The sequence below is a fragment of the Euprymna scolopes genome, chromosome 27, assembly GCF_053919585.1.
Source record: "Euprymna scolopes isolate OS-2025 chromosome 27, ASM5391958v1, whole genome shotgun sequence".
NCBI classification, from domain to species: Eukaryota; Metazoa; Mollusca; class Cephalopoda; order Sepiida; family Sepiolidae; genus Euprymna; species Euprymna scolopes.
In genome coordinates this window covers 68,401,412-68,545,590 of record NC_136508.1, presented here as the reverse complement: position 1 = coordinate 68,545,590, position 144,179 = coordinate 68,401,412, and the positions used below count along the sequence as shown (strand labels likewise).

General features: G+C 33.1%; 3 protein-coding genes and 1 pseudogene across 8 annotated transcripts in view; 3 read left to right on the top strand and 1 right to left on the bottom strand.

Moving 5' to 3' along the window:
• LOC145248896 (protein Aster-B-like) overlaps window positions 1-3,849 on the top strand; it is a 465,755-nt gene extending 461,906 nt beyond the window's left edge. For all 5 annotated transcript variants that reach the window (XM_080110668.1, XM_080110669.1, XM_080110667.1 and 2 more), the window contains 2 exons: window positions 78-198; window positions 3,753-3,849. In XM_080110668.1, the coding sequence (XP_079966794.1) occupies window positions 78-198; window positions 3,753-3,812 (181 nt within the window). In that variant the 3' untranslated portion in view covers window positions 3,813-3,849. The remainder of the gene's footprint in view (window positions 1-77; window positions 199-3,752) is intronic.
• Window positions 3,850-12,952: 9,103 nt separating this feature from the next.
• Window positions 12,953-13,099, top strand: LOC145249240 (U2 spliceosomal RNA; annotated as a pseudogene).
• Window positions 13,100-29,178: 16,079 nt separating this feature from the next.
• On the bottom strand, window positions 29,179-95,727 carry LOC145248895 (nonsense-mediated mRNA decay factor SMG9-like). The gene is made up of 13 exons (XM_080110666.1): window positions 95,568-95,727; window positions 88,052-88,159; window positions 78,143-78,443; window positions 73,977-74,071; window positions 70,352-70,464; window positions 65,884-65,995; window positions 62,027-62,122; window positions 58,058-58,143; window positions 53,915-54,015; window positions 53,691-53,798; window positions 46,050-46,163; window positions 45,768-45,900; window positions 29,179-30,008 (listed from the first exon to the last, which is right to left on the bottom strand). Exons 1-13 carry the CDS (start codon window positions 95,634-95,636, stop codon window positions 29,930-29,932), a joined length of 1,515 nt encoding a protein of 504 aa, XP_079966792.1. The 5' UTR covers window positions 95,637-95,727; the 3' UTR covers window positions 29,179-29,929.
• Window positions 95,728-111,486: 15,759 nt separating this feature from the next.
• LOC145248894 (transforming growth factor beta regulator 1-like) lies at window positions 111,487-143,376 on the top strand. Of its 2 annotated transcripts, XM_080110665.1 has the most exons (9): window positions 111,599-111,621; window positions 114,292-114,346; window positions 118,838-118,934; window positions 120,991-121,061; window positions 124,113-124,336; window positions 132,293-132,429; window positions 135,205-135,351; window positions 137,610-137,704; window positions 140,349-143,376. In XM_080110665.1, exons 3-9 carry the CDS (start codon window positions 118,854-118,856, stop codon window positions 140,632-140,634), a joined length of 1,041 nt encoding a protein of 346 aa, XP_079966791.1. In that variant the 5' UTR covers window positions 111,599-111,621; window positions 114,292-114,346; window positions 118,838-118,853; the 3' UTR covers window positions 140,635-143,376. The 2 variants fall into 2 exon arrangements, with proteins under 2 accessions (XP_079966790.1, XP_079966791.1); XM_080110664.1 differs by lacking the exon at window positions 114,292-114,346 and having other exon boundaries at window positions 111,487-111,621.
• Window positions 143,377-144,179: the final 803 nt, after the last annotated feature.

Genomic DNA, 144,179 nt, shown 5'->3' with positions numbered 1-144,179 from the left:
CTTGCTAGTATATATACATATGTATACATTTTTATTATCTAAGAAATGAAAAAATTGTCATTGTTTTTGTTTTGTAGTAAATATCCTCAAAATCAAGAGGAGTGGGCTGAGTTATTAAAACAACAACAAGTTTTACATGAAAGTGAATTAGATCGATGGCGAGAAATCCTTTCAGCAGCGGTGATTCTAGTCGATCAGGTATGTTTACTTTTTTTTTCTTTTTTTTTTTTCTGAAAATCCTCAATAGCAATCATCAATTTTGGACATATTTTTTTTGTGTGTGATCCAAATTGAATAGCAATTGTCTGATATAAGGAGAAACTCCACACTGATCAAAGCTGATTGCTTTCGGACGTTTGTTATGTGGGAGAGAGGCAAGAACCGAAATTATATATACATTTTTTTTTTTTTTTTTTTTTTTTTTTTAAATCGGAATTATTTATACATCTACTCAGTCAAATAGTTTTTGTACTTTTACAAATCTACTCTTTAAGTCTAGGCTTACAATTAACTTTTATTAAACAACCCATTTTGCAGAATGATTAGAATGCTCACTAATGGGACAGGAGATTGGGGTTGGTTTTCCCCACAACATCTTGGGGAAACAAAAAAAAAAATCCTGCCCCGCAGTAAATAAAATACTGCCCCGCAGTCAAAGTTGACCTCATTAAGTATGGGCACCTACCAAGTTTTAATACTTAAATAAATTTCCATTACTATTTCATGGTGGCTCAGTGGTTAACGTCACATTTTTTTTTTCACACTTTAATTTCCAACTTCAACTCAAGGGTTCTGGTTCGATCTTTCATACTTACCTACCAAAACTTTTTTTTTTATTTTAACCCCCCCCCCCCCGACACAAACACCCAGGTGTTTTGATTTACCTAAAACCACACACACCTCGAAACACCCGCCCCCCCCCCGCTAGTCTATCTTCTATATATATAAAAGCCAAACGTCTGTGTGTATGTATGTATGTTTGTTTGTAACGCTAAAACTTTTGAAAGACGGAACCAAACTTGACAAATTTGGTATCATATCGGAGCCCCATCACCCGGATGACAAATATCGAAATTTCATGTCAAACGGACCACTAGAAGTTGGTCAACTGATCAGTTATCTTCGAGGGGGGGGCCCCAAAAAAACCTGTCATTATCTATATATATAAAAGACAAATGTTTGTTTGTAACGCTAAAACTTGAGATGAAAGATTCCTCTCCCCTAAGAATAAAACATATGTTCAATATCTGCTTTTGTTTTTTCATTGTTTATACGGTCCCGAGCAACGCCGGGTAGCCCTGCTAGTATATATATAAAAGGCAAAATGTGTGTGACCATTTCGTGTATGTCTTCAAAAGGCTTTTCTCGCACACGCTCTCGGGGTCGTTACTATCGCTTAAAACTGTTTATATAGGTCCTATATCATAATATCTAGGATTTGGGAACGCGGGTCGTCTCTAGATTTATTTACGTCGACTTTTATGAGATTCGCGCTATTTCGCTCTGTCCCCTGTTTGTCCTGCATTTTAGTATAAATACAATGAAATTAAATTAAAACGTTGCGTTCTTGGCTTTCGCGCTGCTTTCCCCCCGTCCCACCATCATCTAGGGGGAAGTGAAAACTAAAAATAACGATCCTGCGATGACCTCATTTAGCGTCTTCCTGTCAATCAAACCTCTTTTACTAGCTTTATAAGCCTTAACTTAACACGCTAATCAATTACTTTCACTCGTGGTCGAGACCGTTAAGTAGTTGGCATTAGTTTCCACCTCTGCGTCAAGGTTTCCGGGTTCAATCCCTCTTCCCGACCAAAACTATTCTTTTTTTCTTTTACACCTTTAACACCCGGGCAACGTTTTTTTTTTTTTTTATTACTTCGCTTATTCCTTAGTTTACCCCTCCCCCATACACAGGTTTTTGTGTGCCATTTTTTTTCCGTTTTGGTTTTTTTTTTTTTACATCGTCTTTTTTATAATATTTAAGCAGGGTTATTAATTCCCCCCCCCCATACACACACCTATAAACACCCGGGCAACGCCAGGTACCCCCCCTAGTAATATATAAAGGAGAAACTTAGTTTGCTCAAAACGTTACTAGTAAACAAATATCTGGGTATTTATGAAGGATGATAGCAATGACAGAAAAAAAAAATGCTGAAAGAAAGTATGAACAAAAACAATCAATCGAAGACAGTTTTTAGGTTACAAATCTTCACAAAATCTATTCATTTTTCAAAAGATCTTTGACATATTAAATAAGTAAATATAAGACTTACTGCGAAATATTAATAAAAAATATCCAGAATATGGTATAAAATCTTTGTTAATTTTAAGAGTAAACCTCCCCTTTTCAAAGAGGATGTATATAAAATAAAAAAAAAAGAGGAAAGTTCCCCATGCAAAGTTTGCTGCAATTCAATCTTCTATGATACTTGTAAGCATTGTGTACACAGGGAGTGTAGTCGAATTGCTGGTAGGTTAAGGGAGAATTACCAGTTTGCGTGCAAAAAGTAATTGAAGTAAGTTGTATCTATTTGTACAATACCCATGCATATCTCTATGAAATGTTTGCCCTGGCAATTCATGCATTTCAGTTGCATTTGGTGAGTTTTGGTGTTGAGGAAGTCAACATTGATTTTTTTTTTTTAAATATGTTGTTTTAAGCAAAAACAATATTACGTATTTAATTGTCAAAAAATAGTAATATATCTGAAAATTCATTGAGTAGAAAGTTATTTATAAGTTAAAATTAATTTTTATGGAAAATTGGGTAAAAAATTGAGCTTTTCTTAAATTTTATAAAGTAGATATACAGGGGACATAACTCAGAACGTGTATTTTAGCAATATTTGTAGCCTAGAGCAATAGACTTTTTCTTTTACTAAAAACACAATAGCAATTGTTCTACTCGATGAATTTTTGTGATTTTTGGATATATTACTATTTTCGACATAACAATTAAGTAATATTGTTTTTAAACAACTCATCAAACCTGTGCCGCAAAGGCAGAAAAGAAAGTGAAAGAAAATCTGATGTCTTAGCCGATATCTCCATGATGCAACCAGAAGTCAAAAGCGTTGAAATTAACCAAAGTCAATCCAACGGTCACGATGATTTGCTATAATGTCAGTGAAAAAAATCGACCCCCTCCTTGTACAAAATGGCCGAATTTAGGGTGAAGGAATTAATGTTTTTGGCCAATTGTCGTCCGAGATGTCGAGCTTCAAAATGATACCGATCTTGTCAGGATCTGACATTTAACAAGAATCGATCTGTTGACTCTATCTAAATAAGCAGAGAGTTTTAACATGGACACTTTTGTTAGCAACTACTTCTCTTATTTTCATCTCTTTTTAATGTGTTCTGTTGTATTATGTTTCTGTTAGATTTGTCTTTGATAATTTCTTATCTAGCAGAAATCTGGTGTGAATTTGGAAATATAACTTTTTCATTGCTTTGAGAGACTTAACGTGGACTCGTTGTTAGTAATTACTTTTCTGTGAAAAACGAATATACAAATGTGATCATCATCTGTTTGAGAAAGGGTCTCTACCAAACTCAATGTTTGTTCTACAGATTTGAAACTTGATATATATGGGCTTTGGGCCTGTGGAACAAATTCAATTTGTGCGGGTGCGATCGAGATGTTAAATTCCACCATGAATGATACTAAGAAATGTTTTTATATTTTGGTATTCATTTAAATTGGATAGCTGTATGAATTGACGACTGATTTTCTCTTTGTTTTGCAGGTAAAATTATCATTATCCGAATTACAAGACACATTACAACGGAGACAGCAAACAAGTTGATAGATTCTCAGGATGCAGCAGAAAAAAAAAATAAAAACATTTACCTGCATGTCAGGGAAGAGGGGGGGGGGGAGTAAAAAGGCTCAACAAAGCAAACGAAGAAACAAACCCCAGACACTTAGATCAAAAAAATTGTGCGACTCTGCTGCCTTTTTTTTTTTTTTTTTTTCTTCATTTATATCCTCTTCAAATGGAACTGTCTACTCTCTTACTTACTAGGGGGAGGGGCGAGAGGTTGGCATAAGTTTCAACTTTTCTTGGAGAGAAAGGATGGAAGATCGGTTTGGGAGGGAGGGGGGGTTGTTTATTGTTACATGTAAGACACATTCTGAATAGCATCATAAGAGGAACAAAGACAGATTCTGTTTGTGAGAGGGTCTCAAAGCCTTCATCATTTCCATTGGTTCATGATCCCCTATTGGCCAATTATTGTTCACATTTAAAGACAAAGCCAGTATTGTTCTATCGATAATAATTTCTTTAATACTTCACCACAATTTTCTCTGTTTCTGAGGAAACTCTAGTTTTACGAATTTTATTCTATTTCAAGGTAGTGTTTTAGCACTAAAGAGTTTGTTTGTTTTTTTTTTTGTTTTTTTCAAACAAAGTAAATCATTTGTTGCATTCACTTAAAACTTTTAATTAATGATATTTTCAACGATATGATATCTTCAGCAATGATATATCTTCCACGATATAATACAATGTCCTTTTAAAAGTGTTTTGTTTTGATTAGAAAAACAAAAAAAGATTTTATTCCCATTTTTTAATAGAAATTATAACAAATACAATAATAATACATTATTATTATTATTATTATAGTCATTACTACACCAATTCTTAATTTTAACTAGTTGTGCCATATCTACTTCTGCTGCTGACTCCCTCCCCAGATATAATAAAAATAAAAACACTGAACATCTTTTCTGTTATAACTCCATGTCCAAGCCACCTTCATGAATAAAATAAAACTTTCTTTTTTAACTTATTTAAAGATTGGCCGGTTACTTTTTTTTTTTTTTTTACTTGTTAAAGTTAAGCAAACAATTCATATCAGAGACAACATTTAATCGATCCGTTTTCTATGGACTTCTTTCTTTCCTCTGAATAAACTCTTTATCATTTCTTGTATTTTTCTTCCACCTCCTCCTCAACAAAAACACACTTTGTTTAACCTGATATAAATATTGTATGGAAGACAATTTATATATATATGCATATATATAAATAAACGGATTTCTAATCATTTTCCACTCTAAGGGAGGAGGAGAGAAGAATATATAAATGGAAATTCTCACGTTAGCCAAGAAGGTAAAAAATATTTTTAAAAAATGTTGAGTTTCTCAGGAAGAATCTTGTCTTAGTTTGATTAAGATAATTAGAAGATAACATTGGAGAGAGAGAAAGAGGGACAAAGTAAGAGAACAAATCTCACATTATTACATCTGGAGGTCTTCCATTGCAAATGTGCGCATCTGGAGGTCTTCCATTGCAAATGTGTGCATCTGGAGGTCTTCCGTTGCAAATGTGCGCATCTGGAGGTCTTCCGTTGCAAATGTGCGCATCTGGAGGTCTTCCGTTGCAAATGTGCGCATCTGGAGGTCTTCCGTTGCAAATGTGCGCATCTGGAGGTCTTCCGTTGCAAATGTGCGCATCTGGAGGTCTTCCGTTGCAAATGTGCGCATCTGGAGGTCTTCTGTTGCACATGTGCACATCTGGAGATGCACTGCGCACTGTTGTACATGTGCGCATCTGACGATGCACTGTTGCACATGTGTGCATCTGGAGATCGATCGTTGCACATGTTCACATCTTGAGATCTGCTGTTGTACATGTGCACATTTGGAGATCTGCTATTGCACATGTGCACATCATGAGATCCATTGTTGCACGTGTGCGCATCTGGAGATCCATTGTTGCACATGTGCACATCTGGAGGTCTTCCATTTCAAATGTGCATATCTAGACTCCTAAAATATATAATAAGCAACTACTATGCAGTTGTTTTACTATATTAAAAACCAAAAAACATTTATAAAAGCAAAATTAAAAAAAAAAAATTAGAATGTTATAAATACTTGAACATGTTTTCCTCTTGGCCTGGTGTTAAAAAAAAAAAAAATTCTGACTTGAATCAGAAAGTCTGTAAAGAGTTAAATATTAAAAAAAATACTACAACTCATTATTTTTAAAATGCAGCAGACATTTTTTTTTCACCCAACAAACATGGGCTGTTAGGATTCATAAAAAAAAAAAATGAAACTTCCCCACCTGTTGTTGTTATATTTCGAGTCTCTGAAAAAAAAAAAAATAAAATTAGCAACAATGTACTTATGTGCAGATCGTTTTTATTTTCTTTTTAATCTCCTTCCCACTCAAAATTCGATCGTGACGAAAATGTCGTTTTATGTAAAATAATTTTAAAATGGAAAGGGCAAGTCTGTTAGCGAAATGAGAAGGATTGTACAAGAATGAAGTTCTAACCTTTTTTTTTTTTTTTCCAAGTTTGGGCTTTCAAATGAATCCTAGAGATTCAACGCAATGTGATTTTTTTCTAAGTGAATGAATTACGATCACTAAGTTGTTAGTTGGACTAACGTGAAAGATTTTTTTTTTTTTTTTAAAGAACTCTATCAGGAGAATCGGAAAGTGAGCAGAATAATGATTCTTCTCTGCCCCCATCACAAAAACTCTTTTTTTAAATTTACAATATTGAAATAAAAAATCTGTATTATTAGTATTTTATATTGTGTTTTTTTTTATTATTATTTTATGTAATGATTGAGTACATCCGGGTTCTTCCTCACAAGAATATGATTGGCTGGTTAAGCCATAAATACTGACTGGTAAAGCTGCTTGAGAGAGATATTGAAAGCCTCCTGCTTAAGGATATAACAGCTCCGTCCGCGAACACCCATTTCAGTAAGGTGACTTACGAGAAGCCTCTCCTACCACTGATATCCATGACAAATAACACTCTGCCTGTGAATTCTTCCTTCAAACTCCTCAGTTTAACATTCACAGGCAATATGAACTGGAACAAATACATTGACGACATAACTGCTAAAAAGGTGAGTTCCTTCTGTTGTGCTAGAAGACTACTCACACCTGAGAGTATCTTATACTTCTACAAAGCTACCATTCACTCATGCATGGAGTATTGCTGCCACATCTGGGCTGGTGCATCTACCACTTGTCTCTCTCTCTTGGATAGTGTCTAAAAAAGAGTCATCAATCTAATAATTCACTTTGCCAACTAAAGTCCAACCCCCGTCCTATCACTACAATTTTGCATCCCTGTGTCTGTTTTACAAGTATTTTAATGGAATGTGCTCTGATGTATCTCCTTAACACATTCTCACACACACATATATATATATATGTATGTAACCCTACAGGGCAGCTCGGATGCACAGGCTTGAGGTTGAGATGCAGTTGTAGCCGATACCTGTGGCGTCACCCATGTTTTCATCTAGTGGTCGAATTTGTCTCAGTCGCCGTCGTCCGCTCTCTGGTTCCACTTTTGAATCAGCTTCCAAACGGTCACCTGGGCTGTCTGAGAAATATATTGCATTCAACCACAGCGTTTTCAAATAAAGAAAAAAGTCAAAGCTTAATTGGCTTTTCTTAACATAGGATTGATTATTGCCTTCGACTTTACAAATGATAGTTACATGCTGGCCTAATCATGCAAGCACTGGGGGATGACAGTTTTCTTTCTTTTTGCCAAACACTTCGTTTTCTCTATCGTCAGTATGCGGGGGGAAAGATCAGCTGACAGAGACACGCGTATCAGGGAATGTGTCATCCAAGCGCATGGCAACAAAAGTCTATCACATCCTTTCCTCACCTCCTTTTATCAATATCAGCTAGCTGTAACCCCCCCCCCCACCTCTCTAAATATGCCCACAAGTGGCAGCCAACCAATCAGTGGTTGCGCCTTTGTTCGGAGGGAGGGCTTACCAAACCCTGACAACCTGGTCGCAGAAGAGAAAGAAAAGAAGATAATAAAAAGCGACCTTTACATTTATTGAAGCAAAAGAAAAAGGAAAGAAGTTTTCCTCTCTCATCTTCTCTCCACCCACCCCTCTCTCTCAACACATCAGTAAGGAAATAACGTCCCCTCGCCAGGAATACGAGCCGTGATGTCCAATTAATACAAAGGTTCTGCCATGCATGCCAGGCCAGGTGGTCTCCTCTTCAATCGCTCAGCAAACGACCTTCATCGGCAGTCTATCAACACACGAGCCCATCTATCAAATTTCAGAATTATTTTTATGACTTCACTCTGGCGTAGACACGTGTTTTAGTATCCATTCCAAGGGGGGGGGGTCATTTTGATTATCCATCAAGAAACAAACGTATTCTGTTTAAAACAACATCAAACCATCATCATTAGAGTCCAGCCGTGTGAATTCCCTTGAATTCATGTCAATGGAGCCACCCAGACTAAAAGCTGTTCTTTAATCAACTAGCAAGGTGTCCCAGCATCGCCCAGTCCCCATCGGGTCACACACACATATATATATATATATATTCTTCATAAATTTTGATTTTGGTTTCAATTTTAGCTGATGCACCCAAGTCATATAGATATATTTTTTTATTTTTGAAATCACAATTTTATAATATATAAGCATCAATAGAAAATTAACTCTATAATAATATATACAAAATCTGCATAAATGAAATATCACATTTAAGCATATTTTATGACCAGGCTATGTCGGGCGTCCCTGCTAGCTTAGATAAATACTTTGCAGTTTTAACAAAAGCTACAATATCAGCTTGTCTCCATTTATTTCATGAATGCCAACAATACATTACATATGAAGGAGTTCACTGTGGAATTTCCACAGGTCCTGCTAATTATCATTATTATCACTACTACTGTTATTGTTGTTGTTGTTTTTTTTTTCGTTTTTTTTCTTTGTTTTTTTTTTGTTTTTTGTTTTTTTTTCAATGGAAATCACTCCAGACAAGACCTGAATCCACTTGATGTAAAGATGATGATTGCAAAGACAGGAGATACCTATCTAACCTTAGTTTTGAAAAGACCAAAGATATAATTAGTAGGAAGAAATCAGTTTGCAGGGAGAGAGTTCCACAAGCCAGTAGTTCTTGGAAAGGACAATGAGATATCAAAACAGCAAATTAATGGAGACCACGAGACGAATGAATCAAACGAGCTGGAACAAAGAAAGCAGGCAATAGATCGGATAATTCTGGAGAACATCTATTCATAATAATATTTATAAGGATGTCTTAGACTAGCAACATCACTTGTGTGAGCGGTTGCAGTGAAGAAGAAAGGGTGGAGCCAATAAAATGGCAGATATATTTCTGCATTTTACCAAGAACCTTCAGATGAAAGAGATTCACCAGCCCAAATATGACAATATATTATCCTTGTTATTATAGGTTTATAGGTAAAGAATCATATATAGAGATGACAATATATGATCCTTGTTATTATAGGTTTGTGATAGTACTTTAACGGTGAATGCTCTGACGAACTGCAAGCACTTGTGCCCCCTCGACGTAAATACTCCTGACAAGCAGCAAAATCCCACCCCTTCACAGTAGAGATCCCTAGATGTAAGAGAGCCTTTTACTCCAGTAGTTTCTTCCCCAGAACCGCTAGACTTTGGAATTCCCTTCCGGGTTCCTGCTTCCTCAACTGTACTGACCTGCAGAAGTTCAAGTGTAACGTGAACCGACATCTTGCTGCCCAACTCCCTACACAGTAGTCCTGATGCTTATGTACCTGATAGTAGCCCCCTACAACAAAGTGGCAATGTGCCTTGTTTGGGGTGAAAATCCAATAAAAAAAAAAAAAATTTTTTTTTTAAAGTACAATGTAAGGATATTAGCACCAGGTGAATTGAAAAGCGAGATGCTAACACATAGACAATATGTGACATAAAAATTTTCGTTCACTCAACACTGAGAAGAAACTAGTAATGCATGTAGTAGTTATAAAATTTATAAAATATTTTGTTTAATTTCAATGGGTAGCTAATCTGTATAAGTCCTGGAGATGAAAAAAGTTTTTGGTGGGTAGCTGATCTGTATAAATCTAGAACTTAAAAATTTGAAGACAAAGAGCAAAGATCTTTCTTGTGTGGACACAAAAGAATTTATGTGCTGGAATTCTAAAGGATTCAATATTTTTATAAAGCAATTCTGGTTTCTGATTAGCTTCTAGCAGAATATGGCTCCATTTGATTGATCAGTTCCTATTGCTAGCGTCTATAAGTAGAACCTTCCAATTTTCTTTAACCATGCCCTCTCATTATTTATAATGTTGGAGGATAAGTTTCCTTGCTGCTTTGGTTGCTTGGAGACTTGGATAGAAAGTACCAGTCTAGAATCTGTTCTTGACGATCAACCCGACAGGTGGGGAGCCAGGAACTAGCCCAGTACCCATTGGACTGAGGTACACCACCTAGGTATTACCTAGGAGATACACCCTTCCAGACCTTGTCATCCAGCTTTCAGTTGGAGCAAGTTTATCGCTTGTTGCCTGAGGCGTCCCTACTGTGGAATGCCGATGGAGATGACCAGGTAATTTTTGCTAGGCCAGAGTACCTCTCCTTTAGGGGCGCTGGTTGGACATCCTCACTTTCTGACCTTGTGTCACATCGTGCTGAGCTGGGCAGCATGTAAATAACTACTCTCTCATAATATCAAAAATATTGCAACAAAATATATACCCAATAACTGGAAATAATTGTCTTTTTACCAAAGAATAATAAACTGAACTGTAAGAGGATTCTGTAGTTGGCTTAAAGCATTGTGTGTAGTGTATAAACAAGTTTAAAGTTTATAAGACTGTAACCATGCAATGTAAGGATATAGGCAGCAAGTGAATGGAAAGATTGTCTTAATGAGAAACGAGATTACGGAACAAAGAGACAATATGTAATGTAACGATTTTATTTTTACTTACTGTTTTATTTTCAATCAATAGTGTGCTATATGGTGTTTTTTTTCTGATATTTTGAGACTAAGCACCTCCTTTTCAAAGTAAATTTAAGTAAAGTTGTTATTGAACGTTATCATTTTAGCCAGCCACGTCTTTAGAATGCCTTGTTTGCAATTTATCACTGTGTGTTATATGGTGGCCAAGTTTTTCTATTTCGAGATAAAACCTCTTTTTCAAATTATTGCATAATAAATCCACATGTGCACTGTGCCGTTGGCTGGATATAACATATCGCTGCAGTGATGAAAGTGGTTATATATATTTTTATTTTCAATGCAATTTGAATTTTTTATTTATTTGGTGCTTGTTCAATTTTATTTCTATCTTATTTGTTCTTATTTTTTATATAATTGAAAAGTCTATACTTAAATGTTGCTATTTACTTGCTTCCCCACGAGAGCAGAGTTCGACATAAGGTCAGTTTTTAATGTGGCGAAAATCCGGCTCCCCAAAAAGGGGCACTCTGGATAGGAACAAAAATTTAAATTGCCTCAGTCTAGAAGGACTTCTCCTCCACTGATCAAGGTCAGAAAAGGTAAAGTGCAGTATCAGAACAGATACTGCACTTTGCTCCTTGTATATTCACACTATGCTATGAGCATGCATGTGTGCATTTCCTGCAACAGTCGTTGTGCTGGTCCAGAGTTTTCAATTCAAGCAGTGTTACAACAAAGGAATTCTCCTTTTGAAACAGACTTGTCCTGCCTTGATAGAGTTCAAAATAGACTTTGTAGCCTCGTAGGAGATGTCCTTTTCTCCTCCTTGCAACCTCTATCTCACAGAAGAGATGTTGCGAGTTTGTCTCTGATGTATCGTTATTTTCATGGAAAGTGTTCGACTGAGCTTCAATCTATGGTCCCCCCTCGCCAAACTTTCACAAGAAACACTCGTCTAGCTGTGAACACTATCAATAATTCCCCCCACTCTTTATCTGTGCCTAAACCTAAACGTAGATTCCATGAACAAAGCTTCTTTCTTAGAACTGCACGCCTGTGGAATCGTCTTCCGTTTTCCTGCTTTCCGGCTGACTACAATATGGTTGTCTTCAAGTCTAACGTAAATAAGTTCTTGATGAGCCGTTCCATATAAGTTATCAAATTTTCATTACTAATGATTACTATATTGTCCAATTTCTACTGTACACTCTTTAACCCTTATCCTTGAGTGGCCTCTTGGCCTTGATAATGTGGTGTTGCCTATGTAAAAAAAAAAAAAAAAAAAAAAAACATAACTCCAATTGAGAAACAATTAAGAGGTTTATTTTTCCTAGAAAATTAAAATGGTACTATTTTTTTTTTTTTTAGGTTGACTTGCAAAATGAGATTTTTGCCTGACCAAATCAGAATATAATTCCAATCATACAATCCTTTAGCTAAGAACCCCAAGGGCTAACATTACCCAGAAAGGACAACAACACAATTAACTGCCAGCCCCCAGAAGAAAAAAAACTGCCTGTACCCTACTTAGAGGGTCTGGCTCTCACTGCCTACCTTTTCCATCTAGAATTTTTTCACTCCTAACTAAAAATCTTAGATTCTAGTCTTGGTCACTATTCGACCACCCAGAAGGTGACTACTCGAAAAATCCTCTAGAGGTAATAGTTTGACAATTTTCATTTAAAGGGCTTACTTGCAGACAATCTTTTCTTAAGGGAGTTCTTCTCACTCTGTACTCTGTTTAATGAGATACTTAATTCTCTTTAAAAAAAAAAAAAAAGTTGTCGAAGTGTAGTATCATTTGCTCCTAGCTGAAACGCTAATGTTATTTTTGGAAGAACAAATTCCCTAAATTGATGCACCCTGGATTGATATATTTATTTAAAAACAAAACAAAAAAAGAAAAACTTCCATTCATTTAAATGTATTTTGCTTGAAAATGTTTTCATTGCTTACATTAAAAACTTACTTTGTATTTGGTTTAAATAGTTTTATTAAAATATATTAAAAAAAAATATGCACTCCTTAATTATAATCAGAGATATTTTCAATTCTCTTATGTACCTCATCTCTTTTATATCATGGCTGAACGTCTATCACCTGCAACATCTGTCATTCGAATATGCATCACAGGTGTCCAATTGAGCTTCAGTCTATGCCCCCCCCCCTGTAAAACATTCTCAAGGGACACTCGTCTAGCTACAACCACTGTCAGCAATGATACTTGGCCTTTTGGCTAAGTTCAAAGTGTAGTATCTGTTCCGGCAGATGCTGCACTTAAGATAATTTGTACCAGTCAATGGAGGGGAAACCCTCTATACTGGGACAATTATTATTTTTGGTAACCAGAGTGCCCCCTTTTTGCCTACTTTTAGGGGAGCTGGTTTTTACCTCACATTAAAAACGGCCTTGTGCCTAATTTGCTCAGTGGGGGAGCAAATAAATACCATCTGTTCCGGCAGATGCTGCACTTAAGATAATTTGTACCAGTCAATGGAGGGGAAACCCTCTATACTGGGACAATTATTATTTTTGGTAACCAGAGTGCCCCCTTTTTGCCTACTTTTAGGGGAGCTGGTTTTTACCTCACATTAAAAACGGCCTTGTGCCTAATTTGCTCAGTGGGGGAGCAAATAAATACCATCTGTTCCGGCAGATACTGCAAGCAAAGACCATATGTGGGAGCAATCCCACATATAAGACCTTGGTCAATGTAGGGGCAACCCTTCATACCAATTGTCACTATCCAGCTCCCCTCCTCCCCGGGGAGCTGGTCCCCATTTCCCCTTCACTCCTCACATTAAAAATCGGCCTTGTGCCTAATTTGCTCGGTGGGGGAGCAAATAAATACCTCAAAGTGTAGTATCTGTTCTTCAGATGCTGCACTTCCATTTCTTGTTCTCTTTCGATGGAGAAGCAGTCCTTCACGACTGAGACAATTTTTATTTTTTACCTTTTCTCCATGTTAAAAAACGACCCTGGGTCTAACTCTGTCCCGTGGGGAGGCATTGTAAATAGGTACAACCACTGTCAACAATTCTTTTTACTCTATTTGTGCCTACAACTAAACAAAAAATTCCACGAACAAAGCTTTTTTTTTTTCCAGGACTGTTTGTCTGTGGAACAATATCATGGAGCTACTTTCCAGTTGCCTATAACATGGTCGTTTTCAAGTCTAATGTAAACAAGTTCTTGTTGAACCGTCCCCTTAAATAATTAATTTCTTTCCAATTTCCGCCATCAACAATCATGATGGTGTTGTCTCACCTAACACTCATTGCCTTGATAAGCAGTAACTCCATAATTTAAAAAAAAAAAAAAATTCTTACACAATACTATTACAGGTATTTTTTTCTTTTTACAAAGGAATCACCACTTATCAAGGCTCAGAAGACATTCGAGGATAAGGGTTAAAGAGTGTACAGTGTTTAAAAGGACAATATCATAGTAATTGTTAGAAGTGAAAATTTGGTAAATTGGATTACTTAAGGAGAACAGCTCATCAAGAACTTGTTTACATTGGACTTGAAGACGGCCATATTGTAGTCAGCTAGAAAGCAGGTAAACTGAAGAGAGTTCGACAGGTGTTCAATTCTTAGAAAGAAGCTTTGTTCATGGAATCTACGTTTAGGTTTAGGCACAGATAAAGAGTAGGGGAAATTATTGATAGTGTTTACAGCCAAACGAGTGTTTCTCATAAATGTTTGGCGAGGAGGGACCATAGATTGGAGCTCAGACGAGCACTTTCCATGAAAATAACGATAAAACAGAGACAGGCTCACAACTTCTCTTCTGTGAGAAAGAGGTTGCAGGGAAGAGAAAAGGGCATCCCCCACTAGACTACTAAGCCTATTTTGAACTTTGTCAAGGCAGGATAAGTTCTTCCTAGCAGTTCCTGTTCAGATGTGACAGTAATACTCCATCCTTGGACGTACCTGGCTCTTATATAGGTAGAGAATTGCATTAGCAGGTAGATATCTACTGGATCGATAGAAGGATCCCATCATTTTTACAGCAACCTTGGCAACAGATTTGATGTACATGTTCCATTACAAATCAGGAGTAAAGGTCAAGCCCAGAAGTTTGTCAAAATATGAGGCTTCTCCAAGACAAGAGCCCTTCATTTCCATTGAGGCCAGATGGGGATCAGAACGTTGATGATGCAAAGATAGATACTTGGTTTTAGATGCATTAAAAGTAACCAGACACTTTTTCCTCCATTGTACCACATGTTCAAGTTCAGAGGAGAGAGAATCAGGGAGAACTTGGTCGTTTACGGCCTTTGATATGCTGCCATAGACAGTAGTGTATCTTTTCTTTTCTGTTTTTGGTTGTGACGTCGACAGCAGCACAAAATTTTTACGTTTTTGGTTGTTCTGTGAACCTTATTTTCAATACTTCTGTGATATACTGACATGTAATAGTTCCAAACATGAAATAGTGAACATTTTGTATTGCCATCTATATATATATAAAAGCAAAAATGTATGTATGTATGTACGCTTTTCCTCGATGTCCGCAAAAGGCTTCTTTCAGAGAAGCGCTTGCTCGGTTCACAACTTCTTAAAACTTTTTATATCATCTATAAATTGTAATATCTCAGAGTTACCAACGGAGCTCGCCTGTCTATTTAATTTTATTGACTTTCAAACGTTAATTATTCGACATTTCCCGCATCGGCATGCGTTACATTCGGTTTTCGGTATTAAAAAAAAGCGAAACTCGACTCTAATCACAGGCCGAAAGCCAGTTTGTTCAATGTCGACTTCGTCATATCAGACTGTAGCTTTCATTTCGCTCCTCCTAATAAACAGGGAGCGGGTTTTTAAAAACAAACAAACCGATTTATTCACCTCATTCAAAACTGTCCCGCACAAAATGCTTACTGCTGAATACCTATCGCCGTCACGTCAATCAAAAACGTGCACCTGTTTTTTTTAACACTTTACTATTTTCCAACTGCGCGTCATGAAGGCTTTGTTTTTTGTTTTTTTCACATTTTCGGGGTTTTTTCACATACCCCGAAAAACACCCGGGCAACGCTGGGTACCCCTCGCTAGTCTCATATAAAAGCACACAAATTGATTTTTTTTTTTTTTTTTTTTTTTTTTTTTTATTCAATTTTCACCCCAAACAAGGCACAGTGCCACTTTGAAGCAGGGGGCTACTATCAGGGACTTTATTAGCAGGGTCATTCTGAAGGGAGATGAGTAGAAAGATGTTTGTTAACATTACACTTGAACTTCTGCATATCAGTGCAGTTGGGAAAGCAGAATCCTGGAAGGGAGTTCCAAAGACCCGCAGTTCTGGGGAAGAAACTATTGGAGTAAAAGGCTTTCTTGCACTTAGGGATCTCTACCGTAAAGGGATGAGACTTAATAGCTTGTCGGGTTTGTCGGGGGTAGTTACGTCGGGGAGGTACAAGTGTTTGCAGTTCGTCAGAGCATTCACCATTGAAGTATTTGTAGAACAGGTAGAGGGATGCAACATCTCGTCGATGGGACGATGATTTGAAATTGAAATTGAAAAATTACTTCTATTATCAAAATGGGATCAAGATGGGAATAAGGACCCCAATCAACCGAGAAAAACAAAAGGACAGATTTCGATCAATACCTGTTTGACCTTGGTCTTCACACACACATATGACCTCCATTATAACAGACTTGCTTGGATTTTCACAACCAAGACTTATTTTTTTTATGTTGAGTGCATTTTTTTTATATATCTAATACATAAGCTGCTATATGTCTGTCTGTCTGTCTCCATATTTTCAAGCTCTACTTCCTCCAAAACTAAAATTTGCAGAGCAGCACTAGGAACCTCAAATGAAAGGGTTTTTTTTGTTTTTTTGTGGACCATTCTTTTATGGGTCTTTAACCAGTTAAAATTGTTTTTAAGAGTTCAAAATTGAAAAAAATCGTTAAACATTTTGCACATTCATCTTAGTTTATTTTTTAATTTTTAATCGGTTTATGCGCGTGTCGCATTGGTACAGTGGTAACATCACCAGCTTTGGATGCTACAGTTTTGATTTTAGTTTTGATTCTAGTTGATGCCACCCAAATACTTTTTTTTTTTACTTTTGAACTCACAACTCTATAATAATTTATACAAAGTCTGGATAAATTAAAATATGTTTAAGCATATTTTACACCCAAGCAAAGCTGCCCCGCCCCTGCTAGTTATGTATATATTTACAAAACTTTTTAAAACTATTTAAACAAACTACAAGGTAAGTTTTTAATGTAAGGAACAAAATATTTAAACAAAATACATTTAAATAAATGGAATTTTTTAAATTTATTTTGAACTAGCCTGGTTGCCCGGGTGTTTGGTGGTGTGTGTTGAGCACAAAAAAAAAAAAGTGGTAATAGGCAGGCAGGCAGGCTTGAACCCATACTGGGAAGGAGGAAAAGAATGTGAAAAAAAAAAATGTGACGTCTTTGCTGTTGCGCCCATCGCCAACTGGAAGTGATGAATGTTTAAATTAAGGCTAGTCAATCGAAAAGAGGGGATAACTTTCGAAAATATCGGCGAAAAAAGCGACCCCTCCCTGTAGAAAAGTGCCCAGTTGAGGATGCAGGAATTAATGTTTTAGCCAATTTTTTGATATTTGTCATCCGAAGGGTTGAGCTTCAAAACGATACCGATGTTGTGAAAATCTGTCGCCTCTATTGAAAGTTTTAGAAAAACATACATACATACATACATTTAAACAGACAGGTGAGATTTATATTATAGATGCTCAACACAGAACAGAGATTCACTAGTCCAAATATGACAATAGTGTTGAAATATCATTGTTAGTTGATTTTTGAATATTGAAGAGTTGTCTCTGATCCTTATTTTTAGTGGTGTAAACGGCTTGGAGTTGCCTCCCTTTGATTAACTGATGATGTGTATTTGAAATAAAGCACCCTGAGTTGTCTCCAAATGTTGAGTGTTAATTCATTTGTTTCTTTTGTCATAGTCAATACCTTTCATGATGAAGTTTTTTAAAGAACGAAGGTACGTTTTTCGTTTTTTTAGCCAATTGAGAAGAGGGGATGCCTTTCGAAAATATCGGCAAAAAAAAGCGACGCCTCACTGTAGAAAAGAGCCCAGTTGAGGATGAAGGAATTAATGTTTTAGCCAATTTTTAATATTTGTCGTCCGAAGGATTGAGCTAAAATCGATATTGATTTTGTGAAAAACCGTTGCCTCTGTCAAAAGTTTTAGGCAGACATACAAACATATATACATCCATTCAAACAGACAGGTGAAATTTACATTATATATATAAAAATATCAATCCAGCCATTGTGGCTAGATAATAAACTGGCAGATGTCCAAGCCAAAAAGGGGTCCGCTACAGACCATGCTAAGATCAACTACCGTTACGAGTTGGCCAAAGTGGTCATAAGATGAATGACGAGAGGTGATCCGAGATTCCACGATAGAATCAAATGCATCTACGGTGACCGAGAAGAAAAGCTTAATCATCTGACCTACACAGAGTTAAACAGAAAAGAGCAGGTGATACTGAGTCGTCTACAAAGTGATCACTACCCAGAATTGAAGTACTTGCTTGCTAAAAATCAACCGGGCGGTCGGCACCATCCGTAGAAAGTGAGGCATAGGGGAGGAGACAGTGAAGTATGCGATCTGCTCTCCTGCTGAACTCTCCTCTTGGCAGACGCTGTCCTTGCCCGGGCCACATGAGAAAAGTGGATCTTCATATATCCAGATCAACTATAAACAGCTAATCCTAACCGTCTCGTTGCTCCTCAACTACAACCTGGGTGTGACCAGTTCGTTCCACAGAAACACTTTCGCTAATGAATGTTGGTAACCTTCAGGTGATCCTTCCTGTTAGGACACAATATCCTTCTAAAAAGAATTCTTAACGGAATAATATCAGTGAAACCAATGCCAAAAAATCCTCCTCATGAATGACGCTCAACAACAGCTAGTCAACTAAAAGCTGGTAAACGAAGGAAGATCATAGGAAGTTGGTAGAAAATAAAAGAAGTCTTTGAGTTGAACCATTATGCCCAACCCCACCATCCAAATAATGAAGGGGGCACACAATAAAATAGAGACGATTTTGCAGGTAAAATAGATTTTTATTTTTGTACATAGAATTCTGGGTAACGGCCTTTTCACATTTTGGAGTCTATTTGTGCCGGGTTGTTCAAGGTCGGCTATGGAATTTCTTGAGTTAATCTCCTTTTCCAGCCAACAGGTTAGCTATTTAACAATATTTGGTAATGTTTAAAGGTTAAAGGTTGGAAAAGAATGTGAACAAAAAAATTCAGTTTCAGCATTAAAAGTGGCTTAATGTTGTTTTTGTTAAACATTAATTTCTATTATTAATAGTTACTAACAGAACCCATGGAAATTCCATTGTAGTTGAAAATTTTTAAAACATAAATAAAATGAATAAAAAATAAAATAAAAAACAAATGACGAATTTAAATTTTTTAGCAAATTCTTTTTTACACCCTTTCAAGTTAAAAAGAATTGATTTAAAAAGTTTGATTTTTTTTTCAATGAAAATTCAGCACTATACACATTTTTTTCTGAATAATTTTTATATAAATTATAAAGGAACGGATGTCAATTCACTTGCACATTTTTTTTTAAAGAAACTATAATAAAAAAACTAAACCTTCTCTCAACATGACTTTTTTTTTTTAATTATAAATTAAATAGCCAATTTGAAATCGTAAACAGACAACCATGTTTTTATTTTGTTTGTTTTTTGAGGGGAAATGATTTTAATGATTTTTAATTGATAAAGAGCGACTATAAAGGGAGATAATTTGTTTCATTGATTAATGTTTGCGATGATGTTTTTTTTTTGTGACACTTGATGCACAAACAAGTCAATTAATATTTAGATTATTACATGAGGAATCCTTTTTAGTGAAAATTAGTTTTGTGTTTAAACGTATTAGGTCAAATTTGGTGGCCATTTTGTTTTCTTTTTGATTTTGCTTATTCACATAATGTTGACACATTTCAAGTGCATTTTACTCATTTTTACATGCGTAAAACTAAGCGATCTTTAAATGAAAATGCCTCCTCGTTTAGTAAAACATAAAAATAACATAGAATCATTTGTAGCCTATACAGAATTTCTTTTAGCATTCGATTAGATTAGCAATGAACGATATTTGTTGAATACATTCTGATACAAAACTTATCTAAGAACACTGCCAGGCACAAAGTACCTTTTGTGTGAGATTTCATAAAAATCGGTCCAGCTTATACATAGTGGCGCAAATTGCTGAAACAATCTTGGTGCTTGTATCACTAAGTGAAAGATTATTATGGAATATTGAGATAACCTGTCCCACTAAAAGCGAGTGAACTCAAAAAGTTCTTTCGTAAAAGTAGAGATAGGCACACAAAAAAAAACAAAAAAAAAACACACACACACAGGTGAAAAATCAGTTTCAAATAAATTAACAGGAAAACTCTGTGATATATTCACATATCAGGCAAATTTAAGAACAATAATTGAGTAAAATGTTAATTAAAAATAAAAATCAGTTTTATTGTATTTTGTTGATCTACCAGTGGGGGAAGATAATGAATGGCAAATTAGCAAAATACAAAAACTGATTTTTATTTTTGACTAGCCTGGTTGCCCGGGTGTTTGGAGTTGTGTGTTAAGTTAAGCAAAAAAAAAAAAAAAAGGTAGTAGGCAGGAGGGAAAAAAAAGTAAAAAAAAAAAAAAAACAGGATGTGTTTGCTGTTGCATCCATCATCAAACCGGAAGTGACATAGGTTTAAATTAAGAGTAGACAATCGGAAAGAGGTGATGAATTTCGAAAATATCGGAAAAAAAGCGACCACTCCCTGTTAAAAAAGTGCTCAGTTGAGGGTAAATGAATTAGTGTTTTTGGCTAATTTTTCAATATTTGTCGTCCGAAGGGTCAAGCTTAAAAATGATAGCGATCTCGTGAAAATCTGTTGCCTCTGTCAAAAGTTTTAGATAGATACATACATACATTTAAACAGACAGGTGAGATTTATATTATAGACTAGCAGGGGTACCCGGCGTTGCCTGGGTGTTTGGAGATGTGTAGGTGGGGGGTGGGGTAAAGAACTCCTTAAAAAAAAAGGGGGGGGAAATAGCGAACATAAAACTTCTAAAAAAAAAAAAAAAAATCGGGAAAACAAAATCCAAAAAAGAAAAGCCGGCATTGCCCGGGTGTTTGGAAGTGTGTGTGTGTTTATGGGGGGGGGGGTTACAGAATAAGCAAATTAATAAACCTGTTTAAACTTTTTTAAAAAATCGGAAAAACAAAACAAAAAAAAACAGTGAATGGTCTTAAACTTCTTTAAAAAAAATCAGATAAACTAAAACAAAAAAAAAAACACAGCGAAAAGTAAAAAAAGAAAATAGTATAAATAACCTTGTTTCAATATTAAATGTTTAAAAATCGAGAAAAAATATATCTGATAGCTGGGATTGAACTTGAAATCTTTAGATAACGATGCTGTCACTTAACCCATCATGTTATAGATGCATGGGCTGAAGTAGGTCAGTTTTTATAATATTCAAATGAATTCAATGTACAATGTCTTTTGCGTGTGTCGACGCATGCGTAGAAGCCATCTTGTCATGAAAATACGATTATTTTTCGATCCTCTCCTGGTAAAAACGAGTCTGACTGAGGGTGAAGGAATTAATGTTTTGGGCCAATTTTTCGATATTTGTTGGGTGAAGGTTTGAGCTTGAAAATGATATCTATCTGGCGAGAATCCATGGCCTGTGTTGAAAGTTTTTGTGCGGACATACAAAAACACACACACACACATTTTGCCTTTTATATATATATATACTAGCGGGGGTACCCGGCGTTGCCCGGGTGTTTGGAAGTGTGTGTGGTGTTAAATAAAAAAGAACCCGGGGAGGGGGGGGTAGGATCGAACCCGAAGCCCTGAGGCGAAGTTTGAAAATAAAATCGGCCAGCCAGAACGAGTTAGTGACAGATGTTTGAATTTATTTAAGAACGAAATTGACAGGTGCGTGCCTGGAAGTCGTCGAGCGTTACGACGATGACGGCGAAGGTTTGTTTGTTATAAGCGAAGTAAAAAAAAAAAGAAAACAACGTTAACACTTAAGCGGGAAAAAAAAACACAAAAAAAACTAACGTACAGCAAACGAACGATGAAAACAGAAAAACGAACACGTGAAAAATGGCTTCAATAAGCCTGTTTTAATATTAAAATTTAAAAAATGGCTACCCGGGTGTTTTTGGGTGTCACTAATAAGCAAAGTAAAAAAATAAAAAAAGCATCTCACACCACGATTCAATCCCCAAAACGTTTAGATAATGAACCAAGGCCTTAACCAACTGAGCTAATGCGACGTACATGAAATTTGTTCGGTTTTTCAACTATTTACAGTAAATCAGGTCACGACGTCATCTGACGCATGTGTAGAATCGATCATTGTCACGAAAGGACCGTTTTTGTTGAATCCCCCCCCCCCGTCGAAAATTGTCAATTTCGAGGTGAAAAAGTTAACGTTCTTGGCCAATTTTTCGATATTTTTCGAGCAAAAGATGGAGCTTCGATGAGATACCGAGTTTGTGAATTTTCGTCGCGTCTGTCGAACATACACACATTTTCGCTTTTATATATATAGATACTAACGGGGGTACCTGGCATTGCCCGGGTATTTGGAAGTGTCTATGTAGGGGGGGGTGACCCTGTTTAAATATAAAAAAACATGATGTTAAAAAAAATTGGAAAAACCAAAACAAAACAGTGAACGTAAAAAAAAATAAAATAAAAATGTAACGACGAAAAGCAGAAAAAAAAATGGCATAAATAACCGTTTCAACCTGCAATCTTATAATAACTGATGACCGCGTGTTTGGAGGTGTGTGTAAGGCGAGTAAACTAAAGAATAAGCGAAGTAATAAGCCTGTTTCAATAAAATTTTGAAAGAAAACGTTACCCGGGTGTTGGGAGGTGTAGAAGAGAAAAAAAAAAGTTTGGGTAAGAAGGTAGGCTCGAAACCGAAGCCTCGAAGCGAAAGCGGAAAAAAAAGTCTGACACGTTACCCCTACGCCAACTGAGGACGGATAAAATTAAACCTTTAAAAACACTTGCAGGTGGTTTAAACTAATGTCAACGTTTTCTAGGTCAAACATGACGTCATGGTCGTAGTAGCAGGAGGAGAGAAAATGAAGGAACGATTATTTTGCCACCACTTCCCCCCCCCCTCCTTGTAGAAAAGGGTCCAGTTTAGGGTGAAGGAAATAAAGTTTTTCGGAGAAATTTTTCGATATTTGTCGTCCAAGATGTCGAGCTTCCGTTGCCTCTGTCGAAAGTTTTTGCGAGACATACAAACACACACACTTTCGCTTTTATATATATATATATATATATATATATATATAGATTAAAATTCTACTTGATAATTTTTGGTGAGAATATGTATTTTTTTTCATGATATGTAATACAACCCTTATCCTCGAGTGGCCTCCAGGCCTTGATAAGAGGGGACTCCCATGTAAAAAAAAAAAGTATGGTTTTTAGCCGTGCCTCATACTAGGGTTGGATCAAATACAATAGTATTTGTATTTCAATTGTATTCAAATACAATTTTAATGTAATTGTATTTGTATTTTAACATCACAAGAAAAAGTAATTTGTTTTTGTATTATGGCATCCAGGAAAATAGTATTTTGTATTTGTATTGATATTTGAGAGAGAGAGAGAGAGAAGGAAACTTTCAGAACTCTAATGATAATAAAATGCAATGCGGACATGATATATAGAATGTAATGTAGATGTCAAATTTGGAAGGAAATATTTCTTTCCTTTTTCTTTTGCATATTTTCAGATTTCTTTATTAGTTTGAAAAAGAAAAAGTACTTATATTTGTTTTTGTTTAAATCAGTTATTGTATTTTTATTTGTATTTTGAGATTGAGGAATAAAAGTATTTGTATTTCTGGTAACCTAAACGAAAGTATTTGTATTTCAATTGTTAAAAGTCAGTATTTGATGACAATGGCGACACATGGCTAATGCGTATGTGTTGTTTTTACGCCCATTCTATCTATCCGTATTTCAAAACAGGAAGAAACACCGCTTCGCTTACACCGGTTAATGCTTACGTAATAACGGTCTATTCAAATAGTTGTTTAAAAAAATCTTATTTGAAAAATACATAGAATATAAAATATAAATATGGACAAATTCTTATAAATGAAGAATGGAAGCATCTATTGATTTGTATTTTATATAGGTAAGTGATTTTTTTTAATTTATGTAAATTTATTATTTTTAGACTTAGGAATAAAAGTATTTGTATTTCTGATAACCTAAACGAAAGTATTTGTATTTCAATTGTTAAAAGTCAGTATTTGATCCAACCCTACCTCATACTATATAAGCATCAAATACTTACGTGTTAGTATCATGTTAGTCTGTTAATCATGTGTTAGATGCTGCATACTTTCCAGCCTTCTGCAGGTGACTACCAGTCAATTTTAAAAAGCAATGGAATATTGGAAGATGACAGCGATCCAAATGTTAAGAATGATGAACAACGCATGAAAACAAAAGAATCAACAGTTTGAACGAAGATTTTATTTCAATATATTCAAATACACAATAAGCTTTTAGAATTATGAAAAGCAAAATTTGCAAAGGAAAGAGAAATTTAAAAAAATAAAATAAAATTTTAATTTAAAGTTAAAAATAATAATAAAAAAAAGGTGGAAAGAAATTTATTTTATTTTTTTTAAGTGCTTGCCCAGAATTCTAATGAAAAAAAAAAATCTGTATAATGTACGAACCCATGATGAAAAGAAAATATACATGTAAATCAAATAATTTTATTCTTATAAAGAAAAGTCAAATTTTATTACTAAAAATACAAGCGACAATCACGTGACATCATCTTCAGAACAGTCTGAAGGAACAAGGGAAATAACTCCAAAATCGATTTAAGAAAAACATTCTTTGAGGATGAGTGATGGAGACCTAAACTTATCTTAAAAATGATTTTCTTACTAAACAGAAAACTATTTGATCAAGTTACACGAGTTTTGGTGTACAATATTTTCTGTCACAGGTAAGTAAATCATACAGGTTTATTTTTTCATATGGTAATTCTGAATAAACACAATTTTTTTTTTTTTTTAACAAACAAGCAAAAAAAAGACTTTAAGATTTAAAACTGTTCATGTTGTTCGAACACATTCACCATTAATTTTTTTTTTTTTTTTTGTTAAAATTAAATGAAGTTAAAAATTTTTTAAAAAGCTAACAAATCTTAATTTGCAAATAGATTTAAAGATGAAATCCACATTTCTACCTAAAGTGAAATCAAACTTTTTTTTGTTACAAACTAAGATTTCATTTTAAACACGGAATATTTATGGTTCATACGAAATTTAAGCAACTTCTGTTTCAATTTTAAAAGAATCTTCAAATCACATGCATTTGTTTTTTTGTAAATATAAAAAGTTTAAAAAGGAGGAAAGGGAAACTTTCATTGTTCAGAATTCTCCTCATATTAAAAAAAAAAAAAAATACAGAAGAATCTCTATGGTGTACATATCTGTAAGAGAAGGAAAAGATCATAAAAAAAATCATAAATTAATCAAGCAGTTTTTATTTACATTATATAAAGGATTTTAAGTGATTAATGGTAAATCATAACCATTACATTTGGATTTGGTTTAAATTGAGTTATCTCCCTTTTATTTGTTCAAGGTGACAGATAGACACTCCGGTTTCGTCCTCACTTACTCATAAGATTTGAAAAAAAAACAAAAAAAACTACTTGATCAATTTATGTGATTATTTTTTTTTTCCTTTCATCAAGTGTGTTCATCATACAGATTTTTGTTTTTTTTTATATTTATATTTTATATTTTATATCTATATTTATAGGTAGAATTCTGGACAAGAATCAAAGTTTTTGCAAGTTAATATCAAATTGATTTGCAAAGAGAAAAGTAATAATACCATTTCAATACAATTCTTTTTCAATTACTCAAATTGTCAGACCAACGAAAAAAAAAAAAAAAATGTAATTCTATCCAAATGCTCCAATTCACAGAAATGAACAGCAAATATACTTTTCGCAGCAAAAAGGGATTTTGTTTTGATTTCAATCCCATTCAATGTCTGTTCATCTATTCACACACCAACACAACATCAAACTCACATAACTGCCCACATTAAACAATGATTAATAAAAACGGCATTTTTTCATATCATTGATGAATTCGATTGTGACGTGACATGATTCAAGATTCCTTTATTTCCATGGACCTGGTTCTAGATTTTATCTTTAGACAAGCTAAAAAAAAATGCTTGTGCAGTATAATGGGACTAACCCTTTACCGCTAAATAGTACTTTCAAGTTGCCTTTTGAAAACAAAACAATACTTCTTACTCTTATGGTCTGTCAGCCCAACTGATCTTCAAAGTACTATCTATGAATGGTTCAACAAGTGACTGACGTCAGTTGCATGCAGACTTTCATAATTTATTTATTGCAGAAAAAAATTCTGGCGGTAAAGGGTTAAAAATAATGCATTTTAGGAAAAACACGTGTCATGTTGAAATTAGTGAAAGAAATTATGAAAAATGATGAAATATAAGATCAACTAGGAATTTTTTTTTTTTTTTTGACAAAAACATCATAGATTGGTTAAAATCACAGGTTGCAGTTACATTCCCTGGATTTTAAGAACTCTTCAACATTAATAAAAAAGATAAAACTTTTTTACAATTACTTATTGTTCTGATATAATAAATAGGGCTATGACAAGAGGATATTCTTTTCATTATTTTGACTCTCGAGTATATATCCGACACAGTTAATCAATTGAGAACCGCAGCACTCCATCTAAAAACATAAGATATTAACCGATATATACTTGAGAGTCAAAATAATGAAAAGAATATTCTCTTGTCATAGTCCTAATAATTAATTTGATAAATTTTATTTTTTATTTGTAATTATTTTTTTGACTATCATTTTAAGTCATTTTTGGAATTTTTACTAATTTTGATATGACATGTGAGTACATAATCATGCTTGTAAAATCTCGCACTGCACAAAAAAAAAAAATGATGCAAGTCATGTTTTAAACTATCAGTTTTTTGTTAGTTTTATTAAATGTTTCGATGCTTCTATTGTAGTACTCACAAGTGAAAATGACATTCCAAGTAAAAACTCTTTGATATATATATATATATATATATATATATATATATATATATATATATACACACACATACATCATGCAAAAATATATATTTATATATCATGAAAAAATAAGGATCCTCACCAAAAATTAGGAAAAATTATTGAGTAAAAGTTTAATTAAATCAAAAATAATCAGTTTTCCTATTTCGCTGATCTGTCATTACTTGGTTAAATGACAGTTATCTCCCGATGATCTACAGGAATTTTACAGTTTAATGAAGACATTAAAAAAAACAAAAAAACTTTAAATTGTACGTATCCGTTAATGGAATGAAGTAGTTCTCCGAACAAAAATTTCACTTAATTTCATCAAGTAGTTTTTTTTTTTTTTTGCATAAAAAAAAAAAATTTGTTATGATCCCATTTTTAGGAAGAAAGATGTCTACCTTCAACGTGTTGTCATAAAAACATGTTTTTCCACTATAAAAAAAACAAAAAAAACTACTCAATCAAATTAAGTGAAATTTTTTTCGGAGATCTTCAATCCAAAACGAATACGTAGAATATAACCTTTTTTTTTTTTTTTTTTTTTTTTTTTTTTTTTTTTTTTTTTTACGATATTTTCATTTTTTAATGCGCTTGATTAAACTGTACAAGTGCAGATTTCTGCTTTTCTCAATAGTGAATTTGTAAAATATGATAAAACTGATTTTTATTTTTCATTATACTAGATTATTTTTCTTAATTTTTGGTGTAGATATATCATTTTTGCACCATATGTAAGTATATCAAAAAGTGTTCCTGTTAATTTATCTGAAACTGCAATTTTCACTTGTGTTGAATACTATGTAAGTACCAGTGTTTTCTTTTGACTTTTCTAAAATTGATAAATTGTGTTGCCAGGATGGAGAGCATAAAGGAACATAATTCTAAATTATTTGATTTTGTTTACTAGGTGTGTGTATGTGAGAGTCTGTATTATCTGTTATTTGAAGATATTTTTAAAGGAAACTTTGGGCATTTCACAGTGAAGTTAACAAAACAAAAACGTAAAGTCAACAAAAATTCAGCTAACAACTTTCATAAATTGGGTGAAAATTTTATGCTTAAAATTAAGCATAAAATAAGTATATTTATTAAAATATACAGTACAATTGTACTGTATATTTTAATAGCTGCATTTTTGTTGCCATTGTTTTTTTGGGGTTTTTTTTTCCATTCTAACATGGTATGTTTAACAATTTTTTTTTATTTAAAAAAAAAAAGTAAAAATAAAAAAATAAATCACTTTAAACACCAAAAGATTTATCCACATAAAAGAGAAACACTTACCTTGCTTTGGGAACATTTATTTGTTATATATTTGTTTCTTTTTACCCTTTTTCATTTTGTTGACTTCACTGTAAAATGCCTGAAAATTTGATGGACGTTTTTTTTTTTTATTTCCTTGTGATAAAAAAGTCTTAGTGATAAGAATTTCGTCTTGTAGAAGAGGGTTGGGGTGAACTTGGTGTAAAAAGAAAAAAAAAGATAAGAAAAATAGATGCTTATTTTGAATTGCACTTTGTTAAAAACAAAAACAAAAAAAATTGAAGTGTGTATGATATATGTACTCGTCACAGAACAATGATGTCATATTCCAAAAATCATGTAAATTGATCAAGTAGTATGTTTTTTGTTTTTTTTTTTAATTAAGAAAATCAAATTTTATGAGGAAGTGAGCAGGAGGCAGGGAGTCATTATTTTGTTTTAAAATTTAAGAGCGATAATTAATTTAATTACCAAGATTTTGTTTGTATTGAAAATAATTAAAACTATTTAATCATTAAAAATCTTAAAATTTGATTTTCTTTAAAAAAAAAAAAAAAAAAAAAAAAATTATTACTTGATCAATTTACATGATTTTTGGAACATAACTTCGTTCCATGACGAGTACATACCTCAAAAGATTGTTTTGTATTTTTGTTTTGTTTATGAACTGTAATTCTAAATCTAAATAAGCAGTAAAAATTATTTAAATAAGTACCGGGGAGGGAGGAGCGTATTGTTTTTTTTATACAAAACGGAATATTTTCTCTGCAACAATTACATAACAAGGTGGTTTTTATTTTATTTTTTTTTTATTACTAATGTTTGATGTGGTGATTTCAAATTTCTGAAGAGTTTTTCTCTATCACGTCTATTTTTTTTGTACCCCCTGTTTTTACTACAATGCTAGATACAATGTTTATTTCATACGATATATGATTGAGTTGTCGAGAAAATAATTAAAAACGACCATAAAAAAAATAAACATTTAAAAAAGGGCAGAATTACAGAATTTAAAAAATAATGATATCAGTTTGTCAAAATATTAATTTGAATTCAGTATTTATTGATTGACCTTAAAGAAATTTTTTTTTTATTGAACTCTTTGAATTTACACAAATGTGTATATTTGTAAAAGATTAGAGGGGACAAGTGAGAATGAATATTACATCTTAAATTATGTCAAAACGCCTACTTTTATGCTTGCGTCATCAATCGTTTTGATAAACAGTGTTATTAAGCTACCTTTACCGTTACAATTAGAGAAAGAAGAAAAAGAGAAAAAGAAGAGAGGAGGAAGAGAGAGAAGAAGAAACAGAGAGAAAATAAAGAGGGGAGGAGGAAATTGGTGAGGAAAATGGAAGATACACCATCTACATGTCAGAGTGTCTCCTCACTCTACTCTTCCACTGTCCAGTGTCCCCCTGGGCCGCTGCTACTGCTGCTGCTGCAGTTCCTTAAGTGACCCCTTAGTGAGAGCCTCAGGAGCAAGTACACCTAACCTTCACAACAGGTGGGACAGACACATCCTCACCAGAGTTTAGTCAATAGCCATTAAACAACCACCAGACAAGTGTCCACAGCGAACAGAGAGCCTGTCACTCTCGACTCCGCATTGTAAACATTAGGGGGTGGGTGGGGGTGGCCATTGCGCTTGGATGGAGCAAGTGTCCAGCACATTCTACGGATCACCAGATTGCAGCTCAGGGGAGAAGCCTGTTATATTCGGACATCAGTGGCGATTTCTTCACAGCATCCCAGGTCCTGGCTGCATAGTGGAACCTGAAACAATTTCCAAGTAAGAGACATATTGAAATTCAATTAAAGACAATAAATCATAGATTTTTCAGATTACGATTCTCATCTTAGATGTTATTCTTATAATGTCTTGACTGATACAAAAGATTGTCATGTATGTATGTATGTATATATATTAGTGATGGGATGATTCCAATATTTTCCAGATTCTGATACAACTGCTAATTCTGTTAAAAATCTCCAACTCCGATTCTTTAAAAAGATTTCAATATTAAGCTATAAATTTTTTTGACTTACTAACATAAATATTCATGTAATATTTGCATATATTTTTCAGAAATGAAAAGATGTGTGTGTGGGTGGGTGCTATAGACTTTAGTTTTACTGGTAGTTCAAAATACATAATTAAATATTATTTTATCATTAGTACCAAAAATGGAAAATTAAATCTTAAACAAAGATATATTAAAAAAGAAAAAAAAGAAGATAATTGAAAGAATTGTTTTTGGCACAATTTTTTTTTCCGATTTTGATACCCTAGAAAGTTCTAATTTTTATTTCTGATTCGAATTAATCGTCCCAGCACTAATATATACATCTTACAATTTAAATAAATGTTTATTTGCATTAAAAAAAAAAAAAATTTTTAAATCTGCATTCTGATTGGTCTTTAAACCGATATATTTTCAAATTTCAAATGCATTTAAACTGTGGAAATACTTTCATTAATAATTCACATGTGCATAACAGAGCAATAAACTACTGGAACCAGACAAACAATGTTAAATAAGAACAGAAGACTATGGCTAAGTGACAACATGCCACTTAAAAGAAATATATTATCTGTATTTTCCTAATGAAAACTCTTATATGGGTTGAAAAACTAGAATTTTAATTGATAAATGTTTACTGAAAAAAAATGTATATTAAAAAAAAAATGTTTATTAATAAAATGTATATAAAAGCAAAAAATATATATGAAAACAAAAATGTTTATAAAAATGTATATTAAAAAAATGTTTATTAAAAAAGTTTTAAAAATGTTTATAAAACCAAAACAAAAATATCTATTAAAAACACAAAAATTTATTAAAAACACAAAAAAGAATGTTTATGAAAAAAAAAAAAAAAATCTGCATTTTGAATAAACCGTTACATTTTTTAAAAACATTTGCGAAACTATTTTTTTTACAAAACCTAAACTAGATTATTCATGCCAATTAACGATTCATAATTTGAAAAAGCTTTGCTTATCTATATAACAAGCTGAGCGTGTGGGTGTCTCCTTCCACAAGTGAAAAATTTACTTTTACCATGATTAATGTTTGTGCAAAATTTAACAAAAAAAATTCTAGGAGTGGTTATTGAGAAAATGCAAACAAACGAACAGACAAACGATTTTTTTACTCCTGTAATAGCCCCTGGCGAGGGGGTGGGGGGGGGGGGGGCAAAGTTATCCCAGAAAATCTGTTCTGGAAAAAATTTTTTTCAACTTGACTACTGTTTGTGCAAAAAATTTTTTGGGGGAAAAATGCAAACAAACACACGGGAATGAATTACTAGATCCAATCCCTCCTTTCCCAGGGGACCAATAATATAAAGAATCTATTTGATAAATTTTCATCTGTATAGTATTCTGATTGTTATTCTCGTAGTCCATATGCTATGTACATTGAAAAAATGGCCAAGTACAATTTTTGCAGGCAAAACTGCTTCTAAGGAAAAAAAAATAAAAAATAAAAAATAAAAAAATAAAAATGTTTTTTAAAAAAGCCAATCCGGCAACTCTAGACAAAATATGAGAGTGACCTACCTTTGATGTCACATCATTTTCGAATAGAATACCATTACAATAATAGTAATATATAATCATTGTTGTAAAAAAAAAAAAAAAATATGAACTGGCCCAAAGGTCTCCCAGAGACTAAGAGAAGGAGGTGCCTAACTTTTTCTTTGACAGTAATGCTTTCCTGTAACCTTATACAGCGGCTAGTATTTCCAAATGGTCACCCATCTAGTATTAGCCAGGTTAATCGTTGCTTAACTCTAATGATGTGGTGGTTCGTCTGTGTCAACATGATTATGTCATATATATATATCATATATATATAATATATATAATATATATATATAATATATAAATAATATATATATAATATATTATATATATAATAAATAATATATATATAATAAATATATATATATATAATATATATTTATTAATAAATAATATATATATAAACATATATATAATACAAACATATATATAATATAAACATATATATAATATAAACATATATATAATATAACCATATATATGATATAAACATATATATAATATAAACATATATATAATATAACCATATATATGATATAAACATATATATATATATATAATATAAACATATATAATATAAATATATATATATATATAATATAAATATATATATAAACATATATATAATATAAACATATATATATAATATAAACATATATATATATAATATAAACATATATATAAACATATATATATAATATAAACATATATATAATAAACTTATATATATAATATAAATATATATATATATATAATATAAACATATATATAAACATATATATATAATATAAACATATATATAATAAACTTATATATATAATATAAATATATATATAATATAAATATATATATAAACATATATATATAATATAAACATATATATAATATAAACATATATATATAATATAAACTTATATATATATTATATAAACTTATATATATATTATATAAACTTATATATATATTATATAAACTTATATATATATTATATAAACTTATATATAATATAAATATATATATAATATAAATATAATATAATATAAATATAATATAAATATAATATATAATATAAATATAATATATAATATAAATATAATATATATATATATATATATATATAAATATAATATATATATAAATATAATATATATAATATATATATAAATATAATATATATATAAATATAATATATATAATATATATATAAATATAATATATATATAAATATAATATATATAATATATATATAAATATAATATATATATAAATATAATATATATATAAATATAATATATATATAATAATATATATATAATATATATATATAGAATATATATATAATATATAAATATAATATATATATAATATTGTAACAAGAGGCGTAGTATTAACTTTGACCTTGAATGGACTGAGTACAGAACCTAGGGTCATTCAGGTTGTCCCCATCCCTAAAAATAGAATTAGGAAAGGTTAGGAAGAAGAAGAAAAAAAGGAAAGAAAAAGAGGTCTAAGAAATATACACTCCCTTATGAATATAAAACGCTGGGAGTAACAGCTTAACGGCAGTGAGAAAGAGTGAGCTAGTAGCTTCCACAGGCAGCCTTTCTCTCCGGCGGATTTGTTCAAAGGCGTCGTAAGAACTTTAACCTCAACCCACTATCACCAGAATCCATCTACTACCCAACTTGGTCATCCCTATTACTACGACGGAGGGTAAAGTACTTTTGTTTATCATTTGACCAAACGTCTTGAATATCATATTATATATTAAGTTCCGAGAATAGATTATTGCTTTGCCTAGTTTTCCCCACTATAATTACCTTCCTCTTGTTACCCTTTTTCCCTCATATTTTAATATTGTGTTCATCCCTTTTGTCCTGTTTAAATACTACTTTCATAAATATTTCTGTCAGCCTATCTTGTTTTGGTATGTTTTGTGTCTTTAATAAATTCCCTATTTTTATATAAAATACCTGCTTCTTGTATTTTTATAACTCTCCCTCAAAACCTTTTCCCTTCTCTTGCTTACGATAGCCAATACTGTGTTACGGCGTTGTGATTAGCCACCGCACCCGTAACAGTTGGGGGCTCGTGTCCGGGATTTGTGCAGATAATTTGGGAGGGCTCTCACTCGCAAAAGTACTAGAAAAAAGAGAAATTAAATTATAATAACCATTTGACATACTAAGTGGGCTCTTCTATTATCATGTTTTTTCTGTAGAGAATTTTTTAAGTTTAGCCGACCTGGGCGAAAAAGTCAGAAACTACGAAAAGCAGAATTAGTAGAAATTGCGAATTTCTTCGAAATAGATACAGACCCGAATATGAAAAAGGTCGAAATAAAAAGTATCGTAGAAAAAATATTAATAGAAAACAACCTTCTAGAAACCGCTACCGTAAGCGAGGGAGACGGACAAAATAATACGCAACTCACCTTGGAACTAAAGAAATTAGAAATACAGGAGAGACAGCAGGGGAGACAACTACAGTTAGAACTAGAGAAGGAAAAACTAAAAATGCAAGAGAGAATAGAGCTGGAAAGACTTAAATTACATGGTAATGGAAGTCAACAGTCTAATGCTTCATCGTTTCACGCAGCACAAAATGTTAGACTAGTGCCTAGTTTTTGTGAAAAAACAGTAGACAAATATTTCCCTCATTTCGAAAAAATCGCAGCAAACTTAAATTGGCCGTATGCGTACTGGCCAACCTTATTACAAACCGTGCTAGTGGGAAGAGCCGCCGAGGTTTACTCTGCGCTTAGTCTAGAAGATGCCGCGGATTATAAGACAATAAAAAACGCCATATTAAATGCTTACGAGTTAGTACCCGAAACATATAGGCAGAAATTCCGGAAGTATAGGAAATTTGAGCGGCAGACTTATGTAGAATTTGCCAGAGAAAAAGAAGACCTCTTCGATAGATGGGTTAGAGCGAAAAACGTAAATAATGACTATAATAGCTTACGCCAACTTATTCTCATCGAAGAATTTAAACAATGCGCCCCACAAGAAATTCAAATGCGAGTTGACGAAAAAGAAATTAAAACCGTTAAGGAGGCAGCTATAATGGCGGATACATATAATTTAACCCACAGGTGTTGGGAAAGAAATAAAATAACAAAAAACCAGTCAAACCTTCGTACAGAAGAGAAAATGTTTACCGAGCCGCGTGTTCCTAACGTATTTAATAAAAATTATAATCAAAGGGTCCCGCCCGCACCCGTTCCGAGAGAAAATAAAATATTCTGCTCTTATTGCAAGAAAGATAACCACTTTATATCCGAGTGTCGGATCTTAAAAAGGAAAAGGGAAGAAAATAAGTTTCAACCACATGCCTTTATTACACACAAAACGAGAAACGATAGTATTTACCAGTCTTCTTCCCCAAAGCTAGGGAGAAGCGAGAAAGAAAAAAACTCATACATGAAAAGATATGAGCCATTTTTATCCCAGGGTTATGTGTATATTAACGACCCTGAAGAAGCCAAGCCGATTAAAATATTGCGGGATACTGGCGCGTCGCAAACTTTAATATTAGAAGGCGTGCTTCCATTATCGAAATCTACCTTCACCGGAGATATTGTATTATTACAAGGGGTAGGAATGACTATAAATAAAGCGCCCCTACACAAAATTAACCTAAAATCGGAATTATTAACTGGCCCAGTTATCGTGGGCGTAAGACCCAAATTACCGATTCAGGGAGTGTCGCTGCTGCTAGGAAATGATTTAGCTGGAGGGAGAGTAATAGCTGATCCCATTGTCAGTGACCAGATAGTAGTAAACCATAAAACAGTGGGGGAGGAACGCATCGACATTTACCCGGAATGCGCTATTACCAGAGCGACCACAAGAAAACAACGACTAGAAAAGGAACACCTAGAGATACCAAACGATGAATTACGACTTGACGAAACTTTCATATCCCACCTGTTAGAACAACAGAATAATACGAGTAAAAAAATAAAATTAAATCTCCCAGAAGAAAATAAAACGGATGAATTAACTAGGGACCAATTTATAAGTGAACAAGGGAACGACCCAGAAATTTGTCTCCTCAAAAATAACGCCTTACCAAAAACGGAAACAAAAGAAGTTAGGGAGTGTTTTTTTATGAACGATGGAATTTTAATGAGAAAATGGCGCCCACTAGATGCTAATGTGGATGAGGAGTGGAAGGTAATAAGTCAAATAGTAGTTCCAAAGGTTTATAGACAAGAAATACTAAAAATAGCTCATGATACCGCCATGTCAGGTCATTTAGGAATAAATAAAATCTATGAAAAAATTCTAAACCATTTTTACTGGCCAAAACTTAAGCGTGATGTGGTAAATTTTTGTAACTCGTGTCACACATGCCAGATGGTCGGAAAACCTAATCAAAAGATTCCGCCCGCACCACTCAGACCTATACCAGCATTCGAAGAACCCTTTAGTAGAGTACTAGTGGATTGTGTTGGGCCACTCCCTAAAACAAAAATGGGAAACCAATATTTACTGACGATTATGTGTATGTCGACTCGTTTCCCAGAAGCTGTTCCGTTAAGAAATATTAAAGCTAAGACTATAGTAAAGGCTTTAACTAAATTTTTCTGTTTAGTTGGAATTCCTTCAGCCATTCAATCAGACCAAGGCACAAACTTTATGTCTGGTCTATTTCAACAAATAATGAATGAGATGGATATTAAACAACACAAATCCAGTGTTTATCACCCCGAATCACAGGGAGCTCTCGAACGTTTTCATCAAACCCTGAAGTCCATGATGAAAAAATTCTGTTATCAATATAATAGAGATTGGGACGAAAGCGTCCATTTTGTTTTATTTGCTGCTAGAGAAGCTGTACAAGACTCTTTAGGATTTAGCCCCTTCAAACTTGTGTTCGGACATACTGTGAGGGGACCTTTAAAGCTATTAAAAGAGAAATGGCTAACGGAGAAAAATGAATTACATCTCTTAGATTATGTATCAAATTTTAAAGAGAAATTACACGGGGCCGTGAAAATAGCGCAAGAAAATTTGAAAAACTCCCAAAAACGAATGAAGGCTATATTTGATAAAAATAGTAAAAAACGTACCTTCGAAAGTGGGGACAAAGTTTTAATATTTTTACCCATCCCACATAATCCCCTACAAGCAAGATATTTTGGCCCATATGAAATAGAGAAAAAAATAAATGATGTAAATTATATCATCCACACCCCAGATCGAAGAAAAAAGAGAAGAGTTTGTCACATTAATATGCTAAAAGGATACGTTGACAGAAATGTGTTAGATATCGGTAAACCAGTTACAGCAGTAACTAATATTACAAAAATAACCTCATCTGAAAATGTAAATAACGATGAAAATACAATTGTCAGAGAGGAGGAAATGGGACAGAGTAGTCATCTAAAAAACTCGGAAATACTAGCTAATTTAAATAAAAAATTTGAACATTTGCCAAATGAGAATAAAAAGGAAATGTGTGGTTTGGTCAGTGATTTCAAAGATCTTTTTCCTGATGTCCCTAGTAAAACTACCTTTGCAATACACGACGTCATAATGGGAGACGAAAAACCCATCAAACAACACTTTTACAGAGTCAACCCCATCAAGCTTCAACAGTTGAGGGTATAGATCAAGTATATGCTGGAAAATGATATTATTGAACCAAGCAACAGTCAGTGGAGTTCTCCCTGTATACTTGTACCAAAAGGCGATGGCACCTACAGATTTGTTACCGACTTTCGGAAAGTGAATGCAGTAACCAAAAGTGATTCATACCCGATTCCCAGAATTGATGATTGTATCGACAAAGTTGGCAAATCAAAATATGTCAGTAAATTCGACTTGATGAAAGGTTATTGGCAAGTACCTTTAACCGATAACGCTAAGGAAATTTCAGCATTTGTGACTCCCGATGGACTATACCAATACAAGGTTATGGCATTCGGAATGAAAAACGCACCAGCAACATTTCAAAGGATGATGCATTCCCTTCTACAAGATATTCAAGGATGTGATGTATATATTGATGATGTAATCGTGTACAGTATGACTTGGAACGAACATTTACACATCATAAGGCAACTCTTCCGTAAGCTAGAAGAGGCAAACCTGTCTGTGAACTTAAACAAAAGTGAATTTTGTCATGCAAAATTAAATTATTTAGGCCATACTGTGGGCCAAGGACAAGTTAAACCCATCACCGCAAAAGTGGATGCCATTCTCGAGTATCCTATTCCAACCAACAAGAAACAATTAATGAGATTTCTCGGTATGGCAGGATTTTATCGGAAATTTTGTAAAAATTTCTCATCTATAGCAGGTCCTCTCACGGACCTCCTTAAAAAGGATGTAAAATACAAATGGAGTGAGACCTGTGATGCGGCTTTCAACAAAATAAAATCAACACTCATGGAGGGCCCAGCTCTCGCAACACCAGTTTTTACAAAACAATTCAAACTACAAATTGATGCCAGTGATGTCGGAATGGGTGGTATCTTAACCCAAGAGGATGATGAAGGTATCGACCGAGCAATTGGGTACTTCTCCAAAAAGTTGAACACTCACCAAAAGAACTATTCAACCATTGAAAAGGAATGTTTATCATTATTGACGATACTACAACACTTCGACTTCTATCTCAGCGTCACCATGTACCCTGTTCTGGTCTTTACCGACCATAATCCATTAACTTTCCTTGCAAAGATGCAAAACAAAAATCAGAGACTGACAAGATGGAGCCTTCTCCTACAAGAATACAACATTACCATCAAACACATTAAAGGAAAAAACAATATTATTGCAGACGCATTATTTAGAGTATAATGTTACTAATGCGTTTTCCTTTGCCGACTTATTATTTTACAGAATATTGTTGGAACTAATTGCCTTAAAATCATGTGTACGTAACTACTAATATATTTTTTGCTTTTTGTTGTTGTTGTAAAAGTTTTTCATTTGTAACTCAAAACTATGTAACTACTGATATATTTTTGCCTTTATTGTTGTTGTAAAAGTTTTTCATTTGTAACTCAAAACTTTTACTCTGAAGGGGGGAAGTGTAACAAGAGGCGTAGTATTAACTTTGACTTTGAATAGACTGAGTACAGAACCTAGGGTCATTCAGGTTGTCCCCATCCCTAAAAATAGAATTAGGAAAGGTTAGGAAGAAGAAGAAAAGAAAGGAAAGAAAAAGAGGTCTAAGAAATATACACTCCCTTATGAATATAAAACGCTGGGAGTAACAGCTTAACGGCAGTGAGAAAGAGTGAGCTAGTAGCTTCCACAGGCAGCCTTTCTCTTCGGCGGATTTGTTCAAAGGCATCGTAAGAACTTTAACCTCAACCCACTATCACCAGAATCCATCTACTACCCAACTTGGTCATCCCTATTACTACGACGGAGGGTAAAGTACTTTTGTTTATCATTTGACCAAACGTCTTGAATATCATATTATATATTAAGTTCCGAGAATAGATTATTGCTTTGCCTAGTTTTCCCCACTATAATTACCTTCCTCTTGTTACCCTTTTTCCCTCATATTTTAATATTGTGTTCATCCCTTTTGTCCTGTTTAAATACTACTTTCATAAATATTTCTGTCAGCCTATCTTGTTTTGGTATGTTTTGTGTCTTTAATAAATTCCCTATTTTTATATAAAATACCTGCTTCTTGTATTTTTATAACTCTCCCTCAAAACCTTTTCCCTACTCTTGCTTACGATAGCCAATACTGTGTTACGGCGTTGTGATTAGCCACCGCACCCGTAACAATATATATATATAATATATAAATATAATATATATATAATATATAAATATAATATATATATAATATATATATATAATATATAAATATAATATATATATATAATATATAAATATAATATATATATAACATATAAATATAATATATATATAACATATATATAATATATAACATATATAAATATAATATATATATAAATATAATATATGATACAATATATATAATATACATATATATATAATATACATATATATATAATATATAATATACATATATATAATATATAATATATAATACACATATATAATATACATATATATATATAATATACATATATAGATAATATACATATATAGATAATATACATATATAGATAATATATAATATACATAATATATAATATACATATATATGATATATATATATATAATATGTATAATACTAGCCGATTTACCCAAGCTTTGCTACGGATATATTTGTATTACACAATACTAATTGGCATTCTTTTAATATTTATGTAATTACAGGTTCGAAACCAAAACTTCTGGGTAAATGACATTTCTTGTACCACTGGTAAAAATGTAAACGAAAGTTCTACATTACGTAGAAAAAAAAAACTGTACAGGTCCGTTTTCAGTTTGTGTTGCTCCCAAAAATGTAAATTAGGATTTTTGCGGATAAACTATGCTTGGTTGTGTATATAAAAAGTACCCCATTTTTAATAAAGGAAGGACTTTCACATAAAAATTTAATAAACAAAACATACGGCAAAAATTGAATTACACTTGTAAATCATATCTAAAAAATAGCACGGTTCGTAAACTGCAGAAGTACTAAACGCATTTTTGTGCTTCTGCAATTATTTTTCTTTGAGTGACGCTGAGAGTTAAAGCGACCCCCCCCCTCCCCCGAAAAAAACCTCATAATTATGTCGAAACTCCCCCACACAAATATATATTATCAACTAAATCAATTACCCAGACAGGAAACCATAAGATCTTTCTCAAAAGAAAATCGAAGAAAAAAAAGTGAAAAAAAAAAAAACGCGTAGGAATATATCTGATATAAAAAGCATTACTTTACCTTGTTTCTTTTTCAAAGTATTATGGAAACTATAATAAAATTTAGACAGTCAAGTGAATAGTTGAAAAATGATTTTAAAATCGTCCGTAGGAAATATATTTTAACCTTTTGGTAAACGTGCTCACACCTTACAATGAATCGACATTTATAGCCGAGACTTTAATAGAGGGCTAACGATTTAAAATATTTTGTCGAAAAATAAAATCATCCTTAGCCTAATTATTTATTTTTTTTATCAATATTTGTAACTTTTACATTTATAGAAAATAAATAATTAAAACAAATCATTTTATCACCATATCTCTCGATTTGGTTAAAAACTATATCCGTTCATAACCGGAAGTGAAATATCAGTGGAAATTACTTAAAATGTGCCAGTTTAGCAAATAGTACAAAATAACTTGAATTAAAATAATTTAAATAAATTAACTTTAAATAATACTCTTAAATAGAACAATTACATCAATTACATTACTATAATCAGTAATTTTAATTGAACGAATTATTTAAAAAGATTTTCTTTAATATAATATGCAAATTAGATTAGTTCTATTATGTACATTGCCTTCAATATAGTGTATATATATTGATCGTGATGCTATTTATTTATATAGAAAATCTTATAGTAAATAAAATTTATATAGATAACTGTTTTCAGCAGAAAGTTTTGTATATATTAATCAAATTGTGAACAAACAAAAAACAGACAGGATTACGGATTTATATATATAATAGATAATATATATAATATAATATATATTTGTATATAATATATATATATATATGTATATAATATATATAATATTTATATAATATATATATAAATATAATATATATAAATATTATATATAATAAATATTATATGTAATATATATACAAATATAATATATATAAATATAATATATATAAATATAATATATATAAATATAATATATATAAATATAATATATATATATAATATATATAAATATAATATATATATATAATATATATAAATATAATATATATAAATATAATATATATATATAATATATATAAATATAATATATATATATAATACATATAAATATAATATATATAATACATATAAATATAATATATATAATACATATAAATATAATATATATAATACATATAAATATAATATATATAATACATATAAATATAATATATATAATACATATAAATATAATATATATAATACATATAAATATAATATATATAATACATATAAATATAATATATATAATACATATAAATATAATATATATAATACATATAAATATAATATATATAATATATAAATATAATATATATAATATATAAATATAATATATATAATATATAAATATAATATATATAATATATAAATATAATATATATAATATATAAATATAATATATATAATATATAAATATAATATATAAATATAATATATATAATATATAAATATAATATATATAATATATATATATAATATATATAATATATATATATAATATATAAATATAATATATATAATATATAAATATAATATATATAATATATAAATATAATATATATAATATATAAATATAATATATATAATATATAAATATAATATATATAATATATAAATATAATATATATAATATATATATAATATATAAATATAATATATATAATATATATATATAATATATAAATATAATATATATAATATATAAATATAATATATATAATATATAAATATAATATATATAATATATAAATATAATATATATAATATATAAATATAATATATATAATATATAAATATAATATATATAATATATATATATATAATATATAAATATAATATATATATATAATATATAAATATAATAAATATAATGTATATAATATATATAAATATAATATATATAAATATAATATATATAATATATATAAATATAATATATATAATATATATAAATATAATATATATAATATATATAAATATAATATATATAATATATATAAATATAATATATATAATATATATAAATATAATATATAATACATATAAATATAATATATATAATACATATAAATATAATATATATAATATATATAAATATAATATATATAATATATATAAATATAATATATATAATATATATAAATATAATATAATATATATAAATATAATATAATATATATAAATATAATATATATAATATATATAAATATAATATATATAATATATATAAATATAATATAATATATAAATATAATATATATAATATATAAATATAATATATATAAATATAATATAATATATAAATATATATAATATATAAATATAATATATATAATATATATAAATATAATATATATAATATATAAATATAATATATATAATATATAAATATAATATATATATAAATATAATATATAATATATATATAAATATAATATATATAAATATAATATATAATATATATATAAATATAATATATATAAATATAATATATAATATATATATAAATATAATATATATAAATATAATATATAATATATATATAAATATAATATATATATATAAATATAATATATATATATAAATATAATATATATAAATATATATATCATGTATATATAATATATACATATCATGTATATATAATATATACATATCATGTATATATAATATATATATATCATGTATATATAATGATAATAAAGGAAATGGGATGAAATTCGCTAAGTAACTGCATAAATACAGAGGGCATGAAAGATTATATATAATATACAAACATATTTTTTTTACTTATATTCTCCTTCATCCATATTCTTCTGATTCCATATTTTGTTATATTTATTCAATCCATATCTTGCAATTTTAATTTACTCTAATTTACTTAATTTCTTAAGTCAATGAATTAAAATAGATAAATGCTTTTAAGTTGGATGTAAATAAACCTGCCTTGAGAGATGTATCTTAGTTACTGCAAACAACGCCCCCCCTCCCTCTCTGCATAAACCTTAACGTGTCAAAACCCATATGACATATACGCAATACCTAAGCGTGACAGACCAGAGCCATGTGTTGAATTGCTTGTTTCTCCCTCCCTCTCCCTCTTAGTATTTATTCTTATCTCTATATTTCTTTCCCCCTATCTCTGCTCCCAAAACTCTGTCCATCTTATGCCTCTCCTCTTTTTTTCACCTTCTTCACCTATCTCTCTCCCTACCCACTTCATATATTCCTATCTCTGATTGAATTCCCCCTAACTCCTACCCCCTTCTAATGTTCATTAAATGTTAAAACTTAAAATTCTCCCTCATTTCCTTACCCCTCCCTATATTCCTATCCATGTCAAGCTGAATTTGTTAAACTCCCTCTAACCTCTACAACCGTCTAATGTTTATTAAACCTTAAAACTTAACTGTTATCGATCTCCGCCCCCCCTTTCTTTTTCCCTTGCTTCTTCTAATATCATTTTTCCAATCATAATAACCACTTCTGTAATGTCTGATGAAGTTACTAGATTGTTAATACGATCCGGTAACATAAACATGTGGAACTAAGCAGATAAAACGGTAATAAAAAAAATAAAACATATTTGCTCTGCAATAGTATTAAGCACTTTCTTCAGATTTTTACTAATTACCATTTTTGCTATATATATATATATATATATATATATATATATATATATATAAAATATATTTGTAGTCATCGACATACAGTCCTGTTTCGTTGTATCACAACTCATCAGTGCCACTAGACTAGCACCTATCCGAAGCTGAGGATCGAACCTAGAACCGTCGTGATGACAGTCGGCAGTTCTACCCCTTCACCACGGAAGCGGTACCCGCAACTAATCTGTCCGAATGTCTATTTAAATAAACATCCGTCCGCTACTTGTAAAGTGCTCAAACGATTGTTTGTAAACAAACCGCAAGCTTCGCATTTTTCAGCCAAATTAAGTAGCGAGTGAGATTATTTACGACAGTGCTCAACCCAAAGAGGGGGGGCTTTATAAAATATATTTGTAGTCATCGACATACAGTCCTGTTTCGTTGTATCACAACTCATCAGTGCCGCTAGACTAGCACCTATCCGAAGCTATATATATACACACACAGACACACACACGTGGGTCATTTCAAATCTAATATATAAACAGCTGTCTGTCTGTCTGTCTATCAGTCAGTTGGTCTCCATATTTTCAAACTATCTCCTCCAAAACGAAAAGTTGCAGAGCAGCACTAGGGGCCTCAAATGATTGGATTTTTTACCAGCCGTTTTTTACGGGTCTTTAGTTGGTTTAAATTTTTTTTAAGGTGTCAAAATTGAAAAAAAATCATCAAACATTTTATACACTCATCTTAGTTTATTTCTAATTTTTAATCAGTTCATATGAGTGTCATGTTGGTACAGTGGTAACGTCACTAGCTTTGAATGCTACAGTTTCGGTTCTAACTGACGGCACCTAAATATTTTTTTTTTTTACTTTAAAAATCAGATCTCTATAAAAATCAGGACAAATTTAAATATCATATTTAAGTGTATTTTACGCCCGGGCAAAGCTCGTTAAAGTTAAAATAAAGCCTCCTATTTTTTTTTTTTATTTAACTCAAAATGTATCTTGCAGGAGTTAATGGATTGATATTGTAAATGGCAGTTAACACAGGAAGTGTGAGTCCATAATCCCATCTCCTCCCGTGAGAAAACAAAAATATGAAAAATAAAGTGATGAAAAGAAAATATTGTACAGCAGAAAAAAAAACATGAATTGATCAAATAGTTTTATTTTAAAAAAAGAAAATCAAATTGGACAGCCAAACGACATTCAATGACCTCTGGACACAATTTTTGCAGGACAAGGGAAATGATTCAAACTTGCGATATTTTACAGTCGTTCTTAAGATAGGGAGTGCAGAATGGCATTGGAAAAATTCAGTTTAATTTAAAAAAATTTTTTTTTATCAAAATAAAAACTATTTACATGATTTTTGGGGTACGATATTTTCTTTCTGTCACAGGTACGTATATCAAAGATTTTTCTTTAGCTTTGTATTTTTCATGAGTGGTGGTGGTGGGGTATGGACTAACGCCAAAATAGAAAGTTTCTTACCAGTTTTTTTCAGACAAGATTGTGTGTGTCAGCAGACAACGTTGGCTGGCGAATACCTGGTTACGAAGAGATTGTAGCAAACGAGAAAAACTTGGATAACCACGATATTCTGGCAGAAAAGTCAAAATAGAATCTGTAAAAGAAAATTAAAGAAATTAGTTTAAAAGATTAAAAGAAGATTCAGGATTTTACAGACGTTTGAATTAAAATATAAAAATAAAAATTGATAGTTAAATTTTTACTCAATTGATGGGGGAAAAAATAAAAAATAAAATAACACACCTCCTTCTGTTTTTTGATTATCCATAGGTGGTAACAGGTACAAATTGATATTTGAAGGAATGGTGCGAGGGTTCAATCCTGGCAGCAGGTCTCCATTGGCCAATGTTACGGAATCTTAAACAAATCAAATAATAAAATGTAGAAAGGCGTATATGAATATATATTATTATTATTATTATTATAATACAAAATCGGAGTTAATCAATGTTTGTTTCCCTGAATACTTTAACAACACAAAATACATGCTAAAATATACTTTAGTTCTGGGATTGAGTTTTGTCTCTGACATTGTATATCAAAAGCCTACTTTTCTATTTAAAAATTATTCAAAACATTTTAATATACTCAGTCATAGATATGCAAGCAACTACATGAAGGTTAACTAATTTGCATATTCCTTGATTATATTTTTTAAAAAAAAGTGTTAATTACTTATTTTTCATGGTTTTTTATTGGGTGATTGATTTCATTTCACTATTACGCTGAATTCTATTTATGCATAGTTTCTACATTCTGCATAATTGCATAGAATTTAAAATGTAAACATTCTAGCACATAGAAACATTTATATATGCATATCTTCTTTATTATATAAAGAGCAAATGTTTGTGTGGTTGCATGTCTACTAAAAACTTTTGTCATGCATATTGTACAGGCACCAATGCAGCATTGTTAGAGCAATCTCTCGGACAAAAAATTTTGTGTAGAAATATTGTTTTGTTTTAAGGTCAAATAAAAAGTTTTACTTTCAACGCAATTTGCAAACTGCGCATGCGGGAATCGTCGATACCTTTTTTCATTTTAAATAATTTAAATTTGGGATATTATAGTATCTGTGTTCTCATCGATAAAAGCGTTTGGTTACTAACTTCAGTTATGCCAAGTTTTTTTTTTTATTTTTATTTTTTGGCTTACAAAATTTTGCTTTCAGTTCTGGCTGATGGAACCCAATGACCGGGTAATGCCCCCTCCCCCTGCTAGTATCTAAATAAAAGTGACCATGTCAATGTGGGTGAGAAAAGTCTCTACCAAGCTCTCTGAATATTTGGTCTACAGAGATGGAATTTGATATAAAGGGTATTTGGACCTGTAGCACACTTTCAATTCGGTTTTTAGCCGGTAAAAATAACTGCTATGGGGTCAAAATTGAAAAAAAAAAAACCCATTGCATAAAACGACTATATGTTTTGGTTTTGATTCTAGCTGATGGCATCAAGTCATTTTTTTACTTTTGAAATCATTACTATATATTAGGTACAATATAATAATCTATAGAGAATTGGCTCTATGATAATAAATACGATAACAGAGTTATCCTGGAAAAAATCTACTTTCATCATTACTAATGTTTGTGCAAAACACTTTAAAAATCCAAGGCGTAGTTATTGAGAAAAATGTAAACATACGAACGGGAGTGAATTACTGGCTTCAATCCCTCCTTTGTCAGGGGGACCAAAACGAGATTTTTATACAGTACTAACCTTCAAACAGCATGTTTCAAAATGTAAGCCCAATTGGATTATTAGTTTACAAATTATAGTTATTTAAGTGAAGCAAATATTGCAAATTTTCAAAACAATGAAAAAATATGGATTTTGTGTTTAGTGGGAAAAATACTGTTCAAATACTGGGGAGATTTTGCAGTATGTATAACAAAATGAAAAAGTGATAAAAAAAAAAAATAATAATGATATAAATGTTATCAGCGGCAAGCTAAGTTACTCTTCTACCTACCTGGATAAATTTTTTGTGTTCTAACATATTTTAAAGCTTTTATTCCGTTCGAAAAACAAGTAGTGTCGAGTTGGTAAGTTAAACTGACAACAAGATGGCTGAGAAGAACATGCCATCTTCAAAGTGTCAGTAATGGTTTAAACTTGAAAAATAAACAAAATATTGATAGTAGTAATAGCAAACAACGTATCATTTAGTGCTGGACAAGGCACATTCTGCTAGTTGATCTGACAGTCATAGTTTTTAAATCAGAAATTGATATATTTCTACTATATCAATCAATAGAAAACTTATATGACTGAATTCAAAATAAAATTTTCTTTAAAATGGTACTTTAATATTTTTGTTGTGATATGTATATTTCAAGAAATTGCAATTTAATTCGGCCTATTAACTACGAAACACCGCGATGGAGTATCTACGAGCAGTAGATGATTTTTCGGACACACATGTTTAAGGTCTGTTCATATACATACTCGACATGGAAGTTCTACTAGTCGATGACGTTTCATATTTTTAAAACAATAAGAGAAAAGAATTGTTTTTATCACGGAATTCGAACAAAACATCTGCAACTTTCCAATCAAAAGTTAGAAAATCTTGAAGGTGAGGCTTTCTCGTACAAAAATTAATTAAGATAGAAATATTTTGTTTAAACGGTATATAATAGCCAATATATTTATTTCCTTTATTACAAAATTTGAAAAGAATTGGTTAAGAACTTTTTACGTGTGCATCGATAGAACTGATAGCGAGTCCCGATTTGATTGTTTTTTGTGTGTCGTGTGATGTCATCATGTAAATTTGTAACAAAACGTCTGTTTAGAAAGTGGCTTACAGCAATGAGAGATACATTTTTTTAAAATTTTTAATTATTTAGAAAACATCAGTTTTTGATTATGAAAAGAAAAATAATATTTTTGGTAATGTTCTATTTTAACATTGGAAAAATTAAAAAAAAATAAAATATTCAATTCAAACAGAAAATTGAACAAAAAGTTTGGTGCTTATGCACTTATGTTACCATGCTATTTTTTTAAAATAGTATTTTTAAGTTAAATTCAAGTTTTACAATATCTTTTTATTATCATTAAATTGTTAGGTGAAAATGCAGAATAATTACAAAACACCCCCTCTCCCCATCTTAAGAATGGATTTCTAAACAACATTTCGGCACATACAAGTGCATAAGTACAGAAATAAAACTAAATTTAAAAAAAATCATGTTTAAATGGGATAGAAATGTTTAATACAACAAATAAGATGTCCAAAAATGTTATTTTTATACATATTTATATTATATTCTGTTACTGTTAATAAATACTGAAAATTTCATTAAAATTGGTTGTCTTCATGAATTTTGGTAATTTTTAAGTGAAGTGGGTGGGAGAGGGGTGTCTGTGACTCTAAAACAGAGTTCCCCAAACTTCTGAATTAAACGTTTTATTGAGAAACCCATTCTTAGCATGGGGATATAGTGTTTTGTAACTATTCTTTACCTTCACCTAACAATTTAAAAAAAAGTTATAATTATATTTTAATATTATTTAGAAACCTATTCTTAACATGAGGAAGGGAGAGTGTTTTGCAACTATCTTGTACTTTTGCCTAACAATGTAATAAAAAAAGGATACCGTAAAACTTGAATTTAACTTAAAAATAGTATTACAAAAATAGCGCTGTAATTTCGTTTTATTTTGTTAAAAAATTATTTTTGTTTAATTTTAATTCAAACGGCTTCACTCAACACCACTTTTTTAATTTTTATTTAAGTAGAAAACACTTAAATGAGTTAAAAAACACACAAACCCACTTATCCAATTAAGTAAAAGAATAACTTACCTTGCCTATGGTAACATTGATTGGGTTTGTTTTACAATCCATAGAGGTATGAAAAAGTAGTTGAAAAACAAATATACAACAAATAAATGTCACCAAAGGCAAGATAATTTACTCTTCTACCTACCGCAACAAATTTTGGTGCTGTTAATGTTTTATGCTGTTTGAAAGACAAGTAGTGTTCATTGTTACATGAGAACAAGAAAAAATAGCTGCGACGCCTCTTGAAATCTTTAAATTTCCTTTAATTTGATATGCCACAAGCCATATTTTGTTAATAATTTCTTTGAATCACGTTGTGGTGGCTTTTGGATTTCCCAGTTGCCATCTTGGATTTTTCATGATATGATAATGACAAACGATCATGTCCATCAGAATAAAACTTCATCTGATGACAAAGCCTTACTTTTTTCTTAGCTGTTTTTATGTTTCTACTTAAAGCTGTTAAAATGAAACAAAAATATGCTAATTAGTCTGTAAGTTACCAAGTGAGATGATCGTAAATAAAGCCAGCTGAACCTTCATAGTGTTATGATAACATATTAAAAATTTCATCATAATATCTTAAAAAGATCTGAAGATACAGCTTTTTAAAGATGAGCTAGTCTGTAAATTGTGTAAATTCCCTAACATTTCTAGTCACAGGCTTATATACATTTGAATAGGATTGACTTAAGACAAAATGTCCTGTGAACATTTGATACATTGTGAACTTTGATACATTGAATGGTTATAACTCCAGTTCTAATGGGCAGATTTAAAAAAAACTAAAGATAATATTTCTTTGTTTTTTATGCTCTTTTCCATAATGCTTGATTTGAGTTTATTCGATGCAAAAAAAAAAAAAAAAGGTATAGTATTGCTACTGATAGAAATCCACCCAACAACTGTCACCGTGACATTTCAATCAAAATAAATTAAGAAAACTCTGATATACTTTTGCATCAGGCAAAAACAGAGGTCTACAAAGTTGATTATATTTAACTCTTTTTAGTTTATAACCTTGATTTGCTGTATAATATTTTGCTATCCTCAATTTTGATCTCAATCGTATATTTAAGGTTTCTATCTGTTGTCTGATCTATGCTGATAATGAGACTTTATTCAAATAACAAAAAATTGTATTGTTACAGAAATGATTGTATACGGATTCGTTATTGATATCGAGTTCTTGAGTGTCATTTTACCATTTGCTTTTATGCATACATGCATATATATTAATGGCCTGGCAAGGTCACAGAGGAGACAACCAAGCAAAAAAAAAAAAAAAACCCCAAAAAACCCCCCCCCCAAAAAAAACCCCAAAAACCCATAAGCAAAATTCATCCCAAAGCAACAAAACTAAAGCTAGCCTGCCAGAACACTATAAATATAAATGTAGGCAAATTTGGGCATATTTTATTGGTTTGAAAATATAGCTTCTTTTTTACCAATTGCCATAAAATTTTAACCATAGAATAGTATTATAATCTTCAAAAAGCTTGCAAATTTTCATGTAGTTTCGTCCCATAGAATTAAAAATATGAGCATTTCGATATTCAATTTTGCTACCAGTATAGAGGTGTGTGTGTGTGTGTGTGTGTGTGTATATATATATATATATATATATATATATATGCACCCGCGCGCGCACACACTTGGTTATACCACCTTTTTTTGCAATTTTATAACTTCGAAATCTCAGCAACTACTGATCAGAATTTAACAAATGAGGGCTCGTTGGAAAGCTAATGACCTGAATTGTGTAGTGGGTTATGCGACATTTGCGCTTAAGTTTACACATTAAGGAGCTAATCCATCATCCAGAGCCTATTTTTGGCACTTTTTTTTTACAGCCATAGTCATTGGTTTTCCCTAGTTTTGCATATGAATTACAAAATATGATATTTCCCCAAAACCTCTGGCCTTGATAGAAGGGAGACTTGACTCCAAATATTTCTCATATGTTATATTGCCCACTCTTTGGTTTTCATACATAAGTAAATTTCACAGTGTATAAGGATTACTTGATACTGGAGATATTCATAATCATACCCTATTTCTAAACGAGGGGAAATATAACATATGAGAAATATTTTGAATCAAGTCTCCCCTTGCTGTTATTTCAAATCATTTGAAACCATAGCTGCAAGTTTTAGTCTCCCTTCCATCAAGGTCAGAGGTTTTGAGGAAATACACACACACATAAAATTCAAAGATTTGCCGGATATCCAATGAAACTAAAGAAAAACTGGAAATATATACATATCGAATTGTTACCAGCTTCCTTGGATTTATTACAATACGTGTTGGATCGTTTTATCTGCTGAATACCAAGAACTCCTATTACAGGATTTAGCATGCACTTTCGATTTGAAGTTCAATATCCTTTTTTGCAGCATCAATATACAATTTCCCTTATTCTATGTAGCTAAAATGATTTAAAAACTTTAAAAAAATTTAATTCAATTTTTGATTTTTATTACCTATAGCAAATCAGGTGCAAACCTTTTATAATATTTGCTAATATTTTCCTCCGAAGAGATGTATAAACATTGAAAACTCATGGGTTAAGGGAATATATTTTACTATACTGTATTCTTTGTCTTGCATAAAATAAAATTTCTATATTTGAAATTTAACTTTTACAAATCACAAATTTTAAATTCCTAAATTATGATTTTTATATATATATATATATATATAGTCATCCACATACAGTACCGTTTCGCTGTTTCACAGCTCATCAGTGCGGCTAGACAAGCAACTATCTCAAGCCAGGATTGGAGCCCGCCCGCCTATACAAGTCAAGGCTCCTAACTATTATGCTAATCGGCAGCTTCTGAGGGAGTCGTGAATAAACAATGTTTTGACATCGTCCGAAATACCTAAGCTCGATTTGTTTACACAAAGAGCATTGTTTTATACGCTAATGGTAATTCGTGTAACACTTCTCAATATGCTCAACTCAAGATGAGGAGCATTATAGTCATCCACATACAGTACTGTTTCGTTGTTTCACAGCTCATCAGTGCGGCTAGAGAAGCAACTACCTCAAGCCAGGATTGAAACCTGACCACCTGTACGACAGTCAAGGCTCCTAACCATTACACTATATATATATATATATATAGTACCACTGTCACTAGGAATACAGAAGAGTGGAATGCTTCTGTATTGTTAGAAATGAGGGCCTGTTTCTGTAAGTAGCCTATATAAACTACATTGTATTAGTATTGTTGAATATCGTGCTGTTTTTGCCATGTATAAATGCTACAAGTGTTTGGAATATCTTCCTTTCTCATAAATATATATCTTTTCTCATCATCCAAGACATTGTGAGAATGACAGCCAAGATGAGAATAGTAGTCTGAATAATCCGTCATAGATTATTTAGTTCTTCTTTGTGATTGTAGCAAAATTTGAAAATTAAATATTGAACTTCAAGTGAAATCAATGGTATTTATTCAATTGTCATGTCATAGTAATGAAAATATCAAAAAATTATGTAAAACGGTAAGGTAGAAAATTAATGGAAACGGTTTTTGAAAACAATTAGCAAAAATTGATTTTTGCAAAAAAAAGAAACCGGAGAGTTCTAATTGTAACACAAGGGAGGTTAATATTTTTTGAAAACTGCAAATCTTTAGTCAATTTAGCAAAACTTAATTTTCGCTATTTGTCTTTGAAAACGGTTTTCATTAATAATTAATTTTTTACCTTATCGTTTTTTGTGATTTTTGGATATTTTCATTACTGCGACACAGCAATTAAGTAGATACCATTGGTTTCACTAGAAATTCAAAATTTAATTTTTCGAATTTTGCTACAATGATGAAGAACCGCTTATTTCCTTTTTTTCTAATATGATGATGCCATACAGTCTCAGCCATCAAAGTTTGACTACGAATAATAAAATTTTTTTATTAAAATTCTATTTGATAATTTTCCGTAATTTTTGGCGCACACAAATAAGTTTGCCTGATATGTAAGTAAATCAAATAGTTTTCCTGTTGATTTATTTTCGGCTGCCATATTTCACTTTCAAAAAGCACTGAATGAATTTCTCAGAAAATCCAATCAACTTACTCGTGTATTTGAGTTTAGAGTTGGTAAACACTTTTGACAGTGTCGTCTGCATCGCTCGAAAAGTTTCCACGCTGAAATCGTCTCTTGTGGCTTTATTTTGAACAAATACTGAAATGGTAAAATAAAATAAAAAATTTTTTTAAGTTTTAAGAAAATCAGCATAAAAAAAAGGAATTATATTAATTCGTGTTCAACCCAAAGTCAAAATGCAATAATGGACTTACCCAACTGCGGATAATAATCTGTGGAAGTTTCTTGCACGGAAGTTCCGTCATGGGAATTTGGAGGAGTGGAAGGTTTCAGCATTTCTGCAGTCAATAAAAACCTTAAAAATAGAAAATTACATTTTTTTTTTTAAATTATTTTAATCTGAATGCAGATGGTGTTCTAACTGATGTTGAAGCTAACTTATGTCTTGTATTATTTACGTTATTCAGACTATGGTCTCATCTTGAGTGTTATTCTCTCATTTGATATTAAGTTTCTAAATATTTAGATGAGGACCGATAATTTGGATTATTTAGATTACTGCTCTCATCTGGAGTGTTATTGGCACAATGGATGAAGTACTATGTAAAATTCAGTTGTAATAATCTAACCCATCACCTTTATCACAAAATAACATTTTTCAGTTTCAAAGCATATAGACAACTGTCATCCGCATAACGGATTATAATTGGCAATGAAAGAAAAAGATGATTACGCAGAAAAATGGATGCTGGTTGATATCTTCTCTGAACTGTGTAAAATTCATATAGTCAATTTTTATAAAATACTGTTACACCTGATGAACCGGTTAGAAATGATTCAGTAATTGAAATGATTACATCACTTAATATTAATTTATATAACTATAAAGTTGAGTTTTTTTTTTTCCATTGCTCTGAGATTGATATTAACAGCCTAGTCTTCCTATTAAAAAATTATTAAAACTTCTTAATATACTCAGTCATAGATACGTGAGCGACAACATGAGGGTTTACTAATTTGCATATTCCTTGGAAAAATGAGTGTCAATTAATTAGTTATTAATTTTTCATGGCTTCCTATCAGATGATTAATTTCATTTCACTATTATGCAGAATTCTATTTATCCATAGTTTCTACATTCTGCATAATTTAAGATGTAAACGTTCCAGCACACAGAAATATTTAAGACAAAATGTCCTGTGAACCATGCATTTTTTGATACTTTGAATGGTTATAACTCCAGTTCTAATGGGCAGATTAAAAAAAAAACAAAAAAAACTAAAGGTAATATTTCTTTGTTTCTTTATGCTCTTTTCAATAATGCTTCAATGTAAGGATATATATTTATTCAATTATATTTCATCTTTTATTTATACCAATCCTTTAATTTATGAAGCTTCATGTAACTACAGAGCATATAACAAATAAAAGACAAAAGTCTATAATCCAAATTTCAAGATGTTGACCATCTTACCATTTATTTATTTTTTTTTTAAGTACATTGACGTGCACAATTCTTGAACGCACCTATTTCATTCATGCAATTATCATGTCAATTCTTGAATTTATTCTGTCCTTAACTCATAAGAAAAAACACTTCTCAATTTTAAAAGAAAAAGGCATATGGACTTGATTACAAAATCCGAAAATAGGGAAAGAAGTTGCAATAATTTTTTCATTTTGTTACGCTATAAATATGTGTGTGTGCGAAAAGTCTTTCTTTGATTTAGTTTTTTTAGTTTTTAACTAACAAAACTTGCTGCTAAAGGGTCAAAATTGAAAACAAAACAGCTGACCTTGACAGTAGTCGACTTAACATGTTTACATGCACAAACCTACATTCATAGGTTAAACAATGTTATTTTTGAACAATTTGTATGTGTATAGGTGTGGTTCAGAGACTGGAGAGTTGTATGTTATGGTTTCAATTCTAGCTGATGGCACTAAAGTCATTTTTTTTTTTATATCACTACTATAAATCAGGTACAATATAATAATCGATAGAGAATTGACTCTAATAATAACTACGAAATCTGCATAAATTAAAATGTCATATTTAAACGTAGTTTACGATCAGGCAATGCTGGGCAGCCTGCTAGTATTAATATAAAAAAAAAAAAATTTCAAACTCTGTAAATTAGAATATTATTCTCAAGATGAGAAAAGTAATCTAACTAATTCTAATTATCAATCCTCATCTCAAAAATTCAGAAACAAAACTATCTTCTATTTGGATGACATCTTGAATGGTGGTGGTGGTGGTTGCTGTTATATTGTACGAGAAAAGTTTGGGAAGCTGAATCTTATATTCTTATATAAAGGAGGTCATTCCAAAACCAGTGCATCCTAGTTTAACACCATAAAAAAAAAGTCGAAGAACTATAAAAACAAAACAGGCGACCTTTTGTGCTCCAGAATTTATTTTTCTACACAGTCATCACTATTCTCAATGCGCTTTTGCCAGCGATGGGTTGGTGGCTGTGCATGGGCGTCCGCAGCACACGTTGTCACTTACATCTCTGATGCCACTTTGAAATTGATAAAACCATCTCCTAAATGTGCTGACATCAACTGCACTGGCTTTGTAATTGTTTAACAGGTGTCAGTAAATGTTAATCGATTCAATTTTTTTCTGCATAGAAAAATTCAATGACGCATCTCTGCTTCTGACACACATCCATGACAGGGGTTGTTTTCTAAGAATCTAACACTGTCAATATCAGTAAAAGAGAGCTGAAAATTTAAGGTCATGAATGCATACGTTTAGTCATCATCACAATGCAATTTGCAATCCCCTCTGATGCATTCAGGCAAAATAAGATATAGGAGGCTTTATTTTTGGAACACCTCGTGTGTGTGTGTATATATATATATATATATATATAAATAAATGAACATATATATATATATATGTAAATAAAAGAACATGTAGAGAATTATGTTTGATCATGAAAGTTCTCAAAACTCACAAAAAAGAATAAAGTCTAATGATTGCAATCCCCTATCCATTCAGGCAGAATAAAAAAAATAGGAGGCATTACGTTCGGAACATCCCTTATAGTTTGAAAGTGCTATCACCATTCACTATTGCATTGCTTCAAAAGTCCAGGAAGCTGCTGCCAATCCTTATATCTAAGCAAACTTTAAGATTCGAGGCAAGGTTCTTTCAGCCTGTGTTCGCTCTATCATAATCATGGCACTCAAACACTTCTGATCTCCATTAGCTTAAGCGTACTGATGTGTTGCGAAAGAATCCCTTTAACCAGATTTATCAGAAGGTTTTAGTTGGAGGTCTTATATGCTTGGCATCTTAGGTGGTTCAGCCATAAAAACTATGTCCTCTCTTACATCAACTTCATAACACACCGATATCAAAGGCACTTAGGAGCATATAGAAATCAAGGAAGACCGGAATTGAGTGCTTAAGAATTGTTATGACTGCACGCAACTTTTGGATTGGAACACATGGAGAGTAGGCACGAGATACTGCCTGGAGTCTGAGACATTTATAGCAACTTAAGCATCAAAAGTTGTTGACGATGGTAATGATTCTAAACTAAAATGGAGGTAGAAAAGTGAATATTAAAAAAAGGGATTGGTTGATTTTTTAACAGCACTGGAGAGAACTTGAATGCCTACTAGACACTATACTCGATTGTCTAAGGTTTCTCTGCACCAAGGTTTGTCAGGACAACCTCACATGAGGATACTTTTCCTACAAGTAAACCCTGAACAAATATTCAAAATCACATTTCGTATTTGCAGCCCAAATAGAATCTCTTCCATATGACTAGCCAACACTGGCTTTTACAAAGAATGTTGCACTTCTCCAAGTAACAACACAAAACTGGATACTCCACAAGACTAGATGAATTCTTGACCTGGAATCCAGTAAGATCAAAAGAAAATTATACTATAGCATATTTAAATAGTCAATTGGGCAAAGAAAAATTATGTTCCAACTTCTTTACTAACTCAGTGTTTGAGATGTAAAGAACTTTAATGGAATATTCGAATATCTATGTATCTCATATAGAGATCAAGTGTTAGCCCCAAGAAGGTGGGCCCTTGATTTGAGAACTTCGATTGAAGTAAAATGAAACAAGAAAAATAAGTTCATGATGAAAGGTTATTTATCGTAAATAAATATGTGTAAGTTATTTGCAATAGTACTAGGTCATAGGATTTTTTTAAAAACTTATAGTGATATGTTTTTAGTTTTTGGGCATCTCTGCAGTGATGGGGTTAGATTTTGCTGCTTGTTGAGTTGATAATTCAGGCAGTACATATCTTTTTTACAAGCTATACTGCCCTTTGCTATTTTTTGGCAATAAAATTGACTGATTGCTTGAAAAGAAGGAACTAAAATAATATATTATTAATAATATTAATGATACCTTAGTAAGTTGATGTCAGTGAACCAATCTTGGACAACAAGCAGAACGTTACAGACCGTCATCATAAAAGCCGCCAATTGCAAGGACTATAAAGAAAAAAAAAAAAAAAAAAAAAAAAAAATGGAAAAAATATTTTAGTAACAAAAGTAAAAAAAATTTAATTCAAAGTGAAAATTAGTTTCACTGTCAGATTTTTTCTCACACTTGAGGTTATTCTCTATATCTACAAATCTACTATCAAACCATGTATGAAGTACTGCTGTCATATTTGGGTTGGTGAATCTCTGTCCCATTTGAAGATTCTTGATAAACTGCAGAAACGTATATGGAATTTGATTGCTACCCCCTTTCCTTCTCTGCAACCTCTCTCTCTCACAGATGTGATATTGCTAGTCTCTATTTTTTTTATAAAGGGTTCAAAAGAATTGCCAACCTGATAGGTCCTGAGCTGTCGTCTAGGTTTCAGCCTCTGTCCCATCGACGAGATGTTGCATCCCTCTGCCTATTCTACAAATACTTTAATGGTGAATGCTCTGACGAACTACAAGCACTTGTACCTCCTCGACGTGACTACCCCCGACAAACCCGACAAGCAACTAAGTCCCACTCCTTTACAGTAGAGATCCCTAGGTGTAAGAAAGCCTTTTACTCCAATAGTTTCTTCCCCAGAACTGCAAGACTTTGGAACTTCCTTCCGGAATTCTGTTTTCCCAACTGTACTGATATGCAGAAGTTCAAGTTTAATGTGAACAAACATCTTGCTACTCCCTTCATAATGTCTCCACAAATTATGTCCCCGATAGTAGCCCCCTACTTGAAAGTGGCGCTATGCCTTGTTTGGGGTAAAAATTGATTAAAAAACAAAAAATACTGTTATGGCATACATTCTACAGAATTGTCCGATTTATTCGCTGTTCCTTTGTTGCAGCTTGTTTGACTCGGTGATCTAGTGTTTTCAATTAATTCACTGTTTTAGTACGGCATAATCACGTTGACACACCGGTTCCTGCTAGATCACCAAAGTTAAGCAACGTTGAACCTGATCAGTACTAAAATGGGTGACCATTTGGGACTTCCAGGTGCTGTATGTGCTCTCCGCCTATCTCGGCATTGTTTCCAGTCGTCCTGGACTTCTCCTTGCCACTGGACTCAAACAGTGTCGATTCAGGAGAGGTATGGTTGGAGATTGCGCAACCCTTGCCACACAATTACATGCGCAGCTGTCCCTACAGGGAATCCTTTGTATTTCGAGACTGAACGGAGGCATCGACTGTTTTAATACCTTATTTTAATACAGCTTTGTATCCCAGTAGCTTCTTTCCAATAACTGCAAGATCATGGAATTCTCTTCCTGCTGACTGTTTTCCTTCTACCTATAGCCTTGATCTTTTCACTACTTAAGTCAATAGGCATTTCCTGTGTTTGCAATAATCATCTTTCATTCTTATTAGCTCCTTACATCGAGTGGCTTCATACCTTGTCTGAAGCGATTTCCATAAAAAGAATAAAATAATCCAGATGCCCTTTTTTGGAAGGCGCTAGATTCCTCCCTATTAAACTGACTCTGTCTTACCTTCCTTTCACGAAGGGTGCAAGTAAATCTAATATATAAAAGGCTATATGTGTGTGTGTCTCCATATTTTCAAACTATCTCCTCCGAAACTAAAAATCGCAGAGTGGCGCTAGGGGCCTGAAATGATTGGATTTTTTTTACAGACTATTCTTTTATGGGCCTTCAGCCGATTAAAATAGTTTTTAAGGGGTCAAAAATGGGTCAAAATTGAAAAATATTGTTATACATTTTGTACATTCATCCTAGTTTATTTTTAATCAGTTCTTAAGTGTGCCACGTTGGTACAGTGGTAACGTCACCAGCTTTGAATGCTACAGTTTCGGTTTCGATGCTAACTGATAGCACCCAAATACTTTTTTTTTTACTTTTTAAATCAGGATTATAATAATATATACGAAATCTGGACAAATTAAAATATCATATTTAAGCATATTTTACACCCAGGCAAAGCGTCCCCAACCCCAATTCCTATTTTGGTTTTATTGAGCATTTTTATTTGGTTGGGATTAAACTATAACTATTTGCTTGAAATTTACAGAAGCTTTTGGCCTGTAAACTTAATTTTTACTTCTTGATTTTATAACCAAACTACTCTATCCAACTATATTTGGCAACTAAAAAACAGCAATATTTCTTTCAACTTAAAATGGCAAATAATTGAGACTTGCAAATCATATAAACCAGGAGATAAATTTTGTGCACTATGTACAAAAGAGACCCTAAAAATTTTAAAATATGAAGATATAAAAAATACAACCAAACTATTCAAGACAGGAGCTTATGACATGTAGTCATAAACGTTGGTTTAAATTTAATAAATATAAACCACCTTAAATCATTAAAAATTACTTATTAGTAAAAATAGATTACAATTATTATTTTTTTAAAAATTTTTTTTTAATAAATTAAGTTAGACTAATTATCTCCCTTATACCCTTCAAATAAATAAAGTAAAGAAAACATGACAATTATCTCCCCTTAAAGTATGTAATAGTAATATTCTCTATATATAAACCGTAGCGTCTTTAAATCAAAAATACGCTAACGGAAACAATTTATTGCACGAGCGTCCCCCCCCCCTTTTAAAATTCATCATTCAATAAGATAAAAAGCTATAGCAAACATCTAAATGACTATTTTAACCACAGTTCCTGATTTCAAAAAACGAAAAATTAAAAGGTAAATATCTCTATATATTTTTAAAGCAAATTTATTATGTAAATTCAAAAATATATATTTTTCTCTACTTATTTCTATCTCTAACCCATATTAATTTTCTTATAAATTTTAAATCCAGACCTTTTATTTCAATTTTTCAGATTCATCTGCCTTACTTTTAATGCTAGGTTTATTTATGGTGTCTTTTAAATTCAATAAAAACCCTTCAAAATTTGCTGATGAGGAGACCTTGCTTATCAAAAAACTATATATAATTATTGTACATAATTTGATGTATACCACAATAAAAAGCATTGTTTTCCGAAACGATCGTACAGATAATTGATTTTGTTGTTGTTCCTTCTTATGAAACGGATTTTTAATTTAATTAAAATTTGATTTTTAAATTTTAAATTATCAATCACATTACTTAATACTGAATTAGCTCTAGGACATTTAACTATCGAGCTTATTATAGATCTAAATTACAACGAGCACTTTCTATTTCCTGTATTTTAATTAAACTAGTAATTTCACTGTTACATTAAAATACACTCAGCTCTTTAGACTATTGTTCTAATCTCCTTTAAATTATATATATATATATATATATATTAGTACAGAATTTTACTTAAACATATTGGCTACAAATATGCATACATGTTTCAGCTTTGATCTTATTCAAAATCTAGAACCATGAGGCCACTGAGAGAGAAGTCTCTGGAAAGATGAATGAATTTTGAAGACAATGGTATTCCAATCTATGGTCGTAGTCATAGTAAAATGGAAGAGGTAATGGGAAAGAATACAATGAGAAAAAATATGAAGGGAAAAGAAATATATCAAAAGAAAATTAATTTAAGAATTGTAAAAATAAGGTAGAGGACAACCCTAAATATACATTGTTGAATGGTGTTTAAAATCAATCAAGGTTCAATATTGTGGGGTTGCTTCCCAGCTGATTACAACATGGTTGCTTTCAAGTCCAATGTAAACAAGTTCTTGTTGAGCTGTTCTTTTAAATAATAAAATTCTAGCCAATTTCCACCACTACTTATCATTTATCCTTATCCTCAAGTGACCTTCTGGCTTTGATAAACAATGACGACTACCTTATAATAAAAAAAAAAAATGTGTGAGAGACAAACAAAGATGGCAGCCAATAATGGAAGAAACATGGCAAAATATTACAAAAGCAAAAAAAAAAGAAAAGAAAGGAAAACTTTTCAGAGACGGACCTGCATTTCCATGCAATTTTCAGCGGTGCTGTATTCTGCTGGATATTTTTTATCATGGTGAATCATCACATCCAACACAGATGCACTCAAAACAGGCTGAAAATGAGAGAAAAAGAAAATATTTATTTTTCCAAATTCTTCAGATGAGGATTGGTAATTTGGATTATTCGGACTACTGTTCTCATCTTTCTTCAGGTATATCTTGTTGAACTCCAGAATCTTTATCTGTTATATCATGCAAGAACCCATGGCGTAACGGATAAAGTGCTAAAGTAATAATCAGTTCTAAGGGACAGTCTTCTGAAGGTTGCGGATTCAATTCTCAGTGCAGAGGCAATATTAACCCTTAGGCTACGCTGGCCGTTAATTTTTTTAAACCTAGTTTTCTATTACAAACAACTGCAACAATGGTGTTTTCAAGGACTATGGAATTCTTCTTTTCCCTAACTGCATTAATCAATGAATGAAACACATGCTTGAAACCCATGTTTGAATGCTTGTATTGTTTTTTTATTAGAATAATTCTTTTTCAAAGACCCTAGACTTGATTTTATGTGATGTGAAAAAGTCACATCCATTGTAAGCAATGTGTGTAAAAATACCATCGTAGCCTAAGGGTTAATATGATTACGAATTACTTAAGACTTAGCTGATGGAATGAAAACATTCTACCATTGTAGAGTAAATAGAAGATTCCATTCAAAATCCCATAGATTCCAGAGTTCAATAAGATACACCTCAAGAAAGCTAAAGGTTACATCAGCCTTATGCCTGACCTTCCTTGTACTGTGATGTAGATGAGCATAATTTAAAACGTTATTAAAAACATGGCGACTTCAGAGTGTTAATCACAGCAGATTTACCCAGAGCTGATAGTTTGCTGACAAAAAGCAAATGAAAACACATGAAAAAGGTCAGATAAATGGCTTCTCAGAAGATTAAAATTCAGAACAATTTGTATGAATTTAATAACAAAATATCTATTCATGTTTTCTCTCCATCTTTTATTTTTTGTCACAAAGGAAGATTTGTAAATCAGTTGGAACTTGGAAGTCTGTTCAAGTCAGTCACAAAAAAGTTGGGATCCGATTTTTGTTGGTAACTGACCAGTCGTGTCAGCTCAAGGTTTTAAAATACTCCTTCGATATCAAGATAAGTTTCTATTTTTATAAAAAATATCTATTATTCGCTTATTTCATACAGCATTTAATACTTTAAAAAGTCCAAGCTCAGATAATTCTCTGGAAAGAATTAATGATGCCAGTCATGACACTGATAATTCAACACAATACCTATGCAGATAGTATATGAAACCCTTGATTTAAAGGCGATGTGTCTGTTGTCTATTATCTAGTGTTTTATCATGTTTAAATCCCAGAGAACTGGTTGCCGTGCCAAGGACATAAGTCATTCCAGAAATATCCTCACAAAATAAACACATCAAGTCACTCTCCCTGACAAGCAATAGTAACACACGAGAACAGACAGTGTTTCCTTGAAGAACAGTTATGAAGAGATGCTTAAAGAACCAAGACAACTCAAGATGGTGCAGTACAACATTGATAAACCTGGACAGCTGAGGAGGTCCAACATGCAATTGCAATACTCATCTCCATGACGATTGAATTGCAGATATGAGTAGAACACTAGTATATTACAATTATCTGTAAGCCTCTACTGACGCTGGCCAGTGACCAATTCCGTTATTGACAACTGTGTCAACTTTTTTTTTTTTTTTGCTTTTAATCCTCAGCTATACCCCAAAAAAGCCATATTGCCTCATGGAACATATGGGGCTACTATTTGAGATTGTGTCTAACAGGGGACTGCGGGAGAGTTGAGTAATGAGATGATTCTTGACATTACATTTAAATTTCTGCAAGTTAGTACAGTCAGGAAAGCAGAATCACATCCAATGTGGATGACTCGTCATTTGAAAAGAAAAGGCCGTCTAGTCATTTGCTGTCTGCTCCCTGTCGATGCTGATCAGTTCAAGAACCGACAAAATAGGATCAGTGATGTTCTATTTATTAAAAAAAAACAAAAAAAAAACATTTATTCATGAAACTTCAATTCTAAAAACTTCTTTTTGCAAAAAAAGAATAAATAAACAAATAATCATTAAAAACTTAAACTTACCCCACCCCTTCAAAAATAAAACATTTTCCTTCAAATTCTCTAGAAAAAAAAAAGTAAATAAATAAAATAAATATTTACTCATAAAACTTACAGTAGGTGGTTTTATTTTATTGTATTAGTTTTCATTTTCTTCTCTGTTAAAATTTTGTTATGTTTCCTAGTGTTTTTTAAGATTTGATTAGCATTTAGCATATTCCGGTGGTTTACATCAAGTGCCGGTTGAGCCCGAGCAGACATTTACAGAAATCCAGTTCTTAATAGACAACAGTTTCAAAGAATAAAACGAAATATGTATTAGATACGTTTGAAGCCAAAACAACGCATTATTAAAAATAAACAAATATTTATTTTGTTTGAAATTTATATTGAAATTCATAAATATATTTCGAAGAAAACTTCATCTTCAGTATGTCTTTTTTTTTGCTGCCATGTTATTGTTGGAGCATAAAATCAGCAAGTAGAAGTCTGTTTGGTCTTTTCAAGTGTTGCAACGGTACGTTGGTCACGCAAAATTTACGCTAGGGTTTGTGTTCCTTTTATAGAAGCGTTGGTTGAATTTGAATAAAACGGATTACGTAATACGTATTACCAAGGAATGCTTTTATTCTTTTTATTCAGCGAACCATAGTCATTAAATTCAAAAATGTGTGATGTATTTATGAAATGGAAAATGTGTTGAGTCAATTTAATTTCTGTAATTAACTCACGTCCGTACCAATTTCATATGTTTCTGGACATTTGAGAAGAGGATTGATAATATACATTATTTACATTGTTTGGACTATATAAGGTCAGAGGTTATATTGACCAAAATGTTGCGAGTATAACACCTAAGATAAGAACAGTAGAATCGAAATAATACTGGGTGTTCAAAAAGTCACTAAAAATCTGAAATCTTTGTCATCTTACCATTAATGATCATTTTTTTTTTTCTCTCTATTTTAGATATTTTACAGATAATATTTTGAAAATTAATTATCGATAAATATAGCATTGAACAACGTATGCAATTGGTGAAATTGTTTTACCAAAATCAGAGATCAATTCAGTGACTTTTTGGACATTCGTTATCAATCTTCATTTAAAAAAAAAAATTTAGACGGAAACCATTCTTTGATGAAATAAAACTTATTTAACTTCCCCTAACGCATCATTAATTGTTTAGAGTCTGAGCCTTCACAGCAAAATAAACATTTTTCAGTTTTTACAGACAACAGTCATCAGAGGGAAAACGAAGGCAAGACAGAAAGCAGAAGAGTAAAAAAACAAGAGAAAGTTAAACAGAAAAATAAAATACAGCTTAATATCAAAAAAAGACTTTAGCCATTTGACAGAAATCTATTTTTACTTCTTGTCCAGAATTCCCTCAATATTAAACACTAATAAAAAATCTGCATGACTTAAGTACTCGTGACGGAACAAAAACATCATTTTCCAAAAACCATGTAAATTGACGAAGTAGTCTTAACTAAGAAAATCAAATTTTAGGAATGAGTAGGGATTGTCTCACGTCACCATCTTGAAGAAATGAAGGGAAATAATTCCAACTTGCTGATAACATTACAAACGGTTTATTAGTACCATAAATATTTACTTATGAAAATCAAACTTTATAAAACTAAAAGATGATCCAAGCCACCTATCATTTTCATCCATCTCTCCTGAACACTAGCCCAGTCTAATAAATCCCCCTCAAGCAGTTATCTGTTGATCCTCACCTGAGTATCAAGAAGGATTATACGATCATTTGTCACAAACATATCAATTCCAGTCGTTTGGTGACTACCAACTTCTCTAGCATCTTTATTTTGAGGCTGAAAAACAAAATTCCTGGAAAAAAAAAAAAAAAAAAAAAAAAAACGAATTTTTTTATTAAAATTTAAATAATTACCACAATATTACACTTTTATTTTAATTTTATATACAATTTTACCAAAATGCCATGTGAAATAAAGAGATTACACATTTATAGTTTACACGTGTTTAAGTAGCAATACACAATGAAAAAAATGAAATGGCTTAAAATATCTCAATAATGGCACACATAGAAAGAGCTTGATGAGCTAAGTAAGAATCTTTTTAAATTTTTTAAATCTGATTAAAAAATAAGCTAGTTATGACTATTTTTGTGCTTTGCATGTTCAGGTATTTTTCCCTCTTGAAAAATGTGACAAAACATATGATCTTAGATCATATGCGTTTCATCACATTTTTTTTACACTACTTTTTCAGTAAAAATGCTATATCTTTGTTAAAACACAAGATTAAGCAATGAAATTTGTCATATAAGTGTATTCTTGTGCAAGGAATCAGAATATGTTACTGAAAATCTCCAGAAATTAATTGTTTCCAAATAATTTGCAGTAAATGCACATAAATATGCTGCAATTCCTTAAAAATGCCATGTAAACAGAAAAGAAGTTAGAGAACTCAAAGTGGAATTATAATGCATTTTATGTACAAAAAAAATAAAAATAAAACCTAAATGTAAGACTGATTAAAAATGAATATATTGCAATATTTCTTTGGTATTATTGTAGATTAATACCAACTGTTATCTCCTACTCCCATCTGACCACCTCTCCAAAATATGGGATTCTACCTTTGTAGACAATTATGTGTGAATATCTTGAAAAACTTTATATAAACTTAAGATAAACAAAAATTATTTTAGAATTTAATGTTAAACGATACCCCATTTTGAGCCATTTCAGCTTTTTAGGGCAGTTAACCTATTTTTTTTTTTCTATGGGAGATAAATCCTAGGCATTTGTTTTTTTTTTTTTCTAAAAGGTGGTTTTAAGAGGGTCTTTTTGCAATTATCATAGGGTCGGGAGGTTGCCATTCTGACTTTGGGTTAATAATAGGGCTAAGAGAAATTATGTGTGAACATCCAGAAGACTTGATATAAACAAAACAAAAACAATTTAGTGTTGGGATTGGTTTCACATAAATTTAATGTAAAATAATTCACCATTTCAGGACCATTCTAGCATTTTAGGACAGTTGACCAATTTATTTTTACATGGGAGATAAATCATGTGCACTTTTCTTGAAGGAAAGATCTTTTTGTATTTTTTTTTTTTTTTTTACACTTATATGTAGCTTACAGAGGAATTTTGTTTGGTGGAGAGCTTGCCACTCGGACTTAGCATTATTGTTAAAGCTAAAGAAGGTTTGCGACTCATATCTAGGGTTAGAGGTAGGTTGGTTGTTTTTGTTTTACGGCATATCAACTCTTTTCAGGTTATTTAATGTCGAATCTGGTGATTTTGAAGAAAGTTTTTTAATAGAATATATTTGTTTTTTGCAAGTCAGCCTCTATTTAACCCATAGTTGGAACCCTAACAGGTACTACCACTCCGGGTCAGAGTGGACCTGGGTGTAATGGCAATTAAAGGGTGGCTCCACACTCCCCAGAGCCCGCAAGGTGGGGCCTCACCATCGGATATAGTTTAAGGTCATATCCAGGACAGGTTAGAGGTAGGATTAAGGGAGTTTGTTTTTGTTTTTTTAAGAGGGCGTTTGACACCCATTGTGAGACTTTACAAGAATTACAATAAACAGACAAAAATAAATGTCATTTAAAACAAGTGACATCACTAACAGAAAACATGATGTTTGAAAAAGTATCAGGTATTTTTTGTCCACCTATTTAAATATAAAAAAAAAACAACTTTTTGCTAAAGCCGACAAATTGTTCACAAATTTTGAATAAATTTGATTTATTTTTACATGCCTTTTTCTATTGTTTTTCTTTCTTAACTTCACTGACATCTAGAAAAGTATCCTTCCTACAAATATTTAAATATCGATTTTGCATTTTTTTTTTTTTTTTTGTTAATATTATTATCTCATGGAAACTAAATATTGTCTTGTATTTAGTTTCCATGAGATAATAATCCACTGAAGACATTATAAAAAAGATGAAAATTAAAAAAATATAGAAGGGAGGTTGGTTGGTTGTTTTACAGCATATCAACCTTTTTCACGTTATTTAATGCCGAATCTAGTTATTTTGAGGAACGATTTTTAATGGATTATATTTTTTTTTTTACGTCAGATTCTATTTAACCCATAGTTGGGACCCTAACAGGTACTACCACTCCGGGTCAGAGTGGACCTGGGAGCAATGGCAATTAAAGGGTGGCTCCACACTCCCCAAAGCCCGCAAGGTGAGGGCTCACCATCGGATATAGTTTAAGGTCATATCCAGGACCATAGAAGGGAGGTGGTACCGCTTGTACACATGAACCAAAAAAAATTGTATTTCACATTTTCGGTTGTTCGAACCAAAACACTATTTTTTTTTAAATTTGATCACTGGTCAAAATTTACAAATATTTATATGCTTGATAACAAAAAAGCTCTAATTTAACATGTAAGAAAATTGTTTTATAATCAGATTTCCAATTTAAAAATAATTTGTATCTGAAATAAAAATCAACAAAAAAAAAAATAAATAAATAAAAACGTCTGTTGTTTACAGCCGTGCTATTGCTGCTGCTGATGAAATTACTAATACTACAAGACAGTCTACACTCAAACGCCAAACGATTTTTTTCCAGGTATCATGATTTTAAATTGCTAGCTACCACAAGAGAAAACAACGTACAATTATACATTTAAAAAGATTATTATTTATTTTTTTTTTTTTTTTTTTACATGGGCATCACCACTTATCAAGGCCAAGAGGCCACTCGAGGATAAGGGTTAAAGAGTGTACAGTAGAAATTGGACAATATAGTAACCGTTAGTAATGGAGATTCGGTAAATTTTTTAACTTATATGGAACGGCTCATCAAAAACTTGTTTACATTAGACTTGAAGACAACCATATTGCAGTCAGCTGGAAAGCAGAAAAACTTTATTATTTTATAACAGTGGGTGTCCGAGTAAAACTTTTTTTCCAAATTTTCAATACTCGTCATGTTGAAATTATTTTTTTTAACACAACAAAATACAAATGGTCAAAAGTATTTTGGACACCCCAAACTATTAAAAGTGACATCTCTTCTGGTTAGTTTCCAAATTTCATGTCAAAATCCTGAATACAAATGTGGTATGAGCATTTACAAATCAGGGAAGGGGAGGGGGGTCTATACAAAATCTTACCAAAAACGCTGTTTTATGATGTTCAGGGTTTTTATCACTTTATTTGCTTAAAACTCTAAAAATACATAATGTACGTTATTATTTATTAATTCATTTTAGCGTATATTCATTTCCAAACAAAATGGTGGTATTTTGAGGACTTAAAGTGCTTTGGTTTTTAAAATATGACGATTTTAGCAGAAGCCCCTTGAAATCTGTGATTATCTAAAGCGTTTTCTCGTTCATGTGTATTGCTAGTTTAAGAAATCAACTAAAACTGGTGCTTGTCCAAGAACACAAAGATAAAAATTTTTTATGATGTGCATAACCATGACAGAAAGAAAATTAGTGTACACAAAAAATCAAGTAAATTAAACCGTTATAGTCAGCTAGCGTCTTCCATAATTTTCTGCATGATTCTACTGAAACCAGTGACAAGGTAAAACAGTACCTTTGCTTTTTTGTTATTCAGTATTTGTATTTTGAAGTGATTTATTGAAATAAAATACAAAAATGGCATTATTGAAAATCATACATTAAAAAATAAAATTATACAGATAAAAATAACACAATTAGTCTTTGTTTGCACTATATTTGTACTGTGTTCTTAAAAGTGCAAAAAAAATTATCATTATCCAAAAATCACATCAATTGATCAAGAAGTTTTAATTTTAAATAAGAAAACTAAATTTTATGAGTAACTGAATAGCAGCTGTTTTATCTGCCATTTTAAAAACAATTTAAAACAAACAAAAAAAAACAGGTAAAACAAAGGGAGATAATTCAACGTTATTCAAACTTGCGAGATTTATGTTGTAATACTTACAAATTCTCATTAATTGCTTAAAAATGATTTTCTTCATAAAAATACAATTATTTGACCAATTTACGCGATTTTTGGTAAACGATATTTTTCATTTCATCATAGGTACATACACATACTGCCTTATTTTAATTTTTTAAAATGCGGGGGAATTCTGGACAAGAACCAAAACTTTTTCTTTGTATTTCCAGGGTTTCCACAATGCTTCAATCAATGATTGACAAACAGGCAACATTTATGAAGAGCCCACTGCAGACTTAATTCTTTACCTGTAAAAGTCAGTGGAAGTGTTTCCAGCCAAAAGTGACATGATTGTAGATTTGCCAACACCTTGCATTCCCAGCACACCAACAACAAAAAAATTATTTTGGTCAACCAAGACCTAAAATACAAATAAAAAAAAAATGTTGCTAATAATATATGATTGATTCAATTGAAACAAATGTTTAATAACAAGAATAGCAGGAGTTTTCAGGAGTTAAGCGCCGCATCAACTGAGCATGTAAGAGATAAATATAATTTCTCATATCATTTGTAAATAATTCAAATACCACAAGTATATTTAAATCACATTTATATCATTTTATTTGATATATGGTACATCTTACACGTTTCGTTAAATGGTATAGGTACACCAAACAACTCATAAGATACCCATAATATATATATATAAGAGATTTAGGAGGCTATCACAATGCAAGGAATGGAATGTAGTAGATGGTGAGGAAGAAATATGAAAATAAGTGACAATAGGCAAATGAATATGTGTGTGTGTGTATATATATATATATATATTCAATTGTGTTATGTATTGATATGTCTTACTTGTATTGTTGCCACATCTCGACTAGTGCATCTAAAACTAGTCTCTCATGCTTAGAAAGGGACCAAAAAAGAGTTCCAAATCTAATAGGTCTTGCACTAATGGCCAAGCTCCAATCTTTGTCCCAGTGCCACTATGTTGCATCCGTCCCTGTATTTTAATGGAATGTGTTTTGATGAACTCTGGCACCAATGCCTCCTTGACATACATACTCCCATCTAACCCAACAAGCAAATTTTTCCTTGGCCTTCGGGTGCGGTATTATGGTGAAAGAAGATACTAGCTGGGAGAAACTTTTGACTTTGTTTAGTTCTGGAGTGACAAGGACGACAAACGACCCCCAAAATCCCCCCTTTTGAGTTGGCCATGTGCCTAAGTTTTTTGTTCATCGTTGATTTTGACTGTATTTTTTAACATGAATAAAAGATTTAACATCTCAAAGTGTAGTATCTGTTCTTCAGATGCTGCACTTCAATTTCTTGTTCTCTGTCAGTAGAGGAGAAATCCTTCACGATTGAGACAATTTTTATTTTTGTTCCTTTTTCTCCACATTAAAAAATGACCCTGGTGTCTAACTGTCCCGTGGGGAGGCATTGTAAATAGGAACAAGCACCAAATCTCAGCTTTTCATTGTCTAGATTTCTAAATGCCAGAAAACCTTCTACTCTAATAGTTTCTTCCCTCAAAATTGAAATTCTATTCCAGTTTCTTTTTTCTTTATACTCACATTCACCCCTAACAAGGCATATCGCCACGTGGACGTAAGGAGCTACTATTTGGGACCATCTCCAGGAAAGATTAACAAGATGTTGGTTTATGTTGCATTTAAACTTCTGCATATCAGTTCAGTAAGGTAGCAGGAAGGGAATTCCAAAGTCTAGCTGTTCAAGCGAATAAACTATTAGAGTAGAAAGCTTTCTGGCATTTAGGGACCTCAACAGTGAAGGGGTGAGATTTTGTTGCTAAGCAGGTTTGTTGAGGATATGTATGTTGAAGGTGCACAAGTGCAACGAGTTCATTAGAGCACATTCCATTAAAGTATTTGTAAAACAGGCACAAAGATGCTTCCTTAACCATACTAACCTGCAGAAGTTTAATGAAATCTCCCCACAGTCTCCTGTTAGACACAATGCTAAATAGTACCCCCCCCACATGCAAGTGGCAATATACCTTGTTTGGGTGAAAAAAAGAAAAAATATACATATATACAGTACAACCAGAAATTTGAAATCCAACTATTCATCTCATCTGTAGTAAGCAACAAGGGTTAATCATCCGCAACTTTTTTTTTTTACAGTTTAACACATTCGCTGCCAACTACGAGTATTCTTGTACCCAGGCATTTAATTAGCCTTGTCCGCTACGAGTAAACTCGTAGTAATGAAAATCTTTTTCTATTAGTTAATGCATGCTCGGCACGTACGGTAACTGTCTTTAACTCGAACTGGCGTCTCAAAATAACACATACTGAATTGTATTTTTATGAGTTATCTCGTATTTGGCCTCTGCCATGTATTATGTTTTTTTTCTAGCGTATACATATATATAAGTTATAACTAGGGCATTGTTTTCACTCTCAAGTATATATCCGAGGCAGACACAATTAATCAACCGAGAACCACATCACTCTACATAAAAACATATAAGATGTCAATGGATATATACCTGAGAATCAAAACAAGGAAAAGAATATGCTGTTGTCATAGCCCTAGTTATAAGTTGAATGATTCACTATAAATAAAAACTGATTAAAGTTATTTTTATTACAAAAAAAATATACAAACTGATATTCATATCTGGCACGCTAAGATATTTTCTTATTTAATATACCAAATACGAGAATATTATAAATAATACAAATTTAATATATATTTCTTATTATATTCATATGCATCATTTGTTGACTTTATGTTTTGGAAATTGCAGAAAAAATAGCTTGGCTAGGGATATAAATGAATACAGAAAATACATCGGCCAGTTTGTGTATAAAAAATACACATGTACATTAGAAAGGAATAAAACAAAAATGTGCATACATAAAGTATATCATCATCATCGGTTTAGCACTCATTTTACAAGCATGACAAACCAATGAAAATGCTATTTCGAAATTAAGTCTGATAGACCAATGAAACGAGATGGATCCAGATAGATAAAAAAGTACTAGGGATATAAATAAATACAGAAAATACATCGGCCAGTTTGTGTTTAACACATTTGTTGCCAACTACAAGTATTCTCATACCCTGGCATTCGCTAAGCCTTGTCCGCTACGAGCAAACTTGTAACAAAATTCTTTTTCTAATAGTTAATGCACGCTTGGCACGTACGATAACTTGAACTGGCATCTCAAAATAACACATATTGAATAGTATTTTTATGAGTTATCTTATATTTGGCCTCTAATCTCTTTTTTTTCTAGCGAATACCTATATAAGCTATAAGTTGAATAATTGATTCACTATAAATAAAAGCTGATTGGAGTTATTTTTTATTAAAAAAAAAAACAAACAAAAAAACAATATACAAACTGATAAAAAATAATTCTTTTAGTAAAAGTGGCTCGTGACAATTTTTTTAAAAATAAATACAAATTTAAAAAATATTCCATATCATATTCATATGCATTATTTGTTGACTTTATTTTTTGAAAATTGCAGAAAAATAGCTTGGCAATGACAATAAATTTGATAGAACTATTGCTGGCTGGTTGGTTGATAGTTTTTGTTTTATGGCATATCAACCCTTTTCAGGTTTAATGCCGAATCCAGTTATTTTGAAGAAAAATTTTTTAATAGAGTACATATTTTTTTTTTTCAAGTCGGTTTCTTTTTAACCCATAGTTGGGACCCTAACAGGTACTACCGCTCCGGGTCAAAGTGGACCTGGGAGCAATGGCAATTAAAGGTTGGCTCCACACTCCCCAAAGCCCGCAAGCTGGGGCCTCACCATCAGATATAGTTTAAGGTCATATCCAGGACCAGACTATTGCTAGCAGCAAATGTGTTAAAACATAAAAATCTTAAAAGGTTCCTGAAAATAAATAGAGAAAAAAATTTTTTTTTATTTACCTCCATGCCACTGTCGCACCAATGCATTGAATCATCAACAAGTTTTATGCATCGTTGCATCTCGGGAAGAGGAGCCAAACGATTCTGACTGTCAACTGGGGGGAAAAAAAGGGAGAAATAATAAAAAAAATATTTATCAGGATATTTTAAAATTTTAGCTTAAAGAATTAAAAATCATCAAAGAAATTTTGGTGCTTATACAGTATGAGGAGTTAGGAATTTCAAGCAAATGCATTAAAAAAAAAAAGAAAAAAAAAAAGTTATGTCAAAATTAGTACAAATTTCAAAAATTTATAAAAAAGCTGTACTTCTATAAGTTTAGGCCTTTTTGTGTTTTGATATACATATTAAAAACCCTTTTTATATTTATTTAAAATGAAAATACAACTTTGTTATATATGGATTGTGGAATTGCATTCACTAGCAAAAGATCTAGCTAATTTGCATATTCTTTTAAACATTCATTTTAATTAATTCTCTATTAGTTTTTTCGGTTTTCTTGTGGGATGATCATATTTAGTAAACTATTATGAGTAATTATATTCAAGCAGATATTTTACACGATCTATACTTGCATAATAAGCTTATAGTAAACACAAACCTCTTTCTATATATATTTATGCATGCATATATATATCTGTTTAAAGAATTTTGCCTACCAAACTCCTGTTAGTTTTTGGTCTAGACATGAAACTTCATATATAGGGTACTTGAACCCACGCGAAACTTTATATTTGGATTTTAGTTGGGGAAAATCGATGCAAAAGTGTGAAAATTAAATAAATGGAATTTGCCAGGTGAAGGTCGAATGACGACATTATGAATATGTATGCATAACATAATAGCTATTGGTTCAGGTTTTAATTTTTAGCCTTGCAGCAAACACGTCTTCATAGCTCAAGCATTAACGTCAGAGGAAAAATTAAATCATAAGCTAAAGGTTTTTGTTTCAATTCTCAGTGGTGGTGCACGAGTCATTTTTTTTTTTTTTTTTAAACTTTTTAAATCATTACTATATATTGGGTCCAAAATAATATAATAATACAAAATCTACATTAAACAAAATATCATATTTAAGCGTATTTTACGACCAGGAAACGCCAGGCAGCCTGCTAGTGATCCAATAGAAAATTAATTCCAAGTAAAAACAGAATCTATCAAATTGTCAAGTTTTATTACGTTTTAATGTGGAAGAGTTGTGCAAATAATTCTATATGACAAACTGACTTATCTCCCTTGCTTACCTTGAAATCTGCCATTAAAAAAAATTAAAAATGTTGGACTGCTGATGTCTCTAATTTTTAGTGAAAAATAAATCTAATAAATCTACACTATCTAATGGATCATTTTTCATAATTTTTGGAATTTATACTAATTTCGACATGATGCGCAAGTAAATAATGTTTTTACCTGAAATGCATTTGAAAGTACATTATACTTCACAAGCACTGAAAAAATTTCTTAAAATCTAACCAACAAAAATGTCTTTTGCGGCATAGCAAAATATCAAAAATGGTTTAAAACTCAAGAGGAACTCTTGTTCAGAAGACAATGGAATAAAACTAATAAAATGCTCATTCAACTGCACGAGCAATTGTTAGGTTGGTACGTTCACCACTAGTCTCTCCCTCTTAGACAGGGTTTAAAAAAGATTCTTCAACCTAATATGTCCCGCACTATCAAATGAACCAAACGAGCGCTGCAATTCTGCATCTCTGTGTCCGTTTTATAAGTACTTCAATGGAATATGTTCTGACAAACTCGTAGCACTTGTGTTTCCTTGACAAAGATACTCCCAACTAACCTGATAAGCAACAAAATCCCACCCCTTTATAATAGAGGTCCTGGATGTCGAAAAGCTTTCTTTTTTTAATAGTTTCTTCCTTCAAACTGCTAAACTTTATCTCTCTCTCTATATATATATACATACACACACACACACACACAGTAACACCATCGCTACTTCACAGTTCGATTATCACGGATTTGCTACTTTGCGGGTTTTTCAATATATTACTATCATGGATATCAACCATAAATCCATAAAAATCGTGATAATCGAATATTTATTTATGTACAGTACAGAACTGTAATAATGTACTGTACGACCTAACAAGTGTTACAATCTATTATTAATATAGTAAAGTAATTAACAAGTGTTACAATCTATTATTAATATAGTAACGGGTGGGTTAGAAACATTACAAGGATGGTTTTAAACAGCCTATAAACAATTAAATAAGGTAAAAATAATGGTTTTGTTCTACTTCGCGGATTTTCGAATATCACGGGTGGTCTCAGTCCCTATCTACCGTGATATTCGAGGGAATACTGCATGAATAATAAATAAATGGCAAATGCTTATAGTCTAAATTTCAAGATGTTGTTCATCTTACAATTTATTTCTTTAAGTTGATATGCACAATTCTTGACAACACCTGTTTCGTAGCGCAAAATCATTCGTTTAATTATTATATCAATTAAATTACATTGAGCTTCATAAATAAAGGATTTGTATAAATAAAAGGCGAAATATAATTGAAAAAAAAAAAAAAAAAAACATATTTCCTCATCTATTTCATATATATATATATATATATCTATAGTACTGATTTCAAAAGTTAAAAAAAAAAATAACTTAGTAACTTCGTTGCCATGAGCTAGAATCAAAAGCAAAACATTCAGCACACCAATCGTGTTCCCTACTGTTTGAGCTATCAACAAATAAGATTTAAAATTAAACCACTTCAAGTTATGAATGAATTTGTGCATGCACAAAAAGTAATGAAGTCAGTTTGCATTTCAACTTGTCGACATATTTCTGTAGCCATTATTCATCCATCCAAATAAAGATTTTACTCATAAACCATCTTTAGTGTACAATTACTATTCTTCGTTAATTTCAGAGCTATGAGACCAGTAGTTTAAGAGTTCATCGGTTAAATATTTTCACACAACCATACATGCATATGTTTTATTTATATAGAAAAGGAGAAATAGAAATCAAATGCACGTATACAAGAGAAAAAAGGGAATTGATTTAGAAGGAATGAATTGGAGGGATAAAATTTACATATATTCAGATCAACTTTGGCCACCTGCGCTCACACACTCTCACAAGGCTGGTTAGGACCACTGCATCCTATGTTTATTCTTGATTCTTTGTCAGAAAAAAGACAGATACACACAAAAAAAACAAAGACAGAAAAAAGATAAAGAAGCAAAAGACAAATAAAAGGAAAAAGAAAAAGAGAAAAAAGGAAAAAGAAAAAGCAAAAGCAAAGAGGAAAAGAAAAAGGAAAGAAAAGAAAAGGAAAGAAAAAGGAAAGAAAAAAGAAAGAAAAAGGAAAAAAGGAAAGAAAAAGGAAAAAAGGAAAGAAAAAGGAAAAAAGGAAAGAAAAAGGAAAAAAGGAAAGAAAAGGAAAAAAGGAAAAAGAAAAGGAAAAATAAATAGGAAAAAAGAAAAAGGAAAAATAAATAGGAAAAAAGAAAAATAAATAGGAACAAGAAAAAAAAGGAAAAAGAAAAAGGAAGTAAAAGGAAAAAAGAAAGAAAAAGGAAAAAAAGAAAAAGGAAAAAAAGAAAAAGGAAAAAAAGAAAAAGGAAAAAAAGAAAAAGGAAAAAAGGAAAAAGAAAAAAAGGAAAAAGGAAAAAAGGAAAAAGGAAAAAAGGAAAAAGAAAGAAAAAGGAAAAAGAAAGAAAAAGGAAAAAGAAAGAAAAAGGAAAAAGAAAGAAAAAGGAAAAAGAAAGAAAAAGGAAAAAGAAAGAAAAAGGAAAAAGAAAGAAAAAGAAAGAAAAAGGAAAAAGGAGGAAAAAGGAAAAAGGAGGAAAAAGGAAAAAGGAGGAAAAAGGAAAAAGGAGGAAAAAGGAAAAAGGAGGAAAAAGGAAAAAGGAGGAAAAAGGAAAAAGAAAGAAAAAGGAAAAAGAAAGAAAAAGGAAAAAGGAGGAAAAAGGAAAAAGGAGGAAAAAGGAGGAAAAAGGAAAAAGAAGGAAAAAGGAAAAAGGAAGGAAAAAGGAAGAAGGAAGGAAAAAGGAAGAAGGAAGGAAAAAAGGAAAAAGAAAGGAAAAAGAAAGGAAAAAGGAAAAAGAAAGGAAAAAGAAAGAAAGGAAAAAGAAAAAGAAAGAAAGGAAAAAGAAAAAAGAAAAAGAGTTGTGTGCTGACTTACTATCTCCAGCTGGTAACTGAGTTGATCTATGCAACTGGTAAGACGTGCCATGAGAAGACAGGTCGCCACTGACTGCCGTTGGTATATTGTGCACACTTGATGCACATGTAGTTGAAGAACGACCTGAATTGGTGGATCCTGCAGTTGATCCACTTCCGCCGCTGCTAGTGTTCCCACTGCCAGCACCGACAGATGCACCACTGTTTGGAGCTCCAACGTCTTCTCTTGCCTTCAACACCACAATTGGCTTATCAGGATGTTTACTCCCAGGCACATTTCCTCCTCCGCTGTTAACAGAAGTCTGACAAACAGAAAAGATAAATATGATATTAGAAGTCACAAAAATTTTGTTGGTAGAAATTTTGGTTTGACAACCATTTAGTGCAACTAAAAACGGTAAATAATTCTGCCAAATTTAGTAGAAATTTTAACAATTATGTGCAATTTATTTGAATATCAAAACAAAATGCATTTTAAATAAAAACACTATTACATGATTATGTGTTATGTAAAAATTAGTAAAAATTCCAAAAAAGGGATCAAGTAGAAAAATAATTACAAGAAAAAATAAAATATATGAAATAATGCGGTTTTATTGGTTTCTCCTATTATAGCCAATATGACAAACTGATTTACCTCCCTTGTTTTCAGTCAATTTTCATTATTTCAAATTAGAAAATGGCAGATTGAGAAAATTCAATAATTCAGATCTTCTACTATATCATTTTTCAGAATTTTTAGATTCTTTACTCATTTCAACATTACATGGTATGTAATAGTGCTTTTACTTAAAATACATACTGTACAAGTATCATATTTATTTTTGACAAGCTGAGCATGTGGGGTCTCTCTCCATGAGTGAAAAATTGTGGGAGGAGGTGGCAGTAAGAGTTAGCCTGAAAAATCCGTTCTGGTGAAAATTTACTTTCACCATGACTAATGTTTGTGCAAAAGTTTTTAAAAACTCAAGGCATGGTTATCGAGAAAAGTACGAACAAACGAACGGGAATTACTTGGTCCAATCTCTCCTTTGTTGAGGGACCAATGAAGATTATTTAGTAGCCATTCGGCATATTTAGGTTCAACTAACTGGCTTTGTTGGTTTGTTATCACTTTACAAAGTTCACTATTTTAAACACTTGAAACATTAGTTTAAAACAAACATTTCATTCCTAACTTTTTTTTGAACGACACAAAATTTTTATTATTTATTCAAATAGATAAAATTAATACAGCTTAATAACGTTGACACACTGGTTCCCGTCAGATCAACAAAGTTAAGCAACACTGAGCCTGGTTATTACTAAAATGGGCAACCAATTTGGGAATTCTAGGCACTGTATGTAGGAGGACGGGGCTCGTGACGCAGTGGATAGAGACGTTGAATCTCTACAGTTCCAGGTGAGAGCTGTCTGAAGATAGCGGTTTCAATCCTATCCAAAGCCGGCCAAAGGCTTACTTGGCCAAAAACGTGGTGAGACAACAACAACTATGGATGCCAGTAATTGCTGAGATGCAGTTAGGTGATTCGCAGTTCCTATCCTATCCCATCGCGGTTACCACCTGACGAAGGCCAGAGAAATAGTTGTCCGAAACGTTGTGAAACAACAACTAAGAAAGATGAGGATAATAGTCCGTGATAAAATAAATTAATAAATTTATTTTATCTTTTAAATGTAACCATAAAGAAAGGAAATAAAAAGAAAGCAATATGCCTTTTCACTTGTAATCTAGAAATAGATTGAAACTTGTTAAAATCAAGTCAAGCTCTCTAAAAAAAAAAAAAAAAAATTAAAATAAAAAAGAAATATTTTAACACAAATGTTAAATATTTGACTAGAAAATAAAACAATTGTTGCAAAACAGAACTATTAGTTATATCAAAATCAAAACAATAATTAAATTAAGAAACAATAACAAATAGTTAGTTAATAAAATGTTCTTTTTGAAAACCAATATGCAAATCAGATAATCTTTTTTTTTTTTTTTTTTTTAATTACATTTTCACCCCAAACAAGGCAAATTGCCACTTTGGTGTAGGGGGCTACTATCAGGGGCAACAACTACTGGGGTACTATGTAGGGATTTGGCCAGCAAGATGTCAGTTCACGTTACATTTGAACTTCTGCACGTCAGTACTGTTGGGGAAGCAGGGACCTGGAATGGAATTCCAGAATCTAGCGGTTCTGGGGAAGAAACTATTGGAGTAAAAAGATCTTCTCCATCTAGGGATCTCTACAGTGTGGGGGTGGGATTTAGCAGCCTGTCGGGTTTGTCGAGGGTGCTCATGTCGTGGGGGCACAAGTGATTGCAGTTCGTCAGAGCATTCACCACTAAAATACTTGTAGAAAAGGCAGAGGGATGCAACATTTTGTCGAACTATTGGAGTAAAAAGATCTTTTCCATCTAGGGATCTCTACAGTGTGGGGGTGGGATTTAGCAGCCTGTCGGGTTTGTCGAGGGTGCTCATGTCGTGGGGGCACAAGTGATTGCAGTTCGTCAGAGCATTCACCACTAAAATACTTGTAGAAAAGGCAGAGGGATGCAACATTTCGTCGATGGGACAGAGGCTGAAGCTTAGATGCCAGTTCAGGGCCTATCAAGCTTGCGACTCTCTTTTGAACCTTGTCAAGGAGCGAGAGACTAGTAGCAGATGCACCAGCCCAGATGTGACAGCAATACTCCATACATGGGTGAATGGTGGCCTTATAGAGGTACAGGATACTTTCGGGTGTTAGTAGTTGTTTAGCACGCACGGTAGAGAGAGCCCACCTTTCTTGCAGCGGCCCTGGCAATGCCTTCAATGTAATTGTTCCAACTCATGTTTCCTGTGAACGTTAGGCCAAGGAGTTTGAAAGATGTACTCTCAGATAAAGAGTCATTGGCCATTGCTACAGGTGGTAGAGAGGGTTTCTTGTAGTTATTGAATGAAACTAGTTTAGTCTTGGCAGCATTGAACGCGACCAACCACTTTGTCCCCATTCCACCACAGATTGGAGGTCTTCCTCTAGTGTTTCTGCGATTTCTTTAGAAATGTGTTCATTCGTCTTCCTGTCGTGCCTGCCATAGAGTGTAGTGTCATCAGCATATATACCCATCTCAGAGGCAATTTTGTCGGGGAGGTCATTTATGAATATCAGGAACAATAGAGGTCCAAGGATAGAACCCTGGGGCACCCCCGCATTTATATCATATTGTTTAGATGTATGACCGTCGAGGACAACCTGGATTTTTCTCTTATCTATGAAGGATTTAATTATGTTAAGTATTCTACCAGTGATACCGTATGATCTAATTTTCCTGAGGAGACCCTCATGCCATACTCTGTCAAAAGCCTTAGATATATCTAGAGCTACCGCTCTGCCCTCCCCCGCTTTGTCCAGTGAATGGTATAATAGATATTGTATATACATGGTGTAATAGATATTGTATATACATAAACAGTATATAAAAAAATATGGTGCGTATATTTTGTAATGTTCAATTAACCTGAAATAGGGTGTTTTGACTTTATTGTTAATGTGAAAAATGGACACAATTTTCACATTTGCTAAATTAAACTAGACCTCCTTCACTATTTGTCTATTTCTAATTTGATAGATGACGTTATTCATGGTGATTGCTCATCCTCTCCTTCCCATCTCTGATGGAGACAAGAAAAATAAAGCTTTAGTAGTACTAGCAATTCAGACCGGCCTTGCTTGGGCCCTATGTACTGTGCATATATATATATATATATATATATATATATATATATATTAAAAAATTTGACTCGTGTCCAGGTAACCTACATCTAAAATTTCAAGTGTTTAGACCCCAAATTGACTGAATAGTTTGTTAAAGACCACAATGGTCAAATCTTTTGAACTTTGACCCCTTGGCAGACAAGTTTTCGGCCAAAAAACGATTAAAAAGCTTGCCCTATGTCTGAATACACTTTATGTAAAATTTCAAATGTTTAGGCCAAAAATTGGCTGAATAGTTTGGTAGAGACCGCTTTGACCCCAATTTTAACTCCTTAACATTTACTGTTTTGGGCTCAAATCAAATTAAAACGTTTGATCCATGTCCAAGTAACCTACATCTAAAATTTTAAATGTTTAGACCCAAAATTAGCGGAGGAATTTGGTAGAGTTTTCAACGGTCAAATTGTTGAACTTTGACCCCTTGACAGCGAAATTTGTGGCCAAAATCCGATTAAAAAGATTTTCCCAAATCTCGAGTCTGTAGACTGAAAATTGACAGAGTAGTTTGGTAGGGAAATGTACAGAGACAATTTCACTTTTATAGATATATAGATATAGATATTAGTGATGGGACTATTCTAGTATTTTTCCATTATCATCTAAAAATAAAAAATTAAAGAAAAGCACAACGATAACTGTTACAAATTGAGTGAAAAGTTTATGTTCAACCAAACTATTTTCTATGTTTCTGTTTTATTTCTAATTTTTGGATCATTCTCAAGGTTCTCGTGGTTACCTGCCATCAACTTGTTACAGAGAAGGACTGCCCCATTTCCCATGTAAATAAGAAGAATATTAGATAAGTGAAAATGAGATTAGCCTAGAATCGAACCCCGTAGGCAAAATTAAGAAATGGAATGGTAGAAATTAAGTCTATTGTTAATTCTTTTAGAAATCTGAATATTAAAAATGTCAGCTAAAAGAATGAACAATGCAAATTAAATTATATTGTTTAAAATAGGTTAGTTATATATTGAGGATTCTTTTGTTTGCCAAAAGTGTGTTGGGCAAACATATGTAAAGCCACGTGAAATTGGTCACGTTTGAAAAACACACTTCTGACGTCATAGACAAAGGACATTTCTCCATATTATGGGTTCGGATTTTAACCAGTCAGTCAGGGAGAGTTGGTCAGCTTATGAGTTGGAGTCAGAGCCCTTGGAGACGAGGGGAGAGGAGTAAACCAATGTAGCCATACCCTTTGAATTCCTGACATCAATCGACCAGTTGATCAGATGAATAAAGAAGTCATCATTATTTGTAACTGTTGTCTTGTGTCACATCCTTCATCACGAATGAAAGGTAATTGTGTTTATCATCTTATAATGAACTTTGTGTAACCCCTTCCAAGTTATGTGTTCCATCTCCTCCACCACAAGTAATGTCTATGAATGTTTCCTCTCCTCTGTGTTAAGATAATTGTAATATATATAAATGTCTTCTCTCCCTCATTATCATCACTATCATTATGTCTGTATTACATGAGTCCCGTTTATATATGTGCCCCAATATGAACACCCCGTTATCTCTTTAATATGAACCCCTACTATGCAACAAGCTTCCCCCCCTTTTTTTTTAAATTCTAACATGTCTTTGATATCAGTTTTTGATTAAAGTAAAAAATGCTTTCAAATAAGTTTAAAAAAAAAAAAAAAAAAAAAAAAAATTGTCCAAATAGGTAAAAGAATAACTTATCTTGCCTTCAGTAACATTTATTTGTGCATAGTTTTTCTAAGCCCCTTTTTTTGTTCTGTTAATTACAAAGTACCAATTATTTTCGATAATTTTCCAAAAGTTGAGGGGAAATTTATTCATAGATTTGTGTTTATCTTTGTGTGTGCAAAGGAGAAAGCCAATTCAATCTACCCAAGAAGTTTCTCAATAGAAAGACAGACAATCAAGAAGCAAATCTCAATCTTATACGATTCTTGACTTTCATCCAGTTGCTTCCCATTGCTACTCAACTTCCTCTTCTCAGAAATTCCACACTATAGCTAGTTGTTGGCTGCTGGTACTCTTTCTATACAATAGTGAATGCAGTTGAATCATTTTAGATGAGAAAATAAATATTTCTTTTTTGGTCCCCTGACAAAAGGAGGGTGGACCTATCAATTCATCCTTGTCCGTTCGTCTGTCCGCACTTTTCTCAATAATTACGCCTTGGAATTTTTTTAAATTTAGCACAAACAGTAAGCATGATATGAGTAAAAAAAGTAACAGAACGGATTTTCTTGGATTTTTCTTGTCGATTGTGGGGCCACGGCACATGTGATTACAAAGGAATCTGATTTTATCAATTTTGAACCCAACTTTAAGCCACAAAATCATTTTGTAGAACTAGCTGACGGGAGTCGAGTCAATGATATCGTTTTGAAAAGAGGCAATGTGAAAATCTCGCTAAAGAACAATAAAGGTGAACTGTGTTTCTGTATTCTAGAAAACGCTCTTCTAATCCCAAAATTTAAACAAAATATTTTCTGTACAAGCTGCCACAAAACAAGGTGCAAATATAAACTTTAGCCCCAATAAATCAAAACTGGTATACCCGAATGGAACTGTATTCGACATTAAAGAAAATGGAAGACGATATTATTTAAATAGCGTAGCCCCATCAAAAACCGCCTGCCATGATCTACAGACATGGCATAAAATTCTTGGACACTGCAATATTCCTGATATCAAAAAGTTGCCGACTGTAGTTGATGGAATGCAAATACAAACATCAAAAACTTTCAACTGCGACGTCTGTACGCAAGGGAAAATGACAAACTATCAAAACAAGATACCAGACAAAAAGGCAAAAAAATCCTATCAATGGTGCATTGTGACTTGAACGGTCCCGTAGAACCGATGGCCAGAGAACATTATAGATATGTGTTGAATTTCATAGATGACCATTCAGGTTTAATAATGGTTTACTTTTTAAAGAACAAATCTGATACCCTGCTAGCAACTAAGAAATATCTAGCCGACATGGCCCCCTACGGTGAAATCAAGTGTATTCGCTCTGACAACGGTACGGAATTCACCAATAAAGACTTTGAACTTTTACTAATTAACCATCATATCAGGCATGAAACATCAGCTCCTAGATCGCTACACCAAAACGGGACTGCTGAACGTGCGTGGCGGACATTTTTTGAAATGGCAAGATGCCTACTCATTGAATCAAAACTCCATAAAAACCTCTGGACGTATGCACTTATGGCGGCAGCCTATATACGCAACAGGTGCTTTAACAAAACACTATCTAAAACTCCATATGAATCTTTCTGCGGTAAAAAAACAAATTTAAGCAGAATGCATATATTTGGTTCAACTTGCTTCGCATATATAGAGAAAAAGAGTAAATTGAATATTAAAGCCGACAGAGGTATATTTCTTGGATACGATCAAAACAGTCCAGCCAATTTAATATTTTTTCCCGAAAAAATAAAATAAAAAGAATCCGGTGTGTAAAATTCACAGACACGTTTAATTTTACAGACGAAAACCCATCATATGAAGAGGATGGAATTATATTACCTCAAATAATTAGAACAAACGAAAACAATAAAAATGACGGAGACGAGAGTGTCCATGATGATGATGATAAAGTCGAAAGATATCCCAAAAGAAATAGAAGACGACCCGATTTTTTTGTGGTCGACAATATAAAGGATTATCAAATCGACTATTGCTATTCAATGGAAAATGCGCCCAAAAGCTTCAACGAAGCAATTAATTCAGAACATTGTGATGAATGGAAAATTGCCATGAAAAAAGAAATAGATGCCTTAACCGAAAATGATACCTATACGGCTCTTTTAAGGCTAATAAAAACACTCCATTTTTGGGGCTATATTACAATATTTGTCCAAAATTTTCTGTGCATGTCTATTTAGCAGTTTTGCATGGTGCTGAACTCAAATTTAAATATCTTAAGGCCTTGGGGATGTTTGGGGCTAAATGAGGGAGGGTGGGGTGGGGAGGGGCAAATGATGGAATTTCTTTTTTGCATGGTGCAGAACTCAAATTTACATGTTAAGACCTAAAACTGCACTGTTTGTTCATTTTCACCGGGACTTGACATCCCCTGGGGACTTTTGGGGCTAAAGGGTGGAGGTGGGGGGCAAATGCTGAACTTAGTTATTTTTTTTTATACCTTGTTCACTGTGCACTCCACGGGGGACTATGCATGCTTCACTTGTTTTTTTAACTTCCATGATTCATGTATAAACATTAAGTTTAATTCATTTTCATTTACTTTTATAGCAAAAATCAATTTTTTATTTATTTTTTTTTACAAGGGTGTCACCACTTATCAAGGCCCAAAAACCACTTGAGGATAAGAGTTAATGAACATAATATATATATGTAGTGTAGTAATCCTCAATGGTGTAAGCTGGGTAGAATTTGAATTATTTAAGAGGACGGCTCAACAATAACTTGTTTACATTGAACATAAACACTACCATATTGTAATCAGCCAGGAAGCAGGCCAGAGGAAAAGTGTTCTACAGGCAGGCATTTCTAGGAAAGAAACTTTGTTCATAGAATCTGCGTTTAGATTTAGGCACAGATAGAGTGGAGGAAATTGTTGATAGTGGTTGTAGATAATCGAGTGTTTTGTGAAATTTTGGCAGATTGGAGCTCAGACAAGCACTTGCCATAAAAAATAACGATAGAGCAAAGACAGGCTGTGGGAAAGAGGTTGCAGGAAGAAAAAAAGGCATCACTTACTAGCTTTCAAAGCCAGTTTTGAACTCTATCAAGACAAGGCACGCCGAGCAGCTCCTGCCCAGATGTGGCAACAGTATTCCATTTTAGGATGTATTTGGCTCTTATACAGATAGAGAATTGCATAGGCAGTGAGATACCTACTTGAGCGGTACAACGATTTAAGCATTTTCCCAGTGATATTGGCAACAGATTTGATGTACGTGTTCCATTTCAGATTCGAAGTAAAGATCAGTCTCAGAAACTTAAGGCATGATGCTTTCCCAAGACGAGAGCCATTGGGGCCAGATAGGGGTCAGAGGGATTATGATGAAAAGATGAAAAGAGAGAAGCTTGGTTTTCAATGCATTAAAATTAACCAGCCACCTTTTTTTCCATTGCACAAAATCAGAAGAGAGAGAATCAGCAAGATCTTGGTCATTGTCGGCCTTTGAAATGTTGCATAGATTATGCTGTTGTCTGCATAAATGTCTACGAATAATGGTTTTGTTTTATGGCATATCAACCCCTTTCAGATTATTTAATGCAAAATCCAGTCATTTTAGAAAAAGGTTGCTTCAAAGTTCTTGGTATCTTTAAATATTTATTTATGGTGTTTGGTTAGTGTTTTTTTTTTTTTAGAGGGGGGGGTATAGGAAAATTCTTTTGGACTCTGCAGAACATGCTTGAGTTTTACAAAGGGGAAAATAAACAAGAATGTTTAGTACATTTAGGTCAGAAAGTCAGTATCTTCAGTCTGATTTTGTAGCTCTAGGCATTTCAGTACAGAAAATAAATATATTGTTGTTTCAAAAATTCCCACAATTCCTAAAGTACAAACATTCAATTTAGTTTCATCCATTTTTTTTTTTTTAATTTAATAGCAAACTGTTGTGCTGAGAAAAAAAAAATTGTTTATTATTATTAGAAATTTAAGAAAGTTAAAAAACGATATGGTTTATTTTTGTTTTTCTTTAAAATAAATTATTTATTTACTATTATGAATAAACTAACTGTCAGTTTAATGGGCCTTTCCAAACAATTTTTTTTTTTAAATCATTTTATTTTACATTCAATAAGTGACATAAAAATCACTTGTATACACTAGTCAGTTGGGGTGTTAGTACAGATGTTGTTAATATCTGTTTCAGTGGTTATGTGATAAAATTAATGAAATAATATATTGGCACATTTTGAAATAGTTTCATATATGAATTATAAGAAATTTAAGAAAACCAAAAATGGTATATTTTGTTTTTTCCTTCTTAAAAAAATTATTTATTTACTGTATGGTTGTTTTTTGTTTTTCTTTAAACTAGATTATATATTTACCACATGGTTCATTTTTGCTTTTCTTTAAAATAAATTATTTATTTACCATAAAGACATAAACAAGTACGTTTTCAGACTTTTCGAATCAAATTGAGAAATGATAAAAAATGTGACACGTGAAAAAACAGCTTACCAGGTCTGTCGAATGTGGCTTAGCTAAAATGATTGGCGTCTTAGAAATCAATGAGCCAAGGCTTCCAGTATCTTGAAATTCTCGATCACTCCGTTCCTGGTTGAAATCCTTAAAAAAAAAAAAAAAATTATATATTAGAACCCTGGAATATGGCATTAAAAATTTAGTAACAAAATACAGTACAGCATGTAATACACATGTATATAATCAAATAACATTATAAATAATATTATTATAAGGCAAGCAAATACCAAAAAAACATTGTATTCCAAATCGTAACCGAATACGGAAATATGGAAAAAACATTGTATTCCAAATCGTAACCTGAAAAAAAAAAAAAAAACACGTATCCTAGGGCCACTGTATCCTGGGGGTTCTACTGTGTATATATATATATATATATATATATATATATATATATATAAAAGCAAACAAGAAATTTTAAAAGCGGAGCCCTTAAATTAAAAATGAATTCTCATTGTAATACCTATCCAAAGCATTGGTTATGAAATGGATATCCTTTCATTATTTTTTTTTTTTTTTACTTGGGAGTTACTATTTATCAAGACCTGAAGGCCACTCGAGGATAACAGTTAATGAATATAAGGTGGTAGTGTAGTAATCGTTAATGGTCCAAATTGGGTAGAATTCAGATCATTTAAGGGGACGGCTCAACAAGAACTTGTTTAAATTGGACTTAAAGGCTACCATATTGTAATCAGCCGAGAAGCAGGCCAGTGGAACAGGGGTCATTGCGAGTGAACAGTTGCATTTGCGAGTGATTTTTCAAAGTGGCGACTAGAAATAGCGAAATGCTTATATTTTGGCGATTGTATTTCTTTCAATGACACTCTTGCAAAGCTCACTACTGAGTCAAAAATATCTTTTCAATTTTTTTTTTTTAAAATAAAACGAGCAAAGTCAAATTATTTAAACAATAAAAGCTTTAACAAAACAATATACTTCTTTTTAGCAAAAGCTGTTTAAAAAACATAGAAAATTTGAATGTTTATACGTTCAAGTACCAACATAAAATTCAGCGTATATTTAGAATTACACTTATTAAAAAAAAAAAATACAAAAAAATGTTTATGATGTACATACTCGTCATAAATCATGTGGATTTGGCTAGTAACTTATTTTATTTGGCTAGTAAACAAAAATATTTTAGTTGTCAAAGGTCAACTAAAGATAAATTTGTCCGTAGAGTCCTGGTGTTCAATAGGTGGGCAGTTCTAGAAAAGAAGCTATGTTCATAGAAACTGCGTTTAGATTTCCTATTATTCTTAATTAATGAAAACTCGACTAATATTAAGCATCAACAGCCACTATGGAGCACTAACACTGATTAATGGTATTAACTAATTATTACGATCTAGAAAACGCTACATGTTTTTAAGAAAACGGTTGAGGGTAAGACAAGATTTATTTGTTTGGGATTAATCAGTTCTGTTGGTTGAGGTATGGTCCCGGTCCTGTGCAGTTCTAGGAGGTACACTTTCCCAGACTTTACCCCCCCCCTTTTTTTTTTTACATAGGCATCACCACATTATCAAGGCCAAGAAGCCACTCAAGGATAAGGGTTAAAGAGTGTACAGTAGAAATTGGACAATATAGTAATCATTAGTAATGAAAATTTGGTAAATTTGATAACTTATATGGAACGGCTCATCAAGAACTTATTTACGTTAGACTTGAAGACAACCATATTGTAGTCAGCCGGAAAGCAGGAAAACGGAAGACAATTCCACAGGCGTGCAGTTCTAAGAAAGAAGCTTTGTTCATGGAATCTACGTTTAGGTTTAGGCACAGATAAAGAGTGGGGGGAATTATTGATAGTGTTTACAGCTAGACGAGTGTTTCTTGTGAAAGTTTGGCGAGGGGGTACCATAGATTGAAGCTCAGTCGAACACTTTCCATGAAAATAACGATACATCAGAGACAAACTCGCAACATCTCTTCTGTGAGATAGAGGTTGCAAGGAAGAGAAAAGGACATCTCCTACGAGGCTACGAAGTCTATTTTGAACTCTATCAAGGCAGGACAAGTCCTTTCAAGCAGCTCCTGCCCAGATGTGGCAACAGTATTCCATCCTTGGACGTACCTGGCTCTTATATAGATAGAGAATAGCATCAGCAGTGAGATATCTACCGGATCGATAGAAAGATCCCACCATTTTTCCAGCGGCCTTGGCAACAGATTTGATGTACGTGTTCCATTTAAGATCAGGAGTAATGGTCAAGCCCAGAAGCTTGTCAAAACTTGAGGCCTCCTGAAGACGAGAGCCATTCATTTCAATTGATGCCAGATGTGGATCAGAATGTTGATGATGTAAAGAGAGAAGCTTGGTTTTAGATGCATTAAAAGTAACCAGCCACTCCTTACCCCATTGTACTACGTGCTCAAGATCAGAGGAGAGAGAATTGGAGAGAACTTGGTCGTTTACTGTCTTAGATGTGCTACTATAAATGGTAGTGTCGTCAGCATAAATGTCTACAAATGATGTAAGGATGTGATTTGGAAGATCATTAATGTAGATCAGGAAGAGAGTTGGGCCCAGGATGGACCCCTGAGGGACACCGGCATTAATACTGTGAGCTTCTGATTTTTGCCCATCAACTACTACTCTTATGAACCTATCAGAAAGAAATGATTTAATAATTGAGAAGACATTTCCAGCTATACCATAGCTAGAGATCTTATGAAGTAAACCTTTATGCCATACCCTATCAAAGGCCTTAGATATGTCAAGAGCAATTGCCCTAGAAAGGTTGCCTCCGTCGAGAGATTTGCTAATCCTATGAGATATAACTGTAAGCACATCTGCTGTAGATCTAGCAGAACAGAAACCATATTGAGTGTCACTAAGAAGGTTATTTTTGTTGAGATGGTTGATTACTTCTGTATTTAACACAGATTCCAGCAACTTACTCATGACGCACAGGAGACTTATTGGCCTGTACTGAGAGGGGGGTGAGCGATCACCTGAATTCTTAAATACAGGGCATACTGATGAAATTTTCCAGGGAGATGGGAAACTATTCTCCTTAAGACAAAGTTTAAACAGTTTTGCAAGTATGGGCGCTAGTTCAGGTTGAAGTTTTTTGAGTACTATAATTGGAATACCGTCAGGGCCAGTTGCTTTACTGGAATCAAGGTTTTTGATTAGCTTGGCAACATCACATACAGATATACGTATGTCACATAGCGTGTTTTCTGATACAGGAGGAAATATTGGGGGTTGGCGGCCTTGATACCTTCTTACTCTTTAAAAAAAGGGGTGGTAGTTTATTGCTAATTGCCTGAAGCGCCCACACTGGGGGATGCTGATTGGGTCGCTCAGTCAATTTTTTTTTTTTTTACAAGCCAGAGCCCTCTTTTTCTAGAGTGTTGGCTTTTCAAATCCCATTTTCCTACCCTTTTGTCGGATCATCCTGCCATGGGAGAGGGATAAGCAAAAATCAAGAAATCTAGCCATAAACTCAACAATCAACATCCCCAAAAAAATTAAAGAAAAAGAAACGCCCTACCTCTGCCATATAAATTAAAACTTTTAGAGGAGGGGGGTAGGATTATCTGGTCTTGACACCGGTTGTGGAGTGGGGTGTGGAGAGAAAGTACTTAAAAAAAATTAAGAACCCCCCCCCCCTTATTTTTATAATCTCAAACTTGATGAGTTGCTTAAGCTGGCATTCGGAATATTTTTTTTTAATTATCGAAAATTCTGATTTTGTTGTATGGTCGTCGTAAACAAGTTCTTGATGAGCCTTAAGTAATCCAATTTACCAAATTTACACTTCTAAAGATTACTATGATATTGTCCGTTTGACTACTGTACACTCTTTAATCCTTATCCTCGAGTGGCCTCTGGGCCTTAACAAGTGGTGATTCCTTTGTAAAAAAAAAAAAAAAAAAAAAAAAAAAAATATATTTTGTATCAGTAACCTAAACAAGCTAAAGGTTATGTTTCATCGATATATTTCTTAAGACATAATAACAATAATAAATTTTGATGGTTGTTTATGATAGTCAAAAAATCGATTTTTCAAACATTGTTTTAAGCGAAAGTAATATTATGTACTTAATTGTCATGTTAAAAATAGTAATATATCAAAGAATTACGAAAAGTCATCAAATAGAATAAACAGCTATCGTATTTAGTAAAAAAAAAAAAAAAAGAAAAAAGTCTATTGCTATAAACAACAAATATTGCAGCCATGAACAAGTAATCTAAAATATTCTTCCAGAGTTATGTCCCTTGCGTGTAAATTAAGACTGTTTATATTTCAACATCTAAGAAAAATGTAATTTTACAAATTTTCCGTAAAAATTACTTTTAACTATGAATAACTTTGATAAATTTTTACATTACGTCCACCACCACAATTTTCTTTAAAATTACAACTTCTTAAGGTTTTCGACTATGCTGAATAAGAAAATATAATTTAAATCTTGGGTACTAGTGCACTTATTGATCCGTCCTGAAATAATATTATTATTTAAAAAGCCATTCTTAACATGAGGAGGGGAGGGTGTTTTGTACCTATTCTATACTTTAACCTTACAATTGAATAAAAAAAACATTATAAAACTTTAATCATACTTGGAAATACGATTTAAAAAAATAGCACGGATCAGTAAGTGCCCTTGCACTAGCACCAAATTTTGCAGAGACAAGTAGTTTTTGAGATATAAAGACCTGTATTATGCACTGTAATTCACTGGCCGCCATGTTTGTACACACGCGATAAACAACTTCACTTTTCTGCAACTGACACTGACCCCCCCTCCCCTACACACAATTTATTTTTTTTTTTTTAATAGTATTTGCGGGTGGGTATGCTGACAATGAATATCACAGTTAAATTTGGGGCAAATATTTTTGACACATCCCAATAGGGTGTTTATTCCAAAAGCTGTTCTTAACATAGGGAGGTTGAGGATGGTTATTTTGAAAGCCGTTCTTAATATTAATTACTAAATTACTCAAAGTGAAAAAAAAAAGTCGTAATTGTTTTGTTTTACACGCATGCATAGTATTAATTTCTCGGTTGTGAAAAAAAAATGGATTTGTTTCTGCCAGGTGACAGTGTCGGTCACAGAGAAGTAGATTTGTTCATGGCGGCCAGTGAATTACAAGTCTTTATATCTCGAAAACTACTTGGCTCTGCAAGATTTAAATGAAATTTTCGAGTTTGTTTTACTGTACACATAGATTCGAAAAAGTTGTCACAAAACAAATATGTAACAAATAAATGTTATCAAAGGCAAGATAAGTTACTTTTCTACCTAACTGGATATGTTTTTAGTGTTTATATTTAACGTAACATGTTTATTCAGTGTTTACCGATGTATTGGAAAATTTTAAATGGCAGCTGACTCTCTTTGAGGCGGTAAGTTTGGAAAAATGAGTTATAAATAAAAAACCAAACAAAATACTATTAGAAACTCGCTCAATATATGTTACCGTGACACAGACTGACATATATTCGGCGGGTTTTTAACAGTATTTTGACTGGTTTTTTATTTATAACTCCTTTTCCCAAACTTACCGTCTTAGAGAAAGAGTTGGGCGCCATTTTGAATTTTCCAATACATCGGTAAACTAGGTGTGTCAGAAATTTCGTGAAAAATAGTGAATAATTCCACCCCGTCTTTCCAAGCTTATAACTCCTCGAAAAATGTAATTCAAGCCCTAATTTTTTATTTTTCAATTAAAGGGGCAAAGACCAACGTTTTTTTTTTTAAAGGTTTAAACTTCGGACTTTACAGGTAAATTTCTAAAAAACACTTCTTTTTTTTTGTTTTAAATTTGAATATATTATTTATTGACCTTTTCTCTTCAATTTGTGATATATAACCACTTTGGTGAGTAAATTAATTATTTACTTTTTAATAGACACTTGAAAGAGGGGGGGCGTGAATTAAAAAAAAACGTTTGTCTAAAATATTATATTCAGTTTATTGGAAAGAGTATAAAATTTCACATTGACCCTGAAAATATCGTAAAAATAGAATCAATAGATTTTTAAAGTTTAAAAATTGAAAATATTGAGTTCGTAAAATTCATTACTATTTAAAAAAAATATTTCTATTACTTTTAAAAAAAACTTTAATAGTTTATTTTGGAAGTATAATCCATAAAGAAAATAAACAACCCACTTTTTTTTAGTATTTTATTCGCAGTTTCGTGTTAGGGGTGTCAAAAATTCCTACAAAAGTTCTGATACACCTCGGTAAACACTATGTATTTCGAGTTGAATAAACATGTTAGTGTTTATATTACTGTACACATAGATTCGAAAAAAAAAAGTTGTCAAAAAACAAATATATAACAAATAAATGTTATCAAAGGCAAGATAAGTTACTTTTCTACCAAACTGGATATAATTTTCGTGTTTTTATTCAATGCAACATGTTTATTCAGCTCGAAAAACATGCAGTGTTTACCGATGTATTGGAAAATTCAAAATGGTGGCCGACTCTCTTAAACACGGTAAGTTCGGGAAAAGGTGTTATAAATAATAAACTAGACAAAATACGGTTAGAAATTCGCTCAATATATATTACCGTGACATAGGTTGACATATATTCGGTGTTTTTTTTATCTTTAAAACGTATCTACAAATTAATTAGTACTTCTACAGAATTTGAACCGAACAGTTTTTCGTTTTTATTATTAATACTCTAAGCCAACTTTTAGGTTTAGTTCGGCAAGTCTGTTTTGTTGAGTTCAAATTCTGTAGAAGCGCCAAGATATATATAAAATAAAAATTTTGTTATTAAAAATTTATTCAAATTTGAAAAAAAATTTTTTAATTATTCGACAAGGAGTACAAATTATACAAGAAAAATCTTATTCCATGGAATTTCGAAAATTGCAATTTTTCTGATCAGAGAGACGAAAATCAATTATTTATTAAATTGAATTCGTAAAATGAAGACATAATTTTACTTTTTTTCCCCCACATATAGTTAACAGATCTTTTTTCGTGTGATTATGAAAAAAAAAAAAAATCGCAAATATATTTTTTAGTTTTCAAAGTAAGGGTTCGTTTCACTGTATAAATATAAAATAAAATGATCGTCCACTTTCTCACGAGTGTTATTAATTACAGTACTTAACCACATAGCAAATTCCGAAATTCCTTTATTTCAATCAAACAGTTTGAAACGCGACATTTTTTTTGTTTAGAACGAGATGAACTAGGGCTTAAAAACGAAACTACTGTCTTACCATGATAGAAAATATTTTTAATCATGATAATAAAATAACTGATAAACCTTTCAATAATGTTTTTTGTGTTTAATAAGTTTGTTTCCTTTCAATTAAAAATCTCAAAAATAAATAAAAACAATCAAATGGGTTTGGCCGAGTCGAAATCTCAACAAAAACGCTTTAGTGCTTTCCGTCGAAAGACGTGTGACTTGAAAATCTCACCCCTCGTCTTTTGAAACAAATTCAAACAAAATTCGATTTTAAATTCAGATTAAAGATTGAATTAAAATGTCTTACTTTGCGTCCAGCTCGTCGCCTTCGTCTACTGCGGCCGCCTCGATCACCGCGGTCAAGCGGATCAGACATATCGACAATTGATGTGGTAATCAAATATTGTTAATTTCTTTACGAATACGTTTCACCTTTCTTAGTTTCACCGGCGGTGTAAGTTTTTAAACCGTTCCTTCTACAATGAACTTCCGAGGTTTCTTAACAGGCTTTGTTGTTCTATAAGGTGAAGTTAGAATGAAGGTCGTTTTTTTGGGGGGTTTTTTTTTTTTTGTGTGGAGAAAATCCAGCGCTCCCAAAAGTGATTATCTGAATTGGGACAAAATTAAAATTGCCTCAGTCTAGAAGAATATATTTTTCACTGAATGAAGACAGAACAGATACTACACTTTGCTCTTAGACAAGGAAGGCATTTCTTTCGAATTTAGGTAAGAATAGCAGTACCACCGGTAAAAATGACACAGATAATGGCACGAACGAATAAATATGGAAAAAAAAGCACAAGAGCAAAATATAAATGAAAATCTCACAAACATAACGCCTGTAATCTATATAGGTATGTATCAATTAAGCGGTTCAGTTCAAAAACTCAGTATTCAAAGTTAAGACGCTGGAAATGAACTCGGTTTACATAAATATGGAACGGAAATCAGTAAGTATGAAATGAAATTAAGTTTTATTTTTTTGATTACAAAAGAAATGTTAATAAAAAACTTTCATTCATTATTTATGACAAAATTCTGTGATAAGACAACCTTCTTAGTGACATGCAATATGGTTTCCGCACTGCAAGATCTACAGCAGATATGCTAACGGTTATATCTCATTGGATTAGTGAATCTCTTGACAAAGGCTTCTTTTCCAGGGCAATTGCTATTGACATATCGAAGGCCTTCGATAAAGTATGGCATTAGGGCTTACTTCACAAGATTTCCAGCTACGGTATCACTGGAAATGTTTTCTCAATCATTAAATCATTTCTCTCCGATAGGTTCATAAGAGCAGTGGTTGATGGGCAGAAATCAGAAGCTCACAGTATTAATGCTGGAGTCTCTCAGGGGTCCATCCTGGGCCCAACTCTCTTCCTGATCTACATCAATGATCTCCCAAAACACATACTTAAATCATTCGTTGACATCTATGCTGATGACACGACCATCTATGGTAACACATCAAAGGCTGTAAATGACAAAGTTCTCTCTAATTCTCTCTCCTCTGATCTTGAGCGCATAGTACAGTGGGGAAAGAGGTGGCTGGTCACTTTTAATGCATCTAAAACCAAGCTTCTATCTTTACATCATCAACGCTCTGATCCCAATCTGGCATCAATTGAAATGGATGGCTCTCATCTTGGGGAGGCTCCATGTTTTGACAAGCTTCTAGGTTTGACCTTTACTCCTAATCTGAAATGGAACACGTACATCAGATCTGTTGCCAAGGATACTGGGAAAATGGTGGGATCTTTCTACCGCTCCAGAAGATATCTCACTAATGATACAATTCTCTATCTGTATAAAAGCCAAGTACGTCCAAGGATGGAGTACTGCTGCCACATCTGGGCAGGAGCTGCTAAAAACAGCCTATCCTGCGTTGACAGAGTACAAAATAGACTTCGTGGTTTAGTGGGGATGCCCTTTTCTCTTCCCTGCAACCTCTCTCCCACAGAAGAGACGTTGCGAGCCTGTCTTTGTTTTATCGTTATTTCCATGGTAGGTGCTCGTCTGAGCTCCAATCTCTCATCCCCCTTCGCCAATCTTTCACGAGAAACACCCATCTGGCTGAAACTACTGTCAATAATTTTCCCCACTCTTTATCTGTGCCTAAATCAAAATTGTAGTCAGGTGGGAAACAGGCAAACGGAAGAGAGTTCCACTGGCATGCAGTTCTAAGAAAAAAGCTTTGTTCATGGAATCCACGTTTTGATTTAGGCACAGATAAAGAGTGGAGAAAATTATTGACAGTAGTTTCAGCTAGATGGGTATTTTTTGTGAAAGATTAGCGAGGGGGGACCAGAGATTGGAGCTCAGACTAGCACTTGCCATGGAAATAATGATAAAACAAAGACAGGCTCGCAACGTCTCTTCTGTGGGAGAGAGGTTGCATGGAAGAGAAAAGGGCATCCCCCACTAAACCACGAAGTCTAGTGGTTTGTGTGAGCCTTTCCTAGTCTCACAAAAACACACATTCACATTTCAAGCTATATTGCTTGTCACATACATACGCGCACACAAACATACGCGCCCACATCCACACACATACATATATTCACGCTCACGTACATACACTCACATTCACGTGTATATACACACACGCTAACGTATACACATGTACTCACACACGCGCACACATGGACGACGTCACTTCCGCTTTCTAAGGAAATACACACATGCACAAAAGACCACCAGAAGCAAGTATAAAACAAAGAGCAATAAGCGGCTCTTTCTTTTCCGGCCCAGCTTTCGTGCTGGTCGGTTGGTCTTCGGACCTACTGCGTGCGTCACATCCATTTACTACTATGTGGGGCGAAAAGCTAACAGACCGTATGTTCTCACTCTTTATCTCTCTATCTACTACTGGTCCCTGAGAACGCCTTTGCGTAGCTGACTACTAACTAATGTCAACTCTCTATCCTCTTCTTTGTCTACACGCTGGACTATCATTCCAATTTCCACTACAACACTCATTTCTCTTCCCACGCGCGAACAAACGATAGTGACCCGAACTTGAGATGAACACACATTTCCATTTCTTTCTACACCACCAGTCCCGTAACGAACATTGGTTACACACGCGCGGACATATATCTAAAACATTCTTTCAACAGTAAATAAACGACACGTTTATCTTATCCATCAATTGAGTCTGTGTTTCCTTCAATCCCATTCGTTTCATTATTTTCTTGTGGCGAGCTAGGGTATTATATCCTGGTCCATTACAGGTTGCAGGGAAGAGAAAAGGGCATCCCTCACTAAGCTACGAAGTCTATTTTGTACTCTGCCAAGGCAGGATAAGCAGTTTTTAGCAGCTCCTGGCCAGATGTGGCAGCAGTACTCCATCCTTGGACGTACTTGGCTTTTATACAGATAGAAAATTGCATCAGCAGTGAGATATCTACTGGAGCGGTAGAAGGATTCCAATATTTTTCCAGCGACCTTGACAACAGATTTGATGTACATGTTCCATTTCAGATCAGGAGTAAAAGTCAATCCCAGAAGCTTGTCAAAATATGGAGTCTCCCCAGGACGAGAGCCATCCATTTCAATTGATGCCAGATTGGGATCAGAGCGTTGATGATATAAAGATAAAAGCTTGGTTTTAGATGCATTAAAAGTAACCATCAGCTGTGATGTTTATATTTCAAACTTGATTCTTTTTACATTGAATGGCTCTGTCTAGTGCTTTTCTAGCTGAGATGACTTGCAAATTATACTGTTGATATAGACACAGAAAAAAACAGGCTTTGACGGTCTTGTGTGCATTTGGTATGTCCCTTTAGTTTGTGTCGATGAACAGGGTTCATCTGAGCACCGCAATTGTTGTCACTATCACTCCTCCTGCTGATTTTGTGTTTTGTTTATATAAATCTGGAGGGATATGCGATATAACATTATTTTTCTTATTGTTTCATGATAGCACAAGAATTTTTTTTTAAATAAATTATCGTCATATGGTTTCGTTTTTCGTTTCATGTTTAGTGACTTCTGTTCCATATTTAGGTACTAATTATTAACCAAGACAATCTATTTATGCATTAATTTGGAAATCCTAATGATCCATCTTCTAAAACTGACTTCATTTTTTTGTTTTAAATTATGGTGGCCTTCGTGGGAAGAGAAATTATTCCATATATGTTGTACAATACAGGTCGAGAGTATGTTAAATTGTTTTATATATGACTAGCAGGGGTGCCCGGCGTTGCTCGGGTGTTTGGAGGTGTATGCTGTGCAAAAAAAGCAAAAAAACAAAAAAAAATGGTTAATTTTTTAAAACTTTGACCCCTATTATGACTGCTTAAAATTTATAGTTTCGGGCTCAAATCACTTTATTAAGTTAGATCCAGGTTCAAGGAACCTATATCTAAAATTTCAAGTGTCTAGACCCAAAATTGTCGGAGGAGTTTGGTAGAGTTCTTAAAGGTCAAATCGTTGAAATTTGACCCCTTAACAGCCAAATTTCTGGCTGACACCCGTCACATCGATTTTCCCAGATCTCAGTACCCGGTATTTCAAATTTCGAGTCTATAGACTAAAAATTGACAGAGTTATTGCGTAGGGAAATGTACACAGACACACAGACACACAGACAGACAGACAGACAGACACGTTCACTTTTATAGATATATAGATTTACATTAACCGTCTGAGGATAGGTAAATTATTTTAAGTATGTTTAAGTTTAGGCACAGATTACCCGTCCACGCGAAAGTAAAATTGTTTCATATACATGCTGTAAATTTTTTTTTTTTTTTACATGGAGTTCACCACTTATCAAGGCCCAATGGCCACTCAGGGATAAGGGTTATTGTGTGTGCAGTAATCAAAGGGATAGTGTAGCAATAGTATTGGAGAATTGGTAAGGTGTCATTACTTAGGGGGGGGGGTTCATCAGGAATTCGTTTGTGTTGGACTTGAAGACATCCAGGTTGAAGTCGGGAGGGAAACAGGCAAGCGGAACAGAGTTCCACAGGCGTGCAGTTCTCAGAAAGAAGCTTTGTTCATGGTATCTACGTTTTGATTAAGGCACAGATAGGGAGTGGGGAAAATTATTGACGGTGGTTTCAGCTAGTCGGGTGTTTTTTGAGAAAGATTGGTGAGGGGGGGCCAGAGAATGGAGCTCAGACGAGCACCTGCTATGGAAATAATGATAGAACAATGACAGGTTCGCTACGTCTCTTCTGTGGGAAAGAGGTTGCAGGGTAGAGAAAAGGGCATCCCCCACCAAGCCACGGAGTCTATTTTGTACTCCGTCAAGGCAGGATAGGCTGTTTTTTGCAGCCCCCGCCCAGATGTGGCAGCAGTACTCCATCTTTGGACGTACTTGGCTTTTATATAGATAGAGAATTGCATCATTAGTGAGATATCTTCTGGAGCGGTAGAAGGATCCCACCATTTTCCCAGCGACCTTGACCACACACTTGATGTATGTGTTCCATTTAAGATCAGGTGTAAAGGTCAAACCCAGAAGCTTATCAAATCCTGGGGCCTCCCTTAGACGAGAGCCATCCATTTCAATTGATGCCAGATGGGGATCAGAGCGTTTATGATGTAGAGATAGGAGCTTGGCTTTAGATGCATTAAAGTTAACCAGCCACCTCTTTCCCCACTGTACTATGCGCTCAAGATCAGAGGAGAGAGAATCAGAGAGAACATCATCATTTACAGCCTTTGATGTGTTGCCATAGATGGTCGTGTCATCAGCATAGATGTCAACGAAAGATTTTAGTATGTGTTTTGGGAGATCATTGATGTAGATCAGGAAGAGAGCTGGGCCCAGTATGGACCCCTGAGGGACTCCAGCATTAATACTGTGGGCCTCTGATTTCTGCCCATCAACAACTACTCTTATGAGCCTATCTGAGAGAAATGACTTAATGATAGAGAAAACATTTCCAGTTATACCGTAGCTGGAAATCTTGTGTAGTAGGCTTTTATGCCAAACCTTATCGAAGGCCTTTGATATGTCGAGAGCAATTGCCCTAGAAATGAAGCCTTTGTCGAGAAATTCGCTAATCCAATGAGATATAACCGTTAGCACATCTGCTGTAGATCTAGCAGAGTGGAAACCATATTGCGTGTCACTAAGAAGGTTATTTCTGCTGAGGTGGTTGACTACTTCTCTATTTATTGTGGATTCCAGCAACTTACTCATGACACACAGGAGACTTATTGGTTTGTACTGAGAGGGGGATGACTTATCACCTGAATTCTTAAATACAGGGCATACTGATGAGGTTTTCCAGGGTGTTGGAAAGCACTTCTCCTTAAGGCAATGCTTAAACAGTTTGGAAAGTATGGGGGCAAGTTCTGGTTGTGATTTTTTTAACACTATAATTGGAATACCATCGGGACCAGTTGCTTTACTGGAGTCAAGGTTCTTGATTAGCTTGGCGACCTCATGCACAGATATTTGTATGTTGCATAGCGTGTTGTCTGTTATAGGAGGAAATATGGGGAGTTGATGGTCTTCGTCACACAGGGTAGAATTTGCCGCAAAGTTTTTGGCAAATAGTTTGGCCTTGTCGGATGCTGTCGAGATGACCTCTGGTCCATTGATAATGGTTGGGATAGAGCGCACGTTTCTGTTCAAGATCTTATTTGCTATTTGCCAGAACTGGTGGGAACCAAGCCGCTGCTCAGCTACTTTGGACTTAACGGATTGTGCATATAGTTCTCTTGCATTTTTTATTACTCTTTTACAGTGGTTGCTGGCGGTTCTGAAAGCAGCTTTAGTTTCAGTGCATCTATTACGTTGGTAGCTATGGAAAAAGTGATTTCTGTGTGCGATGGCAGCAGCACATTTGGGGGAGAACCATGGCTGGCTATTAGGTTTTTGTTGGAAGTTTTTGGATGGTATGAATTGGCCTATGCCTACAAGTAACCATTCGGTCAGATCTGATACTATAGAGGAAACATCCTTTTTAAACATGGAATGGAGAGAGAGATCAGATATGAATGTACGGAAACTATCCCAGTCCGCCATAGAGTATCAGTATACAGTACGGTGGAGAGGTACGTCTGTAGATTTATTATATTTCATTTTTATCTTAACTGATACGACGCAGTGGTCGGAGGATCCCAGAGGAGATAGAACAGAACATGCGCATAGCTCAGGGGAAGTGGATAGAAAAAGTTCTAGGAGGCTTGCGAACTGACTGGTACTATCGGGCACACAGGTGGGCTCGCGGATAATCTGAGTGAGGTCATAGGCAATGGCAAAATCATGACAGAACCTCCCCACCTGATCAGTCTTATTTGAGTGGCTCAGCCATTCTACATTATAGACATTGAAGTCACCGCAAATGTGAATGTTAGCCGCGGGATGAGCAGACAGGATGTGGTCAATTTTTTCTGATATACTCTTAAAGACAGTAACTCCACTGTTGTGGGGGCGATAGAGGGCAAATATAAATGCGGTGGTGTAAGCAAGTGCAACCCGGAAGCACATATAAGGTAGATTAGGGTCTTCTCTGGGGATATCCCTGCCACATGGGAAGCCATCTTTAATGTAGGCACATATTCCATGCCCGTGGCGATCTTGGGGGTCAGATTTAGATGTTAGGTTAGAGTATCCTTTAATTATGAACTCATCTAGGAAGGTGGTCGGCCCTATTCCAATTTCGCTTAGAAAGAATATGTCAGGTTTCGTTTCCTGTAATTGGGTTTCAACCTCTGGAAGGTTAGAATGTAGACCCCTGATGTTGGAGAAGGAGATATGGTAGTAGGGGTCTACGTAGGAGGATGGGGTTCTAGGTTTATTCGTGTTTTCTTTTTTGAGATATTTCATGTTGAGGATTTTGGGGTTTGGGGAACAGGTCAGCATACTTGGTTAGAGCAAATTAACTATCCTAAGGAAAGTACAATTATTTCATACACGTGTAATACCCGTCCTAGGGTAGGTAATATATTCTTTTCTAGAGATAGCAATTAATACATAGACACCTCAAATTTCTCTATCCTAAGAATAATAGGTATGTTTAAAAGTACCTTCATTTTTCACATTGTTTTATACGATCCCATACAATGCTGGGTAGTCCTGCTAGTATTTAGGTGAATCCAATCCACTTCTGCTCCAAATAAGAATGCTTAAAATCATTTCTGCACATACGTTTTGCGCATGCATCCACTTGAATGAATAAAAACAAAAACATTTTAAGCAAATTAGATGCATTTGGAGAATGACAAAATCTGATTCTAACATTTAAAAACTTTATTTTTTACTTGGGAGTCACCACTTATAAAGGCCCAAAGGCCACTCGAGGATAAGGGTTAATGAATGTAAGGTGATAGTGAAGTAATCATTAACGGTGTAAATTGGGTAGAATTTGATATTTATGAGGACAGCTCAACAAGAACTTGTTTATATTGGATTTGAAGACTACTACGTTGTATTCGACCAGGAAGCAGGCCAACGGGACAGTGTTCCACGAGCAGAAAGTTCTGGGAAAGAAGCTTTGTTTGGAGAATCTGTGTTTAGATTTAGGCAAAGATAGAGAGTGAAGAAAATTGTTGATTGTGGTTGTAGCTAGTCGTGTGCACTTGCCATGAAAACTTTATTGATTATCTTTGTAAGTAAGGATGTAGAACAAGAAAAGAGAGTCAGTAGTAAAAACATAAGTCCATGTGCATGGAGGGAAACCAAAGGTTAAGCAATCCTGTTGGAAGAGAAAAAGTTCAAGCATGTGTGTTAAAGTATGGTTCGGCAGCAGCCATGATGGATTCTCTTTGACGAAGTCAAACCCAGGACCAAAGACTCAGGTGGGTTCTGTTGCATCCCATATCTGGGCAGGAGCTGCTAAAAACAGCCTATCCTGCCTTGACAGAGTACAAAATAGACTTCGTGACTTAGTGGGGGATGCCCTTTTCTCTACCCTGCAACCTCTCTCCCACAGAAGAGACGTTGCGAGCCTATCCTTGTTTTATCGTTATTTCCATGGCAGGTGCTCGTCTGAACTCCAATCTCTGGTCCCCCCTCGCCAATCTTTGTGTGTAAAAAAAAAAAAAAGAAAAAGAGAGATGCTGGGGATTGGTCCAAGCCCCATGAAGTCTGTTGTCAATCTAGAAAGCTAGAAAGGAAGAAAGGTAGTTGCTGTCCCTCTGTCACATGCTCAGCTCACCTGAGAGATGGATTCTGATTAGGAAAGCCCAAAGAGAAGTTGTATGCCAGCACCAATCAGCACTCAGCTTACAAACCAAGGGCAGATTCAAACTTTCAAACTGCAAAGTGTTACTGCTGCTACACATTTATCAATTTTGCATTTTGATCCATGCTGAATACATAAAATTTTTCCTTCAACGAAAGTTTGAGCAAAAATCCATGACGATAGCACTAACATCTGCTTTACTCCAAATTCCTTCGCCTCTCTGTTGGGGGAAGTTAAATAATACATTTCTCAACTCACTCACACACACAGTCATAGGCATACAACCTAATATCAAATGCCTTTGAGAAGTTTTAGCACTGCACAAGCAGAAAGGCCCAGCCTATAAAATCAACTGCAGATTCTTTAATAAGATAGGTGTGCATTCAAAATGAATGTTTCTTTTTAGAGCATGATTGAACCATGATACTTGACATTTTATGTTAAACTTTAATCATGTTAAAATAATCTCATAAAATCAACAGTTGGTAGTTGGTTCTTTGATAAGACAGGAACACGTTCAAAATAGAATGTTACTGTTTAGAGCACAATTGCATTTGACTTTTGCATTTTAAACTTTGTCGGGTCTCTCTGCTAGTATATTAAAAATAAGCATATTGTCACAAGAAAAATACAAATGAAGGAATTAAATTTATATACTTTTAAACTCTCGGTTTGGCATCTAAATAATAGTCTCTTCTTGTTGGTCTGTTGGCAGTGCTGCTGAACTATTGGGTCATTCATCCAGACCCTGCTGGGGCTGGGCATCTCAAAGACCATATGTAGGGGCAACCCCACATATAAGACCATTGCTCTCGAGCAATCAGTTATTGGTCACTGTAGGGGAAACCCTTCATACCAATTGTCACTATCCAGTTCCTTCTCGGGGAAACTGGTCCCCCCTCCCCTTCACTCTCTACATTAAAAAACGGCCTTGTGCCTAATTTGCTAAATGGGGAAGCAAATAAATAACCAGTTAATGTTGCTTTTATGTAAACAGGCTTCTGAATTGGATATTTTATAACCCTGAGGTGGTTTCTGGTTGGCTCCGGACGACTTGGGGAAAGATTTGGGCACAGAGCATTTTAGTTGATTGAAAAGGGTGAAAATTTTTTTTATTTTTCGACTGGAAATCTTATAAAGAGTCCATGCTCAGATGAAATTTCTAGTCATTTGGGAGTTAGCCTTTCTCCCATACACATCCAGTTTCAGTTGTTTTTTTTTTTTGTTGCTTGTTTTTTTGACATAGGAGTCACCACTTATCAACGCCACTTGATAAGAGTTAATGAGTGTACAGTAGTAGTTTGATCGAGTCATGTCGCGCATGTTTTTTTTGAGAAAATATTAAAGTAGAAGGCTTTCTTACATCTAGAGATCTCTACTGTGTAGGAGTGAGACTTTGCTGCTTGTCGGGTTTGTCGGGGGGAAATTACGTCGAGGGGGTATATAGTTAAGCAGATTGGAGTATAAGAAGCCTTGTGAAGAGACAAGGCTTTAATCTGGAAAATACCTGTAAATAAATGTATGCTGTTTTAACTGAGAAAAAAAAGTGAGTTGAAATTCTTTCCTTGTCTTTGTTTCAGTGTGACTGTCTGCATACAATGTCGGGGTCCTGAATGTTGGCATGTAACAACACCGTTCAAAAAAGGTGCATTTCGTTACAATTGCAGAGATCCAGCAGAGCATTTTTTGTTTCCATAATAGCAAATCTTCGTTCTGCCTTCTTCATGGTCTGTAAACACTAAGAGCTATAGAAAGTGACAATCTGATCTGAAATGGAACACGTCTGTTGCCAAGGTCGCTGGAAAGATGATGGGATCCTTCTACCGCTCCAGAAGATATCTCACTGCTGATGCAATTCTCTATCTATATAAAAGCCAAGTACGTCCAAGGATGGAATACTGTTGCCATATCTGGGCAGGAGCTGCTAAAAACAGCCTATCCTGCCTTGACAGAGTACAAAGTAGACTTCGTGGCTTAGTGGGGGATGCCCTTTTCTCTACCCTGCAACCTCTCTCCCACAGAAGAGACGTTGCGAGCCTATCCTTGTTTTATTGTTATTTCCATGGCAGGTGCTCGTCTGAACTCCAATCTCTTATGCCTGAGTGGCTTCCGGGCCTTGATAAGTGGTGATCACTGTGTAAAAAAAAAGAAAAAAAAAAGTGGAATCTAATATTCTTCGCTATATAATGCAATATTCAAATCAGACTTTTTAAACAACTGTACTAATGCATTTATTGTCACAATGCCTTTCTGCTCATTATTGAAACATTTTTGACTGCTTTTGCTTCAAGCAGAACTCAAATTGGCGCTATTACAGAATTACAGAAGATTTTGTCATCGATAAATGGAGTTTTCAGATAAAAAAAAAATGGTTCTAACTGATTTTTTTTTTTTTGTCAATTCTAATAAGCTACAATGGTAGCTTCCAAATTATGCAGTCGAAATTACCTGAATATTACTGAATTATTGAAAATAAATAACTTTAATTGTGTTAGCAGGTGAAAAATTGCCGCCATCTTGTTTTTATAAAAAACGAAAAATTACTTCTCTTTTGAACTCTCTTGCGTCTTACGATCGTTTTCATCAAATTCCATTTTTATTTTTTTTAATAAATAATTTTCTACCTTATCGATTTTCATACTTTCTTGATGAAATCATCTTAAAAATACGAGGAATACTTAGATACCAATATTATTATATGAAATTCAGTTTTACGATTTCCGAAATTTCGTCCCAATATGTAGAAGCGCCCTCAAATTGTTTTGTAGAGTTTTCACATTAATATTTACCAATCATTAGTAATTTTTTTTTTCCATTCTGAGGATAATGGTAATTAACGGGACCTGTGGAAATTCCACAGCGGACTCTTTCATATGTAATATATTGATGTTGGCATTCTGTGGATGTTTAGCGTAAATGGAGATGCGCTGATATTATTGTAGCTCTTTTGTTAAAACTACAAAAATATTTACCTAAGCTAGCATGGACGCCTGGCATAGCCGAGTCGTAAAATACCTTTAAATATGATGTTTTAATTTATGCAGATTTCGTGTATATTATTATAGTCAATTTTCTATCGATTCTTATATATTATAAAGTTGTGATTTCAAAAATTAAAAAAATATGTCCATATGACTTGGGTGCATCAGCCTGAATCGAAACGGAAACCAAAACTTATGAAGAACTCTTGGTAAAATTATTAATAAAAAAAAAAAAATAGATGACTTGAGTGCCATCAGTTATAATCGAAACTGAAACCAATACTTATGACGAATTCTTAGTAAAATTATTTATTACAAGAAATGGAAGGTCATAACAATTAAATGACAGTCACTTGGGAGAAAAAAGATGTAAGTGTGACACACAAAATAACACACACACACACACACACACACACACACACACACAAAATAACACACACACACACAAAATAACACACACACACACACAAAATAACACACACGCTATCATAGTAAAAAGATATAGATTTCTTTGAAAATGATAAGAGGATATTCTTACATTTTCTTTTCATGTGACGATTATAATAAACTATTCGGTTTTAGTACAGTTTGCAAACCAGACATATTTAAGCATCTGCTCAGGTTTACCTGGAACTTGACGGAAACCACTGAGCATCAAATAGATCAGCCAATCAGAAAGTGGCAACGAACGTGAATGTTATTACCCAATAAAAAGCCACAAAAAAAACAAACATCTTTTGGATAAATATTGGAAGAGAAAAAAAAAAGAAAATTTGTTGTTATTTGTAAATCTTGTACAGTCACACACACACACACACACACACACACACACACACACACGTGCAAATAACGAACCATTACTCATTTCAATTTTTCTTGCGCGTTTTAAAAAAAATATGTTCGTTCAACAACTGCTCATATTTAAATACGCCCACACACTTTTTTTCAAAACAACAAAAGTAAAAATAACATATGTTTGGCAGACGTAGTTGAAAGCAGGTCACGTGACACAAGTAGCCAATGAAAAATTAAGAATATAATCTTTTTTACGAATTTCGAAAGCGAAGATAGCAGCAGGCGTGTTCCCTTCCTGGAGCCGGCCAAAAGGTATAAAATAGCGTCTATGGGGGCATTTCAGCTTTCTCTCCCTCTTAGCTCACTTTGTGACACCACGAGGGTATGTTTCTCTTGTTCACGACCTCGCTGCCGCCAACGTCATAAACATCACGCGCATACGCCAAGTGGACACAAAAACTACTTATGCACACATGCATTCATCCCGAACATCTACTAAAGCTAATAACAAAATCACTCACTTCTTGAATTTCTTTCCTTATTAAGCAAGGCGAACTTCGCCAGATACACAAACTTTGAATTCCTTTTCTTTAATTACTCTCACGCAGGACTTTCACCTAACATTTCTAAAGGACTCTCACCTGTTGGACCTATTGTGATCACCTTATTGTTGTTGTTTAAAAAATAAATGCTGTCCATTTGAATCAGAAGGAGGTGTCGTTTGTTTCATTCCTTTTTTTATATTATTTGTTTGGGGCGAGGAAATTTAATCTCACTTAAATTCATGACCCCCACTACAATCTCTACAACAAATCTAACCATTCTTGACAAACATCTACAGACGCCTGGACAAGTTATCAACTATTAACTAAAAAAATTACTAGCAGCCGAAATGAATTGCAAGACTTGTGGCGTAAAATACATCCTTGGAAAGTGAGCCTCTCTCACCGATGGTTGTGCCTGGTGGTGTACAAACGTACAATGCTGAAAATGGACTTTGTTGTGAACTGGCACGTTCTTCAAATAATCTTACCTGGCCAAATTATGAAAATTATACTTGTGGGCACAGGAGATGGCCACAAAGAAAAACATGATGTAAGAATGTAGAGTGGGTTGCAGATTGAAAAAACTTTATGAGAGACATTTGCTGGGAATATTTCCTTAGGAATCCCTGGCAGATCAAAGGCCCAGGGTATTAATGCCTCCGTTCAGTCCTGAAAGACAATGGATACTCCCTGCAGGAGCAGCTGCGTGTGTAATTGTATGGCAAGGGTTATGCAATTCCTAACCACACCTCTCCTGAATCGGCACTGCTTCAGTTCAATGGCAAGGAGAAATCCAGGACGACTGGAAACAATGCAGAGATAAGCGGAGAGCACATACAACACCTTGAAGTCCCAAGTGGTTACCCATCTGGTACTGGCCAGGCTCATTGTGGCTTAACTCTGGTGATCTGATGGGAACTGGTGTGTCAAACGTGATTATGCCGATTAGACTCAGGGCATATGGTGGAGATAAACGAGTGTGTCTATAACAGACAAAAACATAACATTGCATTCTTGCATAAAAAATTAAAAAAACTGGTTGAAATTTAACTTGAAAAAATAAAAATGAAACACTATTACGGTAGGTTGTTCCTTGTTTTTTTTTTTTTTTTGTTGTTTTTTTCTACATTTTCCATTTATCACTAGTTTATTTTAATTACAATTTGTATCGGATGAATTTTGCTCTTTTCTGTTTTGGTAGCATTTGTAAGATTTGCTTGGCGATGCTTGGCATAAGCCGGCGTTTTCCATCAGGTTCTGGACAAATCTGAGCAGATGCTTGGATATATCCTGTTTGCAAACTGCACTAGTACCAACTTTTCAAATATGTAACTTTATTTTTCTTTTATTACAGGGTGGAACGATAAAAGTGTCGCCCTAAAGAAAACAACACTAGAACTTTATTTTAAAACTTTTATTGAAAAAATCACTTGACAGATGGTGGCGATCAGGCTGGCTTTGGTGTTGTGGGAGGTCATGTTGGTGATGTTATTCACATATGACCAAACGATGTAGTCTAGCAGGTTCAGGTCAGAGAAGGAGTGGGGCCAGTGAAAGAATGGTACAAAGTTGTAGCACTCCTTCTGAAGCCAAGCCTGGGTTTCTTTGGACTTGTGGGCCAGCACCGAGTCCTGCTGTCACACCCAGGGTCTGCCAGCAGCCATCAGATTGCAGCAGAGGATCACCACACTCTTCAGCACATCCAGATATACTTTGGTGTTGACTTTCAAGGCGACTTCGAAAATGTGAGGTGGCATGATGTGGCCCTCACTTGAAACCACACCAAAGACCATAATCGTGGCCAGAAAATTTGTTCTCATCACCTTGGGTACGTCCCTATTATTCATGGCAAGCAAGCGATGCATTTTGAGGGAGTTGACAATGTCTTATTGTCATAACTTAGATTGGTAGAGAGCATTGAGTTGTACAGCGGTGCATCTCCGATCTTGCTCATTAAACATTGTGTCACTTTCAGACATGATAGAAGGCTCCTATTGCTCTTGGGATTTGTACACAACTTGCCAAATAGTAGATGGTTTGCAACAAACAGAAATGGAATCATGTCGTCTTTTCTAGAGTGACAACTTTATCGTTCCACCCTGTATTTCAGTATTTCCTATTAGAAAAGTAAAAGTAATTAAGCGAGTGAAATTAATTCCTGAACAAGATAGTTTTGCGCCACTTTTATGCCTTTTTATGAAGGTTAAAATCAAGATGCAGTACCACTAAACCTTATGTCTAGAATCCTTATTTTGATCAATAATCATAACACGATTTTGATTTTAGAAAGTGTTCAAAATTTAAGAGATTTTAAGAAGAAACTGAAATTCAGGGAATCCTATTTAAATAATTTCCAATAACTATGGATCAAATTTATTGTAAATCTGAAATATTTGAATTTTCAAATAAGAGCTTGTGATCTTTAAAATACGCCAAAGTGAAATTTGGAGACTGTTTAAGAATTTATTTCTAATATCCATTGTTAAAATTTAAAAAAAAAAAAATCGGAGGCATATAAATTCTCACGCACATTTTTGCACCTTCTTGGCCTCCTTTACATAAAACTAAATATAGCTCACATTAACCACCCCTTCGTTTAACAGCTGTGTTCTAAAATTCATAATAACTGGTTAATTAGTCTAGAAGTGAATCTTACAGATTCAAATATTTAAACATATACGCATACATAAATTTATGTAGAAATATACATTCTCGCTCTGGGGAGAACTTTTTCCCCTCAAAATAATACGCAATAATAGCAAAAGTAATTTATGAGTTATCTTCTCTTTGATTCACCGTTTCCATACAGGAAGTTAACCAAGGGAGATAATTACGTTTTTTCATTCATACTTCAAATTTACATAAACGGAGTCTTCAAATTTGTAAGTATCATTTTAAAACCATAAATCAGTATTTGATGAAAATAATATTTTAGATCAGATTAAATTCTTTTTAGTATTATTAAATCTGAAAAATAGAAAACAATAAAAGAATTTTACCAGTTTTAATAATCTGCCTAGTGACGTTAACAAGGCATTAAGTTTCTTTTTATTTTTTAAGTTAAAACTTATATTTTTAAAATTATTTAATGATGACAATTATATAATAAGTAAAGTTTTTAATTAAGTAAACTGTAAACCGACTTTTTATCTGTCGTTTATTAGTATATAGACAATGAAATATATATATATATATATATATATAAAAAAAAGTGGCAATGAAACATAACAAGTAAATTGGGTTTGTATTACTGTACACATAGATTCGAAAAAGTTGTCAAAAAAACAAATATATAACAAATAAATGTTATCAAAGGCAAGATAAGTTACTTTTCTACCTAACTGGATATATTTTTCGTGTTTTTATTCAATGTAACATGTTTATTCAGCTCGAAAAGCATACAGTGTTTACCGATGTATGGAAAAATTCAAAATGGCGCCCGACACTCTCTTTAACACGGTAAGTTCAGGAAAAGATGTTATAATTAATAAACTAGACAAAATACTGTTAGAAATTCGCTCATTATATGTTACCGTGACATAAGTTGACATATATTCGGTGTTTTTTAATAGTATTTTGTCTAGTTTATTATTTATAACACCTTTTCCCAAACTTACCATGTTAAAGAGAGTGTCGGGCGCCATTTTGAATTTTCCAATACATTGGTAAACACTGCATGTTTTTCGAGCTAAATAAACATGTTACATTGAATAAAAACAAAAAAAATGTATCCAGTTTGGTAGAAAAGTAACTTATCTTGCCTTTGATAATATTTATTTGTTATGTTTGTGTTTAGCAAAAAAAAAAAAAAAGCAGTAGTAGGAAGTCAGGCTTGAACCCATACGGCGAAGGAGGAAAAGAACGTGAGAAAAAAACCAAAAAAAACCTGACGTCTTTGCTGTTGCGCCCATCGCCAAACCTGAATTGACGTAGCTTTAAATTCACAATTGAAAAGAGGGGATGACTTTAAAAAATATCGGCGAAAAAAGCAACTCCTCCCTGTAGAAAAGTGCCCAGTTGAGGGTGAAGGAATTCATTTTTCGATATTTATCATCCGAAGGGTCGAGCTTCCAAACGATACCGATCTTGTGAAAATCTGTCGCCCCTGTCGAAAGTTTTAGGCAGACATACAAACATACATACATACATTTAAACAAACGGGTAAGATTTATATTATAGACCAGCGGGAGTACCCGGCGTTGTGCTGGTGTTTAGAGGTGTGTATGGTTTTGGGTAAATCAAAACAAAAGAATAATACAAAATCGTTGCCTGGGTGTTTGTGTCGGGGGGGGGGGGGGTTAAAAAAAGGTTTTGGTAGGTAAGTAGGAAGGATCGAACCCGAAGCCTTGAGGTGGAGTTGGAAAATAAAGTGGTAAAAAAACCGTGCGACGTTAACCGATCAGCCACCAGGAAATAGTAACGGAAACATGTTTGAATTAATTTAAGTATTAAGAATTGGCAGGTGCCCATACTTAATGAGGTCAACTTTCACTGCAGAGTAGTATTTTATTTACTGTGGGGCAGTTTTTGTTTTTTTTTGTTTCCCCAAGATGTGGGGGGAAACCAGCTCCCCATAAAAAGGGGATTGTCCAAATTGAATAACAATTGTCTGATATAAGGAGAAACTCCACATTGATCAAAGCTGATTGCTTTTGAACGTTCCCGGCGTGATCGCCGGGAACGATGTGTTAAGCTTAGTTAAGCTTTTATACAAAAAAGCCGATTCAACACACAGCGATCCAAAATTGTGGAATATTTAGCTTTTCAAAATCGGGCAAATTAAATAGACAGGCGACTCCCATTGTTAACTCGTAGATATTATGATTTACACGTGATATAAAAAGTTTTAAGAATGAGTGAGCTGAATGAGAACCAAGCGGAAAAAAGCCTTTTGCAGACATACACAAAAGGCGGACATACATACATACACACACACATTTTCGCTTTTATATTTATAGATGTCATTTTAAGCAAAAGCAATATTGCTTATGTCGAAAATAGTAATATATCAAAAAATTACGAACATTTATTGAGTAGAAAATTATTTGTACTTAAAAGTAATGGTATTGATCAATGTGCACTAATTGTCTAACCTGCAAAGGGTGTTTATTCCGAAAGCCGTTCTTAACATCGGGAGTTTGGCGGTGTTTATTCCAGAAGGCATTTTCTTATTTTAGACCTCTCCATGTTAAGAATGGCTTTCGGAATAAATGCCCTTTCCAGATTGGACAACTAGTGCACATTGATCGGTAAATTTTTACATTAGGTTCACTTCCACAGTTTTCTTTAAAATGACGACTATTGGGTTTTTGACTATGCTGAATAAGAAAATCTCATTTAAATTTTGCAGAAACAAGTAGTTTTCAAAATATAAAGACCTTGTAAGATATTTTATCTCACCTGTTTTTGTTCCAAGACAGTGGCAAAAAATTAACATAATTACAACAAAGAATACTGCTAAAATTCGACATAAATTGTATTCTTTCTTCGTTACAAAGAAAGGAAATGCCTGATTTGCCTTTGAAAAGTAATAGTTGTTTTATCTTCATCAGGAACTGGTATTCAGGTACAGCACTGTTCAAAGATCGAATTACAGCCGTTGAAGGGGTTGGTATGATGTTTTCTAATGAAAAGATTCAATTCTAGACTTGAATTTACATTACAGAAGTTCATAATTAATATTCAGTTGAAGGCAAAGTCATTAATGAAAGGTCGATAATTCTGACCTTAAAAAAGTCTCTGGGAGACATATATAATAATAATTTGGCCTAATCATTTAGGCTTTAAAATAAAGTCTCAAGGAGATGAAAAGTTATAGGCGTCCAATTATCTCATATCCATAGAAAGTTGAGTTCTACGTTCCTTCTTGTTCGGCTGTACATCTGGAACTGCCTGTAAAGGGAAAAGGCATTGAAAAACCCGCCAAGCTCATTGCTGGCAGTTAAAACATCAACCAATTTGATTGGTCTAATCAAAGACAGTGGGCGCTAATGAGGGCTTGCTTATTGTTAAGTGTTGAGACATTAAGTTGAACAAAGATGGCGGCAGTAAATCAAATCGGTGAAGAATCAATGTAGTCTCGATCTTCAGTGTTAAGTAATTCCTAGTAACAAAGATGGTGGTGAAGAATCAAATGCAGTTTCGTGACAGAGGTGACGGCGAACTGATTGAATCTAAAATTCAACATTTTTTATAATAACTTTTGAAGTTTCTGATTTGTTGATTATTATAACGGTGGTTATAAAAACGATCGTTGAAATCATTGGAGTCATACCCCTCATTATGAGTCAAAAACATTTTAACACTTATAATTGTAGAATTTCTCACAACCTGTATTATGCACTGTAATTCACTGACTGCCATATTTGTATGTGTGCGATAAGCGAATCTACTTTGTATTAATGATAAAATAATGCTTTTTATCAGATATATATATATGTAAAAAAACAACATTTTTGCAACAACCTAGTATCAGTAAAACTAAAATTGATAGATCATCCCTCACACGTGTATTTTTATGCTTGAGAAAATATTCGCACATTTGGTCATTGTGAAAAATAACAACTTTATAATAAAATATTTAGAGATTTATAATGAATCAGAATCAGTAATTGCATCACAATCGGAAATTTAATACGGAATTGAGGGAAAAATATTGGAATCGTTGCATCACTAGTCAAAGCATAGATGTCATGGCCACCTATATGTCACGTGATGTTTGTTTATATAAAACATGAACTGAGGAAATAACTGAAACGAAATAAATGTATTAACGTTTTAATAAATTTTGTGTCTTGGTTTTTAATTGAAATTTAGTATTTCGATTTTCATTGTTATTCCAAGGAAGAGCCACACAATAAACAGAAGACATTTCATAAACGACTACATTCACAAAGCACCCTTTAAATTTTGGCGATGGAAGGGAGATAATCCCCTGTCGATCTTTATTAGTGTTGACTTTGTTCTTTGTTACAGATGAACAAGAAAAAAATATCCCAACATGATAGGGTCACGTCTTTGAAGCCTCGATAATTGCTCCAATTATTTTTAAGTTAAAAACTTTATTTTCTGATAAAAATAAAAGGTCCGAAAAAAGTTGTCGCATTGCAGTTTTCTTTAATAAAAATTGCAAAATTTAATAAATATCACAAAAGAACATGTAGCTGTGACGAATTCTTTATAACAATGAAACCATTAAAAAAAGAAAATCTATATATCTATAAAAGTGAACGTGTCTGTCTGTCTGTCTGTGTGTCTGTCTGTCTGTGTACATTTCCCTACGCAATAACTCTGTCAATTTTTAGTCTATAGACTCGAAATTTGAAATATCGGGTACTGAGATTTGGGAAAATCGATGTGACGGGTGTCAGCCAGAAATTTGGCTGTTAAGGGGTCAAATTTCAACGATTTGACCTTTAAGAACTCTATCAAACTCCTTCGACAATTTTGGGTCCACACCCTTGAAATTTTAGATATAGGTTCCGTGGACATGGATCTAACGTAATAACTTGATTTGAGGCCAAAACAATAAATTTTCAGGGGTCATAATAGGGGTCAAAGTTTAAAAAATTACCCCCTTTTTTTTTTGCTCAGCATACACCTCTAAACACCCGGGCAACGCCGGCCACCCATGCTAGTAAATAAATAAAATGAAATAATCCAACAGATGCAAAAGCTATTCAAATAGTAATACATTTCATTTTCAAGCATTTCCTCGGTCACATTTTACAAAAACACAAGTCATGTAACATATCAGTGGCCATGATGTTTGTTTCGACACGGGGTATGTATTTGTCAACATTGCCAACCAATGTTATCTACTTAATTTTTCATATTACTGCATTATTACATAAAAATCTGTACTTTCATGATTTCACAACCCATTAAGATGCTATTTTTTTTTTTGTTAAAGAAATGTAACAAGCCAGACTGCAGTTATCTCCCCTGTTTATTATTTAAGTATAACTTGAAAGTTTTCATCAATAACTATTTTCATTAATAATTAATTTTCTACTTCATGATTTTTCATAATTCTTGGATATTTTGCTAATTTCGATATAACAATTGGTTTTTAATTGAAATTCAGTATTTCGATTTTCGTTGTTATTGAGCCAAACAATAAACAGAAGACATTTTATAAACGACTACATTCACAAAGCACCCTTTAAATTTTGGCGATGGAAGGGAGATAATTATTAGAGTTGTTTCCTCTTTGTCAACCAATTTTTTTTTCACACATACGAAACTGCAGCCATAAAACAGAGACCAACTCCAAGAACATGAAAATATCTATAGAGCTAGTAACTTTTCTTCTTTCTTTTCCAAGACAACAGCCAACATGCCAGAAGACAGTAAAAGACCAAACTTACTGAAACGTTGTACAAAGAACACTCAAGATGAGAACAATGGTGTCTTGGTCCGCATATACCATATAACTCTTCCAATGCATATTAAGTAGGTCCACGAAAGTCTTTTAGAATGGGAATTCTGAGTTAATATAACAAAGATCTTGAGTGTTAGAAGTAAAAGTATTATTGATAACATAGAATAATAAAAGTCTGTTTTCCGAGGTAGACGAATGTGTTAGAATATTTTTTTCCAGAACCCAGTTTTTGTCAATCGCGTTTTTTTTTTTAACATAGTGTATTTACATTGTAGAATTTGTCTCAATTCAAAATTTTCACGAATTGTCTTCAAAAACTATGTTCGTTAATAATTAATTTTCTACCTTATTGTTATTTGGAATTTTGGGATATGCTCATTACTGTGATATGACAATTAAGTAAATACCATTGGTTTAACTTGAAATTCAGTATTTCATTTTTGAATTTCACTTATAATGGAGAAGCACCAAATCTTTTGTTTACAGAAATCTATATATCTATAAAAGTGAGAAAGTGTGTGTGTGTGTGTGTGTGTGTGTGTGTGTGTGTGTGTGTGTGTGTGTGTGTGTGTGTAAGGACACTTCTCAACCTATATACTCAACAAATTTTTGATCTACAGACTTGAAATTTAGTATCAAGGGTATTCACACATGTGAAAAACTTTGTAATCGGTTTTCATCTGGAAAAAGAGGCTGCTCAGGGGTTAAGATTGAAAAATTTATACATAGGGGTGATTAGACTTTTATCTGTTTGTCAACTGATTCACGAATGTGCATGCGTAAACCATTCACCTGACAGATTACTTATGTTAAGAATAAGTAGGTTCGAAAACACTTTTTAAAGATCATGCCGCACTGGCCTAATGGTTATCATACTTGATTCACTATCTTTAGTTTTGATTTTGATTTCAGTTTGAGTATTTTTTTTTTTTACTTACAAGAAGTGAACTGTTTAGAAAAAACATAATACTCGCATGCGCATGTCTCAGTTTCTTTCATTTTTTTTTTTACTACATATTTTTTAAAGAAATTTAACATTATGTTTAATAGCTACGGTATTTCTGTTTATAATAAATAAAAATTATGCATTAATTAAAATATAATATTTATGCATATTTTATGACCGGGCAACGCTGGGTAGTCTGCTAGTTAGTTTATAAAGTATACATTTATTTATTTACTAGCAAGGGATGCCCAGTTTTTACCCGATCGTAAAATATGTTTAAATATGATATTTTGATTTATGCAGATTTCATGTATATTATTATAATCAAGTCTCTATCAATTATTACGTTATATTGTACCCAATAGTAATTTCAAAAGTAAAAAATAATATATATTGTGTAACCCGGATATAAGATACTACTTATCCGGACACTACAGTTCTCTTATATCAGGGTTTCTTATGTCAGGGTTTACCCTGTACATTAACACAAGTTCTAATTTAGGGCCAGATAAAAATCTCTCTTGTATCCGTTTTTCTGATAATCGGGTCTCTTATATCCGGGTTACACTGTATATAACTTGGGTACTCTCAGTTAGAATCGAAGCCAAAACTTATAGCACTCAAGCATGAGTTGTTACTGTTTGAGCTATCGTCAGTTGGATAAGAAATAGCTGAAAATGGACTAACCTTAAAGTATAAATGTACATATTTTGCATTTCTTTTTACTATTCTTAATTTACGTCTCTTTGAATTTTCCAATGTTGAAAAGGCTTCCATCAAACACAATGGCTCCTGATCCAGTTGCTCGTGAATATTATTACAGGAAATGGAAACGGATGAAAAAAATCATTAAAGATACAATGTTTGTAAGTATTTTTACAATTTGATAATTTGGACTACTATTCTCACCTTTGTTATTATTTTCATAATATTTCGACCAGTGTAACCTCCGAACTTCTTCAGGTGAATCTTTTTGAACTTGAGAATTCAAGAACCGATATGGAATTTTGAACTGAACTCTTTAATATGTTTCTGAATTTTTGAGATGAGGATTGGTTATTCGTATTATTTAGGTCCTTCGGACTATTGTTCTCATCCTGAGTGTCATTTTCGCCACGCTTCGGCCAATGTAACTTCCAACTTTCTTCAGGTGTATCTTGTTGAACTTGGGAATGTTTCCGTCGAACTCAGAAATTTGGACAGAATTTTGAACTGAACCCTTTATTTACTTTACAGGGATAGTGTGCTCTCATTCCATCAGTCATGGCTGGGTAGAGGTTCTAAGTAATACGTAAGGACCTGTAGCGCAGTGGAAATTAAATTGTAAAAGTGATATTCTCCTAAAGGTTGAAAGTCCAATCCTCAGTGTGGAGGACTGAAAAATACAATTGCGAATTACTTAGGACTTCTATCTATCTATTGAATTGATTGAATACTTGCATCCTCTGTATAAAACTGAAAGAATATTTCTTTTATTTTTGATTGAACAAAACTTCAAGGGTTGAGTGTTTACATTAAAACTCAACCAATGCCACAACATATATTATTGTCAACCATTTTGTTTTTCTCTCACAAATTCAAAACAATGACCATAATATAGAGACTAACTCACAGAAATGCAAAAATATCTACAGAGCCAGTAACTTTTTCTCCTTTCTTTTCCAAACAGAAAGTTTGGATGAGAATAGGGGCATATGAGCGACATAAAAAGCAAAGTAGAAACAAGGAGACAACAACTACTACATGAGAACCGACATACAAATAATTTTCCTCTTTTATATATAGAGGCTAACAAATATATGCATCCAGAGCTGATAAAATATATGCACACTCTTTAGAGCATGCATGTATTTGGTAGAATAAAATTCTTCTAAATATTCAGAAAATGAAAATGTGAAAATATAGCAGTATAATTTGTATTATTATTCATCGGACTACTGTTCTCATCTTGAGTGTGATTGTCACAACGTTTCGATCGATATAACCTCCGATCTTCTTCAGGTGCATCTTGTCGAACTTGGGAATTTGGACGGAATTTTGAGCGGAACCCTTTATTTACTTCATGGGGATAGCGTGATCTTGTTCTGTCAGCCATGGGGTCAAAAAGGGGTAAAAATTGAAAAAATCGTTAAACATTTTGTACTTTCATCCTTATTTTAAATTTTTTAATGAGTTTATATGCGTGTCACATTGATATAGTAGTAACATCATCAACTTTGAATGCTACAGTTTAGGTTTCGATTCTAGCTGATGGCATCTAAATACTTTTTATTTATTTTTGAAATCCCGACTCTATAAAAAAAATATTAACGAAATCTGGACAAATTAAAATATCATATTTAAGCATATTTTACGCCTAGGCAAAGCCGCCCCACCCCCACCCTTCTAGTTAATTTATAGAAAGCAATGGTATATAGATAGATAAATAAAGTTAATTTATAGAAGGAAAGCTAGATATGTAAGATAGTGCAGACGGCTATATGCAAGTACCAAGCCATGAGAAAAATGACGTCAGGGTAAGGAAAAAGACTATAAAAAAGGGGAGCACATTCACAATCACGTTTGAGGCATGGATAGCATTTGAGAAGATGATCATGTGGGGGACATCACAGTGGTAACGAAGGAATAAAGAGATAAATTTCATTGTACCAAAAAAAAAAAAAATAAAAGCGAGTTGAAGTTCTGTTTTATTCTTGGTTTGCTTTGCGACCAAGTCTATGACGCGTTGGTTCCTGGACAACGTTAAAGTTAAGACATAACGGTGCATTAAGTTATACCACCATTATATCTCTTGATTTGCTTCAGTTTGTGTAGGTCTATTAGTGGTATGCTGTCACATCTTTTTTCTTTTTTGTTAGCTTGTTAAGATATAAGCATGATTGGGATATAGAGATCTGATCGTTTTGTCATTTTCTTTTGTAGGTAAATGCTGCAATTTGTGATGAAGTTGTTCGTGTTGAGGAGAAAGTGGTCAAAGTTAAAGAAGAACGCAGGTGAGTTGTATTTTATTTCTGTATCCATTTTTTTAATACTATGTGGTCACCGCTTATCAAGGCCAGGACACCACTCCAGGATAAGGGGTAATGGGTGTCAGGTGAGACAACACTGATGATTGGTGATGGTGGAAATTGGATAGGAGTTAATTTATTTTAGAGAAACGACTCATTAAGAACTTGCTTATGTTGGACTTGAAAACGACCATGTTATAGTTAGCTAGGAAGCAGTTCTGCGGTATTGTGTTCCACAGATGACCAGTTCTGGGGAAAAAAGCTTTATCCATGAAATTTTCATTTAGTTTTAGGGAGAGATGAAGAGCAATGGAAATTACTGATAGTAGTTGTGCCGTGAATGCCTTATAGGGGGTGGGATGGCGACATAGAATAAAGTTCAGTGATGATTGGTGATGGTAGAAATTGGATGAGTTAATTTAGTTTAGAGGATGGCTCATCAAAAACTTGTTTGCATTGGACTTAAAAATTACAACTCTATAGTCAGGCTGGAAGCAGCTCCGTGGTACTGTGTTCTACAGACAAGCAGTTCTGGAAAGAAAGCAGCTCTTTTCATGGAATTTTTGTTTAGTTTTAGGCACAAACAGAGAGTTATCTAACTAGTTAGTCGGGTGTTTGCCATGAATGCACCATAGATTAAAGCTCAGTCAACCACCTGCCAGGAAAATAAGAAAGAAGTAGCAGGAAGAAGAAAAGGACATCGCCCACTAGATTTTGCAGTTGGTTTTGTATCCTCTCTCAGCACGAAAGGATGCTCTGATCAGCTCCTCACCAGATGCAGCCTTGGCATCAAGAACTTCAATCTGATGTCCAATAGTGAGTCATCTTCAAGCACATGATAAACAGGATGCATCCGATGTGAATATAGATTCATGAGAAGTGATCAAATATTTCTATCAATATGGAGATTTAAATTGCAAACTTTTTAAAAAAAATTATTGCTGGCTATCAGGCATGCGTATATACAGTGTGCTGATGTATGAAATGAAATTTGGCCAGTGAGGGTTGAGGACATGTGTTGCATGGAGAGAAATGATATAAGAACGATACAATGTGTAATGTGATTCTTAAAGACAGGCTTAGGGCTAATGAGTGCATAGAAACATAAAGTCTGGGCAGAACAGTAAACTTTGATCATACAGCCATGTAGAAAGAACAGGTGAGAATACTTGAATCAGTAGATGTAGAACAGTTAAAGTAGCAGGTTCAGTTCACAGAGGAATCAATAAAGATCTGGTTTGGAAGTCAATTTCTTAAAGCCGTCAAACAGATGCCAGCATGTAAAATGGGTGCTAAACCGATGATGATGATGGTGATATAACGTTATGTCTGCACATTTTTGTTTTGTTCCTTTCTAATGTACATGTGTATTTTTTATACACAAACTGGCCGATGTATTTTCTGTATACTATCCCTAATAAAGCTGCCAGCTAGAACTCTATTAAATTTATTGTCATTGCCAAGCTATTTTTTCCACAATTTCCAAAAAATAAAGTCAACAAATGATGCATATGAATATAATAAGAAATATATATTAACTATGTATTATTTATAATATTCTATATTTGGTATATTAAATAAAAAAAATATCTAACGTGCCAGATACGAATATCAGTTTGTATATTTTTTTATAAAAAATAACTCCAATCAGCTTTTATTTATAGTGAATCAATTATTCAACTTATAACTTATATAGGTATTTGCTAGAAAAAAAAAACATAATAGCTGGCAGAGGCCAAATATAAGATAACTCGTAAAAATAGCATTCAGTACGTGTTATTCTGAGATGCCAGTTCAAGTTAAAGACAGTTATCGTACGTGTCGAGTGTGCATTAATTAATAGAAAAAGAATTTTGTTACTACGAGTTTACTCGTAGTGGGCAACGCTAAGCAAATGCCTGGGTACAAGAATACTCGTAGTTGGCAACAAATGCGTTAAACACAAACTGGCCGATGTAGTTTCTGTATTCATTTATATCTCAAGTACTTTTTTATCTATCTGGATCCATCTCGTTTCATTGGTCTGTCAGACTTAATTTCGAAATAGCATTTTCATTGGTTTGTCATCCTTTAGTTTAAAAAAGCATTTTCATTCGTCTGTCAGAGGTAATTTCGGAATAAAATTTTTGTTGGTCTGTTAAACTTAATTTCAAAATAAAATTCTCGTTGGTCTGTCAAAGTTAAATTTAAAATAGCATTTTCCTCATTAAATGCACAAATTGAATGTATGTTAAGTGTATCAAATTTTGTAACATAATCTCTATCTTTTTGTCCAACATATGTGAAACTGATGAGTATGATGGTGATGATGATTCTTATGAAAATATTTTTTTTAAATATGGATGCATAAGAAGTGGTGAAATATTTCTATCGATTTTTTTTTAAACTCATTACTCATTTTTTTCCTCATCTTTCATTCATTTCTTTTCATTCATTTCTTATTCATTCATTTTTTCCATTCATTTCTTTTCAATTCTTATTCATTCATTTTTTTCATTCACTTTTTCATGTTTTTCATTCACTTTTTCATTTTTTTTTCATTCATTTCTTTTTCATTCACTTTTTCATTTAAAAAAAAATTTTTTTTTTCATTTATTTCTTTTTCATTGTCTAGAAGTAATGAAAATAACAATAGTATTATTGTCAGGTGATATATATTCAATTCAATAGATAGAATAGGTGTGTTTTCACACAGTGTTGCCCCGGATAGGAATGGAAAGAAACTCTGGTTGGATTTAAAAGTGCTCTGGAGGCCTCTTAAATATCTAAATATGTTAACAAAAGCGATGTAGGCAATGTGTGTATTTTATTTCAGGCCATATGGTCTGCAAATAAGACATGTATGTCATTAGTTTAAATCAAACAGAAAAAAATGAAGTTATGTTTGAACACACCTGCTATTGTTTAGGATACTGAGCACATTTTGATTGTTATATACCACTTTTTATCCGGCACAAAGCTGATTAGATTCTGTTGGATAAAATAGTATTGCCAAACATATTGTTATTAAACCAAAAAATCTGTCTTTTGTTTCAGGTTTTTATTACGAAAGATCCTCCAATTCCAATCAAATATCGATCCATCATTGGCTGGATTGAAGATCCCTGGTGTCGGAAATAATACAGCATCAATGAATGTGATGCCTACTTTGACACCCGTCACACAAGAGCTCCCTGAACTTCTCCCCACAACCGCAGTAGCCAGACCTAAAGTCAAAAAGAAAGCAACAGAGAGGAAGAAAACTGTCACAGAACTTTTAGGTATGGTTCCTTACAGATCTTTTGGATTTAGACCTTTATTTTAGTTATGATTCTGTGGTCATCTCGGTGTGGTAGAATTGTCTAATACTTAATCTATAATATAAATTTCACCTGTCTGTTTAAATGTATGTATGTTTATATGTCTGCCTAAAACTTTTAACAGAGGCAACGGATTTTTACGAGATCGGTATCATTTTGAAGCTTGGCCCTTCGGACGATAAATATCAAAAAATTGGCTAAAAACATTAATTCCTTCACCTTCAACTGGATACTTTTCTACAAGAAGGGATTGCTTTTTTCGCCGATATTTTCAAAAGTATTCCACTTTTTTTTATTGTCTAGCCTTAATTTAAACCTTTGCCACTTCTGGTTTAGTGATGAATGCAACTGCAAAGACGTCACGTTTTTTTTTCTCCATCGCAGTATGGGTTCGAGCCTGCCTGCCTGCCTGCCTGCCTGCCACTACTTTTTTTTTTTTTTTGCTCAACACACATCTCCAAACACCCGGGCAATGCCAGGCAACCAAATCAACTCCTGCAATTAATAAAACTATTCTTTCACTGACATTCTCTCCTCTTTGAGGACCATCATCAATGCATGTATTGGTTTATTTGCTGCTGGAATGTAATCAAAGGTTTTCAGAAAAGCAAATAATTCAACAACATCAGGTTTAGAAGAACATAGGTTCGTTCTTATCTAGAATCTCCAGAATTAAAACAAGGAAAAATCTGTATGATATGTATATAAGAATCTTTAATTACTTTCCGGCAACAAATAGACCAATACATGTAGATTTTTCTTTATCTATGCCCATGATGCAATGCAAATATCATATTCCAAAAATCATATAAATTGATCAAATAGTTTTATTTTTAAATAAGAAAATAAAATTTTATGAGTAACAGAAGAATAGCTATCTTGCTCACCATTTTGAAAACAATCTAAAAAAAACAAAGGAGATAACTCAAACATCATTCAACCTTGTGGGATTTATGTTGTAACTATCCTGGATGCCCAGTGTTGACCGGGTGTTTGGAGGTATATGTTGAGCAAAAAAAAAAAAAAAATAGTGGTACTAGGCAGGCAGGCAGGGTTGAACCCGTACCGCGAAGGAGGAAAAGAATGTGAAAAAAAAAGTAACGTCTTTGCCGTTGCATCCATCACCAAACCAGTAGTGGCAAAGGTTTAAATTAGGCTAGTCAATCGAAAAGAGGGGATGACTTCCGAAAATATTGACGAAAAAAGCGACTCCCCTCCTTGTAGAAAAGTGCTCAATTGAGGGTGAAGGAATTAATGTTTTTAGCCAATTTTTCGTTCGAACGGTCAAGTTTCAAAATGATACCGTTCTCGTGAAAATCCATCACCTCTTTCAAAAGTTTTTGCAAGACATACGTACATACATTTAAACAGACAGGTGAGATTTGTGTTATAGACTAGCGGGGGTACCCGGCGTTGCCCGGGTGTTTGGAGGTGTGCGTTGGTGGGAGGGGGTAGATTAAAACAACCCTGTTAAAAAAAAAAAAACGTTGGCCGGTTGTTTGTAGGTGTAAAAGAAAAAAATGGTTTTAGTATAAAGGTAGGCTTGAACCTCGAACGTTTGACGCAGAGGTGGAAAGGAAATGGTAAAAAGACCCCTGCGACTTAACCATCTCGACCACGGGAACAGATGAATTGATAAGTGTGTTAGGTTGACGTTTATAAACCGAAATTAGCAGGTGCGACGTCAATTTGCGTAATGTTCCCCGCTACGCGTCGATCAAGCAATAAAAAAATACAAAAAAAAAATAATGTAAGGCAAACGAATGATGAAAACAGAAAAACGAACACGTCAAAAATGGCTTAAATAAGCCTGTTTCGACATTAAAATTAAAAAAATCGGTGAGTACCTGGGTGTTTTTGGGTGTCGCTAAGAATAAGCGAAGTAAAAAAAAAAAAAAACAGAAAAACGAACGTTACGTGAAAAATGGCTTAAATAACACTGGTTCAATATTTAAATTTAAAAAATCGAAGAAAGAAAACCATCTCACACCACGATTCGAACCCAAAACGTTTAGATAATGAACCAAGGCCTTAACCAACTGAGCTAATGCGACGTGCATGAAATTCGTTCGGTTTTTTAACTATTTAAAGTAAATCAAGTCATCTGACGCATGCGTAGAATCGGTCATTGTCACGAGAGGACCGTTTTTGTTGACCCCCGCCCTGTCGAAAATTGTCGATTTCGGGGTGAAAAGGTTAACGTTTTGGGCTAATTTTCGATATTTTTCGAGCAAAGGATGGAGCTTCGATGTGATATTGAGTTTGTGAATTTTCGTCACATCTGTCGAAAGTTTTTAGCAGACATCCACACATACATTTTCGCTTTTATATATATAGATAAAAAAAAATTAACCTGGAATTTGCTTAAGCATTAATTAGGAGAGACTTTTCCCTAATATACACCGACAAGACTAGACAAGACTTCCGCTAAACAAAAAGCGAAAGTCAAACAGAAACTGTTTTAGTAACAACTAGCGGGGGGTACCCGGCGATGCCCGGGTGTCTTGAGGTAAATCAAAACTCCGGGGGGGGAGGGTGTTAAATAATAATAAAAAAATGTTTTGGTAGGTGAGTATGAGGATCGAACCCGTACCCTTGAGTTGGAAATTAATGTGTGAAAAAAAAAACTGTGTGACGTTAACCATTGGGCCACCGCGACATACAACGTAGACAGGTTTGAATTTATTTATTTAACTATAAAGACAGGCGTGCACAATAAAACTTAACTCTGCTGCTTCCATTTGACCTAATTAAGAAGGTCAAATAGAAGTCACGCAGCGTTTGGGTTTGTTTACCCAAATTTGACTGTTTTTCCCCCAACAGATGTTAGGGAGGGGGAAAGCAGCTCCCAATTGTCCAGATTGAATAGCAACTGTCTGATATACAAGATTGATCAAAGCTGATTGCTTTTGGACATTTTTCCCGGTGCAATGCCGAGAACATATCCGTTTGAGTTTAGTTTCACTTTATTTATACTAAAAAGCCCAATCAACACGCAAGAAGCCAAAATAACAATAATTTTGTAAAAATCGACGTAAATAAATCTAGACATGACGCGCTTTCCCAAATCCTAGATATTATTATATAGGACCTATATAAAAAGTTGTAAGCGACCGTAACGAACCCGGGAGCGTCTGCGAGAAAAGCCTTTTGAAGACATACACGAAATGGTCACACACATGATTTTCTTTATAAAAATGAATTTACTTGATCTATTTAGGTCATTTTTTGAATTATGATATTTTCATTTCATTACCGGTATGCACAGCATACAGATTTTTCTTTATTTTTGTTTTTAATATGAAGGGAATTCTGGATTAGAACTGATAGGTTTATTGAGTCGCACCTGCTAATCACATTACCATTAATTGCCTCATTGTGATTGTCTCATTGTGGTAATCTTCAGAACAAACGAGAGAAACTATTGTTGCATATTGGGCTGGGCAACGCCAGAATTATCGCTGGTTGTGCACACATGCAGTGGATTGTGGACAAAATTCCAAACCAAAGAAACATTGCATTCGGAAATCAAAACACTGCAAAGAATGTGCAAACATTGTGAAATCAACATTCTTCACACTGACCAAGATTCAGATTAAAATGTTGGTCTTGACTGGGATGCTGGACAAATTCCTGATGAGAATGTTGTTAAAAAAGAAAAAAACAAATGCAAAACCAGGTATGTCGTCAAATGTATATGCTATATGTAATTCTGTTGGCGCACATGCTTTAACACTAGACGAGACTAATCACGGGGTCGTAAAATAGACAGTGAGAACAAGAACAACAGTACGTTACACAATGTACATACACACATAATGGTCTGGTTAGAGACATTTTAGTGCCACGTATACACTCAAACACATGATGATGCAACACAAATAGGTCACAAGCGCAAATACGTATATACAAACTTGATTATATACACACGTACGTGTAGTAAAGTATACAAACGGTCATATAAACCACCACTACGCAACACTTTTAAACAAAAACTTCATGATTACGTGTTTGTTGGTCTATTTTTAACACGTTTGCTCTTGATCACTTTTCCTGCAAGACTAATGAAGATTCCACTCTTTAGATTTTCTTCATCTTCGTTTATATAACATGACATGTTCCACAAAAGAGACATATTTGTTTGAAGTAGCTGGGTGGTCTTGGCTACAGTAATCAAGTGAGACAATCTAGTGATTCACTGTAATGAATGGATGTTTGCGGTCACTGCTGGTAACATGCTTAAGCTTAGGTTAAACCATTTAATACCAACTGGTAGACCAGCTTGGAGACATGTCCAAAGATATGCCGAAAGCTTAAGCTTTTTATTTATTTATTTATTTATCATATTAACCTTTTATTGTATTATTTTAACTATTATTGAACCCCTGACAAGATGATTAATATAGTCAAAATGTAGATTAATTCGCATGAAGATTTTCTGATGTTTATATAATTTTGCTTATGTAAGTTCTTGTTTCTTCACGATCTCTTCCTATGGTTTTGAAGATTGGCATCTGTCCCAGAAGGCAGTGGAGTTGACATAAAGTAAAACAAAATATCAGTTTCATTATTTTTTGTTTATTCTTTCACCTTACCTCCAACACCTCAGTATAACTTCTAGTAAGACGTTTCTGAATTTTGAGATGAGGATTAGTTATGCGTATTCTTTGGATTCATCGGACTATTGTTCTCATTTTGAGTGTAATTTTCACAATGTTTTGGTCGATGTAACCTCCGACCTTCTTCAGGTGTATCTTGTTGAACTCGAGAATGTTTCTGTCGAACTCAGGGATTTGAACGGAATTTTAAGCGGAACCCTTTATTTACTTCACGCTCTTGTTCCATCAGCCATGACTGAGTAAAGGTCCTAAGTAATTCGCAATTGTATTTTTCGGTTACCTACACTGAGGATTGAACCTTTAACCTTCAGGAAAATATCACTTTTTACAATTGGTTTTTCCAAGTACTCTAACAACTGTGCTACGGGTCCGTGTGCTCGAAATTCTGTACAAATTACTGAGTTCGACAGGATACACCTGAAGAAGGTTGGAAGTGTTACATCGACCGAAACGTGAAAATCACACTCAAGATGAAATCAGTAGTCCGATCAATCCAAATAATACGAACTTCCAGTAAGTTCAGATTCTTTTACATATTTCATCTGAACATTTCCAATACTGTGCATACAATCACTTTTTTTATACCATATCCACAACATGATATGAATATGATTGCTATGCAATTGACTGCATTGGTTGAAAATTTCTTCCTAGCATCTATCTAAAATAGAAACTTGTGTTGACTATTGATCTTATATTTTGGCATTAGATAACCTAAAAAGGGCTGATATGCCTGAAAATAGATGCACAAAACCTAAACATTTACATACCTTTCAAAATTTGTAATTTTTTTTGTGTATTAGTTTTGTGTTTTACAGAACACGGGTATAGATATAGATATATCCATAAGTATAAACTTGAGGGAAACCAGCGATATAGAAATTAAAATAAATTTAAAACCCAATAACAGATTGAATAAACATGTCATATTACCCCCCTCCCAACTGATATGCAGCATAATCATGTTGGCATACTGGTTCTCATTAAATTACTGAAATTAAGTACCAGATGGGTGACCATTTGGGAATACATGGTGCTGTATATTGGATGACGTCGACACCTTCCTGCAAGAACTGAAAAAAACCTAACGTTGTCATTTTCCCTGGACTGGGATATACATGCGACTGAGAACTGCTTGTGAATTTAATGTTCTCTTGACATTTCCTTCGTTGAAGGAAGATGGTTCAACCCATTTAAGGTGAATGCTGCTGGTATACATGGCATTTACTCCCAACTATATCAGAAAACACAAATCATAGGATATAGTTTGTATTAACCAATAAAAACCTCTCCTACCTAAATTAGGCTGGAAAGGTAGATATAATCATGAGACACGAGGCAGTTAGAGAATTGGAGAGGGAGAGAGTGTTAAATAGACACGGAGTTAACCATTCTGCCAAAGGAGTAGAGTTAGTTTATTTTATCTCTATCCACTGTGCTATGGGCCCCAAAGGTGCAGTGGATAGAGATGTTGAATATCTATGGTTCCAGGTGAGCATTTTCTGAAGATAGCGGTTTCAATCCTACCCAAAGCCGGTCAGACGATTAGTGTGCCAAAAATGTGGTGAGACGAAAAACAATTATGGAAGGCAGTAATTGCTGAGGATGCAGTTAGGAGATTCGGAGTTCCTATCCTGTCATGGTTAACCACCTGACGAAAGCCAGAGAAACAGTTGGCCGAAACAACGTGAAACAACAACTAAAAGATGAGGATAATAGTCCGCAATAAATAAATGGATAAATAATACAAATTACTTATCTCAATTATGAATTCCAATTAATTAAATAATAGAGTGGTGTTTGGTTTGTCATGGAAGCATTCGACTGACCAATTAGAGCAATGTAGAAACATTCAGACTATTCTCGTTTCGGTTTTTTATGTTCTTTGTGTCTCAGATGATGTAGCACCCCAACCTTCAGGTTCATCTTTTTGAACTTTGTGAAACTACAAGTCAAACTCTTGAATCTGTATGTAATTTCTTGCATCTTTAATATCCTTGTAATGGTCTCACAGGAGTGGGTATGCTTGTTAAACATAACGTTATACAGCACAATCACATTGACAAACCGGTTCTCGCCAGATCGTCAAAGTTAAGCAACATCGAGCCTGGCCAGTATCAGATGGGTGACCATTTGGGAAGGCAAGGCACTGTATGGTATTATGAGGTAAAATACCAGGTTGGAAAACTGGTGCGGTCTATCCTTCTCTTGAGGATAGATGGGCCTTTCTTAAGCCGTGGTAGGCAACCCATCTAGTGATGGCGTCATGATAAAAAATACCCTTGATAGCCCTAGCAAAGCATCAAGTATTCAGCTATGGACAAGATTTGAATTACACTGCAAACTCGTAGTGAGTTCAATCTCGGCTGCGGCTGCATGTTACATGTTACATTAAGTTTTTTATGCCTGTTAAATTTTTATATTAATTTCTCTATCTCTGATTTCTCATGGGTTTATTTTTAGGGCTATCCTGTATTTGTTAGAAATATGAGATAAGGTTAAATATTGACATCCCTAATAATAAAAAGATCAACCACAATTAGAGGCAACCAGAAGGCTCTTTTTTTATTGGCTATTACACCGAAATGTAGAGGAAGGCATTATGCTCATTTCACCTGATTGCTCCACTTACCCTTGAACGTCAATGCTGACTGTTTAGCAAAGAAGCATCAAGTACCATTTTTTTAATATTTGATAACTGATACTACCAGATCAAGCTGTCCAAAGATAGTGACTACTGACCTAAAGTGCACCAAACATTTATATTGTGTCTTATTTTCTTTCCCTTTGGAATACTCAATCATGTTCTGCAAATTAAAAAAAAAACAGACAATTTTCCTCTACAAAACAACCAAACAAAGTACCATAAATAAACATTTGAAGATGTAAATGACTTGAAATATGAACATTTTTTTCCCAAAATTACTGGATTCGGCATTAAAATAACTTGAAATGGCAAACAACCAAACCAAACTTCATGAATAAATATTTAAAGATATAAAGAACTTCCCCCAAATACTGGGTTCATCTGGATTGGATTTTAAATAACCTGAAAAGGGTTGGTATACCATGAAACAAAACAAACTAATCTTTGATATGACTTGACCAAGGATTGAACCCTGATTTTCCTGTCCATTAACCATTATGCCAAGTACAAGCATTTATTTATGAAAATATGACATCCATATTTATGGTGGCTCAAATAACAATCCTGTACATTTGTTTTAATCTCTGACTGAATCTTGCAAGAATTGAACATTTACCAATGTTATTTTTTTTTTAATTTTTCTAATTTCAGAAGAAAAATCCAAACCTAAAAAGTCGAAAACTCAAGCAAGCAGCAAGAAAACGGTTCCTCCAATTCCACTGGATTCTCTTGGAAGACCAGTTTTTCCTCTCTCCATTGGAGATCTAACCATACACAGTCTTGGAGAAGTGAGTACATATTATATTTACATAAGAAAGAGAACATTTATGGTTTTATTTTATTGTTTTTTTTTTTTTCAAAGTAGTTGCATTCTATTTAATAGGAAGTTCCAGTTTATATATATATATATATATATATATATATATATATATATATATATATATATATATATAAACTGTAACTTATATATTTAGTTATATCTTTTTGGGAAAAGGATTCCAGCAGAGTGCTCTATTATAAGTAAAAATTCCAAAATAAGAGCGTATTATTTATATTTTTATTTACAGAAAGTTTGGATGAGATAAGTCATTGGTACAGTCGGTTTCAAATTTGATAATATAGGGGACCGTTTTAGATACTTATATCCAGCTCTCTCTCAGCAATATATACATACACACACATATATATATATATAATGCAATATATATATATACACACACACATATATATATATATATATATATATATATATATATATATAATGGTGTCCAAAAAGTCACTGAAGGGTTGAAAATCTTTCATTTTACCATTAATGATTATTTTTTTCTCTCTATTTCAGATATTTTGCAGATTAATTATGGATAAGTATAGTATTGAACAACATATGCAAGTGGTGAAATTGTTTTACCAAAATCAGGGTCAAGTTCAGTGACGTTTTGGACCCCCTGTATATACATAAATATATATATGTGTATATATATATATATATATATATATATATATATATATCTATATATATATATATATACTAGATACTTCGGTGTATAAAACAACCCTTAAAGTTAAAAAATCATCTTTAAAAACCATTATTTCATAATATAGCGGGTGTTGCAATCTTTAGCCTAGGCTAAACAAACATGGTTTCGTGATTTAGCAGTCGTCTTATACAACCGATATATGATAAATTTATTTAAATTTGCTCCAATTTTGTACCTCGTCTTATATGCATGCTGTATATAAAATTGAAGTCTCTCATCAATTTCGACATATGAGCTTCGCACAACAACTAAATTGTCCGAAAGCCACACAGATAATTTGTTTAAAAGAGTGAGGACTTTGTGTAGAACTATTCACACTTTTTGTAACAACTGAAGTTGGTACAATTGGTCGCCATAGACAGAGCAGACAGCTGACCTCAAGTTTTATATAAGAGTTTTCCTTCTCCTACATGTATGTTTTAACGAAGACTGAGGGTGCATTTCTTCCAGTGGTTTTTAAACTTGCCTTCAGATACTAACTTGGCAATTTCTATGTCCTTGTGCAATGGAATACAATACTAGTATTCCAAAACAGTCACCCATCTGGTACTAGCCAGGCTCATTGTTGCTTAACTCTGTGATACTGCATAATCACTTTGGCACACCGGTTCCCATTAGATCATAAAGTTAAGCAGTTTATATATATATATATATATATATATATATATATATATATATGATGTTTAGCAAAACCTAAAGAAAGTGCTCAATACTATTTGAGCAAACATATATTTTTTTATTTTATTACCGTTTTATTTGTTTAGTTACACATGTTTCTGTTACCGAATCATATTAACTGTCCAGCAACTTCATCAGACTTGAACACACACACATGCACACACACATATATATAATGTGTGTTGGGGAGGTGACATTGGTCTCGTGGTTAACGACATGAACTTATGACTTGGGTGTCCCAAGTTCAAATCTAGTTCATTCCACAAAAATCACTTTCAATTAGGATGTTGGCAACCTTCACGTAGTCCCTCTCTGATGCATTTCTAGAAAAAATTCTGACTAGAAAAATATTGAAGAAATCAATTTCATGAACAACATTATCATTTTTTTTTAAATTTTCTGTGGAGTAGTCGACTGAGCAAATTATTCCTTCTAATATATAATAATCAATAAGAGATTGATTCTATAATAATACATACACAATCTGTATAAATTAAAATATCATGTTTAAGCGTATTGTGATCGGGCAATGTAGTGTCCAGCTAGTATGTATGTGTGTATATATATATATATATATATATATATATATATTTGGCGTAATGGAAACATATTATAAGGTATTTGCAGTTTCTCTTCCAATTTTTGGATTTTAATCATGTCTAATCACAATTATTTCCTTTTGACGGATTGATTGTTGCTATTTCTTCTGATGGGTTAAGGGCATAATAGATTCACTGATTGATATAATAATTAAGTGATTGATTTTGCGCTACGAAACAGATACTGTCAAGAATTGTAAATGTCAACTGAATTGAAGGAATAAATCATAAGATGGTCAACATCATGACTTATGGAATATAGTCTTTTGTCATTTATTCACTATATTGCAATGTAATTACATTGAGCTTCTTAAATAAGGATTGGTACATATGAGAATATATATATATATATATATATATATATATATATATATATATATATATATAAGGTTGGTGCAAAAATAATATTTTTTGACGTTCAACTTCATGTTAAAAAACATTGTTTTTGCATTAACCTAATATATATATGTGAATTGAAATATAGCTCCCTATTATAAAGTGCACATAATTTATTACTGAAATATAATTCTTAAAAGAAATGACTATGATAAGAAAGTGTAGGGTTTCATTTAGCATGTGTCACCAGCTTCTAAACCCACCTTGAATGCACATAAAGTTTAAAAAGAAAGTAGAATGATATTTCATCTTAAAATGTCAAATTTTGTATTTCTTTCAGTTTTCACATAAAATTGTTTCGTTTCCAGATTTCTTTTCTAATAACTCATGAATTCATTTCATTATTTTGTAGATTGTTCCGGATCGTTCTAATTTTCACTCACCTGATTACATCTATCCAGTTGGTTTTTGCAGTACTCGCCTCTATGTCAGCACGAGAAGCCTTGAGCAGAAATGCCTGTACACCTGCAGTATTTCTGATGATGGCAATGGACCCCAAGTATGTCATAGAAACTTGCTATGTTATATTAAGTTGGTGCAAAAATAATGTTGTTTTCATATATATAGTTGAACGGCAAAAAACGACATTATTTTTGCACCAATCTAATATAATTTTCTTTGAAAAAGTATAAATAATTTTATGATCAAATTTATAAGATATATACTCGAGATGGTAATCTGTGGGTACAGCAGCTTGTATGTTCGTCTGTCAGAATGATAGAAACCATCTGATTACCCTGGAAGGATGGTGCATGACATGCATTGAATTGTGAAGTAAGGGTTGCGTAATCCCTAACCACTCCTCTCCTGAGTTGGCACTGCTTTATTCCATTGGCAGAGAGACGTACAGGAAACAAAGCTGAGATAAGCAGAGAGCACATTCAATACCTGGTATTCCCAAATGGTCACCCGTTTTTAGTATGTTTAACTTTGGTGATCTAATGGAAACTGGTATGTCAATGCCATTATGCCATATATATATATAAGCTCTCTGGTCCGATGAAGAGGTGCTCAAGAAGGCGAGCACATTCAGCATAGAGGCTCGAGTCTTTCGAAACCAGACTCGATGGGTGGGTCACGTAGTGAGAATGGAGGATTATAGGATACCTAAGCAATTGTTCTATGGGGAGCTTGAATGTGGCAAACGACCCAATCACAAACCTCGGAAAAGGTACAAAGATGTAGTTAAGGGAAACCTGCGGGCACTTGGCATAGAAATAACAAGGTGGGAAGAGATAGCTGAAGACCAGGAAAGTTGGAGGCGCTATGTCTACGCGGGATCTGAGAATTTTGAGGTTTTGAGAGTTGAGCACGCCACTATAAAGCGAGCCTTACGAAAGCGAGAGGATACAGAGGACTTTGATCTCGACCCCGCGTACTCGTGCGGGATATGCGGCAGGGTGTGCCTGTCAAAGGCAGGCCTCAAGAGTCATGGAACTACGCACGCGGGACATGAACTGGGAGCACGGGAGGGAGGGGGGCGGTCACCAACAAGGTTATCCTGCAGAATATGCAGCAAACTGTGCAGGCCGGGTGGGGCTATGTGGAATCATATGCGGACTCACTCACACGCCATCGTATCGTGAGGGTTGGCCGTCTTCTGTAAAGAAGTTGCAGTCACCATATATATATATATATATATATATATATATATATATATAGTTTTCTGAAAATTGCTCCAGACAAGGTATGAAGCCACTTGATGTAAGAAGCTAAAAACAAAATACTACTTCAAGCTCAGAAATTTGCTCAGGATAAGAGTTTAGATGGAATAGATTCTGACCTAGAAAACAGCAATTCTTCCCTCTTTGTCAGAGACATCGCTCATGGAATGTGAGGACTAAAGGACAAAATAAGAATAGCAAAAATTGTGCCACTGCCAAAAATGAACTCACTTTCTGTTCTCACAGTGACCCAAAAAGAAAATGGCTACTAAGTTCTTATAATGTGTCCAATAAGTCTTGTAATTGATGTTTATATGACAATGATTTCATGCGGACTGAAGAAATAACAATATTCTAACTTGTCATGGAGTTGGCTGACAATTTTGAAATGACACAATGGATTGTCAAGCTAAATAAATGCAGGGTGATCGATAAAGTTGTCGCCTTAAAGAAAATAACACTTCAGATTTATTTTAAAACTTTTATTGAAAAAAAAAAAAAAATCAGGTAACTTATGTAGTAGAGCTGACATCTATTCAATGTAGCTGCCTTCAGCCTCAATCACCGCCTCGATATGGGTCCGGAACTGGAAGCATGCCTTTTCTACAAGCACCGGCAGGAGCTTGAAGAATACTCAGCAGATCGCGCCAGTTGTAAATTGAATAAATTGAAGTTGCATGAGATTGAGATAGCAGTTATAAATTGAATAAATTGAAGTTGCATGAGATAGCAGAAGAGTTTAAGATGTCGTAAGGCATCATATTCATCATTTTGCATGAACATTTGTCAATGAGAAAGCCATGTACAAAATGGATGTCACATTTGATGGTTTGTGACATATACATAGAATGGACGACAAGCGCATTCCCATGGACATCATGTACAATGAACAATTAAAGTGATTATTGATACGAATATCTGTTATTTCAAGAATTTTTGGCTTTTAATTAAAATAAAAGTAAATTTTACAATTATATAATGCCAATTTCATTTTGAATGGCAATTGCATTTTGAACGCCAATTATGTTTTTAATGTCAACTACGTTTTGAGATTCAATCATTTCTTAAATTTTGTCATTTTTGTCTGTTTTAGTTTGAAATTTCCGCAGATGATCAGAAACAAATAATCAGTGATCGTGATCCATCTGTATGTCACAGCAAATTATTACAATTGATAAATCAAGCAAGGTGAGTGATTTAAAAAAAAAAACCCCGGCAATTTTGACTAATATAAACAACCAGCTTTATGTATGTAGTATTTTTACTTTTGTTTGGTTCGTTGTGCAATTTGATCTATTCTCTTAATTTCTTGTAAGTAAATATTCACATTTTTTAGAAAGATAATTCGGTAATGGTGTAGATTGGCCTTCCTTTGTTTACAAAATCATTTGACGGAAGTGACGTCAGACATTTTTATCTACGGATGGCTCAAACCATATAGAATGAACATTTTTTTTTTTATATATAAGTTTTATTCAAACAGTCTTTATTTGAACTTAATGGACTGTTTTTTTTGTTTTTTGGGTTTTTTTTTTTTTTTTTTGTATTTATTAACTGTTTTATTCTTTTTATCAAGCAAAAATTGAACTTTTATAATGAAATATATATTATCGACTGTGGATTATTATTGCTCCAAATTTGGCAATTTTGTTTATTGACATAGCTATTTAACCAAAAGTGTGCTTCGCCACTGAAGAAAATTTAAAAGAGAAAGTGTGGATCAGTGGCAATGTTTTCTTTGGCCGATTCAACAAATGTATGGCGTGAATGATGAGTATTTGGCTTCAATTCTTGCACAAGTTGGACCTTGTAAGCGTGAAAACCAAGATCTTGTATGCAAAATTTTCTGTAAAATCGAAAGGCACAAGTTTAATTATTGAGCATGTTGATTAACTTACACATTTGCAGCAGCATCAACACTTTGCTGTACGGCAACAATTACTTGTCTGCACATTTGACGTCTTACAGGAAGGGTATTATCATTAAGAGTGAACGCAATGTGAAAATCATTCACAATTTCTCTAATTGTTCTGATGGTTGTTTGGTTTTATGGCATATCAACCCTTTTCTGGTTATTTAATGCCGAATCCAGTTATTTTGGAAACAGTTTTTATACTTCAAGTTCTTTATATCTTCAAATATTTATTTGTAGAGTTTAGTTTGGTTGTTTGGTTTTATGGCATATCAACCCTTTTCTGGTTATTTAATGCCGGATCCAGTTATTTTGGAAACAGTTTTTATACTTCAAGTTGTTTATATCTTCAAATATTTATTTGTAGAGTTTAGTTTGGTTGTTTTTTTTTTTTATGGCATATCAACCCTTTTCGGGTTATTTAATGACGGATCCAGTTATTTTGGAAATAGTATTCATGTTGCATCCAATGTTATTTTGTTGATAGTTTTTATTGTTCAAGTGTTTTCTATCTTCAATTGCTAGTTTGTAATGTTTGGTTTGGTTTAATTTGGTTGTTTTATAGTGAATTTTATTGTTTTTGTTCCCTGCCCTGCAGAACATGAATGAGTTTTGCAATGGGAGAGGGAAAAGGGTTACAGTATTAATATTTGGTACATTTTAAGGTAGTAAAACCGGTCAGGAAGTGAAGGAAAGAGAAAGAGGGAATGGGGAAAAGGAAAAAGGGGAGGGAGGTATTGTTTTTGTTTTTGCAGAACATAATTAAGTTTTGCAAAAGAAAGTAGAAAAACAAAAAAACATCATTGTTAGGTGCATCTTATCTCGGAAGCCAATATCTTCAGACAGCCTAATCTGGTAGCACCAATAATTGTTCTGATGGTCGATTATAAGCACTATAAAACTCCTATAATGCACAGTGTGTTGCTCGAACTGAACTATGATTTTCCAAATAAATTTGCACACGTTGCTCGGGTTTCAGTCTCTTCATGATGATTGCCAAACCAAACTGAACTCAGAATAACTGATAGTTGCCAAATTTGCAATTAAAGAAAATAGGGTTGTCGATGTAAAGGTCTCCATATCTGAAAAGCATTCTGTGTATACACTCAACTTGTGTGTGTGACTTTTTTTTTTGTATGGATGCACTTTGATTTCTTGTCAGTCTTATATAGAAGCTAAATAAATTTGTATAAAAATTACCAAAATATTTATTTATATGAATTAACATAAAAGTTTTAGTCTTATTTCAAATTTTACTTTCAAGTATATCAAATAGTGGATTTGCGAAATGATAATGAGCTGGCAAAGTTAGTATAAATGGTATGAGCATATACACATAACTAATTTCATATAAAGATATGTTTGTAGGAGAACAATTTACAAAAAATATTGCGTCTCGCCTAGAATTCCCCATATATTAAAAACAAAAATAAAGAAAAGTAAGTATGATGTACATACCCATGATAAAATGAAAATATCATATTCCAAAAATCATATAAACTGATTAAGTAGTTTTATTTTTATAAAGAAAATCATTTTTAAATGATTAATGGGAATTTGTAGGCATTACAAAAAAATTTTTTGGAAATTTTGGATTATTAAGCTATCGCCCTTGTTTCTCAAGATAATTTTCAAGATGGGGATGTGAGACAGTTGTTCTAATAAAATTTAAAACTACGTGATCAATTTATGTGATTTTTGTTCTGTCATGGGTATGTACATCAGACAGATTTTTCTTTGTTTTATAATATAGGTAGAATTCTAAACAAGAACCAAAACATGGATAAATTGTTTCACTTTTGGGCAGCTATACATTTAATAATCATAAAAATTTAGAATCTTGATTCCAATTGCTTTCATTAAAATTTTAACTCTTAAAAATTCCAATTAAAATTTTTTTTTTTTTTGTTTTGATTTCAGGGGTTATGATATTGTTCCAACTCGAGGATCAGGACCTGAATTCTTTGGCCTGTCGCATCCTATCGTTCAGAATTTGATCCAAAGTTGCCCAGGAGCTCGCAAATGTACAGATTACAAATGGATCAAATTTGAAGTCAGCAAAGCTGAACATATCAGCACGTTTCCACCAGTTGACTATGAAAATCCAACTATTTCTGTCGAAGCATTACATTCGCAACACTCTTTTACTCAAGGCAAGGAAAAAAATGTTTGCAGTTTTGGTAACCTTTTTATTTCTAACTTGTGATTTTTATTACAAATTATGAGAATGGAACAGCAAAGTTTGATAAATTCAGTACAAAAATTCTTATATTTGATGAAGATATCAGTGCAGTGATGGTAGGATTATTAACAGTTCTTGCCATGGTTAGGAACACAGATTGTTGATAAACAATTTACAAATACTTCAACAAAACTGCATAATCAAGTCTGGGTACTTATGCAGAATAAGAACCGTGTTATTGTCGGAATTTTCTCATACAGTTTATGTAAAATGCCAAAAGATGACAAAATGCTGAGCCAATGAAATTGCAGCAACCAATGTCATTTCAGAAAACATTTATTTTCTATCATTGGTGTATTATAAAAAAAAAGAAAAGAAAACAGATCTTTGTCTTTATTTGAACAAAAAGAAAATCATAAAACAAACTTTTTTGTTTGCTATCAGTTGTTTGATATTCAATAAATAAACTTACCTTACAATGAGTGTTTTTTTCTTTCTTGATTTGAGTTTCATAAAAATTGCCCAATAATTATTCATAGCAATTTCTTAGTAAAAACAAAATAAACATTACTTTCATTTAACAATCTTTTTAAATGAATTATCTTTGAAACAACAGAAATTATATTTTTACACTTTTGTTCTGCACCTTCCGGCACTTTACATAAATTGTCTGGAAAGTTCCGACGATAACACGCTTCTTATTTTATATAAGTACCCAAGTGTGAAATGACTTGGATTCCTTTTATACATTTTGAAACTGGCAACATAATGCAGTTGAAAACAAAACTTATAATTTTATTTCATATACATGGTTTCATTAATATTAAATGACTACTTGAATGGAATCATAAACATACAATTAATATTTGAAAGCGTTCATCAACGTGCAGTATTTAATGTATATTGTAACAATGTCATCGATGTTCAATGAATACCATGACCGTGCCATCCATGTTCGGTGAATATTGTGATAATGCACTCCATGTTCAGCGAACATCGTGACGGTGCCATCCGTGTTCAGCAAACACTGACAGTGCCATCCATGTTCAGCAAATATCTTAACTGTGCCATCCATATTCTAACATCCTGACAGTGCTCTCTATGTTCAGCTAACATTGTGACGGTGCCATCCATGTTCAGTGAATATTGTGATGGTGCCATCCATGTTCAGTAAACAACGCAATGGTGCCATCCATGTTCAGCGAACATCGTAATGGTGCCATCCATGCTCGGCGAACATCGTAATGGTGACATCCATGTTCAGTGAATATTTTGATGGTGCCATCCATGTTCAGCGAACATCGCAATGGTGCCATCCATGTTCAGCGAACATCGTAATGGTGCCATCCATGTTCAGTGAATATTTTGACGGTGCCATCCATGTTCAGCGAACATCGCAATGGTACCATCCATGTTCAGCGAACATCGTAATGGTGCCATCCATGTTCAGTGAATATTGTGACAGTGCCATCCATGTTCAGCGAACAACGCAATGGTGCCATCCATGTTCAGCGAACAACGCAATGGTGCCATCCATGTTCAGCGAATATCGTGATGGTGCCATCCATGTTCAGCGAACATCGCAATGGTGCCATCCATGTTTAGTGAATATTGTGATGGTGCCATCCATGTTCAGTGAATATTGTGATGGTGCCATCCATGTTCAGCTGATATTGTGATGATGCAGCCCATGTTTGGCAAATATCATGATGGTGCCATCCATGTTCTGGAAACATTGTGATAGTGCCATCTGTGTTCAGTGAATATTATGACATGCCATCCATGTTCTTCAAATATTGTGGCGATGTCATCCATGTCTGGCAAATATTGTGACGGTGCTATCCATGTTTGGTGAATATTTTGACGATGTTATCCATGTTAAGCTGATATTGTGACAGTGCCATCCATGTTCAGCAAATATCGTAATGGTGCCATCCATGTTCAACGAATACCGTGACGCTAACATCCATGTTCAGCAAACATCTACGCCATGCCATTCGTGTTCAGTGAATATCTTGACTGCACCATCCATGTTCTAACATCCTGATGGTGCTATCCATGTTTTGCAAATATTGTTACGGTGCCATCAATGTTCTGCAAATATTGTTACGGTGCCATCAATGTTCTGCAAATATTGTTACGGTGCCATCAATGTTCTGCAAATATTGTTACGGTGCCATCCATTTTCAGTGAATATCGTGAAGATGCCATCCCTGTTCAGCAAATATTATGATGGTGCTATCCATGTTAATGAATATAATAAAGATGATATCAATATTCAATGAATATCTTATAATATATATTGACATGCAATGAATATCTTAAAGGATTTTTTGAAAACAATAAATTTTGTAAATATGCCATTAATATTCAATGAATGTTGTTGAATATTGTAAATATGTTATTTACATGCAATTAATATTTTCAAGGATTCATTACATTTTATGACATTAAAATTGGAAAGTGCCATTAAAATTCAATGAATATTGTACTAAAACAATAAGAAACAAAACTACCTGAAAGAATGTAAAATTTTTATATTTTAAGCTTTTCAAATACTTTAATGAGTATTTCTCTTTTGTTCTTATTGAAAAGGTTTTAATCCCATTTTTAATATTTTTTTATATCTTAGCAATACAGATTTTATGTTTGTTTTGTGAAAAAATTTCTCAAGAACTATTTTTAATTTGCATGGAAATTGGTGTAAAATATTTGTATCCAAAATTGCAATAAATCTTTGTTATAATAAAATGTTCTTAAAATATTTTCATGATGTTGTAATGTTTTAAGATATTGGTATTTCAGCCCAAATCAAATAGGATACTCACCTGGAAGAGTGTGATTGATTTGAAAAACATTTTTGTCTTGACTTTTGTGAAATCTTAGCTTAACTCTATTCAACCAATATTTTCTGACACCATCATCCTAAGAAAGTCTACTATGAAATGTAAATAAACTACTAATATTTTATGGCTTATAGTTCTTTAAACATAATGAATAAAAAAATAAAAAAACTGGAAGCGTTAGCTAACTGGTTTTGAATCTCGTTCGACAGAGCTACATTGAGGTTAAGAGGAAAAAAATATGATTGAATGGAGATTATAATAAGGAAAAAAGAGGAAGTATTAAAAAAAAGAAATAGAAATCACATTAAATCCAAGAAGACTTATTTTTTGCAAAGAGATCTCAAATGTAAATTGTTTCTAGAATCTTCAAAAGATATGGTGATTGCAACATACTGAGAATATAGAATAAGTTAGCACTGAAATTAGAGGCACATGAGCAGTTAATTATAAGGTGTTCACAAAAAATATTTTTAAATTTCGTGATAGTTTAATTTCAACCTTTTTTTTTCCTTCTGTTTTAATGTTTAAATGTACTTTTTCTTGATTTAATTTTGGTGCAAGTTAACTGGTTTAATATTCATGTAATGCTAATAAATTCTATAAAAATAATTATAACTATTAAAAATAAATTTGTTTTATTTATACTTTTTTAACTGAATACTCTTTTCTAAAATACTAACCTGGGTGCCCGGTGTTGCCTAGGTGTCTGGAGGTGTGTGTTGA

Bases quoted from the DNA above. Each gene is read 5' to 3' on its own strand.
- LOC145248894 (XM_080110664.1), top strand. From the start codon at position 118,854: ATGGCTCCTGATCCAGTTGCTCGTGAATATTATTACAGGAAATGGAAA. The intron at 132,430-135,204 runs GTGAGTACATAT...ATTATTTTGTAG, and splicing joins CCATACACAGTCTTGGAGAA to ATTGTTCCGGATCGTTCTAA. The intron at 137,705-140,348 runs GTGAGTGATTTA...TTTTGATTTCAG, and splicing joins CAATTGATAAATCAAGCAAG to GGGTTATGATATTGTTCCAA.
- LOC145248895 (XM_080110666.1), bottom strand. From the start codon at position 95,636: ATGTCTGATCCGCTTGACCGCGGTGATCGAGGCGGCCGCAGTAGACGA. The intron at 88,160-95,567 runs GTAAGACATTTT...TTTTTTTTTAAG, and splicing joins GGCGACGAGCTGGACGCAAA to GATTTCAACCAGGAACGGAG. The intron at 70,465-73,976 runs GTAAATAAAAAA...TTTGTATTTTAG, and splicing joins GGTGCGACAGTGGCATGGAG to GTCTTGGTTGACCAAAATAA.